The following is a 108,341-nucleotide window of genomic DNA, read 5'->3' on the forward strand; positions in this document are numbered from 1 at the left end:
AATGAGAAAGTAACGTTCTTTTATTGGAACAACAAGGTAATAAACGAAATCAAAGGTCCTTCCTATCAATTTACCGAGACAGAGCCCATTCATATTAATACGTTATGGATTGCTTTTGATTCTACGTTGATAACCCCTATTCAGATAAGATTGGAAATTATGGGTTTGTTATGTCGGCTGGGGTGTATCCACAGCGAAGACAACAAGAGTTTGCCTATAGTTGAAAACAACAGATAAGAGGCAAATGGAGAGTTTAGCATTTTTGCTTAAAAGAAGAATGAAAGGATTTTTTGCTATAAATAAGAAAATTAGAAAGTAAAATTTACTATTTAAGGATTTTTCGGAGTCCTATTTCGCTGCTTTGCGAGGGAATCCCGCTTCCTTTTCCTTTCCACCACTCTATTGCAAACTAATATACAATTTTTTCTTTGAATTCTCTGGATGATAATCTATGCCTAGACGATAGCGATTATTCAAAAAGCTTGGACTTACTGCAAAAAATGATTTTTTGCTGCCACAAAACAGGTTAAAAAATTTCCAGCTTTGCTGTGGTTCCAGAGCACTTTGTGATTTCCCAAAAAAAGACGTTTGACCCATTCAACGCACTTGTCCATCCCCTTGCAAACTTAATCTAGCTCTATATCTCGCATATTATAAATTAGTAATCCGATCCGCAAGTTCCAATTTTCCGAGGCTCGTCCAAATTTAATATCGGGATAGCGAGGGTCATTAAATTTCCAGCCGAACATCTTTGGAGAGCAATCCATTGAAAAGGGGTCCGCTTTTAGCTTGTTAAAAATCATGCGGCAACCTTATCCCGGATTTTCCTTAATTTTCCTTTTGCGTTTGGCAGATGACCCAGTTGGACAGGAGTTTTAGCATTAATAATTGTTGCTGGTTACATGTAACCAGCCATTAAATCTCAGTCGCTGTAATCGTTACTAATAACCATTAGCCGTGCCGGGCAAGGTAACCAAGTTCAGTTCAGCGTCAGATGCTTGCATGAAATCTAAGGCTTCTTTTTGATGAAGTTCATCTAAAAGTGTTGCCGAGACAGTGCTTAGGTAATGGTCTAAAGCAGGGGGTAAGTGGTAAGTAAAAAATTCAAGGGATGAGTGTGTGTCCGATCCACGGGGAGCTTTGCACGTTTCCTTTTTTCCTTTTTAGGCTGTGCCTTAATTTAATCAGTTTTCTGTTTTATTTTTTGGACTTTGCGATCATTTTCGCTCAGTTTCATTCTCTATATACCTGTAATGATCGATCGCATAAACGGCCGTAAAGCAGAGTTGCTTACAAATTTCCTTTCCGTAATTTCCGCATACACCTTAACATACCACAGAAAGCGATTTTATAGTCACCCCATCAAAAATAAGCAACTTTTTTGTCCGCTTATTCTGTATGTTGCCTTAAACTCACATTTCATTTTCATTGTGCCTTTTAGGAAACGTGACGTGATTTGATTGCCAGGAAAAGTCGTCTCGGGAAGTGATTTTCGGCGAGTATCTTTCTATTTAGTAAACGAGTTTTCCTTCGAAGGATGCTCCTGGAGCAGACCGTCGATGGCTCTCCTGGGTCAACTAGGAAAGAAAGAAAATTAGAGCTACGAGGGTAGTCTCAGAAGTACCCCAACTGATATACAGAATGTTTCTGATGGGTAATGGTATCGTAATTTGTATCGGTAATGATGGTAGATGGTAAAAAATTTAATATATATAATAACTTTTTTTTTGTTTTTTTTTTAATTACTTATTTTATTTTTTATCGAAACTTGCTGAAAATTTGTACATATAATACGACGAGTGTTTCCTATCAACGGAAATTGACTTTGATTTCACATACGGAGTGATGCGAGTTGATGGATCTGAAGCTTTCATTTATCAAATTTGTTTTCTGCTAATATTTGGAATCTTTTAGACACATATCTGAAATCCGCTTCGAGTTTTCTCACTTTTCAGTCTCATTATTATCTATTACTTTATTTAATATGATAGTGTGTTAATTTTACCACAGTTGCTGAAAATTACCCTCACCTACTAATGTACATGAACCTTCTCGTAGACTGCCGTACTTTATGAAAACTTCCTGGTGTGTTACGTATCACTTCATAAGACTCAACAATCCGATTTTTGAGATGTTCTTCATCTTATATTGGTGTGCGACAAACCAGAGATTTTAAAAATGTTTTTTAGCACCCTGCAGATCGAAGCCGAAGCATTTATGGGCATGTCTTTATATGAACTTTTCGTCTTAAATTCGGATCAAGATTCATCCATTAATTTTTTTACCGCCTATTCAGAAATACTTTGTATATAGATGGCGATTTTTTTCTTGAAAATTTGCCTGCATTTGGACCCGTTTTTAGTGAACGCGTTTAGAGGTCTTGTGAACATGGTAAAAATTGGCCACCGATACGGGATTCAATACTTTCATTGGAAAGGTTTTACATCACAGCTGAGTTATATTCGATGCTGGAGAAATTTTGCCCTTCGTTAACAACTGTAGAATATTGGGTGGCACAGTTTTAGCGCGCTTCTACGAGCTGCCAAGATGAACACGCAGCGGTCAATCGGATGAAACTCCAGAAATTGTGAAAATCCACAAAACTGTATTGGAAGAGAAGTACCCACCTCATCTGCCAGATTTAGCCCCTCGGGTTATTTTCTATTTCCAACAGTGAATGAAAAGTTCGGTGAAAAAAAATTGGCCAATAATGAAGAGGTGGAGTCCGAAGTTGATGCCCATTTTGAAACATTCGAAGCTCTTATCATAAACAAGGCATAGACGCCACAGAACATAGCTGGGAAATATGTATCAATCTCAAAGGAGACTATATGGAGAAACAATGTAATATTTTCCAAAGTTTTTTTTCTTTAAGTGTTACAAAGGATACTTCTGGGACTATCCTTGTAAGAGAGAGCGGTTTGGTAGGTCCCACCTACAATTTAGGTCACCTATACACCGAAACTGTCCAGATTCCAGAAACTTCCAGAACTTCCCTTTAGGGTTCCTATTGGTGGTTTAATAGCAACAATTTACTAAATACGAAATTTTATTGATTCTCTTGCTAATTCCTAATATTTCTTTACAATCGGTTCAATTGCAATAGCCTTTTGAACCCCGTGAATGTGCCATTATTAATATCCACGCAAAACAAGCAATGTTGTGAACCACTTTAACTAAATATGTGTGAATAGGTCCGTATTAGATGGTCGACTAATAGGTTGCTTGAAATTTACAATGTATATGGTTATTAATGTTCGTTAGTTCAACAAAACATTTTGGAAAGCTCCCTCAGGGAACCCATGCGCGAAGGGCATAATTGAAAAACGTATTTGGTCAGCTCTCAGCTGGGAGCATTTTAACTCCCTTAGCCCTTTCACATCGAATATCTAAACAATGTAAACTGGAATACGTTTCAGGAAAGCCCTTTGGTAATGGGGCGAACAGTGTTTCTGGGCATTGGATTAGGATGCATTACTCACTATTCTGCTTGGGGTGTTAATTTTTAGTGGAAAGCCCTGCTTGGGTGCGCTTGCTTTGGGTATTGCATAAAGACAATTTACATTACAAATTTTCCCACCTTCGATGAAATTCATATTGAACACAGATCGATAGTCCTGTTAGTTGCTCGTAGTCCTCTTGCAAGATAACCCTGTTATATATTAAGCTGCCACCGGGGCTATAAGCCACACGTTGCTAAGTCTAATTAAAAGGGTATTAAAGGGCAATTTGCCTCAAAATTAAGGGATCGTTAATCAATAATTACTACACGGTTAGTTAAGGGTTGGATCAAGGCCAACTACACCCTTTAATTGAATAATAATAGTTTGGCTTCTAGTTCGGCCAGTTTATAAGCGTGGACACGACCGCATAGCTGGGTAGTTCAGGGGTTGGTTAAAGGAGGGTTATGAAGTTAAGGTAAATAAATTGGTGTAGCTTTCTTGGAGAAAAAGGGGTTCTCCCATTTCCTCGACTAGTAAGAGCGTTTATTTTTTGCCCATCTTCCGTCCCATCCTATTTCCAAGGAAGAAACAACGCAGTTCACATCATATCTTCCCTCCCTTTATTTTCCGTTTAAACTGAGCTCGGAGGTGAAAAGCTGCAGTTATGTTTACGAGACTTAGTTTCCGGAAATTGCCCCAAAAAGCACGAAGTTTATTAGCCTCGAAAATATCTTATTAAAGGAAATTGTCTTGGCCTTATATCCCTAAATTAAATTAACAGAAGGTAATCAAATCTCTCTTCAATTACGACAGCAACGTTAAATACAGGTATAGTTAACTAGGGCACTAACTTTAGGAAGTTCATTCCAGTGGAGTATTTCATCTAATCCATTGATTAGCTTTCAGGAATTCCTTGCTGCTATTCGATGACTAGTGGGGGGGGGCAAAGGAGGGCAGCTGCAGAACTCGATAGCAAGGTTGCAAAACACATAAAAACCGCATTTTCCAGTTTTCTCTATCAAACATCAACATTTTCTTAAAGTTATCTAAAGAGGTTACTTAACCCCACGGTAATGTCACGATCCTAGTAAACTCCGTCTATGTCCCGAAACCTTCCTTAAATCCTCATGTTTATCACGACCACCAACGTTCGTCGAAATTAACTTCTATCTTTAATTAAGGTGATAAACAACACTGTGGAGGACGTATTAAGGCCTTTTGGCATCTGGCTACGACGAAACGAGTGAGGCGTCAATGTTTATGGGTTCAGCGAAATTGAAACGTAGGTACTTTCTCCTTTATGTGCTCCAATGAGGTTTGAGATTCTAACGAACTGCAAATTGTGTTAGTAATGGCAAAGCTACAACTTTGAAGCAAACTGTAACTATAGTTTGATTAATTTCATTGTGCAATACAGAGAGGACAAATTATCACAGCAACCACCACATTCCTGCAAATACTTGAAAGAGATCCGGAATGTCCTTCTCAGGTTAAATATCGGGGTATCGCGCATCCTGATGATTAATTCTGTGAACCTAGGAGTGCATTACGTTAATTTCGAAAAACCATAGGAATCATAAGTACAAAATAGCAGGAATGAGAGGAAAGGGTTTTTTTTTGCAGTCCACTGGTAATGATGATGCCGAGGAGTCCAGTTTCGCGCATTAGGGATTGATCGACCTAGAGCAAGATAATAATACAAAAACTAATAAAATTGTATTGATTACATCAACGTTAGCATAGACTGTGTCTATTTCCGTAAAACTAGGTCAATCTGAGACGAGCCAGCTAATTCGGCCAGTAGCCATTGCTGAAGGATACTTCCTATTAATCTGTAGAAAATTTTACAGACTTAAAAAAATCCTCTCGAGAGGACAAGAATCTCACTGGACCTAGAATATCTAAAGTATCGTTAAGGAGAAGAGACATTCACCAATAACACATAAGCGCTTCATCATTGGAAAGCTGCACACATTTCCCATACGAGTTAGCTGGAATTGTGGTTACTTTGGATACCCTGTAGTGGTTTCTATTCATTCACGTCTCCAAAGACCAAGAGAAATATCCTGCGGAGCTTATTTTTCTTATGCGTCCATCGTTGGTATTTGGTTCTTCTCACTGCTTTATTAATTGAGTAATTCTCTCAAACGAAACCCCATCGAAGGTGACGATTAGAAGGCTGCAATTAAAATAAATTGGGGATCCAGTCGAATTTTTGGGCCACGATTGAGAAATCGAGGAAGAACGTTAATATCTAATTAATCGTTTGATCATCACTTCAATTTAGAGGCTATAAACTGGCATAGCGAATTTGCTACTAGTGTGCGGAAAGTAATTTTATCGCACGCATTTGCGAGAGGAAAGTGGCACTGTATGTGCGAGTGCCGCAAAAAGCAAAGGTACATCAGTGGGCCCAATCTGAAGTAACCGGACCTAACTTAAAACAATCCCAACTAGCCGAAAATAACCTGGATCAACCTGAACCAACTTACTGGGCCCCCAGGACAAGATTCGCTTCCAAAGGTGCCGAAGACCAGCAGCACATGTCCAACGGATCCTGCGAACACCTACATCGAGGTCCCCCGAGTGTCGGCGCGCTTTTATTTGTTGTCCTGCTGGTGGCTAACCAGCGCTTTTCAGTCTTCACGGCGTCTCTCAGCAGTAGGACGCAGGAAGACGCTCCTCCGACTGTTTTCGCTGTGCCAAAATCGGACGTCGCGACGCTTTTGAGCGCGTTTCTCTGCATTTTTCAATTTTCGATATCTCGGAACTGAAAAGTGTTTGGACGGTTGTTGGGTTGTATGAGTGGCTTGTTGGCTGATTTTGTTGGGCGATTGGGAATTTTGAGTTTTTGCAAGGTAGGACATTTTTTTATGTATTTTGGGCGCAGGTTCACTTGGGAATTCGACGGGGAAAAAATGTCGTATTTTCGAATTGTTGGGTAAACGGGATTTTCTGTTTATGTTTAGAACGCAATGCTCATTGTCGAATTAGACCTGCCAATTGGTTGGAACTATATTTAAATTTAATTATTATTAGATGTAATTTAGGTGTTGTTCAAGGTCTTCTCGCTCTGCTGTTATGAAACTTTACAGAAAACTACCTGCTTTGCTTGAGAAACACCTAAAGATTGCGTCTTTTTTTATCGCCTGCCATACATTCGGAAATGCAAAAAACCAACGGGAAATTGTTACGCATTTTACTTGAGCGGGAAGAAAAATTAAATTCTTTGAACTTTTCTTAAGAAATTCCCTAAGTGCTGCTATAGCTTTTTCGCCTCAAGGCCGGCGCAAAATGACTAAGGTGTAGTAGTACCTTACATACATAGACATAGCTAGGCGAAGTCGTTCTGTACAAAGGCGCACTAATTGAAACTATCCGCTTTGCAACCTTTAAAAAGCGTTGTCACATCAGCGAATAATCATATGATTGTTGTGCGTATACGTTCCATATATCATAAATAAAATATTACTCATATGCTTTGTAAGCACACAAATAATTGCACCGGGTAGACGCATTAAAAATTTTTTCCGAGCAGCCTTTTTCAATGGCGTGAGAATCGTCTCAGGCATACGAAACTTTCATCGTTCAAAGAAAATGGAATGTACTTGCAGTAGTGATCAGGTCAGGTTTTCATCACGAAGTTAAAAAGAAGAAATTGAGGGTAATGCCCGCAGAATTTTCAACTTAAAAAAATCAGTAGATTATTTTATTTTATTTTTTTTATTTTTATTTTTTTTTTTGAGAGCTGGAGAGGTGCTTTGGTGTCCGTCCTGTTACATTGTGTGTGAAATAACTTGCAGTTAAGGCTAATTATCAATCAAAGTGTCTCTAGCAATTACCGAGGTGTCTCTTATAGCTGTCCTTAGTTCAACTGTTAGCTAAGCTTAACCGCACTTTGAAAGACACTTATCGGCCCGTTGGCCATTAACTGGGAGCTGTTGCTCTCTAACTGAACATTGAGGAAACGGTCGTTGAAGATATTAGATGCGAGGTTACCTTTGAACATTGTAGGTACATTCACTACAGAAAGAGCTTTTAATTTTTTAAGGGGCTTCCACTACACAAAGTTCCATTAAAATTTGGAATATTTGTGCCCACAATATTGCGCGGATTTGAAGCATACAGTTGAAACAAGAGAAATAACACAAAGATGGCACAAAATAAAACTAAGTTAAAACACGGATGAAACTCTTATTCAGCCTATTAGTCCTCTACGTTACTTGCCAAATTACCCCTTTTTGGTTCTTTGTAGCGTCTTCTAAGTGCCTATTGATGGTTCAATTTTATCATGCATTTTTATTAGATATTTACCTGGAAAATCTATTAATCTTCCATTTTTGGTCTATTAATCAAGATAATTTTATTTTAATTAACGTAATGTTTCAACCAAATTAAACAGGCAATTCATCATTTTGAAGAGGCGGCAATAAGAAATGAAAATGCTGCATTTTCGGAATTAATTTTCCGTGCTTTGAGTTGCCTTCAAACCTAAATATTATCCCGAGTTTGATGTTAATTTCTGTGATAACAGAATTTCCAGTTTTCGGACAGGTATCTAATTCAATTGAAGCACATCTAAAGTGTAAATCCTTGTCTAGTGATTAGGACCCAGAAGCAACAATGGAGAAAGTAATTGAAACAGTGGCGTAATGAGACCGTGCCCTTAGATGAATATCAATTAAGTTACGTAAAATTGGACTGGAAGTAGCGTTAATGTTTGCTTTCCGCCACGAATCGCTTTCTTATCGGCCAGACCAGGGCGCTTACTAAAAGACGGAAAATACATGGTATGTCCCGAATTTTGGCGAAAAACCACAGACTTTCTTATACGCCCCCTCACCTCATACCATGAAAATTTTAAACTGGAATAAACAGCCGTTAATTTACGTTATAAACAATGTTCCAAGGGAGCTTTAGACAGTGAATGTAGCAAAAACTGGCTCATCACATGTAATAAACGACACCCCCCATTTAAGCGCGGTGTATATTTTTTACAAGCGCGAAAAGGGGTAAAGAGGCGAAAGATTAATATTACACTCCATTAATTATGAAACCCGGGCATAATCCGAAATTAAACCACATCTCCATCAAGATAACAAATTAGCCTATCTTAAACGCGCGAATGATGGGGGCGGGGGGAGGCGAAAGCGGGCCGAATTTGTCAGCTAATGGACAAACAAACAAGGGTGTAATCGTCGAACATGATAAAGCACTTCCTAACATACGTCATCCCCTTGGGCTGATTTCAACCCTGGTTCGCTATAAAATATTACGCCCTTATTTTGGATAAGTGCCAGGTTTGGATGGGGACTGTTTCGTTTTTTTCTTGGTTAAAGGTTTTGTCGCTAATTCTGCGGGGAATAGGCCATTTTTTTCCAGGCAACTTAAGTCCGCGATTCATGATATTTTGCTTTCGCTTTACGGCTTCGCGAAGTCTTATCGTTACAGATCCCTAAGGATGAGGGTTTTTCAGGTCCGATTCTCCAGACAACTGCAGGATTTCGCAATGAAAACCGTGTCTAGGGATTTGCTAGAAATATTATTTGATAAAAATTTTTCTTTACGCTGGTGGAGTGGTAAGTGACTATCAAAGAGGAGGGTTGCATGCATGTATGTACGGGATGTTCCGGAGGCCGCTAATTTAGAAAACAATTGGAATTACCGGAAAATGTTTGGCTGACTAATCTAACTAACCGTCAATTTGTTGTCGAAAAAAGTAAAGAAATTGAGCAGTGAAAATGTCCCAATCGCTTATTGGAAAAATCAAAGCAAGTAGAAAGAATCTTAAACTGTATACATAGTTCACTCGCAATGATGCTAAAAATCAACTAAAATAGATTAATTAAGGTAGAAGTATGCAATATGACATTTCTCAACCGACAATGAGGTCAATAATGACAACGTTATATATGTACATTGTAGTAAATAAAGTATCAATTTGATCATACCTGTTGTAATCAGACTATATTCACACATAAGTGAGAAAAGTTTATAGTTGTGTATAATTACCTTCGTGTCCTTACCTTACTAATAAAATTCGAGACCTCAGGTTGAGAATAGTAAAAATCCCACATTTCTTTCGAGATTATCATTACTCCTTTTGTTTAATTTTGTTTTATTTATTAATTGATTATCTCGATTAATTGTTTGTTCAAGTCATTGTATTACATAAAAAAAACGGGAAATGGTTTGTGCTGAAGGCACCTAGATAAACGAATGTAATGTCCCAATTATGCATTTACATCTGCGACAAGGCACGTTTCTGGTCTTGGTAAATCAATACCCGAAACGTGGCGTCGCTCTTTCTATTCCTAAAAAAATGAGGTGTTTTTGTTGTCCCTTACCTGCGATCCTGATTTCCATATTAAAATTTTTTTCCCCAAGTCAAGCGCTGACGACAACTGGACTTGATTTCAACTTACATACCATGCGACTCTAAATTTACATCCCCCCCAAACCCCTTAACTTTCTAATTTTTTTTCCGATTCAATAGCAGCATTACATTGGAAAAAAATACCACCTTTTGACGTTTGTTTTATTTCTTTAAATGTTATAAAAAATAATCGATAGATTTTGAAATGGAATACGCCAATGAATGTAGTTTTGAAATACCTTCAATTTGAGGGGTCATTTGACCCATGTTTTAACTTCAAAAAATCGGTCATATTGCGCTACTAGTGACGTAAGCAACATTTAAAAAAATGAAAAAACGTCAAATTATAGCATTTTTTGTCCCATTTAATGCCGATTTTGAATCTTTAAAAAATCCTGATTTGTTAAAAAGTTAACACGGGGGGATAATCTAGAGCCTCATGGTATACAGAGTGTACGTAATTTCGTCTGCTTATCGCTCTTTCTCGCAGCAACTAAATCTTCCACTCAATTACTGGAGAACTTTTTTTGTTACACGATGTGAGCACATAAATCTAAAAAGCATTTAAAACTTAAGTGATTTTACTCTGTTTAATGTTTGCACTTTCCGCCTTGACTCCCGTTTTTTGGGAAATTTTCCACTCTTAGGATTAACGAATTGTTATTCGCCTTTCCAAAGACTAAAAAGCCTCTGGTTGTCCTCATGTATGTTCGAAAAGCAACTGGTTCCGCCCATCGATAAAACTGAATCAAAATGTCAAATTTTCAATTATGGTTTACTAGGCCAAAGACAGGGTGAGGCATCGGTTACGTAGGTTAAATTTAAATCAATGGGTCTTTGTAAAGTTTACTTTGTAGTAACTGATATCGTAACAAACTGTTCGGTGCTGTTCAGTACATCGGTTTTCGGTATCTGCAGGAAAGATGGTTAAATACTATACCTGATGTCTTAACCTTGTGCATTCTTAGCGACCCATCCTTGTGCTAGATATGCTATTGGGAATTAATGTAATACAAACATAAGAAATATTGCGCCATTAATAAAACGATATGAATATGTAAGGGATGGTACTAATTGCCTGACTCTGTAGATATACATGAAAAAAAATTCTGAAATGTGAAATTTAGGTTGAAATTCATGAATTTGTCATCAGAAATTTGTACGAGGCGGAATTTGAAGTGCATTTTTGAAAAAAGGAAGTCATATGTTCAGGCTAGTTTAGGTTAGTTCAGGTTAGTTTAAGATTCACGCTTTTGGAGCGTTTTTACAGCTCAAGCAAAAGGTTAAATATTACGAAAATCTCTTCAGGTTACATAGGTTACTTGTACTCATGCCGAACGTGCAAAAACGCGTCGTGGGATTATAAAGGCGTTCAACTCCTTGAACAGTTGATTAGGGTGTGTACTGCCGTCAACTGGATAAATCGAGTAACGAAATCAACAAAAAGCGCCAAGCATTGCTGCAACTTGTATGGGATGTTTTGCCATATCCACCCAATTTCCCAGACCTAACGTCGTCGGAACATCACCTGTTTGGATCGCTACGATATGCCCTTAATGGAAAAACCTTGGCATTTATGAAGGTGTATAAAAATGGGCTTGGGCCGGTGTTTGTCGAAAAAGAATCCGATTTTTATGAGCGCGGAATCATCAAATTGACCCAAAGGAGTTACCGAACAACATAGATAATCCTTCATGTAACAAAGTGATAATTTTTGAGAGGAGAGAATTGTCTTGCATTTACATTGTAAAATATTCAATGGCTTTGTGGACAATAATATTTCTGCTCAGCCACGACTACTTATTTCTAGTAACTCATCTGCGAAGCATGCGAGGCCCAGTAAGGGCACGGAGAGCTGTAGCAATACCACCACCAGCATTAAGAATACTAAGGAGAAAGAATACCTGCTGTGTATAGACTTTGTTAAGGATGCCATGGCTCGTCAATGCAGGAGGCAAATAAGTTCTGAGCCGCAATGAACCGGGATGGAAGAACTTAGCCAAATGGACTACAAATTCCATATCTAAGAAACGAATCTGAATTTGGTAAAATCTGCAACTAGGAAGTCAGTTCGCACTATTATTAACGAATGATGATGCCCATCTGAATATCGACCTTTGGGAATTTTTCAGCTCGTTTATTTGCCAACGACCTAACATCCGAGCCTTTACTTCCTGGTTATAAATGTCGTAATAGTTACCCAATCCAATCAAGGTGATTCAAATTCATTGATAGATGAATAATATTACCCACAGGACTTCGACATTGAGAGCGGTTTTTTGTGCGTATCTGCGTGTAACTACTTTGAATTTTAAAATACATCAGCTGATTAGCAAAACAAAGCAATGAATTAACGCTTGAGAACCAGTTCTCAGTAGACAACTGGGACATGAAGCAGAGACAGCTACATAGGGGACACTTAACCCGATGGTTAGCCTTGACTACAAGTTGCGCGTTATGCAGTTTAGCGGGAGATTCGCGCTTTTGAATAACCTTTTTGCTCAGAGGACGGAAAATCCTTTAAGCCGTTAAACCCTTCGAGTTAGATCGAACGAAGAGGGTCAAACGCAGAGTGGTTACGTCGACAAATCCATCAATTGGCGTACAAAAAAAATTTATTGAATTATGTATGTCTGCATAGGAAAAAAACTCTAAGATATACATACATAAACACTTGCACCTGATGTATATTAAACCCACCAAGAAAGAGTTAAGGTAGTGGTTGACTTCGCGTGAAGGTTAGCAACACTTACTTCTTTATTGGGCGTGTAGAGCCGTTTGAATGCTTCATGTCGAACCGGAATACCTATTAGTCGAGAATCTAGGCGGTTTGTTCGATATTTAGGGTCAAACCTCATCAATCCCTGCCAACAAATCTGGCCTTAACATCCTCAAAATTTCCCCTAAATGCCTTTCGAAAGCTCTTAATGCCTTCTCAATTATCTTGATTTACCTCTTCGCAGGCTTTAGAAATCAGTATTAAAAATGAGCTTTCAAGTGAACGAAGTCTAAACTATCGTGACTACAGCAAGTTTCGTGCGATATTTTACTATTGAAATTGCGATAATAATAACATTACAGACCTTGACTTTACCTGCAATAGAAACGTTTTTCTTGCCAAAGAAATTGAATTTTTAAGATCACTTTCACTGCGTGATTTATGTGGCTTTATACACTGTTATTACTGTTGCGCAAATAGAGCTTTTCCGCCAAAACCTTATTGGTAAATTTCTGCATAAAATTAGTCGTAATGTAAGCCGCACATGATCATTCTAACAGTCTCAATAATTATTGCAAAAGCACATTTGTGTTTGATAGTTTCAGAAACAACGTTCCCTTGACATACTGGGTGATTTTACAAAAATGCGTCCCATTTAGCCAACTAGCGGTTTTGTAAGTATGTCGCGATTTGGTTCACAGCACGTATTATTTGTTTTAGCTTTATTGCCAAAATTGTTATGCATTGTGCGTTCAATGCGTGGGTTTAAGATTTGATTTTTTGCCATTAAGTCGGGGAAGTTTAGTACTAATTTATGGACAACGATGCGTGTTTTACGACTGTCCCATTTTCGCCGTTTCAATCATTTCCTTTCAGAGTCAGCTGTTAGCAATTTCACTTCAGACCTGTTCTTCTCGGCTTTTTTTTTCCATTTTGTTCCAGACCTAATGCATTTGCCTCTGCACGAACCCTGATTGCATTATTAACTGGCAGGTCCGCTCACAAAGCCTGTCCAGTCCGAGAACGGTTTCACCTTTTAATTAACCTCTATTATTAATTAAAAGCCATTTTCTGCGAAAATTTTGAGTGTAAGCTGTGTAACATACCGTCCGGAGATCGGATTACACAAGTTTGTTTCATCACATTATCTTTCATCATATCACATTACCTTCTACTTGGGCTCGTACCAACCTCAATTTAACAGATACTCGATGTGCTTGTAAAAATGCGAAGAACTCTCGCAGGACTTCCTGGAAAAATTACGAATAAACATTCTTAAAAATCATCCTTGTTCTTGATTAGTTCGATCCCATGCAGCGACGATCCTGAACAGCAGCTCGCTTAAGTCCCTGGGGTAACCGGTAACGCACCAACTCGTCGACTCATGTGTCCCATAAATGTTCCATGCGGTTCAGATCAGTGCTGCGTGTTGGCCAAGGCAACGTTTGAATTTCCACATCTTGGAGGTAATTTTGTGCTACTCGTGTCACATGTGGAGGTGCCTTATTGTGCACCAATAAAAATCCCTCACCGCTAAATGGAGCATTCCGCGTTAAATTGGATTCTAAAATGTGTGTTATGTATCAGTCAGCTGTCCAACAACCGCTCTGAAGCACAATTAACTTAGTGCGATCTTCCAAATCACCCCATATCATAGCAGATTCATCTTCATGGCCCATAGTGTCAACATTTTTGTACTGGACGTTTCGCTTGACGGCACGTCAATAAACTTTTCTATGGTAATTATAACTAAAAAGCCAAAATCGAGACTCATCTGCAAAGTGTACGCTGTCTCAATGAAGATGTCCCTAATTTTGGTGCTCTTTGATTAATTGAAGACGTTGTCTTTGATGTTTTACGGTCAATAGAGGATTGCTCGCAGCTCTATAGGGAGTAACTTTCCTTTCTGTCAACCTTCTTCTCACTGCATCTTGGCTGATGCCAAATATCATATCGACAGCTGCAGTGCAGTGTTTGTAATGAATCGAATTTATAAAGCTTTCAGACGTAAACATCGATTTTAGATATTCGTTGGGAACCTTTGTTGTCCTTGTCCAGGTCCTCTTTGATTACTACTAGTCTTTCGAAACTATGCGATTGCTTTGAAAAATCATAGATTGTGCCATTTCTGCAAGTACCACCGCAGCGGCACGTCACTGCAGCGAAAAGTTTCTCCTCTCGGTGACGTTTTAGGACATTTTCTTTGGGGAAAAAAATGTTTAATTCACTAAACGCACTAAAAACTATCTAAACGGAGTCAAATGAGCCATTATACAACCTTCAAGTCGAGTTTGTTGAAATAGCAACTTTCAGTATTTTATAGACAAATGGTATCTTGTAAATAAATAGGTAAAAAATTATGAAAAAGTTTTGTGCAGATATGAGTTCAGGTAGATGGTTTCCGAAAAAGTGCTGAAATGAATCGGCTCATGTGAGACAACGAACCTCCTGAAAATTTTCCCCATAACTGTGTCAGCTTTTTCCCTTCGCGAGTCCCAGTCATACTCAAAAAAGACACAAAAAAGTATGTTTTTATTTTAAAAAAGAAATTTTATGACGGTGGTTCAAAGACGAAATGTTACGTGTCAAATTAAATAGTGCAGGCTCGTCGCTAAAGGAAAGTTGCTGTGGAAAGCCTGCAAATATTTCAAATCGTTTCGCAACGGAAAGCATTCGGAATTTTCCGATTTTAAAGGAGCATTTTCATTAGAGAAACACATCAAATTGTTACATATCAAATTGCTTTGTGTTGTATATCTCGCGATTGCCGAGATCGCGAGTTTGGGGCTCCATTCAATGCAATGCCGAAATGCACCATCTCGGCGCATTTGCTGGTGGTACCACTCGAGTATTTGTCGTCTCAGCCGCATCAATGAAAAGATCGCCTCGGTACCCATACGAAAAGAGACATTTTCTCTTTTTCCATCATGAGATTTACTGCTCTTGGGAAAGCGATAGCGTCGATACTTTCACGAGCACATTCTAGAAACCGCACGAAAATAACTCACCCCCTTGAAAGTAACATTTTCGCCCTTATAAGGCAAAAAAAACTGTTTTAGGCAATTTCCTGCTGTGTATATTTAAAATGAACGGTCGGCCCTTTATTAGGGTCAGCCAAATAAAAAAGTCCCTGCCTGTTTTATAAATGATAATATTAGGCCCGGTCCGGAATGTAGAACGGGTTACAAGTGGATTTGAGGTTAAATAAAAGATGAAAACGCATCTCGATTATGGCGGGCAATTGGGCGAATATGAAAAGGGTCGTTTAGGGTCAGCTCTCGTTATTCTGCAGGTTTTGATAAAAGCGCTAAACCTCGAAGGCGCGATCGGCAGGATTTGCTAAGCAACACTTCCTAAAGGTTATCATGTTTGTGTTGTAAATCTGATCGAACAATAGTACTGCCTCGGGTACCACGATGGTGTTTAAAGAGCGCAAATCGAAATGCTATCGAACCAAACCATGAGTTTGGTTCGGACGAAAAAAATAACGAACAACAAAAATATTATCAGTTTCAATCTTACGGTTTTTTTTTAATTTACTTCGATTTTGATCATTTTTTTTTTATTGTAGGCGTGTTCATTTTAATTATTACTGGATATTAATTTCGCCAAAAGTTGTAATTGGTTTGTCATTACCCGGGGTGAAACCAAGAGGTGCTTTTTGACCTGGATGTCTGGACATCCTGGGGAACAATCCGAAGATACTATGAGATCTCTTTGTATGTAATTGTAAAATTTTATGTCTTCTTAACACTTTTTTTTTGGTTTATACCAATACATCGATTCTGAAAGGAATTGCAATTTTTTTAATCAAAAATATGCAATTTACAAGAAAATCTAAACATGTCAAACCAGTAAATTATAATAAACAACATAATTTAATATCTAAGTTAAAGATAAATAAATACTAATGACGTGTATGTATATCTTCCTCGTAGTGTAATGACAGCTGCAATGCGGCGAGGTAATCTTAGGACCTAATTAGCAATTAGTCTTTACGGAATATTTTGCCATTCTTCAAGAAGAACTACTCGAAGGTCTGCGATGGTTTCCGACTATCTGTTGTGCATACAGTGACACCATAAAATATTCGGACACTTACACTTACAATCTTCCTTTGTGTCTAGTAATAATAATAATAATAATAAACAATCAGGAAGCGGAACTTTGGTATATGTTTGGTATTAGTTTTTGCTTACTAACAATGTAAAAATATATTTAATATTTACTAACAATATAAAAAAATAAAAAAATGTATAAATAACAATGCATTTTTGATATCACACAAATTTTCGGACACGTAAATAAACATTATATAAGTGAGGAATAAATATTAATATTTTATATGTCCTCCTTGATTGTCTTTAACGGCTCGAAGCCGTTTAGGCATGGACAAAACGATTTTTTAATTAAATTAAAGTCAATTTTGCTCCACTACTCCATTAAAACTTTTTTTAGTTCATTTGTATTTGTTATTGAATGTTGTTTTACTTACAAATCCAACTGTTCAATACATGCTTAATCGGATTAAGATCCGGAGATTAAGTTGGGGTTTTTAGTACTTTTGGACAGTTGTAGAACATCCATTCTTAAACAATTATCGCATTGTGTTTGGGATCATTATCTTGATAATACTTAAAATTCCCTTGAATTCCCTTATCCGTGGTACTTTTGAACAAATGATTTTTTCAAACGTTTAAATAAATCATTTTGTCCATTGTTCCATCAATGAACAATAATTCCCCAACTCCTTTGGCCGAAATGCAGCTCCAGACCATTACTGATCCGCTATCGTGTTTCACAGTAGGACGTAAATTGCTTCTTTTCATTTCTTCGTTGGGTTTCGTCCATATTGTTTGTCGGCCATCGGTACTAAATATATTGAATTTTGACTCATAGTCAAAAATTACATTCTTCGAATAGTTTTCCGGTTTTAAAATCATCTCCGACGCAAATTCTTTCTAAAGTTCTTACCTATGGTATTCCGTTTTTTTCTGGATACCCGACCACTGAAACCATTTGCTCTTACGCATCTTCGTATAGTTTTTGGAGATACTCTTTTACCAGTTTGATTTTTCAGAGCTACTTTCAGTTTAAGGGCACTAATTCTGCAATTTCCCTTAATCGTCTTCATGATGTATCGCTCTTCTTAAACGTTTATTAGTTTTGAACGGCCAGTTTGTTTAATGGAAAGAATTCTGTATTCAACTTTGCACAGGTGAATAACGTCTGCAACCGTGCTCTTCCTCAAATTGAGATTTTTGCCAAATGTTCTGCAGGTTAACTTATTCTCAAAGTTGAAAATGACCAATTGCCGTAAAATGATATTTGTCTTATTTTTATCTCTACCCATTTTTGCCTCTCAAAAATGCATACTAGTATTAGGGGCAACTTTAACAAGTACCATGGAACAGTGTTAAAATATTAGATCCAACACAAGACACACTCTAATAGGCAAGATTACGATCTATTAAAAACATCCGAATATTTTTGAGACCTGAAAAACGACTTGCTTGTTAAGATATTTCAATTTTTCAATATTTTGATACTGGATTATAAATATATTTTTGCACTATTAGTAAGCAAAAACTAATACCAAACATATACCAAAGTCGCGTTTCCTAATTGATTATTTTTAGTATTAGTATACACAAAAGAAGATTGTAAATGTAAGAGTTCAAATATTTTGGGGGGTCACTGTACGTCTCTCTAGCATATCCCGCACATGTCCAATGGGGTTAAGGTCAGGTTTGCGAGGAGGCTAATTTAACCTTTCCACCTCAATTTCATCTAGTTCATTATTGACAACTAATGTTTCTTGATCAAAATGTAATTTTCGCTATTGTTTGTTTGACATGTTTTGACTTTTCGGCAAATCGCATAATTTTGTTAAAAAATTTTATTCTATCCCGAATGGACGTATTGCTATCAACCAAAAAAAGGAGTATTAAGAAAACATAAAGCTTTACACCTGCATGCAAAGACATCTCATAGTGCCTTCAAATTCTTCCGCAGGGTGATCACAAATATGGGTCAAAAAGCACCCCTCGGCGTCGCTTTGTATAATGACAAATTTGTTACAAATTTTGGCGAAATTAATATCCAGTAATGATTAAAATAAGACAATTTATTAAAATTAAAAAAAAAAATCTAAATCAATACAAAACTCAGAAAGCTATGCAAGATTGAAATTGAATATTTATGTTTTTTATGTCCAAGAGTGTATTTAAGTAATTGAGCGCAACCTGATCTTGGTGGTCGGACATCGACGAAATTCGTAAAGGATTTAAAGGCAAACACGAGGAAACAATGGAGGTCGGGCGGAAAACAAAGAACTTGAAGAAAAGCAAAAGCTATTTCGCATGAACACACACGAGCGGAATTGAGAGCGAAAGTGGTTCACGTAAAAATGTTGCACCGGCTTTTGCAAGTCAAGGTTAAGTCAACTAACGGCACATTATACTACTGAATCATTGTTAGTAAACTGACAATAAAAAAGCAATTTGGAGTTTAGAAATATTTCCTGCTTACGCCATTGAATCCCCACGGGAACGAAACCATTCCCCCAGACATTCCAGTAGATTTTGCAATTTTATAGTTCTCTAGTTGTCGTCACGTGGCAGTTAGTTTATCAACGTTTCAACTCTCGTCAGTTCGCGTAGCATAAAGTTGACAGTTAAACCGGTACTTAACATGGTACAAAAATTGCAAATATACGGTATAAAGGCACTTGCATATGCCGGGAATGCATCCAGGATAAATTCAAAAGTACGCTTCGCATGAAATGCAAATCGGCCCGTTTAAAATCCATTTGGCGAGGGCACGCACCAGTTTGAATGTAAATTTTTCGCGTAATAGGTATAACAGTTTCGGGAAACGATAATAAAAAGCCATATTGGCAACGTGAACATGTTTACCTAGGTTTTGAATTTTTTTGTCTCTAGAATATAGAGTAGCTGGAGCTTGCTGCGATATTTCGCAATGCTGAGTTGCATAAACAATATGCAATGATGCGTTAAATTGAGCGTTTGCACATGCTCATTGAACCAGCTGAATGTTTCGTTTTGATAGTGGACGACAGATCCCTGATATATCCACGGTTTAGTAAAACAACTAAAAAATTACCTGCCTTTACCAAAAGGGCATCGAAATGCCCAATAAATTCTCTTCAATTTGTTCCGTTCAACCATTTTCCTATCGCTAATGGTTCTCGAAATACCTATACAGCGCGACCACGAGAAGTATACATATTTAAAAAATAGCAGAATATTGTTAATTAAAAAAAAAAACAAAAAAATCCCAAACTTATACGCTATTCACTTTACGTAGAAATAGTGAGGTCAGGAAGGTGACGTCCGTCTTCCCTGATGCAATTTTCGATCCTGTCTAGGAAGCTTCTCCGTACTCGTTCCAGTGGCCCTTCGGTGATGAATGCCGCCTCTGTACGAATCGCCGTTTTCGAGTCATCCAAAGTACGGGGTTTACGTTGATAATCTTTCTCATTCAAATGCCCCCATAAAAAATCATACATGTTAAGGTCAGGCGACCGCGGAGGCCAAGACATAGGTATCTCCAAATTTGGACATCACGTGACTTGGAAGCAAGTAACGCAGCAGATTTATCGAAATCCTTGCTGTGTGAGCAGTAGCCCCGTTTTGCCGAAACTATATGTCCTCTTGCAAATTTAGCTTCACCAGTTACCGGAGGATGGAAGCGTTGATCATCTTCACATACCGATTCAAGGTTACTGTTACTGCCACTTCACCCTCTTCGAAAAAAAGAGACCAATGCTCCCTGGGTATCGTATACTACACAGTTACATGAGGTGAATGAAGAGGTCTTTCATAGGGTTGTCTTGGATTTTTCCATGTCACAATATCGGCAATTTTGTTGATTAACAGTTTTTTTTCAAGCAAAAATCTGCACCCTTTTTCTACGTGAGCTCAATGGCGTATCCCTACAAACAATTACAATTTTTCTTTTCAAAAATTTACATTGTTCTGCTTTGTTAACAATGTAAATGTGTGTCGTGGTTTCCCCGTATAAGCAAAATAGCGGCCGTAGTATAGCCTTTTTTCGCTTTTTCAAATTTTTTAAAATTATCTCGATTTCGCGGCGGTAAATGGACCACTCAGTGTACACTTTTAACACTATCGGTCTTGGAAAGTTCTATTTCTTTCAATGTTAGTTCAGGTTAGTAGGATTGTGGTTTGTGTCCAGACCCTGAGGAGTTGGCGTAAAGTGGTTTTATACGTCCTCTTTGTGTCAAGTTGGTATTCCCGTCCGGGAATGCCCATTCGATTAAACCCCCGTTTCTCGTGACTAACACCACTATGAGGCATTGATTCGGACCAGTGCGTTCTCCATCATGGGCTCGTTCCGACTTGTTGCTTTGTTTCCACTATTGTCCTTAGCATTGTTTTGATAACAATCTGCTGGTCCTCAGAATGTTGGGTTGTAATGTTCAGTTTTGCTGCAGTTTTTACATGACGTTCCCTTATTACTTCTTCTTCTCAAACATCTTTCTCTGCTCGTTCCTCTATTCCCGCATTTCCGGTTTGAAAGCGGGGCAGTTCATACTTTGTGCTCCTTTCCTTCGATTAACGTGCAACATTTTGGGTGACCTTTACATTATTTGGCATTGTGTCCGTTTCACAGCAATTTAGACGTTTATCTTCCATCCTGTGGGTGGTTTTGCAGTTATTTACCGAACGTCCATAGTTGCTGCATTTCAAGTATCCAAGCGGGGAGTGTGTTTCTTTCATCCTACGCTTCCTCCAGCCTACCGCAATGGAACCCTGTGTGGCTATCTTGTTTGGTATCTCAATGGGCAGTCACGCAAAACCCCGTCTTATGTTAGACTTGTGCGCCTTTTCGGCAATTGCGATGTTTAATTTCCTGTTCTGCTATCTTTCTTCTGTGAAAACTTCCTCTATTGCGCGTCCTCTTCTGCTCCGTCGTCTAGGTCTTCCACAAATAACGTCTTAGTTGGCGGAACTACTTCTATTAACCCAACCGGAACTAACCTAAGAGCCACCTGGTTTGGGTTTACGGTGGTTTGCTGTCCTAGTTGGGGGGGGGGGGGGGGGGTTGGTAAGCGTTTTTAAACCGTAGCGAAAGTGGGACCCCAGTTTCGGTGTCGTTTCCTCTATTTTCGTCTTGAATTTCCGTTGCTTCATGACATGTCCCTTAATTTAAATAACATAGAAGGAGCGATGTGTCTACGAACGGTCCCGGCAAAAATCAACTAATGAGGGAAGCGTGGAGATGGATAACCCGAGGAGTTTTCGCATAGCTCCCTGGCTTGGACTTTTATGCTAAGGCCCAGTCAGTTAAAGTGTATCAAATTACAATTTGGAAGCCCACAAATGTCCCTCTGGTTCTTATTTCAAATTCCCTCGAAAATACAACAGAAATAATAAACCGACTGAATACAACAATCCGAGCTTCCGCTACATACTTTTTCGATTGGAAACCGTGTCCATAAATTACACGAAATTTCCATTTAATCCTATTAAGCTAATGACAGGGCTTTCTGGCTTGTAAATACACTTTTCCGATAAGTCCTGTTTATTTCGAATATTTATCGTCCGAATCTGCGAAACGTGCCGACAATTTTTACTGCCGAATTCCTGCCTGGCCGATTGGCATTCGATTTGATTCCGCTATGAGTGGAATTATTGCACCGGCATGTCTATGGAACGCTATCTGATGATAATTAAAAGGTACTTTAACGACAAAAAAATATGTATTTTTTCTACATTCCAGGTGCGTGATGGAGTTTAGTAAATAAAAGAAACCAAGGCCGAGCAGCTCCTCATTTCCATTGTTCATGTCAATAACAATAATCTGGGTGATTATTCATCGAGGTGTGTAAAATTATTGTTATGAGCCATTTTGTTGTAATTTTCAGACGGTGAAATTACGCAAGAAAAATGTTGCTCTTATGAAATTGATTTCAGTTCGCCTCACTGGCAACAAAAGGGCTCTCGTTTAACTGTTTGCTCTGGGTCGACGCTTGCCACGTACAGGGTGTCAATTTGGAAACTTCCAACTCCTTTCATCTCGAAACGGGATAGATTTTAAAAAAGCCCCCGGAACACGTCGATTTTGTTATCGAACGAGAACAACTTTCGTGTCGAACTTACTGAGCCTCTTTCAACCCCCCTACTCCCCGAAGGCACCCTCTTAAATATTTTAAACGGTGAAGCAGGTTGAGTGATACATTACTTTAAATGACTTTACATTCTCTACATTTTGGTACCTGATTTATTACATTTGAATCTGGCGTTACCAAGTTAAGTGTCTTTGATCATTCTAAATTCATTTTTTTGATTAGTGTTTTGATCGCGGTGAAATTAAGACTTTTTTAATTCGAACATGTATTGCGATTAGGAATTTTTTTGAATAAACCCATTTATTGACCTATCGACTTAGTGTTTGTCGAGATGACCATCAAAAGAATAGATGCATTAATCACTGAAGAAAATGTTTATCAATTAAATAAATCCCCTCGCTCCTCGAAAAGACACATCTACCTAGTGGAGGCTTTTTCTTCTCTATTTGTCTAGGGTTTTATTTCTGAGTTGTTACAATTAGGGGCTTACTTAATAACTTAACTAAGAGGATACTTGCGTTTCTTGACGATACTTCCGACACCTCGCCGTCTCGTCACCTCGGATCAAAAAAGAGAGTGATCTCAATTTCTCCAGTACCTTAAATGCCACTTTCTGAGACAATAAACCAGCGGCGTACCCTGACCAGAGACCTATTTCCAATCCGCCATGAGGCAAGCCACATCTGGACATCATAAACCATCCTTTGTCAGAACCGTTGTCGTCTGTCCTTCGATCCTCTTTCTTGGTTCTGTCAAAGAGAGGCTCGCCTTTCTTTTACTTCATGCGGCTCTCAACCAAGGATAATTACTGGGAAAATTCCAGTAATGCTGCGAACCACATGAACTCAGTGACCATACACATGGGCGTATCATCAGGGTACCTCACTCTTTATTCCCCTAACTTAGCCTAAATTATAGTTACTTTACAATGTACATCTTCCTATTTGCATCTCGATTTGGTCAGACGGCAACAATTATACTTATTAATTTATATATACAAAATATTGCAGTGATCTGACAAACGGATCCTACACTAGTATATGATTTTTTTTTATTATTTATCTTTTTTTTTGTTGCAATGCAATGCCGCTTCGATAGATTTTGATATTATCTTGCATTGGAAATACGATTTACTTACCTGTGGTACTGGTATGTATGTTCCTAGGTATTCAAATCGGTTAAAATTTATTGCGACAATTCATGTTTTATTGTGAGTAATTTCAAGAATGGTACATACAATCCAGCAAAGGACTGAAATTATATTTATTTATGGAGAGCAGGGGAGGTGAGCAAGACCAATGGCGGAAGTTTTTAATGCCAGAAATCCTGGTTCGTATGTAAGTCCGCGGTACGTTTTAAACTTAATAAAAAAAATCACTGAAACGGGTTCCATTGCAAACGAAAACGGTTCCGCCGTTGTTTTAAATGGAGCTGCTCAAATAGAGATTCTGGGAACCTTCGATGCAGAACCCAACAATTAACTGCGCACAGATGCAATAAACTAAAATGTCACGTGAAACTGTACGAAAAGCACTGAAATTAAATAACTTTCATCCCTTCTAAGTGCAAATTCTACAGGAACTCTATGACGACGATCTCGATAGAAGAATTGAGTTTGACCAAACCATCATCGACTTAATCAATAATAACCAAATTTTTTTAATGCACATTTCCTTCATTGTCGAGTACACGTTTTTTTAACGATCGAGTCACCAAACAGAACTATTGATATTGGAGTGACGAAAATTCCCACGTTTTTAGAAAGGGTGCTACACAGTGGCCAGAAAAAAATGAACGTTTGGGCTATGCATTCTCGGAAACGCCATTAGAGGCCCTTTGTTTATTGCGGAAAACTTAACTGACGAGCTGCAACTAAACTTACTTGAAATCGTAATTGATGCTTTAATAACAACTCATTTGGAAGATCAAGTTGCTGGAAACAGCTTGCAAAAAGACCAAGTACATTTTCAGCGAAACGGAGCTCCACCGCAAGAATTTCGCCTACTGCGAGAATGGTTGATGGTCGATTTCCTGACAAATCGATTGGTAGAAAGGGACCGATAGAAGGGCTTGCCAGATCGCCAGACTTAACGCCCTTAGATTATTTTGTGTGGGGGCATATAAAATCGCTTGTTTACAAAACCTGGCGCCATAGTATTGACAATTTGAAAAGAAGAGTCATAGTGGTAAGCAGTGCTATTGTAGAAGCGGTATTTGAAAGTATTGGAGAACTTTTCGAACATCTAATAAACTAAAAGTTGTAAAAATGGAGATTGCAATTCTGAAGGTGTTTTTGTTTAAGATCAGCAATAAGATAAATTGTTTATTTTATAATTTAAATCGGCTATGCAGAAGTTCACTACAACAATTTTCCAATCGTGCGATATGTTTGAATAAAAAAGTCTTAGTTTCGACGCTCTCAAAATACTAAATAGGAAAAATTCATTTAGAATGATCAAACGTCTAACTCGGTAACGCAACAGTCAAACGTAATAAATGAGGTACCAAAATGCAGAGAATGAAAAGCCCTTTAAAATGATGTATCACTTAACCCCTTTTACAATTTAAAAGGGAAGCTCCGGGGGTAGACGGTCGAAAGGGGCGCAGTGAATTCTACATTAAAGTTGTTTCCTCTCACTAGCGAAGCCAACATTTTCCGGCTTTTTTTAATCTATCTCGTTTCGAGATAACGGGGGTGGAAAATTTTCAAATTGACACCCTGTATTATAGTCTCCTAATAGCAGTAATATACATGGAGAAGGCTCCATTACCCAGCAGAGGACGAGCACACCCTGGAGAACCATGGAGCATTAAGCGTTGTGTCTAAATATCTTACTGCTTCGCAACATATAAGCGGAAAGTTTACCCTGCTTAAACTAATTTCAACTGCAATGCCGCCCATGTTTCCAATGTTAAAGCCCTTTAGTTGGACAAACTTCAGCCAACACACACCATAATAAACTTGGATGTTATACAGTAAAAATAATGTGATATAACAATTTTCTACGAGGTTTAAGTGTTGGTTGCGTAATTTATATTTCGGCAAATAACGTAATTTATTATTCAAGCTGTAGAGTGCTCATTATTCGATTTGTATTTATGTGGATTAATTAGAACCGTTTTAAATTGGAATTTGTCAGCGGCCGTTTGTTCAATTTGTCAATGTTGGTACAAAATTGATTTATTAGACAATCACCACAAATTTTACAGTGAAACGTTTAGTTTTCCCAAATAAACAGCGAGCGGTGTTCGGTGTTTTTCCTTTATAATGAAGTGATTTTGCTCAAATGGCGACTGTGATACGTATGCGCGCAGGAAAATAGAAAAATATTAAAACCAAACAAAATGGTATGAAGAAGCAATTTATCCTGTAAAATCGTAAAGTTTTAATGATGTTGTTTAAACTCGTGTCAAACACGGCATTCGAGAAGAAGTTTGTTACCAATTTCAAACTTTATATTGTGTGTTACCGCCGCCTGTCCAAAATTTTTTACGATGTTACATAAACTCATTTTCGGTCTTTCCAGATGATTTAGCCTTTTAGTCCGACCGTAAAGTTGCAAAAATACTGCTCGCGCGAGTGTTATTTGTTATTTTTTAAATCACACGGGGACAATGCCCTAGAGTGAGAAAAATTTATGAATAATGCCCACCCTATTTTCCTGTTTAATAAAAGGACAATTTTAAAATCAATTAATTTTACAATTAAAAGTGACGCAATTTGGCTCTTTTAGAGATTTTGAGGGAGAGATATTTATCGTGCAGACTCGGAGGGTCGCGGCGAACGGAGTTGCTCGTGGGTGGTTAGGGCGGGCGACTCGTTTGAAGTGGAATCTTCGCCCTTTCCAACGTGGCCCATCATAGTTTGTTCGGGTAAGAAAGGCCGAAATTTGTCGTTTTTTGACAAAGCCTTCCTTCCTAGCAACGACCAAGTCGCCACTTGGTGTTAAACGTACCGAAGCTCGGGTCAGGGCCGGACGTGCGAGGACCGGATTCCTCAGTCTTTGAGCGAAATCAAAAAGTAATCCCAAAAGTTCGATTTTTACAAATGGCGAAATGGCTCCCTTAAGGCGCGTTTTTACGAATAGTGAGCCACGATCGTGTACCACGCTTTTGTGGGGAACCCCTCATGTGAACAGTACATATTTGCGAAAGAAGAACCTAAATGAAAGACGTCACGATCGTGAATTCGCGTGTCAAACCTGTTAGATATTCTTTGCCCGATCCAGTCGTGGTAATTCGGTACTTTCGCACCCTACAAAAGCGTGGTTTACGATCGTGGTTCACTACCCGTGTGTTCGCACCTTTACTCGGGCAAACAAGTAGATTCGCCCGGTAGATGGAAAAGGGCATTATCGGAGTTACCTTAGCTGTATTTAACAGCCGCTCGAGGGTGCTCTTTTAAGAGTTGCAAATGGGGGTGAAAATTTCGACGTGAAAATCGATCGAATTTTAAGCTCGTTTTCATCGTGGCCACGAGGGTCCGCAGCAGGGTCGCTTGTTTTTTGGTCGCACGTAGCACGGAGAAACGCGTAAAAAATCTAGTGAGAAGTTTTGTGTGAGGTGTATTGCTTTTTTTTAAAAGGGTTTGTCATCAATAACTTCAAATATACGTGAAAAACTGTCAATATGGAACAAAAAAAACTAAATAAAGTGGTTGAGAATGCTTCGTGACGTGCCGTTAAACAATAGTTTTGGATTAATAACTTGACAAAAAAACGAAGGGCCTTTTTTTTTCAATTGGGAAATATGATTTTTAATTTTTTTATAATTTCTTGTGTATTTCTGAACAAATTGATGCACCGGGTGCTTCAAATTCGAGGGTTTTACGGGGCATTAAACGAAGGTTGACGGTGACAAAAAAATGGTCATCATACTGGGATCCCGTTTGCAGTTTTCATCCGGCAAGATATGGAAAAAGTAAAAACAGGTTCTCATGCAGTTGCTGTCGCATTGTTTTAAAGAACGATTTTCTCAATTTCAAACTTTTCAACGATTAATGAATGTTGTTTTTCCTAGAAGTAATTTAATTAAAAGGAAGAGACTTTTTTCTCCCAACTGGAGAGGCGTTCCTTGTTGTAACTTGCGAGAACGAAGAATACTGTCAAAAATGAATGAAAAATTAGAAAATAAGCGCCCGCAATAAAAATGCCATCTTTTAATATTCCTGGTTATCGCAAAATAACAAACAATATCTGACAAAGATTAACGAATGCCATTTTGATACGAACTCGTACGTAATAAATATGAAACATAAATTTCCGTATAACTTGCTCTCAGTTACAGGAAGCTCGGCTTTAGGGGCCTGAAAAACGGCCATCATTTTTCAGCAAAGCCGACTTCCTTGTAATTCTTTCTTTTATGTTATTTCCTGATGATGCCAGGAGACGTATCTCCGCAACACCTTACTATTTTTACGCCGAGGAGACATTTTATTAAATTGGGTTTTTCGCACAGGGGTCCTGGACGAGCCACGTACGGGGCCTTATTATGTCTTTGTAGATTTATTGTGACGTGGTTTCGATGATTTATGAATTCAGATAAATCCCTTTTCCAATTACAATGGTTAATGAAAGACGAGAAAGTGCCAGCATCGTCCTTATGGTGATGACGAATTTTTGAAGATGGGACTGTAGGGGGGGTTGTCTCGACATTGGCGGGACCAGAAAGAAGAAAACAGGAAACTTGTGGCGAACAAGATCTGTTTGCGATATGGCCGAAACTTAAAGGACACTTAAGGCCTTTCGAAGTTTGGAACTGAGCAAACCATCAAGCAGTTAGTTGGACTAACACAATTTAATACCTTAGATACTTTGGTAACAATAGCGCCATCCTCCATTGGTATTCTTAACTCGTGTCCTCACGGGGCTCGCGATCAATCACTGCAAAACTCCACTAGCCGCTCCTCATTTTCAAGGTTTGGTGCCATTGACGACTGAGCTATCCATATGGAAAAACGCACACGATCGTCGAAGTGGTTGCTACGAGTGAATTAAAAATAATTATGCATTTTTTAAATTAATAATTCTCCACGATATTTGCATGCATTCGATCTCTCCCAGAGTCTTTACAGTCTGGATATACCTAGAGCCTGCTCTATAGATTAATTCACTTAAATTCATTGGCTTTAACTACACTTGAAAGCAAATTGTCCTTCGACTTACCGCTCGAGGTTAATAGGCACAGGATGGAATTAGGGTGCCATTAGATCACAAGACCGTTTGTTTATGTTGACTACGTAGATTGGTTTCCCATGTTAACAGTGGTATCTTACTATCGAGAAAAAAAAGTATATTTATGCTAACTTTGCTACGAGTATGTAACATTACGTGTGCACAATAATACTTGAACGAAATTGTTTCAAGGCAGCAACGTTTTGCAACAGATGTTATTATTTTTAATATTCATGCCGTCTTCTCTGATACACACTTACTTTTTCTCATTGTATTTTATCCCAGGCTTGCCGTCATGAATATTCACCAGCAGTCACTGCCGTGTTTTGCCCAGCTTAATAGGAAACACCACACCAACCATAGATACCTACGTGTGCGATTTGCAATATAAAGCTTTGCGTTCTCAAAGAAAAAAAGATCAGCTTTGAACACATGATTTCGAGGACTCCCCCCACCGTAAACAAAGCTGACAATTTCTTTGAAAAAAAAAGGGATGAAAGTATTATAAAACCCGTATCAGCAGGCTTCGTGGAATATCGGCATAGTTACCCCATTTCTTTGGTCGGTCCATTCACGGATAATCGAATCTTCCTATTGGCGACCATGGTAATGACCCAAACTAAAAAAAAATCTCTAGCTGATAATCGCACTAGATCTAATTGGTGAATGATTGGTCAGACAATGGAACAATTAACGATGTAATATATTTTGCAAGGGTTACGTAAATTGCACATGACTGTAACAAGTCGATTAAATATTGACGTTCACTGGCATTAATGAAACATCACTAGCTCCAAGTGGCCTTGCCTTGGCCATGAATTTGACCTTCCTTAAGATCACACTTTGTTTAACACAATTTACTCATTTACGATGAAGTGTAATGATATGAAGAAAGGACAAACGGGTAAAGCGTGGGCGTAGAGATGCTCCTGGGAACATCTACTGGCCGCTCGAAACTTTTCTCGTAAACAACGGTTACGTAAGTTAGGGAATTAGATGGAAGAGCAAAGAGAAACAGAGAAGCATAAAATAAAATTATTTGCTCACGTCTAGCCTATCTGCCCTCCTAACTCAAAAATTTGTAGGATTAAAAGGGGTATGCTCGTTACTGCTTTCTGAAAGGAAGTTACGAAAAGTTCCAGGAGATTTGAAATAATTTTTCATTAAAGTTTGCTACTGCGGTTTGAGGGAGTATGCTCTCCTTTAAAGTTCTGATTTGATACAGTTTGGGTATGAAAATGTAGAATTTACTTGAAAAATATGCGCGGGGAAAAATAAAAAAGCTTCAGGCAACGGTGTACTTCGACAAAATTGCATGCTACGGTCTATTTTCTCACTCTCTTGTAGAAACTTATATGGCAGACTTCTGGTGAGTAGCTTTAATATTCAGACACCACGTCATTTCATTTTACAACTATCGCAATGTTATTAAAATCACAATTAAAATTATGTGAAATAATGTATTTTATTAAAATATGTATTCGATTACCACGTAACTTAATTTTTATTAAAATAAATACAACTTCGAGGACCTAACAAAATTGAAATTAAATTAGGTGAAAATTTTCTGTTACTTCAATATTCGGACGCTACTGATTTTATTAATTACCACATACTAATAAATAATTTATTTTCTTAGGTGATACTTTCTGGGATAACGATTGTTATCTAAAACGGCCCGTAAACCGTTAGGCCTGTTGCAGATAATTTTTTCCAAATAATCTGTTTGAAAATGGCCCCATTCGGTTTTAATCGTTGTTTTCACATTTCCTTTGAAGATATTTCAGTTTTTTTTATTTCCCGGTTTAATTCGTCCCATAGGTGTTCGATGGAATTGAGCTCTGGTGATTGGGATGGCGATTTTAATACTTTTGGGGCAATTGTAAAGTATGTACTCCTGCACTAAATGTGATTTGTGTTTGGGATCATTATCTTGGTAGATTTTAAAAGTATCCGAAATTCCCATTTTCTCGGCATTTAAATTTAAATTATTTTTTTAAGTATTCAAATAAAAATATTTATCCATTAGAGAATCTATAAAAACAGGTTCGCCTACTCTAAATATGGAAATACATCCCCATTTAAGAACATTTCCATATCCATGTTTAACAGTGGGTTTAATATTATTTATTTTTAATTTTTCACCCTTCTTCGACCATCTGACCCAAAAATGTTGTATTTACTTTCATCATTGAAAATAACATCATTCTACCAAGGATCGTGCTTCAAAATGAACTATTTCGCATAATTCAATCTTCTTCTTCGGTCGACTTCAATACATATGATTTTTTCCTAGCAACGCTTCCATTATACATCAATTTTTGTTAATGCTCGGCGTGTTATTTAAGAATAGACTTGTTTCCCAGTGTCTATGAAGAGTTCATCAACTAATTTTCGATTTTTCGAAGGATGGTTCTCTTATCACGTTCATGCAATTTCTTCAGTTGTCCCTTTTGGGGTATAAACTCGATACGATCCTCTTGTTTAAATAGTCTAATACTATACGCCACTGTACTCTTGCTTACATTACATAACTCAGCAATTTTTCTGTAAGATGTTCCAGCGGAATTATGGGAAATTACAACTTGTCGTATATCAAAACTGATTTTCTTTTTGCGTGCCATTATACCTATTAATAGTACGATTACTTAAATGTAACTGAAATGATTTTTTTATCATCACCCGAGTTTATGTGCATGTAAGATTCGCTGTTCAAGGATGGAGAGAAACGACACAATTCTCAGATCACTTCTTTATTCTCCATGAACCAAAAATGTAATCTCGATACAACCCAGTATCCATGCACAGAACACATCCCCTCTTCGTGAGAGAACCGATAAGATGGAAGGGCTGTCCACCCCTTTTCCCACGGGTACCAAACCCCTAAACATCGTTCTCACCTACGCTAAAGGAATTTATAAACAACCCTCTCTTCCCACGCTAATCTGGGGAAGAGCTTGGTGCCAAAAGCCTATACCACTTTCAGATAATGCCAATTAATGATTTTAAAATAAACAAGAAGTGCGAGGGGATTCATGACAGCCCCGTTTCCATTTTCTCGCACTTATTTTGGGAGAAATTTAGTGTAAAAACCTCTTGATATTTTCAGATAATTGATTAATAGTTTTAACATGGACAAAGATCACATGCATGTACAAAAACAACATTCCAATGAAATTACAGAGCACAGAAAAATATTTTATGTAGTGTCCGAATATTAACATAACCCAGAGTTTACACCTGCTTTCATTTTAATTTTACAATTTGTTGGAAATTTTCACTTTTTTACAATTTTACAATGAAAATTACGTCAACTGGCAACGGAACGTATATTTTGTAAATTACATTATTTTGTGTGGTTTTAATTGCGATTTAAATAAAATTACTGACAATAAAATAAAAAGGTTTTCGTGTCCAAATATTAAAGTTACTGATTGTAGAACGTCGATTTTGTGTTCGTTCTCTCGATATTCCCCTGTACCCTGAAGCCATAAGTCAGGGGCCTAAAATATTTTTCTTTTAGTTTAGAGAAATCGCTTGAAATCAAATAAACAAACACACGCAATAAATAAACGCTACACGCTTTGTGGTTTGGTTGGTGCTCTTCCCCGAAGGTTCGTCGGTTTAGCGTTAGATCATCATATGCGTCGCTAACTTCATAAACTTTGGCAAAAATACGATACTTGGGGTTGGAAGAGGGGTGAAATGAGGCAAAGTCGCGCCATAACGTCTTGCTTGGAACCGATTGAGGCGAATTATTTTCCTCGTTTTCTTGTAGATTTATTACGTGCGAATGTGTCGGAGTTAAAATATCACGGGGAACACTCCATGTTTTAGTATCGGAAAATTCCTGCGACATATTTGCGCAAATTCACAACTACCTCAGGGAAAACCCGCAAAACCTCTTGATTCCACCTTGACGCTTGAAAACTACGTCTCTGCTTAGAAAACCGACGGAAATTTTAATTCTCCTGTCTAAACCAGGCAGTTTCCTGCGATCCTGCTGCTAAACAGTGAAAAAGGAATTTTCCTTCGCGTTTGATAAATTGCATTCCTGTCGCGAGTTTCACAGCGTTTAACGGATAGAAAGAATCGCACGCGACTGCAAATAAATAAGACAACCAACAGCTTTTAAGGCAGGTTGTTGCTCACCATTTAGTTATGAGTTTAGACTACAAGCACCAGCCTCAAGATAGGAAACTCGAACCTTAATGGTTATTATTCCAGCTCGGTAACCATCTAATTACTCACACCCCAACGGCTAGATAACCCTTGAGTAATATTAGTTCAAACTTTTAGTTTCATTATTTTCAGGCGAGAGGAGATACCTCCAAGTTTTCATCGCGAATTTATCACCCCCTTTCAAGGAGTTAAGCTTTATGAGGGCTGGCAAGCCATTCCAGAATGTTTTAGCAAGTTCGCATAAATAGGGAGAGTGATTTTCTAGATTTTATTAAAGTTGCGGCTCTTTATTATCTGCTAGAGGAATTTGGGTACTGCAATCTAGGGCTTTGAAAAGTTGGTTGATTACAGGATTGTAAGTTCGAATACGAGGAGATGTTTCCTAGCTGAAAACTTTAACAAAACTCTTGCGAAGGGTGTTTGTCGATATACAGAGTGATTCAATGGATATGGGACGTGGCAAAATCCGAGGTGGGGGACACCGAAATATAACAATTGGACCCAACATGCCTTATACCAATGTTGCGTGTGTCCCAGTCACAGGGTGTTACACATTGAAATTTTATTTTTAAATTCCCGATTAACTCTTTGGGTTTTCATAGCATCAACACCAAAATTGGTATATTCATGTTTCTTAAGACAACAAGAATTTTGATCTAATTCTTACGTAGCTCCTACAGGGCGCTAGCTACAACCCATCACTTCGGTATATTTACGGTATAGGATCATGTTTTTTGAGTGCAGCTAAGAGCAAATTCTATTCAATACAATGAAAACGTGTCTATTTTTATTGAAAAAAAGTATTCCCATTTAATCCCGATATCTCTTTTCGGTTACGAGATTTTTGCCCACAAGCTAATTCGTGTAGTATCACTTCAAATCTTTGACTCGTTAAAAAATATAACTGCTGCAAAGATTCGATCTTTCAATCATCAAAAAAATGAACGGCCATTAAGAAATGAAAAATAAGTCTTATTATAAAATCTATTTGAGCAAAAACACAAATCATGGCGCGCATCTCACTAAAGGATAAGCTATTCTGCCTTGGCTTTCATACTTTTACATTACAACTTTTTGCTTAAAAAAAGCAATTGACAAGAAAATAGTCTAATTACTTTGAGAAGTTAAAGTAACAATAGCTAAGTAATCTGTTGCTATTTTCGTGAACCACAACCACTACAGTTTTTGCAGATTTAAAATGGTACGACTTCTTAGCTTATGGATAAAATCTCATAAACGAAGGGAGATATGGGAATTAAACGAAAATATCTTTTTTGACTGAAAATGGCCGCTATTTCATTATACTGAATGGAATTTGATCTTAGTTGCACTGATAAGGAAATGTGACCAAATATACCGAAGCGGTTTGCTGTAACTAGAGCTCTCTAAGAACTAAGTAAAAATTAGATCAAAATTCTTACGTGGCATCTTACAAAAACCAAGTATACCAGTTTTGGTGTTGATGCTATGAAAACACAAAAAGTTAATAAGGAATTTTGAAATAAAATTTCAACCTTCAACATTCTGTAATTCTGAAACACGCAACATTGGTATAAAGTATATTAGGCCCAATCGTCATATGTTGGTGTCCTCCACCTCAGGTTTCGCTATGTTCCATTCCCAATGAATCATCCTGTACATAGTATTTGGAAATTCTACCGTTCATTTGGTGTACCCTGGAAGAAATATATTACCGAAGATTGTGCTTAAATTTTGAAAACTCAAATTAGCTCGCAGAAACGGAGCAGCTCTATATTTAGAATATTGTCAGCATTTATCGCCATATTTAGTTGGTAGGAATGGGAATGCCTTCAATAGTGAGTTCTTTCTCAAGAGATTTCTGCCAGGTTTCAGCCGGGCAGAATGTTGTACGAAGGCTCATTACGTTCCTATGAAATTTCCCTTCAATTCCCTGCAAACTTTTCTCACATTTTCATTCGAAATTTGATATTTTTCGCATGCGAAACGGGAAGAAACTTGGAGGCGTTATTAACACCGACAACCGGAGCGATATTGTTTTGTTGCTAAAACCTTTTTAACCAAAAGCGTCGCTCTCGTGTGACGTATTAATGCAAAACCACGTGCCAAATTGTTTCCGTTGAATTGAGAATTATTATTATATTTTCCGCAATTGCAAACGGCTTATAATGAGGAAAACGCAAAATATACCTATTGGCCTGGAAACGAGAATAAACACACAAAAAACATCACGTGTAAAATTCTTTGCCGATGTGAGAGATTTCATGCTGACAAAACCACGGATCCTCGAAAAAGAGAATTAAAGAAAAAGGGAATCCACAGGTACTCAAAAAAAGTGTAATGCATGTGTGTTAAAGGTCGGGACCGTCTTAAGCTGATCTTTCTAATGCTTCGAGCGAGCAATGCATTACAACGCTCGTATTCTCTTAATGCTTCGCTGTTTTACGGCCACTCGGTTCTGAAATGGCACATTTACGACGTGTACAAACATCTAATGCAACAATAAAAAATATTATTTTTTAAACCGATAGTCAAGTGAAGCATGGATCCGTTCGTTTTCGCTCGCTGTGCATAAATTGCGCTGCAAAACTCCCCCTGCGAGATTTTCGTAACAAACTGAGGTGCCCCAGTTACCATCTGTTGCGAAGAACTAACATTATCTATATATAATACACATATCCGGCCCTGATCCCTGGGGTTGTTTTCTCAGATCTTTTCCGATCAAAGAGGGTACCCCCTTTTTTGGAATTTGAGGCACAAGCAGTCCTCAGCAATGCCAATGCATGTTGATGTCGTCTCGGACGACAGTGGACACTCAGTAGGCAGGCTACTATCTTCATGTTCTTGCTTTTTTCCTTTGGTCCGGACGAATGTTCCTCAAACTGCGTTATATCGTGCGTGGTTGCCCAGCGACGCAAGAATATTCGCTCGAGACCATCTTCGCTTCTGGAGATAACCACAATCGGTTGAGGGTCGTACAGCTCTGTTTCAGACCTCGGTCAGGACAGACGATCTGTTTTGTCTCGGAACTTAAAGGAATGGATGTTGTTGTTTTCCTTGGAGATAGATCCAGGATCAGTTAGGACTGTGCCACGACAGCCCTACTGTTAGGGACATTTTAGGGACCGGGGGTGCCCAACGAGAGGCCTTCTCAAACATTTTTATTTATTTATTTATTTTTTGTTGATAACTACATTAACAAGAACTAAAAACACCACTTGTCTTCTGTTCTTTGTTTTACGTCATATAGGATTAAGCACATTAATTAGAGTTAGTGATACATCAGTACCACAAACATTGTAGAGTACGATTTTTCCGCGACTCAACTCCACCGGCGAAACACAACAATAAACGTATATAACATTATAGTCCCCCTGGTAGTCTTTTTATGATAAATTCAATGCTTCTCTCCTAATGGACGGATGAAATACTTGAGCGCGGATAGCTGCTTCGTGGAAAGCTCCAACAAAGTTTTTGTTCTCAGTCGTTCACTTCGAAATAGGTTTTCTAACGGAAAGTTTATCCAGGCTGAACATCAGCGTATTATACGGATAACGAATTGCGGCCTAAACTCACAATGCAATATTTAAACGCAATATGGAGGCATTATACCACAATCATTGTAATGTGGTAATATGTGCCTGCCACCTTCCGGTGGCAGACATATACCGGCGTAATTTTTATGGAGTGCGGGTTTCCTTCAAGTTTGAAATTGCATTAGGAAAATTGAAATTTTCTCGGGACTGAACGGCTTGCGAGTTACTTAATTTAACTCCCATATGCTTCGTGGAATTGCATGCTAAACAACTCTCGGATTTCTCCAATAATATGTCGCACGTCTGTGAAGCTTCCCAAACGGCTCATTAGAAGGAGAAGCTTTTCGGGGAAACCTTCAAAGATTTTACAGGTCTTTGTACAATACATCAAAAGGAGCAAAAACACCTTATAAGAAGAACCAGAGGAACTATAATTGCTAAGGCTCGTTTTCACGTAAACGATTCCCCTGTTTATGAACTGTGTTTTGATTCGGGACTTTTTCGTTTATAATGACTCAAAGACCAAATTTAAAGAGTTCTAATAAAGTAGACTTCCAATAAGGTGACCTTTAAATTTTAACCAAAAGGTAAAACGGCGTAAAATTGCCAATATGGCTCTCCACTATATTATCCATTCGAGTCCGGGAGGCTCGCTCGCCGAAACTCGCAGAAGATAGAGATTTAGGGTATATATCGTATTTATGGAGTTTAAGAATTTTTCAATTTTGTGGCCTGCTCGCCGGCAACAGATTTCCGGGTGAATGGCAGGTTGATATAGGACTCGGAATAATTCGTAAACTTGTTAGTTTTTCAATGGAAAGTTTTGAAAATGGAAATACAATATGCTCAGAATATAGGACGTGAAGTTCGAATATATGAACCAATTTTGTCTTGGTCTGTGCTTTTCAGAACATGATTGGTTGGGTGCGGTTTCGCTTTTTTTTTACCGCTTTTAAAGTCGTATTTATTATAATCCAGATGTCTGCAAACTCTCGAATAAATCCCGAATTTCATTACGGAAGAATCTTTGAACCATAAAACCTTGTAATCTTGTTAACAAGCAACGTCAGTAAAGTGTTACTTCCGCATGCGAATTGCCCGAAATTTCAAATATAAATTCTGTAGATATCGTGAAATGTTGTTTTAGTAATTTTCCTACAATTTTTAGCCCTTCTTAAACAGCTCGTTACGTTCACCTCAGATGTCTTGCGAATCCCAGATCTCGAAACAAGAACTTGAGAATTGACAGACACTCTGGAAAGTTGGATGTTTGAGTGATTTTCTATTAGTTTTATCCCTTTTTTGTTTCATCCAGTACGATCCTGAAAGCCCTCTTTCTAGCCTGGAAATTTTCTTATATCGATTTCCATGTTTTAACATTAAATCTTCCAAAGTCAATAATCCAACATCCTTTAGCAAGATGTAGCAAGTTCTCTAAGGTAGGGGACAGTTTAGGGTACAGGCTGATCATTCGTTAAAATGCGGTTTTGTCGTAATTATTTAACACAATTAAAATTTTTTTCTTTATTTAACATAATTAATTCTAGATGTGGATTTTTATATTAGAAAACTTTTAGTTCCAGCCAACCCCTGTCGCAAGTGTGGAATCGAACGTAAAGGGCAACAACCTGTAACTTCATAGAGAATTCTGTCATAGGAGGAAGTGTAGTAGATTTTATCAGAAAATCCATTAATTAGAAATTTCATGTTGATTTTACGCCACGACGATGTATTTTCCCAGGGGAAGTTTGTTTTCTTAGGACTGTTGTTCCTTAAGGCACGGAATGTAAAGGGTTTGATAATACTTAAAGACTTTAGTATAAGCAAATATTTAAGGGAAATCCAGCTTATAATTAACAGCTTTAGCTGCGCAAGATTTCTGAAACTCCGAAAAGTTTGTCTGATTTTATATAGTTTTATTTATTGGGATAATAGTTCCACAATAGTTTCACTTCTATTTTTATTTCTCACTATGATTTATTCCTCCCTAGAAAATCCTAAAGCGTGGATTGCTTCAGTTCGATCACGAACCATTTTAACGGTCTGCCATGAAGTTTCGTCAATTTTGTTTAAAATTTTCCCGTACTTAGTTTTTTTGTAAAATGTTATATATTTCCTTTTATAGTCACTATTGAAGTTTTGTTAGAAAGCTAATTTAACAATATTAAGTTCTGCCAGTAAGCTTGTTAATAATTTAATCATTATTACCAAACTCCAAGGAACAAATCAATTAGTGTTTTAAGCGATAAGACACTAAGGTTCTTAGGCATTCTACTATTTATTTTCACAATACGACACTGACATCATAATCCACATAGGTTTTTGCTCTTTAGCTCCATTTCTCAACCGCCTATGTATGCTTATATTACTTGTAAGATTCATTGTCTGTAATTACCTTCCCTTGGAAAGAAAAACCTTAATAATGTTTTTCCCATTTGGTTCGCTATTAATACACTTTTGCGGTCAAACACCTTGCCAAAGCACTTATGAATAAATAATAAGTAAATTAGTATTGGAAACCACGAGTCTGTCCTTGTTAACCTTGTTGTCGAAATAAATTGCACGATCAAGTGTCATGTGTCTTTTCTTTACTGTTGAGGAAGTTTTCTGCTTTTATGATTTATTTTATCATTTCTGGTATAATTTATCGACTAAAGGCTGCTTCGTCTATTTTTGATCCTGTTCAGCATCGTCGTTCGTTATACATTTTTTTGGTTCAATGGAGATAACCTATAGACAATTTGAGACCTTTTTATTTGACTTAACAAGGTGTCAACGTCCTTATCGCATTCTTTTTTCTGGCTTCATTTCTTTCTAAACAAAACTCAAAAAAACATGTTCTCTGACTATGAACTTACGACCATTTATAGATACTATTCCTATAATCTGTTGCTTTTTTCCCTATCATTCTGTAATCAACCTTTACTTTGATGAATTCCTTCTCTCGTCCCTTAATGAGGAATAATTGCCATTAATTCGTTCACTTACAAATCTTTTTATCATTCTTTTTCCATGTTAGTCGCCCTTTCGCTCATATTGTCAATTAATCTCCCTCCAATTGAAATGTTTCAATCACTCCACCGACAAATTTATTGCCAACAATTTGTACTGAAGTAACCTAAGTAGCCCGCCTCAAAGCTAAAACTGAATGAAATTAAAATTTAAGCGAATACAGTAATAGAACTTAATACTTAAACGGTTTAGGGGCTCAACTGGGCAAACAATAGTCCCCAAAGCAATACAAAAGACGTGGATATGATTAATTTTAATGGAGCCCTCGGTCACTGACTGTCACATTTATCATTTAGCCTGAAGATTTACTGGCTCACGATTTCATTAAGTTATTAGAGACGTGCTAAAACTTTGTTTTGTTAGGAGTCCGTTTCGCTCATTGGGGATCGAACGTCATGAAATTATCGTTTAAGTGAAATTACGCGATCAATTTGCGATTTAATATACGGGTACACGAAGTAGGATTGACCTGTACCAAGGATGACTGCTTCTTTTGGTTTTAAATACCTACCTCGTTAGACTTGCTGTCTATATCGTCTCAAACTAACTAAATGCTTCCTTAACTGGTTACTTCAGAGTTGTTTTTAAATATTATTTAATGTTTTGATTCGTTAAATGATTGAAACGTGTTAATGATGCAGTACTAGAAGGCTCGAAGTATGCCTTAAAAAACGTACTTAAAAAACTAACTTTCCTTATGTTGCTTTGTGATATTGATTTCTTTGTATGGCTTCGTAGCAGACTCGCGAATTCAACAGCTCATGATGTATAATCCGGTTCCTCACCTTTTTGATACGCATAAGTTACGTTTGCTTGTAATTCCTCCCCTCTCGATTTCAGGTTCCAAAAACTTTGATATCCACGGCAAATTCACTCTCTTTATTAATTACCATATCCGGAACTTCCTCTCGTGGCAATTCCTGTTTGTCGGGCTTCCACGTATTTCCTCACCGTTCACTGTGAGACTTGCACTTCTACTCGTACACGATTTTTCTCTACTTCGCCTCAACGATGTTACTGCGAGTTCCGATTTGGATATTCTTATATCTTACCGACACTCAATATTGTTCAATTCAAAATGTTCTACTTGTCATACGGGTAAGTCGGGCTCTCAGGTATCTCCAGACCATTCACCTCGAGGTTCTGAGTAATACAGCCCAAGTATACTGCGTGACATAGAAAAAAGAACACCCCGCATAAACGGTTTTATTTAAATAATAATTAGTATGCATATAGAATAAAAAACTATTACATTTTCAGCCATATTTATCAATGGGTTTACTAGTTATGAGGAATTTTAGTTTTTTTTTTATTATAAAAATTGCAGTATAATATGAACAATATGACTGTAAAATACCATTTATTTGTGTATAGCGTGTTTAGAAAGTGCTTTCAGATTAATTAAATATGCTTAGATGCAGAATGCAGTGAAATTTTAATCCATTGAGCGAGTTTGAGAGAGATCGAATAGTCTGACTACGAGAAGCTAATCGATCATTTAGGTAAATCGTCACTAGATTGAACCGTACTGTAAAGACCATAGTAAGTTGTTGTCAGCCATGGTTCCAAGAAGAACAAATTGGCAAAAAAGAGGTACTGGACGATTCCTAAAAAATACAGAACGCCAAGATTACCGTCTTCGAATTATAGCCCTAAGAGATAGGTGAGTCTCGTCGAGGGCGATGGCGGATCAGTAATTTGCTGAGTATAGAAGGCTCCTTGGGATTCGAACCATTTATTGCCACATAAGAAGTTTTGGACTGATATCCTACCGTCCCCATCCTATGTTACCCATCACTTTAAATCGTCGTTAAAATCGACTACAGTGGTGCAGAGAACAGGTACATTTGAATCTGGAATGGGATAATCCAGATTCAGATTCTATTTGTGTATGCATGATGGTCGGACAGGAGTAAGAAGAAGACGAGGTGAAAGACGGGATCCTTAGTTTACAATACAGAGGCATGTCCATCAGACTGTTGGGCTAATGATTTGGGGTGCTATTGCATATAATAGCAGTTCATCTTTACTTTCAATTAGAGGCAGTATGATAGTTCGACGATACATCCAAGAAGTTTTGGCACCTCATCTCGTGTCTTACCTGGAAACTCTTGTTAAATAAGTTTTCCAGCAAGACAATGCACCACCACATGTGGCTAGAGTGACTATGGACTTCCTTCAATAAAATACAATCGATTTGCTACCCTGGTCCCCTCGATCTCTAGACCTCTTACTGATTAACCATGTATGAGATATTGCATGTAGAAGGTTGCATAATTTACCCCTTTCCACACAAACTCTAGCGGCGCTATGTCGTGCCCTTCAGTTAGCCTGGAATGAGGTCTCCCAATAGGACATCGATCACCTCATTAGATCCATGCCAAGACGTGTACAGGAACGTATAAGACACCGGGGAGGATCGAAAAATTATATTTTCTTTGGTTTTTATCAATTCAAAATTACATTTTTATGAAGTATTTGTTTTAGTGTAAGCACGTAGCATGTGTAAGCATTTTAGTGTATGCATACCAAAAATTATTTAAATAAAACCATTTTTACGAGATGTCCTCTTTTCTATATCACGCAGTATATATATTTTCCTCCGGTTTCTACATATCTAATAAATTGCGTACATCACTAGTCCCTTAGGCATCCTTGCCTCATTTTTGGAGTAATTTCTGGAAACTTGAACATTCCCTTGGCATTCCATTCATTGCACACTCAATTACTAAGAATGCAAAACTTCTTCAGATTGTATCAGATTATCCTGGTGCCTCTGCCGCCTTATGACTGTTTTACTAAACAAACTACAAAGTTAGCATTACGCAATTTCCAGAAGCGAATCCTGAAGGAAGTTGGTTTCACTGAAATGATAAAGGGAATCCCTAATGATTCGAAACTTGTTACACTCGAGAAATAATTCAATTTTCTAAATCTCGCGTAACCCTAAACCTTGTATGAATTGCAAAATTCAACACATCCTGTCTATGAATCAAAGTGCAATTTAAAAGGATAATTAACAAGCGAAGCGCTTATAACCACTATGTATATTAATTTCTAATCGAAGGCCAATTAGATTATTGTTTACAAACTCGGTTATGAATGTTTAAATCTCCTCGCTTTTATTGGCGATGGTCTTGGAATGTCAAATTAAGGTTAAAACATGTGTAATTTATGATTCATAATTAGGAAAGTTTATATTCTCTCTGTTATGGATTCTAACGTTCTTTCCCGTTTTCCAGGTAAGCCCCCCAGGCAGATTCCATGCTGCGACGCAGTGGGGAGATAGCGGTGCGTATTAATAGTCCCTGATTGACGTAATTACGCAAATTAACTTCAAATCCAATTAGCTTGCCTAATTAAGTATATGGGACGTCCATCTTAATAAAGGTCACGAGCCTTGACTTTAAACAACCAAGAAGTACGACAAATGCAAATAGCTCAAGCAATGCAGTTACTTAAAAGGACGATTTGTATTCAATGCACGCGGTTGTTCCACATATTGTTAAATGATGTGATTGTGAGCATCAACCTTGGATCCCTCTCGAGAGTATTGTACTAAAAACGCATCCAACTATTTTGCAATTTCTTCACAGTTATGCAAATTCTCACAAGAAGTTGTCACGGTAAAACCTCGCCTTCAAGCTTCAATTTGCCGAAAATAATTGCCCAGTCTGTAGAAAAAAGAGCAGTTCTTAATTCTTCAGGAACAATGGCACCTAATTCTCAATAACCTCTGGTCACAAACTTAAGAGATAAAAGACGGAGCGCAGTTAAAATTGTTTCAAGAAAATTAAAACTGCGCCTGCAAACTTATTACAAAGAATGTCAAAGAAAAACGCGGGATATAAAGGGAAGTCTTGTTTTTGTTTCTTTTGTTGCTAGAATCACACTGGAGAGGCCAGGAGTAGATTAATGTCGCTTTATCTGGAGGCGAGCTTATCGGAATGGGACCCAATGGGTTTTAAAGGGCATTTGTCTAAATGAACCGCTATTTTATTACCATTCGAGATGATGAAGTTCTTTGGAAGTCCTCTTCATATTAATCATTATCAAGAATAGGTGACTTATTTACTACTGTTTTTTCCACTGTAACCGTTTTCTCACGTTTGCCCACGGCACCGTACGCGAAGTGACTATTTCGCTCTTTTATTTTAAAGACAAGGAGATGCCCTTGGATTATTATTTTTTTAATATTTTCTACCGCAAATTGTAACAATAATATTGTTTGCAGCTCTTGTTGCGAAATCTCTTTGGTGCTTCAGAGGAAAAAACTCTCGATCTCGTACATAAAAGTTCACATAAATATGAATCATACACATCATTCGCTTTTATTGGATTCATGGTGACGAAAATCCCTTTTTGATTCTTGATTGTTACTGCAAACATCAGGTTATTATAAAAACATTTTTGTGGCTCTCTATGCCATATATTTTGCAAACGAACTAATACTACCAAATGGGAGCACGTAGAACAACAGGGGTATTGCTGGCAATAAATGTATTGTTAACAATCAGTAATTAATTTTCCTCAACTGAAATGTTGGTTCGTTGCCTTGATTAGTGGCAATGAACTTTTTCCGAACCATTTGCTTCAGTTATTATAGATCCAGAAAATAAAACAATATTGTAAATCTATTGTTGCGATAGCCAATTGGTGTGAAGATGTCCAAAAATTTGTTTTTGAATGAAAATGATTAGGAATAACACCAAAACTTTTCAAATCGGTAAGGAGAAACCCATGTATGGCAGTCATACTATACAGGACGCATGAGCTTTTTTACTCGACATTATTCTTAGAAATCTCTACTTTACAAATTGATATCTTTTTGTGTTAAAACCAAATTATGAGTATGGTCTAGTGTTTGCGAAGCTGACCCTACAGAAGAACGATACTATTATTAGGTGTATTATTGGGCATAATTTTTTTCAATAAATACAGTCAAGAAACCAGTTTAAAGAGATTAAACCCGAGTTTAATCCGTTTAACTTCCTCGATATCCTGATTTTAATAGTAAAAAATCGGGTTGCTATATATTGGACTTTAATCATTGTAAACTCCGTAAAAGTGTATATTGATGTATATGTATATGATATTGACAGGAATACAGTGAAAGAGTTACAAAACTGGCATTTTTTGTCTGTGACTGCCACATACCTGAAGCGTTGAGTGTCCTATTTTCGAAGAGATTTGCAATGAGATATATCGATGATTGAAGTGCAAAACCTCGTAACCCAACATTTTTTCCATGTTTGCGTTTAAATTTTTTTTTTTAGTATTGGGGGATTTCCATTGTTTTCATCCCAAAATAGAGGCTTTGTATTGAAGTTTGAACGCTCAATCAGATTATTTGGAATGAGAGGACATTACCCGTTTCCACATTAACCTATCGCACCTTTAACCAAATAAAAGCAATGTTGGTATGCGAAGTTTTTCACTTTAACAGTCGATATACAAGTTTTATTGCGGATAAAGTGTAAGCTGATTCGAAATCTGGCGCATCAATAGAATTTGGGAAGAAATCAATTTACAACCGAATTAAACGGAATTTTGTTAGCGAAAATAGTGCGAATAATGTTTTTTCCTGTCCTGTCTCTTTTGACGAAATTATCAAATTTTACAATATTCCTAAACAGATCAGCCGGACAATATTCAGAGATATTAAGGTTGTAGGGGTGCCATGTGCAGAAAGAGACTTAATTTGGAATTTTACAATGCTTCCCAATCACCCTCACAGTCTTTAATGTTAAAATTCATATTTCCCTCGTTTAGGAATTTTGGAACCAGATAATCTTCTAGAATCTCAAAATTTGTTTTTTAAATGCAATTAAGAATGCGGTTTATTACAAAAGTCGACCGTGTGAAAATTCATTTTTATTGTCGTTTCTGAGTATCAAATGGCATAAGCGCGAGTCTAAAGGTTCTTTAACTGACTCAGCGCTTTAATTTTCTTATAAATTTTCAAAAATTAACAGATACGGGTGTACTGAGGCCCCCATAATTTGAAAAATTCAATATCGAGATTTAACTATATCTAAAAGGCTTTAACTTCTGCAAGTGAAGCTGAACGTCAACGAATCTGTTTTGGCAGCGTAAACTGGTATTGTCCATGGAACCTGGATGTCCCAGGAGTCATGGCATAGGTCGACATTAAATGCTGTAGGATGAAACCATTGACCGAACCGTGCGTTACATGAAAGTGGTTAGGTGACATTCACCAGGGTGTCAAAATGTTTTTTTATTTTATAAATTGGGAATAAATCTTCCAATTTTTGATTTACAGACTTAAAATAACGTCTTAGGGGATTTTTGGTAATGATTTATTCGATTTTTTTTTTTTCGAGCTATGATAGCTGAAATGACACCAACTGTGTCTTATCGAGAAACAAAAGTCAACCTAATTCTTTCATCAATATCAATAATTTCATTAGTTTTAAAACTTGTGATACTCTCAACTATATTACATCAATAATAAAAAATTATAGCTTAATGTTACTTCAAGCAATCAAGTTTTGAACCTGATCGGAGGATTCATAGTCCTCAAAGTCATTGTGCCCAGGAAGATAAAATTTGTTAGGTACGTTCATGCTATAAATACCTGAAGGAACTTGATTGCTTTCGAATGCACAACGTCAGCCCTCTTCAGAAGTCAGGAGGTCACTTTCTTAGACACCACATGAGGAAATATTAAGTGTAATATGGTATCAATCTGACGTCCACTATTTCGGTTCTCTGGTTCCCTTCCGGGATTGCTCGAAGAGACATAAGGACACCTTAGATGTATAGTTATTACCTCAAAACATAATTTTGTACTAACTTAATTGCGTTCCAGAAACAAATGACTTTAAAAAAAGACATCTTAACTAAAACCAAAACACATATTTTTGAGGTTATGTTGAAACAAATAAAAGAAACCACCAAGGAGAAGGAAATCTTCAATATATAGTTCTATCTCTCTCTGAGTCCTACGATTCGGGAACTCTGAACAAGAATAAATATATGAAGTTAGTCGAGTATTGGTCGTGCTTTGTACATATTGACGTCTTTATCTTGATTTCACGTTGACATTTTCACACTCTATCTTACTTGTGGTGACCCAGTTATCTATATTCGTTGAGGATTATATATTTATTATGTAATATATCCCCAATAATTCGCGCTAAAACACTGCACAGAGGAATGTGAGGAATGTACATCAGTATTGGCAAACTGGAAATAACCGGATCTGGGAAGCGGATGGTGTTTTATTGTTTACATAATTTTTAGCACGGATTAATTGAAGGAGTTTTAGGATAGTTGAATATATTTTTTTTAATAAAAAGATAAATAGGTAAAAAGGAGGGCTACCTGATAAGTATATATAGGGTGTATTTTAAAAAACTTGGCACCCTTCAGTTCTCTAGAAGTGCAAATTGAGGTACAAAGTTATGTAATATGTCTACCTTGAAATGGAGCGGCAAGACGAAGAATTCCTTATCCTCGTTCGGCATGGCTACCCCTCCGATATTTTAAATGGGTCCAGCCACACATTATTTTAAAGTTCTTCAAGTTCTCTGAATCATTGTGCTAAAATATTTTTTTATATCAAATTTAGATGAAATAACGTGTAATTTCGCGAAATTATCAAATGAAGAACGAAGAAGACCTTGTAGGCAAAAAAAAATTTTTTTTGACACAAGGATTTAGAGAATTCTAAGACCTTTGAAATGACGTGCCACTTGACCTATTTTGAAAAATCGAAGGGGTCGCTATCCCTGCAATTTCGTCTAAGGAGGGTGAGAATTTTTTTATTCTTCGTCTTGCCCGTCCTTTTTAACGGATCGACGTGTCGCAGCATTTTGAACGTTAGTTGGCACTTCTAGAAAATTGGAGGATGGCAAGTTTTTAAAAATACCCCTGGTATACAAAGTAAATGTATCCCATTACTAGGATTTCCACTCGGATTTCTATATCAAAAGTCGGAGAGTTGTAGGACTATTGCATATCATACATACATAAAAATGTAGGACAACACGTCCTTTCACTACATTGTCATAAAAATTAATTTGCTATCTATATCACTGTCCTGGCTTCGAGCCACTATACTTTTTAGGTATATCTCAGCTCTGTCATCATTTTTAGTTTGGCCCAAGGATCTTCGATACAACGCTCGAAAGATTCAAAATTGTATGCATTCATCATGGCATTTCAAAGCCACGTTAGGTAAAAATGCCATTTTATATACGTTCAAAGCAGGATGTATTAATTAAATATATGGCTATAGATGTAGGTACTCGATACATTGTTATCATCACTTGCTAATATGCAGAGTGGCGTGTTAAAAAAAATGTATTTTCCGCGGGTTTAATCTCCAACCGTAGAAACATTAATTTTGCAGCCTTCACATGAACTTATTTTGAACAAAAAAATAGAACATTAGTAGATATTTCGGAAACCGCTATAGGCAGACATAGGAATTATTCATGAGAAATGTTTAAAAGAAAATAGCGAACCTAAAATTTATGTATTCGACTGGGTGTCCAATTTAATATGTCGGGACTGTTACTATTATTTTATGTAAGGTGTCCACAAAACATAGGCTTAAATGAGTATCTCTGCTGAGAGAGAGAGCGACTAGAGGACAACAGAGAAAAATGCCATCTGCACTACTGCTAATTAATTAGTTCAGGTTATCCTCAAGTGCCGTGCGAGTAAATTCCAAGGAAGGAAAATGCGTTTTCTGGATACATCCAGTTTCGCCTCGACTAAACAACATAATAATTTTTTATTAACCTCAACTTACAATTACTGGGAACAATTCTCTTTTATTTTAATATCTTATGTTTTCACACCAATTTAGATTTTCTACATGATTGAGGGTCACAGAGACAACCTCCTTACCTTCTAATTTATGCTTCGGAAGTGAACTAAACAAATACCTGTTTAATTGCATTTGTCCCCAATTAACATTAGCCAATCAGGGTTTGCCACTCTAACTGAATACGCTCTACTCGCAAACGAAACATTCCGCTACAAAGGCCTCTAAGTTAAACGCTTAACGCCGATTAGTTCAGGTCAGTTCCAAATTCCCAATCACCAATAGGCCGTCTGTATCGCTTCGATTTTGCAATTCAGCTTATTCCGATTAGGCGTTTATGGCACAATTTGCCCTGTGACATTAAAATCTGATAGTCACGCCGGATTCCAGATGACAATGACGAAGTAAAACCTTGATGCGTTTTAGGTGCCATCAAATTTCCAAATGGACAGCGATTTAAAAGTTTTAATAGTGAATTGTGCAGATAATGTCAAAAATTGTACATTGCACACTAGAAAGACAATTTTTTATCACCAGTTCAGGGCGAGTGGAGGAATCTATGGAAAATTTCTTTTTAGTTCCAATGAATTTTGCTCCCACTTGTGTATTCATGTTGAGCCTAACACATGTCAAAATTCGCAAGAAGTGACACTCGATATTATTAATAAAAATACGATAATATTTAAATATATAGCGACAAACCTGAGCACACACCGTAAAAATATTGCAGGTATCTTCTTCACTGGATACTTTAATCTGGAAAGAGAGAATACTTTTATTCTCTAGGAGCGTTTGAAAAGTGTACTTTCCACACTCATATGAGTGTGCAAAGCACGCGCATGCGTATTTACGTAATTCATTGTTGCTGAGATTTAGCAATCTGCTAGGTTTAGGTCATGTTATTATGTAGTCAATACCTATATACCCGCATTTACTTTCGACTTATCACAGTTTGAAGGAATTAAAGATTGCCTTTTTTCATATCTCTATAAAATATGTGTCAAGTTAAAGACCACCACTAGTATATAAAATATATATATTTAATAGAAACAATATAACATAACTATCCATTGATATAAATGGGTGGCTGGTAATGTGTCACGTGATGATCATTAACTTACACTAATTTTCTAGGATATATCAATATGTATGGATTAATGCAGTGTATGAACCTTATGTATTATGGGGCTTCTGTTCAAACATGTTAAATTGGAAATTTAACTAATAGCCTTAACGCTAAAGCTCTGCAGTCCTTTGATTGTCTTTTAATTACATCATACCTACCATAAAATGAGAAAATATGTCCGCTGTTCTGATCTTTTTAAATTAAATATCCCTGTAAAATGCACGCCTCTAATGGGTCTAAACATAAATACGTGCAACAAAAATGTATATGTATGTTACATAAGAATCATAATAGCATACATTTCAATTATGAGACATTTAATATTGTAGCTATGGGTAATAAAAGCCTCAGTGTTTAAATATTTTTTGTACAATTAAGCGTTCAAACACGCTTTCGCGCTTTCAAAAGAGAAATTTTGTAATTTGACCAGGAATTTCCCCGTTAGCTTAGTGCGCTGACATGAATTTTGACGGTTGCTTAGTGCTACTGACGAATGTATATTAGCTTGTTTTCGGTGTATCGGGACACTCGTTGGACTTTTGATGTTTTAATTTATTTAGGTACTCAAGTACCTTCTTCAGTTAGTTGTTTATGTTGTAAGGAAAAAACCAATATGGATATTCCTCGTGAAAGACAAACTAGGAAATAATGCTGTCTTTAATGACCTCATTATTTTACACCCTTGTTAGGAGAAACATTGACATTTGTTTGGATATTGGGGTTCTTCATCCATAAAAGAATAATTGCACCTCCGGACCTGGACATAATTTGTATCAGGAGTCCTGTTTTATTAACTGTCGCCTTCAAACTAATTTTTTTCAACTTCTGCACGATCCTTGAAGCTGCGTACAATGCCTTAGTCTTCAGTGCTCCCCACTTCTGTCTTGGACCAAAATACTCCTGATCTGGTAAACCACTGACCGGGTAATGTTCATCGACATTCCGATTTATTTACATCCCCTTATCCATACATCGCACAGGTCCGAAGGAGATAAGGAGGGCAATGGGGAGGAGGAGCACACGTTCTCCTATCTGTCTTTTCCTTTTCTGGAATAGTCCCTAGGGATAATGCATCATGGAGAACATATCAGAACTCGCCGGTCCTAACCTTTTTTTTTTAGAGGTGAAATCTTTCAAGACACCCAGTCGTTCTTCTGAGGACTGGGTAATGTGGGATTTACCTCAGGCTCTCTCCCCCACACCGCTATTTAAGAACTCCTTCGTACTAACTGGACTTAACCCGAATCATGTCATACAGCGCTTGTAAAAAGTATTGCAACACGTTTATATTTTTTTTAATTTGATTTTTTTTTAATGCTTAAACACGTATGATTTTATTAAAAAAATATATATTTAATGTAATATTTGTGATGTTCAATTTTTTCACTCCTATCCGGCTACCCTTACTAACTTATTATTTTCAAATGGAAATGACCTATTATAGTATATTAAATGAAAGATAATTCAATAAGAGATACAACGGTACACTCAGAACCAAAATTGGATTGAAAATTTGCTTTAGAAAAAAACAACAAAGTCTATATTTTAAAAAGGTAAATGTTCTAATTTTGACTTTCTATATAAATAATCCATTCTTATTTCACTTTGAAAGGGAGTGAAAAAATGACAATAAGACGTAGATTTTCTAAATCGTCTTCGACGTATACAATTTTATAGATATAAAATATTTTCCTTTTCATAGAATTGACTAGTAATTGAATTCAGTTGTTAGGCAGCCGCCACTGTTAGAATATAAAAAAAATGTATCGTTTATCTGAGCAGCAAAAAATTGAAACTTTACTCTTTGTGGGGTATGAAGATTGTAAAAAAACTTACGAAGAAATATGTTTCATGTTTAATGAGAAATATCCAGAGCAACCTATTGATAGAAGTGTAGTTTGTCGTATTAATAAAAAAGATCGACAAACTGGAAGCGTGAAAGCTGCTCCAAAATGTGAAAGACCTCGAACAGCAAATGGTGGCGATAAAGCACTAGACATTCTTTTATATATCGATGAAAACCCCATACATTCTATCAGCAAAGTTGCCGACGAATTTGATGTATCTGCAAAATCAGTAAGCAATCTTTTAAAACGAGAAAAATTTCATCAATAGAAAATTTTTCTTACCTAAGAGTTGACGCCTGAAGATTGTGATCGCAGGATGGAATTTTGTGAATTGGTGCAAGAAAAAGGCATTTAGGATAATAGGTTTTTTTCTAGAATATTGTTTTGGAAAAAAGTAACGTTTTGCTTAAACGGATCTATTCATCAACATAATTATACAGATCATTATAATAGGATGCAAAGTCTGTATACACACCATCGGGAAAAAAGCAATGTGTGGATGTGTATAATCGGTTACTGGTTCATTGGGTAATTTTTGATAGAGTTGAACTTAAACAACCTATTATTGTTGTATTCATTGCAAAACGAAACAGTTCCAGTTCCTCGTAATTGTTCCTGAAGAAAATGAGGAAGAAATAGCCAACAATATTTGGTTTCGACAAGATGTTGGGACCATCATATTATGCTATGGCTGTGAGAGAGTATTTTGATGAGATTTTTCCTAGGAGATGAACCGGTAGGAAATGCGCAACAAAATTGCCGCCACGATCGCCAGATCTTATGCTCCTTAATTTTTTTTGTGGGGTCATTTAAAAGGTTGTGCTTAAAAAAAAATTAAATTATTTATGTGTTATAATTCAAACAGAATTAGAATTAATAACAGAAGCGACACTGGATAATTGCATAAAAGAGTTCGAAGGACGACTAAGACATTGTCAAATTGTTGCTTGGGTCCAATTTGAGTAATTGTTTTAGGAACTTCAATAAATAATGCGTCAATTACCTTTCTTAAAATAATATTATACGTGTTTACGTATTTTTTTAAATTATGGGGTTTATGAAAATTATAAATGTTATTGAACACTTTTTACAGGCGCTGTATGTTTAAGATAATGTTCAGAATTAAGTTGTTTAACACTCAGCCTCACGAGAATGATATCATAAGGCAGGGTCTGTCTTGTTACATTTAGCGCGAAAGCTGCCACTTCCAACTAAGCATATCTCTGGGTAGTTTTAGCTCACTTACCCCTGCAAACGAGTACATACAGAAAACGATACCTACTTTAGCCGAAAAGTTATTTCCTAAAACAAAGAGGGTGTCCCGAAACTTGACAACTCCTTCAAATGTAATTAAAACTCAGTCGAATATCCGGCACCTCGTTTGCTTTCCAGGAGTTTTACCTCGCGAATGTTAACTCTTAACTTCCCGAAACGAAACTGCAAATTAAACTGAACTATTTCGTTTCAGGTTAAGTTGAGCAAAATTGCTTTCGGGGTGTTTAGAGGGAAGTGAACATTCATTAACTTATTTTTGCGCTGGTGTACCGGAAGGAAGTAAAACAACTACTTTCTTGTACTTTTTAAACGTTTTTTGTGCATGTCGAGGAAGATGTAAAATTAAATTTGGTCGAAACTTCTTGATGAAACTTGACATCGTTACAAATTTCGACGAAAGTTTCGTGTTGTGTTTGCTCAGTAACACAGTGAAGCCTTTATTAAAAATTAATCCTCAGCTTTTAAAGGAGAATGCCTCCAGGTTTGCTTCATGCAAACTTGAAGGAAGTTTCCCTTATTTGCGTTATCACTCCTTGCGTGCAACTTATTAAATTACGCGCGGAAATTTTCGACGTTTTTGCTTAAATTAAACAATAGGAAGTTTCCGGAAGTCTAATAACAGATGAATGTTAATTATATGAAGCTAACAAATTGCTGCTTCGTTTGGCTCTATAGACATTTTCGCTTAACTCGAAAAATTCCATGAATATCCGATTTCGACGTCATCATCGACACCCATAACAACAATAAATACATCTCTTGACCCTCACCTTGGGAGCGTTTTAACCATTACGCCATCCGCGGGTACTTAATACCATTAGATAGTCGGATAGTGCTATATGATTTTTACTTTCAATGTAAACCTCATCAAGATGCGGCCTTAACATCTTTGCGATGAGTTATTCAGGTCTAGTCCGTCGTTTAAATACTCGTTATGGTGCCTTACGATGATGATTCCTTAAAGATTAAAATCGCGTCATCAAAGGTTAGATAGGTGCTAATAATAATAGTTGTCATGATCATTACGGTTTGTTATCGCTGATCTCACAGGGTTTAAGGTAGATCAGGCGTCGAAGGGTGGATTTCATGCGACTGAGTGCGCCATAAGCACTCCCTCTTTTTGAGATATTGGCCGGTTTTGGTCTTGCCGGCAAATCGGCGTTTCAGGAGTTTAGCAATTTTATTGTAATATTATGTGACCACACAAATTATTCCAAGGACATGTAAATTAATGCTAAATATTATATAAATTATTTAAATATTTATTTTTTAATATTAACTAAATTAAAGTAAATCGTTAAAATTTTATTAAAATTTAAATCATCATCATCGTCTCGTTTAAATTTCAAAACCACTTTGCTTAATATTCATGCAAATTTCATTCATTTTATGCAGAAATCTTAATCAAAGGCTCTCATTGTTTTTAATTAAAGTTGATGGTGCTGTGAAATACTGAGCTCTAAAGATGCTTTCTGAAGCCTCCAAGATCTCACTTGAGTCCATGAGTGGTCCACGACCCATAGAGGACCCGGATCACTCCGTTAAACCAAAAAACGGCACATCATACTTTTGGCCCGCTCTCAAACTTCAAACGCTGATATCTCGGGAACGCGTAGAGCAACTGCCCGTGTTGCTCCTGTTATTGCTCCTCTATTTATTGGAAATTCAGGTCACGTCTTGATGCACAATAAGAACAGTATTTTTTATTATGTAACTTTTAGTATTAATGTACTTAACTCGTCAAGTGTTGCTCAACGATTTTGTGCACTGATACGCAATAAATTGCAGTGTTAAATGTATTTCGATGGCACTTCGATTTTTTGCTTTTATTCTCTTCTCTTTTTGAGAAACACTCAAGCTCTATTTTAATCCCAGCGATGAAAGTTTCACGGTGTAAACTGAATGAGTATTTGAAATATTTATTGGCTTGCAGATGTCAGTCAGTTGTTTTGCGCTGAAAAGCTCGATCTGGGCTGTTTTGAATTTTACATGTTAGGTAACAGGATTTTCGAGCTCGTTTACTAAACAACACTGACAGACCAATGCGAAAATGTCCTCATATTTCTTTAAAATACCTTGTTAAATGATGGGATTTTTTATTATTTATTAGACGACAGTTTCTCTACAAACAGTAAATACTTGCCATTTCCATGGGTCATCTCAACTATCTCCTTCACCAAAAAGGACCAAAAGCTTTATCTGGCCAGGATTAAGCATGATTTATAAGTTTAATTAAAACCTGAGTTAAATGGTAATAAAGGTTTCCATATCGTCCGGTACGTGTAAGTATTCAGGGATAGTAGGATTTTTATTGCACTGAGATAAGGACGAATGTGTCGCATATACATTTTATGGCAGTTCATTTTATGGCATTCAGAATGGTTTACGGAGATTTGCTTGGAATGCTATAGCCCACTAGGTCAATGCTGCAAACGATATAGGTAATATCTTTCCCTCAAGAGCTTTTGTCAATAAGCGTTTGAAAACGCCAAAGTATCAGTCGAAATGTTATCAGATCTCCGGGTTTTAAACATTGAAATCATGAACTGAAAGGTGTTTGAAGGATACTTTATTTGGATATAGGTCCGGTTTCGCGTCACCATGTTAGCGACTAAAGCTCTACATCTGATATGACTCTTATTGTATCAGCCCATGCAGGGCCACACTTGGTATGTTCGGTGCTCCGGACGAAATTTTTAACCACCGCCCCTTCCCCCAAGAAAAACTGCTTACCAGAAAAGTTTGCTGCTCTTCCTGGGCTGCCGCCCTGGACCATTGCCTCCTCCATAAGACCAGTACTGAGCAACATTGAAGGTCTTCAAAAAAAGTTCGTAGTCTTCACCAAAAATCGATTTTGACGCCGACTCTTTAGCTCCTTCTAACTCTTTTAATTCGAGTCTTTGAGAAGTTTTTTTCTCTTTTTATTTCTCTCCCTAATGGGGCCCTCTATACTCATATTTTGGGAGTAGATTCACTAAAGACCAAAACAGAAAATTCCGCCTGCATGGCCTCTCCCTCTGTTAGTCCCAATATTTTCATTTGAGTCCTTAAACCACTTATATTCCCCTTGTGGCAAGTTATTAGACACCTGTTTAGTGAATTGGTGAGATAGCATGCTAATTGATATTAATGGGCAAATCATCGTCAACACCCTGTACACAAGTTTAAAGCCCATATATCTCCATTCACTTCTGAGAACTCATTTTAATAAGGAACCGAGAGCATATCAATTTTCTAGTAAGCAACAGGCTGAAGTACAAGAATGGTTAGCGATTTTGAGGCTAAGCGCAACTTTCCGAAAAAAGGGGGAAAATTAAGCGACAAACTCTTACAAATTTGTCAATGGAAATCCTCAAGTGATGAATGTACAAAATTGACTCATAGATTCTTGGAAAAAATTCAATTATTTCATCAATCGAGTGATTGATCTGTTATTATTGAACTAATTCAGTCATTCAGTTCAATTCAATCATTTCAAGACATTTAGGAATGCATTCCAAATATTCTTTGTAGAGGATGCTCCAAATGTGGCATTTTTGTCGCGTCTTAGAGAATTTCTTCGCCCGTTTATTTCATCCAATAGTTTATTGCTACAGAGTTTCTGTACATTTACTATGCTTTTCGTTCATAAGATAAGCCGTGCAAGTGACAGTCATTTGTCTGCTCATTATGAACATTATTCTAGGAAAATAAATCTCAAATCTATTTTTCGGATATTTCTGATGTCTGTTTATAAAGCTAGTTTGAATTGGCTGCTAGAAAATAGGGGAGCGCAGAAAAGTTGCCTACTTGTAGTCCACCCATTCATCCATTAAAAAAAAATAGCCATAAAGTGGTGTTAATCCTGACTTACCAAATTTTTTCTTAATTACCTTTCTGATGCGCTCATATTTTCTCTTGTGCAATACGCAAGGACTCGGCAATGAATTTCCCATTTCCCGAGCAACGAGCAAAAAAGAAGATTTACTTACAATCGTCTTACCGTAACATGACCTGACGCATTTCTAACTTTTTCCATAATCTTAACAATTAATGTGATTTATAGCACTCCTGAGACTCTAACTTTTGCAATTAAAAAGTTTTTATTATGCCATATCCTTGATTTACCAGGAAAATAAAATGGATTTTAGGCCCGATTTTTCAAGCTTCTGATGGCGACTTCGCTGGCAAAATAATTTCCATGAAATGATTAAACCAAGCTAGAGCATTAGTTTATTTTTCTACTTCCACCTGAAACATCTTGCTGGCAAAGTAATCAGGAGCTTCAATGGCAGGGCCTAAAGTTGGTCGTCTGCGATGGATACACAGGATATTATTAATAAAAGCTATATGATGTGACTCTGTATACACTTAGAGATGGAAGGGACAGTTCTCTTTGCATCCACTCGAATTAACGATTTATTAGCAATTAGGAGACTTCCTACGGAAAACGGAACCAGTTTCTAATTAACTCAGGCATATTTTTCCATCTCCCTGGAATAAATCTGGGAACTTTGAAATTTCCCAGACGTCTTAATTAAAAAAATGAAAAACTCGTGGAAAAGAGGCCTCTCGAGGACCAGTATTTTCAGGCAAACATCGGTGTAAATCAATGATAAAACTTACCAAACGGACACATAAAGTAGGCTCGGGTTCAACACGGATTTTATCGAAAGCCGTATTTTTTGGTTGGTAAAAGGGCGAAAATTGTTCTTTATTGAATCGAATTTCTTTTCAACAATGGGAGAGATTTAGGTGGGAATTTTCTCCGAGTTTTGAAACTCGAAAAAATGGTAATTTTGGGTTGGGGGTATAGTGATGTTGAACACTGCCCATGGAGCCAAAGTGGAAGATTTATTAGGCGATGCGAGAATTGCCTGGAATCTCTTGTGATGAATTTCTTATTACATTTGCTTGACTACTTACAAAGATAGTATTTAGCTATGAGGCCTTTAGGCTAGCGCCTAAGGGAATTTCTAAGCAGTGAAATCTCTTTGTAGCGATAGCCTTTGTGCTTTCAACAGCACAAATAAGAATTGCACTAAAACTACATAACAAACATCCTCCTTAAAACGCAGGTTAGTTAAACTTTCCCACAGCAAGCTGTAAAACTTCATAATGGGTTTTCGTCGCCCATAAAGGGAATTTTTATCAAATCTCCCCTGACCAAACTAACCCCATCCAAAGTAGACAATTTCCCCTTATTTAAAATTCTACCGCAATAAAAGAGATTGGTCGGTGAATTTTTAAAAGTTCGTTACGTCCTTATACGTGCCAAGTGGGATTTCCACTAAAAGTCACGTCTGGAGAGGAATTTCCCAAAAACTTATATCAGATCCTTTCTTAAGATGCCGGTGCTTATGTGTTGCGACTTTTCGCCATCTCAAATCCTTAAGAGCACTTGAAAAACCGGAATTTCTTTTCAGATTCTCTTCGAAGTTAGAAAAATACTCTCTACCTAGAACTTCCTGCTTTATTTTCAACAAGCGTTGTGTTTCTCACTCGTTTTTTCCCAGGAATCAAAAGTGATGTAAATCAGTTTTCCAATATTTCAATTTTCAACTTCTCGCAAGCAAATTCAGTCTACCGAATATAATCCAGTTCAATCCCGGAGGAGAATAATCCTCGAGATGCAGGATTGACGATTTCCGTATGTTTGTCCCGGAAAATGTTCATTCGTGTCTAGGATTATATAGAACAATGGATCAGACAATGGGGCAGTTGTTTCGCTATCTGTGATTATCTATTCTGAGCTTTATGGAGATTAGTTTTGCTTATTGGCGCAAGAACTGTGATTCCACGAAATTAAAATAGATAAAATTGTGTTTTTGTCCATTCTTTAATCGAAAGAGCGTTTATTACTGAATCATACGCGTTAATCAAATATCTGAAAGACACGTGGACGATTGCAGCAGAACTCAGAAGAATGTGTACCACCTGAAATCAACAAATTTACCGTGGTAAATAAACGTTCTTGTAATGATCCCGAAGGCTACTAGGACCTCAGAAAATTCTCTCTCTGCTCAGACGTTCCCAATTTAAATTTCTAATGTTTTTGCCCTAACAGACGTATACGCATCGTAAATAGCGTTTTATGCACGCTGAGCATGTTATAATCGTTGATTATGATGCACTCATAATAAAAATGCTATTACTGTTAAATGCAACATAAATGCGTCGTAATTTGATTACTGTTTGCGTCATAAATCTGTGGTATTTGACTTTATCATATTGAATTTCTCCAAGACCTCAATGGAAACATGCATAATACTACTAATGTAATCGACTTTTGTAATTCGTGCGGTTTTCAAGATTCCAATAGCATGTTCCAATTCCAATAAAAAAAAAAGGAAATATCGATCCAAAACAATATAAAACAATAAAAATGGTCATATCCAAGGTTGTCGTAATGTTACCACGTTTTCTCTATTTCAAATTACCATAAAGGAATGGCATTAGATTGCTTCAAGGAAAGTGTCCCAACATATTAGATCTGGAGGTCATGCCGGCCAAAGATCTCGGTGTTCATTCATAATTTACATTTTTTTTAAAAAACGGCCCATGTTATTTTCGAAACCTCTTTGAGCTTTCTTTAATCGTAGCGCAGGATTTATAACATTACTTGGAAAACGGTAAGAAATCAATTAATTTGCAAACTCTTATGATTTCTCATAATAGTACATTTATATGTCAAACTGTGAAGTGCTTTATTACCACTTGAAAGTGCAGTTTCAATAATGAGCCGTTCAGCGACGAGGGGTTAAGACCTGAGTGTCACTACTTTTATCTGCGAAACGGTGAAAGTTTTAAAATCGGATTAATGAAAATGGCAGTTTTTACAAGTGATCTATATAATTTAATTGATGAAAACATAAATTAAAATACTATAAATTGTTATAAAAATATCACCAGTGTGCTATCTTATGAAACTTGCATCCTAATGTTCACGGCCAATCAATAAGATTTGAAAATTACTTTTCTCTGAGAATGATTTCATAATGTTTAGAACGCTGCCTAATTTTTCTTTCGGGTTAACGAGTTTTCCACTCTATCAATAAATCGTTAATTGACCAGGAAAGAGTGGAAATTTTTATCTCTGTGGAGCGTTTCCAGACATATATACGAATAAATCAATGATAAATCCGCCAACAGGATAAAGCGAAGAATCTCCACATGCGATATGGAATTTTTATTAAAAGTCAGAGGAACATCGTTTTCATTTTATTATTTTATTATGTTTTATTATACCTGAATGTAGTTCATCTCACAATCCTCTTTGTACTAGAACGTGGTGCCACCGCACCACTACAAGAAAGAATCTCTATTAACATCGTAAATCAAAAATATTAATCTTTTAGTTATAAAGTTGCAATGGTCTGAGATCCTTAAATCTTATTAATGGCCCCCGCCGAAGGCAAAAAGGTTATAACTTCCTATAACTATTTGGAGGATTTCAGGGAAAAATATGATAGTTCCTTTCCAATTTAACCGAAGAATATATAATTTCATTACTTGTGCCTGAGGTGTGCGGATGAAGTTTAGCTTCAAAATGAGGCGTGAAAATCGAGATATCGTGAATGATTACAGTTTAGATCGGAGATAGAATGATATATAGAACAGATTAGAATGAGACATAGAAAGAGATATCGAATGGGACATAGAATTTGACATAGAATGAGACATAGAATGAGACATAGAATAAGATATAGAATAATATATTGAATGAGAACAAAAGTGATAGACATATTCTGAAAAAAGGTCAAGATCAAAATTAAATCATCTTCGTTTTAAAAGATCATCCATTAAATTTAATAAAATTGTTCAGAAAACAGCGGAGGAAATTTTTGATTTGAATTTTGAATTTTGATTTTTGACATTGCACGTTCTGTGCTCCATAAAGAAGTATTAAACAATAATTATTCTATATTGTGCCATGATATCTCCAAATGATCGCACTCCGAACATCCGATTCAATTTCCAGCTGGCACAATAATTCTGTATCGTTATCACGTACCTGTAGCCAATATTCATTTTGCAGGATTTTATTGCTTTAATCACGCCATTCCGGTTAAAATATTATCCAACTGACATATTCTCTGCACAACACATTACTGAATCTATTTCCCCATTACCCACTATTTTATTTGTCACATGGATAAATGGGCACATTTATTGTTCATTGTAAAAAAGATCGATCCATAAAAATGCGTTACCGACCAGAACGTGGCGCATATGTTATGCCCAGGAAATTTAGCAATAGTTGCACATTAATATCGGTTTCAATTGTTGCATTTTATGGTCAATAAATCTTAAGAATGTTAAATTTTGCCCAGTCGTTTAAGAGACGGAATACCAACTAAATCCAGGCTCTGGAGCAGATTAGCGTTCATCTGCCTGGGCAAACAAATAAACAACAACATTATAGATTAGTGCCGGTCCTCTTGCGTCGTTATTCCCGATTAAGGCAATCCTGCCAGCCTTTGTTTTCCTGCCTGAAATTCAGGCGGATATTCCAAGATTTAAAAGGGATTTCTAGATATGAGGGAAATCACATGTCCAAACAAAGATTACAAAGTCTCAGCTTCCACTAAAAGACAATGGACGTCATTCCAAAAGATAAATTTCTGCTTTATAAATAATGTAAGGAATGGGAAGCATGAAAGTGTGCAATTTGCATGGGAGGGTGCAATTTGCATGGAAGTCGAATAACGCCACCACTCTGCCGAGTTAACTGAAAGTATGAAATGAGACTAAATTAGATTTGGTTTAACTTGGTAAGACAAAAAAAGCACTCGCAGGGCTTCATAATTCCCCTGTTTATACAGGAGGGAAAACAATAACGCTACCGAGTTGCCGGCATTTCCCCTTTAAATTTTCGTTTTGTCCTTAAACCACAGATGTTGTTGGATCCGAATATAGGATACGTGCATAGGAGGAGTTTTTGCAAGACATGTGTCATATAGTCCCATTTTCCATGCTGAGCTCATCCAGCCTCCATTGGGGGATTTTTTTCTCCATATTGCTAATGATCAATTCGTTTCTTTTGTGAGCGAAAAATTCGGATCTGAGTTGTATGCAAAAATATTTTTTGATTGTAGAATACCTGATTGGAAAACTCCCACAAAGTAGAGTATGTATAGAAACCCGAAAATTCGCTACCCTGAGCATTGTTGTTTGCAAAGCCACAGCAGTCAGTTTTATTCGCGGAAATATCTGGGGATTCACTGGTTTCGCAGCGGAGAACCGCATCATAATTTCATAGTGGTCGTAGGAGAAAAAAAAGCTGAATGGCTTTCCGAGCTTTTAATTTATGTCCAAATAAATCTGAAACTTATTGGGCATTTATGGTATAAAAACGAGGTACAAGGCGTAAAGTAATAACCCTACACATCTTCCTTAAAAGTGCTCATCGACATTGTTTTAAAGAGAATATAAGCGTCGATACGTGAAAAGACGAAAAATGAAATTGACTATTGTTTTTTATTGGGGTGGATTTTGATGCTGAAAATGGACATTACTATTAGAGATATATTTAAAAATAATTTTAACGCAGGGTGTAGTATTCAGTCTCATTATCGTGTTTTGTGTATTATGTATGTGTCAATGTCATGTATATATCAACGGTGGGTATACGTCAATGTCGCATATGCGTCAATGTCATATAATAAAAAATCAAGAGAGGTAACCTTCAATCACTTGTCAAATATGCTGTCATTCAAAACTTTTCAAAATAAAGTTTTTTTTCGGTCCGTTGAAAATTTCATGGTCGTAAAGGGTTCTAAACTTTTAACTGTGATGCACGTGACTGATACAACAAGTGCCACTTTGCTATTAATGTTCTAAGCAGATGCTCGATACAAGAACTCTAATTAGTGTTATGAATTATATCTATCCGAAAGCGTCAGAAATAGCGAGGAGTATCCAAAACGAAGATTATTTGCTAACATTTTTGCCAGCATTCCTTGATCCCACTTAGCGAGTTTTTCCGCCCCCCTGACAGTTTAAAAATTTGTAAAGCTTCCTAGATGAAAAGTTTCGCTTTGCCCATCTCGCCTCCATTAAGTTTCCAATTTGGAAGTCAGAAATAAAGTTTTTAATTTTCGCCAAGATTATCTTTTATGAAAAAGGGGTATTTTACTTTAAGAAAATACCTTAGAGTTGGAGAAAGAGCACAATGCACTTTTCCGGTGTCATCACCTGGCATAGGAAAAATAACACTGGAAGTCACTAATTTCTGTGGATAATGTTTATGTGCATTCGAAGCATCAAACTGATTCAGGACGTGAGTTTGCAAACTTGCGACTTATATCTCGCTCTCAGAAGCTCTATTGCATATGGCCTTCAATGCAGCTGGAATTCGAAGGACCCCGACTGTCGACGTAGAATTAATGAGAACTAGCGTTTCAACAAATTTACTAAGGTCCATTTAACGGGCTGAAAACAAAGGACGTTGTCCATTTTTCCACAGAATGAACACCAAACCTAATTTGATCACAGAACTCCTGACTGAAAATTGTCGAAGTTTCGCAATTTGGTAAAACTGCACAGGCATTTTTTAAAAGGGGCAAAAATTCGGATCCAATTTTCCTCCGAGGTATAACATGGCAAAGCCGCAAAATTGTTTTGTGGAATTTGCTTATTTGGAAATTTCATTTTTCTGTTCCGTGGGTGCCACAGGAATTGCCTGGAGATAATTAGATTCTATTGCGAGGTTTCTACAAGTTCATGCTTGTTGTTCCCGGTTTCAAAGTGATTACCACCTGCTACTGGGGTTTCCGTTATGTTTTGTTATAAATGTGGTCATTTCAGGGGAAAAGACCATTAAAATTTATTTGAAACAACACTCACACCGAACGTGCAATAAACACAATTTATTACCCTTCAGAAGGAGAACGTATAGCGGAAATAAGCGCTAAAGCTTCTGCAGGAATTTTATAAAATTGCTGACGCTTAGGTCGTAGCTACGTCCTTATGTTTGCTTACACACAGTTCGCGAAGAAATTTCCAATATTCGTCCTCCGATGTAAACAAGAAAATTCTCTGGAAACCCGGAAAAGGCACGAGAAGAACGTGTTTAGATTCACATATATGCAAAGTGCTAGTCGGCATAATCTGGAGATATCATCCAGTTTTTAGCGATTTCCAGCTTTATGCAAAACATGCAGGTTTTTGGTTTTATTGCCGCGTGAGGTGGAAGCGGCGGGTAAAAAATAGGAGAGGATCGGGCTATCCAGAACTCCAGGGATGAATTCAATAGTTAGATGGCTGAAAATGATGTTGTATATTCATCTTCTGTGTCGCCTCAAAGATGCGTTTGGAAAGTGGCGCAAATGTGGCAAAATATACGAGAAATATCATTTCGCATTGTAAAACTTTTATTAATGTATAAAGAGAAAAATTAGAGCGGATAGACATATGGAAAATTCTTAGTGGCAAGTCTGCAAAAACGGAGCATAAAAGCAGATGTGGAAAAAGGTAGTCGGGCAACCCGGCGACATGTGTTTCTACTTATTGGCCTCACCAATCATGTGCATGTTTAAAAGACGGATCGAATCATAAGCGAGTGTAGCTTGGAATTGAAAAATGGAAGAAACCATCTCCTCAACTTATCTTCAAAATTAGAGAAACGTTCGGAGATTTTATGCTAGGATAATATTATATAATAGCACTTGAGGATTGTGTGATATTGGTCATTCAATATACATATATAAAATGAAAAGTTTCCAATGGTAGTTAGATTTGCGATTCTACTTTGGATTATACGCAACTACACTTGTTTGTTAGTGTGAATTAAGCAGTCGTGGTAGCACTCTCGGATAGTGAACACCTCGTTCATAGTAATGCCATACATACATATAGTAGAATCAATGCATCTTTGTGTGCCCGTCATCAACACGCCGCCATTAATATTCATTCGGCACAACTAATTGCCATTTCAGTGTTGCCGACAAAGTATCTATTATTGACGATTATTTTCCTGGCAAAGACAATTATTTTTGTTACTGTAATGCACACCTGATCACGTTTTCCTCTCGAATCTATTAAATTATTATTGTTTTTCCATTTCACGCTATAAATCAGAATATTGATTTTTCAAGGGCTAATTTTCCCCTTGTAGTACATGTCATCTCATGAAAACTATTTCATGAGTAATGAACATGCATATGACACCTTGTCTTGTCTTTGCTCGAATGGGGTACCCAACACATAAGGGTCTAATTATAGAACCAAGGGCCCATAATCAAGTTTATCTCTATGCAAACTACTCTAGTTGACATGCAAATGAAACTTTGCTTAACTTCGGCATTGTAGATTGCGAGACGCAGATCATTATTATTAAGTACGTATGGTTTATTACGTTGCCGGTAGCTTATTAACCCTATGCCCGTGGGCTATTTTTTCCGTACTCCCAGATTATGTTTCATGTATGCGCAGTTTATTAGGGGTACAAATAAGTTTCCGCCGTTTAACAAAGCATGGTCCCACCAGAAGGTTATGCTGAAATTGCTAGATGTAAATCTTACTATCGCAAGTTTGATCAACTAGTAACAACATAACCTAGAAGTATTAGTGGTTTCGTATCAGCATCACATTTTTTTTTCTTGCAAAAATGTCAAGTTTTGTGCCGAATAAGCGTCATTTGCGGGAACTTTTGATTTACTTCTTTAATTTGAAGAAATCTGCAGCTGAGGCGCATCGATTGCTTGTAGAAGCATATGGTGAGGCTGCTTTGAGTGAGAGAAGTTGTCGTGAGTGGTTTCACAAGTTTAAAAATGGTGAGTTTAACGTGGAAGACAAAGGACGCAGTGGAAGGCCGAAAACGTACGAAGATACGGAATTGGAAGTGTTATTGGAGGAAGATTCGTCTCAAACACAAAAAGAACTTGCACTTACATTAGAAGTGACGCAACAAGCAATTTCACATCGTTTAAAAATGTTGGGAATGATTCAAAAACAAGGAAATTGGGTTCCTTATGAACTGAAACCCAGAGACGTCGAACGCCGATTTTGCATGAGTGAAATGCTGCTTGCCAGGCATAAAACAAAGGGTTTTTTGCATCGTGTAGTCACTGGGGATGAAAAATGGATCCATTATGATAACCCAAAGAAGAAGAAATCATGGGGTCCACCTGGCCATGTTTCAACATCAGTAGCCAAATCAAATATTCATGGAAAAAAACTCATGTTGTGTATTTGGTGGGATCAACTTGGTGTTGTATATTATGAGTTGCTCAAATCGAACGAAACTATTACTGGAACTCTCTACCGAACACAATTAATGAGATTGAGCCGAGCACTCAAGGAAAAACGCGCTCATTACTACTCTAGACATGACAAGATTATTCTCCTACATAATAATGCTCGTCCGCATGTTGCGGCACCGGTTAAAACCTATTTGGAAACACTTAATTGGGAAGTCCTATCCCACCCGCCATATTCACCAGACCTTGCCCCATCCGACTACCACTTGTTTCGATCAATGGCACACGGTCTGTCTGAGCAGCGCTTTACATCATATGAAGATACCAAAAATTGGGTCGATTCATGGATAGCTTCAAAAGATGAAGAGTTTTTTCGCCGTGGTATCCGAATGCTGCCAGAAAGATGGGAAAAAGTAGTGGCCGTTGATGGGCAATACTTTGAATAAAACGTAATATCCCGTTCTTTCACAATTAATTCCAATTTTTTTATAGAAAACGGCGGAAACTTATTTGTACCCCTAATATTTCTTTTCGTCCGCAGTTTTTTTACGCGCATTCAGATTAATTTTCACGTGTCCGTAGTTTATTTTTATGTGCATTCAGATTATACAGGGTGTTTATTATGTACTTCTACAAACTTGTAAGAATGATTCTTTGGCTAATTTTAAGACGAAAAATTCATATGGACATGGGCTCGAATGGACTTGGTTCTTGAGACGTTGGGCTGGGAATTTTTTTTTTTTTTTTATTGGTACATTGTTGTACCTGAGTTTAAACAATCATAAATTTTATTTGCCCCTTAAAACAGCCGTTTGAAAAAAAAACGGGTTTAAAATTGAACTTGTGTTGGAAGTGTCTAAGTTGAATCACTGAAGGTTTTCGAAAAATAAGCGGGAAAATGTTTTTTTTTTATTGTATTATAATATGCCAATCTTGGATCATCTAATAGACTAAAACTACACTACTTTTGCGAATAAATTAACAAAATTTGTAATAATTATTGAAAATGACTGCCGCCCGCTGCAATGCATGCATGAAGGCGCGTTAACAATAATTGACGAACTTTTTCGAATATACTTGATGCCTGATTAATAAAGATACACGGTTCAACTAGCCTGTTTCTTAAACCTTGTTCATTTTTGACTGGAGTTTTGCGACTTCAACTGACCCCACAGAAAATAATCCAAATGATTCAAATCTGGTGATCTGGGAGGCTTCTTTTTTGAAGCCCTCAATCTCAAGAACCAATCCGATATGGATCCATGTTCACATGAACTTTTTGTCTTAAAATTAGTCAAAGATTAACTCTTTAAAGCTTGTACAGGTACTTAATAAACATCCTGTATTTTAAAAAATAATATTTTGAAACCTATGGAGGATTCTCTGGGTAGCTACGTGATGGTCTAAAATCAATTCCGATGTAGACCGTTTTTCACTCTTCCATATCAGAGAATGGATAACCAATCAAGTTATTGCTACCTTTTGCAGCGAATGGAGTAAAAAATGTCTCCCTCCCCAGTTCAGCTAATGGACGAAGTAAATGTTACGCTAAGGGAGCATTCTTCTGAAACTATTTATTTGACAAATTAGTTAATGTATCTTATGAATATTTCAGCAAGTTTAATATTATTAGACTTTGATCATGATCCTTTCCATGACGGTTCACTGTAGCCTGCATATTCGTGGAAAAGGGCTCCATATATTTCACGGTCTTGTATTCAGTCGAACGTGTGTATCTTTCTAACGCGGGGAACGTTTTTAACAGTTTTTAGTTGTAGTTGTTTTGTCTCCCTTTATACCAAATTGTATGGCCCTGCGAGTCCATTATTCCCTTCAGAATTTATGACTCCTTACACCGAGCACAACCTCATTTATCTCGAAAATTCTGACAAAAATTATTTGGCTCGTGTGATATATTCCGCCCCTAAAAGAACCCATTTAAAATAGGGCTGCGAGAATTGATAAGTGGGTAAGATTCCCTAATAAATAGGTAATTAATAGCGGCAATTTGTAACATTTATTTAGCATGTCCCGGCAGATGAAGCTAATCTGCCTCGTGGCCGGGATTTTGATGACGTTTTCCCCGTTAAGCGACTAGGTAACAATTAATGTTCTGGACAAACTAAACTGGAAATTTATTGCCAATAAAAATGTTACAATTAAGCCCTAGCTGGACCTAGGAGCAACTGAAATAAATTTGAATGTGACATAACATATTATGGCTTCGGGCTTTGGCAGGTTGACGGTATTTATTTTTCAGGCAAAATTACGGATTGAGACCCTCTTTTGATTCGTACTTGTGCCTGGAACGGTTTACTAAACGGTTTAATAAAAAATGAGTTCAGGCCCCATAAAGCTTCTATAAGCCACAAGCGCACCCCATAAGATTAATGCTCGAAAGAAAATTAGTCCACCGATGTGTTCTTTGGATTTATAGCCTCACAATTTACAAGTATCTGACAACTAAATAGAGTGAGCCGTGAGCATTTGTTAGGGCATAATGTCTGGATCCCGTAGCTATTATTTAAATCCCCTGAAACATATACCGTGTGTATGCCAGGGGAGGCCCCTCAGTGGCTGGTTTAATGTTGACGTATTTATCGTTCCCATCGAGGTTAAGTGATAATACTATATATATACATATATATATAGGTATATACATAACACTGTATATAGGTATATAGCTGGATGGAAAGTGATGTTGCGGGGAGAGAACTTTCGCATCCCCTTTACGGGAGCCCTACGGCTCCATAACTACATCCATGCAGTTCTACTTACTTTTACAAAACAACTGCTGAGTCATATTATGTTGTTCCCTTGTTATATGTTATTGATTGACTGAATAGATTATGTTTGGTGGGTGCCACATCGATAGAAAAGCAGAGCTGTCCACGCCCGCATAGTTGTCGCTTCATAAATAAATGTATTAGGAAGCAAGGGCTCTATGACAATGGCTTAGGAGGATAAATGCTTTAGAGTCGTGCCAGGATAAGGACGTTCCATACAAAAGCCTTCTCTGGATTACCGTGGAAAATTTCCCTGGAACAATTTTAATTCGGCCAACAATATTCCCGGGTCGATTCAAGAAGTTCGGAATTTCTTCTCTCGCCCTCGACACGGGCTTGATTATGCAATACATAACTTTTTCCATTTAATATAGTAAGGAAGATGAATGCAAATAGCCCTAGGAAAAATCTGAGAGGATTAAGGGCTGTTACGGCGCAATCCCTCATTTCAGCTCTGCGTTTAATTAATCAAAATAGTATTAAATCTCTAGGCCATGTTGAGCCTGCAGGAAAATATTCTGCTAGCGCCATCTTCCGTGTCGTTTTTGGACGAATCTCGACGAAGTCTTCGAATGTAAGCACAAGGCTGACTGCAAAGTGCTCAGCTGAAGTCCAGAGCGATAAGAAAGGTGAATGGAAGTAATCGCTGGAGAAATCCAAAAAGAATGTCACACTGTTCAGGTGGAGCAAAACAAACGCGGCAGAGGGCGCTGCTAAAATATTTTTCTACAAGCCCAGTGGATTTGCTGTTGACACTGCCGATTGCTGGCTATGTTTAATTGACCCGAAATGACCCGAACGAACGAAACCAAATAGAGTCGAAACCGCTCTTTGGGGTGCTCAAGTTAATTAAACTTAGCTGGAATGAGACATAAAATCGTAATATTTCTTTATGTCTCAGATTGAGATAGTAATGTTTTCAATCATAGTAATGTGAAGTGGTTCATTTGAACGTGATGTACTTTTCCATCTTTCTAAATAATTTTTTTTAGGCTTTCGAGCCATTCAGATCAGTTTTATGGCAAATCGTGGCAGTTGTAAAACAGATTGTGTGTTGATTTTAATACAGTTTTCTATGTCCTAAAGACCCGCACTACAACTTGTAAAATTCGTCAAGAACGAATAAGGGAAGGGATGTAATGTGAATATCATAGAAGAATATTCTTAGTTCAGTTTCCTTGCTTCCATATAAGTTATATCCCAGATTTCTAAGTAAGTTATTCGCGTATTAAAAATTCACTACGCCATCGACTAATTTATTCATTACTGCCTATCTCCTGTTTTGGTTTACTTCATGAAATATTAAATTTTGGCCGAAAAATCCGAAAAAGTTGGGGAAACGACCGCTGATTACCCACTCATAAATTCGCTCAAAGTTTGTTTTAATGAAAATTAATTTCAAGTTGCCTTCGTTGAACATCCTAATTACATCTTTATGAGCTAAAACAGAAAAACTGAGACTAACAGCAACCACTTAACTTTTCATAATGATTATATTATATTTTTTGAGGTTGAGTAGACACCTTGAATTGAATGAGCGTGAGAGTGACTTCTGTAATAATTCTTTAAGATTGGTGATGCATTTCGCTGAGGAAGGCATGATTTGATTTCAATCTGAAGTCGACCACTCATTTAGACAGTTAAACAAGATTAATCAAATAAAAGAAACAAAAGATTTTAAACGTTTTGATACCTTATCCGTCTAGATAATTCTCTGATTCGTGGAAAAAAGAAAATTTATGGATTTGAGAGCACGGATACCGCATTACTAATGATGAGCACGTACACAAGTTGACTGAACAAACGAGATTATCCGGCACATTCAACAGCTTATCGGGATTTTACGACAGCAAAGGCAAAAAAGGGGTGTAAGACAAGAGCGCCAAATTGGACCCTAAATTAGAGTCTACATTCCATTTGCCATGTCCCATTTCTATCCTAATATTTACCCTTGGAAACCTGAATATTAAAATCTTTAACGAGCTTTTAGAGATGGAGTAAATATGCATCTTAGAAGTAGGGCAGGTTTGTTTGAGGACATTATTCCGGCAGTTAATAGTTGTTTACCTAACGAGTGAGGAAAGCGATATGTTATCGCACACTGATTGCAGGTTGGCGCTCTGGATAAGGATGAATGCGGAGTGCTGCCCGAACGAAAAATATCAAAATTGGAGTTCCAGAGGGCGGTGTCGTGGGTCTAGTGATATTTAGTTTTAACATTAATAATTTAATTGAACTTAACAGTAATGTGTAAATATGCCAAATGACGAGTTACCGTGGATGGACATTGCACTGATATTGTACCAGGTCGACCGGTATGAAATGAGCGCTTTTTTTGTGAAAATAAAACATCAATTTTAACAAGGAAAATTAAAAAAAAAATATTCAAAATATTGACTATTGCTTTTTACACATTTTGACCGCCTTTCTGGCAATTTATGGATACCACGCCAATAGAAATGTGCCTCTTTGGCATCAAACCAATTAGACACCCAATTTTCTACTTCTTCGTAGGAATAGAAGTGCTGTTAAGCCCATGCGTGTCCCATCGATGAAAACAAATAGTAGTCCGAAGGAGCCAAGTCTGGTGAATACGGCGGATGGGGTAGCAACTCCCAGCCAAGTGTTTTGATGGTATCCTGAACCGGTGTTGCTTTGTGTGCAGGTGCGTTGTCATGGAGCAAAATTACCTTCCCGTGTCTTCTGGCCCATTCTGATCGTTTTTCGAACAATGCATTGTTTAAATTAATCAATTGTTGTCGGTAGCAAACAGTATTAACGGTTTCACCAGGCTTTAAAAGCTCGTGGTGCACCACACCTTTCTGATCCCACCAAACACACAGCATTACCTTCTTGCCGAATCGATCAGGTTTTGCAGTCGATGTTGATGGTCTTCCCGAATCAACCCATGACTTTTTCCGTTTAGGATTTTGAAAATAAATCCATTTTTCATCTCCAGTAACAATTCGATGCAAAACTGATTTTCTTTCGTGCCTTTGAAGCAAAATTTCACAGGTGTTTTTTCGGTTCTTCATCTGTCTTTCATTCAATTCATGCGGCACTCATTTTCCACACTGTTGGATCTTTCCCATAGCTTTTAAACGATCAGAAATTGTTTGTTGTGCAACATTTAACATTTCTGCCATTTGCTCTTGACTTAGTCATCTGCATCCAATAGTGATTGCACTTCGGCGTCTTCAAACTTTTTTGGTGGTCTGCTACGTTCTTCATTTTGCACATCAAAATTGTTATTTCTGAATCGTTGAAACCATCTTATGCACGTTGCTTCTGATAAAGCATAATCACCATATGCCTCGACAAGCATTCGATGCGACTCTGCAGCACTTTTCTTCAAATGAAAGCAAGAAATTAGTGCTTTCCGCAAATCATCATTTTGTGGCACAAAATTCGACATTTTTGGCACAATTAAATAATATATTGTTATTTGTTCCAGGGCTAGATTTGTACTAAATATGTTTTTCAGTTTGCATACCAACCAAGCAAACAAAAAAAAGGTTTGTTTACAACAAATGCCCTATATCGAGACATTTATATCCTGACGCTCCCTTCATACCGGTATACCTGGTAATATCAAGCAAAAATTAATATAACTCTCATAAGAAATATATTCCACGTCATACGTACAAAAGAGTCTTTGGCACAATGGACTGCTGACCCGGAACAGGGTTCGGTCACGGAGCCCCTTTCCTGTCTGTGCAGGTTGAAGTTTGATTTCACGTTACTTCAGCTTTGCGCCTCTGCGAAACTGAGATCGGTTACAGAGTCCCTTTCGCGCCGCCGCACGACAAAGAGGGATTACACGTGACTTCAGTTCAGCACCTGCGCGAAACAAAGATCGGTTACGGACTCCCTTTTCGGTTGTCACAAGACGAAGTGTGGTTCCACTTTCAGCACTGGATTTACAGACGCCTTAACGGTATAAATAGTAATAACATCCTAAAGTTAACCCTGATGAATGCTTGAACTCTGAAGCGACTATACCTCCCGGTCAATTTTAAACTTTTATGTAAAACCCAACATTACAATGAGCTTCAAGAATGAGGCGTCTTTGTAGTCAAAGATCTTTCCACATATTAGCTCAAGAGCTCTGGTAAACAACCCATTATTTTCTCAGACAATTCGCACACAGGGAGAGTATTTGCAGCTGACAATAAGACCATTCATCCAACATTATTGTCCCCGAAATGTGCTTTAGCCTTATCTATATTCTGCAAGAGCTGCATTCCAGATGAGGTTATCACTAAAAGATTTGTCGGTTTTGGACAGGTCTCTCTCTAATAGCATATTGGGAAAGTTTAAAGCGCCTTAACTTAATGATATATGATATGCCTAATCTTATTAAGGTGATTGAATATCGGACCCATAAACTTTTCGATTTCCATTACTTGCGGGTGTACCCAGCTAGAATTTCAAAGCATTCGCAGGGATGAGATTTATGCCGAGACAAAAACAGAATTCATGCAACATGGTGAGAAGTTGTAAACTTATTTGGAGAGAGATAGAGTTAGAATCTTATTTAGCCCAAACTTATTTAGAGGGTTTGCGAAAATTTCAACTCAAAGTTCTCTGTGTCGAGTGCTGAAATAAATTGCGCTATAAATATGTAAATGCATCTAGTGTAAGCCACGTTTAAGTCTATTGTTCAACCACTAAATATTTAATTGAGTTATGTCGTTGCTGGGCTCAAATAATATTTGTTCTTTTAGGGGCTGCAATGGAATTGCCAATTTGCCTTGCAATTTAACCACCTTAACTCGATATGTGACACAAATCTGTACTTGCATTTATCTCTCACTAATCACCAGGATTTTTTTCCTACAGATAGTTTGGCTGAATCCTTGGACGATCAGCTCTGGTAAATCGTTTAGGCCCCGAGTCCCCCAAAAATTCATCACAATATCAAATAGCAACCGAGTTCCCTCTTATTTGAAACAACAGGCCATTTTTACGGTAATTGTTTTAAATTAATTATGCAAGAGTTTCTGCGTTATCAACAAAATAAATTCAAATTTGAAGACGAATATTCATTCCAATTTTCGTTTTATTGTATCTACCTGAGAGGAGAAACTCAACTTCCATGATTGAACAATACTGGAAATAAACAGTTCCTGTTTATTTAGGACCTTAGCATTAGAATAAGTTGGCAGTTTTAAGAAAATAATCAAGAAAGTTGGAAATAGAGAAAGTTTAAAACTCTTGTTTTATTACAGGACGTGGCCATCATTGACTTCAAACTGCTCTTCGCCTTGTTTATTCGGCAGCCATGCTCGCGCTTTGGTTTTGGGGTGCGGCAATAAGTTTCGTATCAGGTGAGTCGAACTGAAGCGAACAGCAGGAGAAAACAGTGCAAAAATCTGCAACTTTCCTGGAATTAAATAACGTAAGAAAAACGTAATAAAAACGTAATAAAATCGTAACAAAACGTAACAAAACGTAACAAAAGGTTGCTTTTGTTCGAGCATACTAAAGCTGAATAGAGGAATACGCAAATGAGGCAGACATTAAGTATAGTGCCAGGACAATTTCCTGAAAACATTTTAATGAAACAGTAAGTCTAGGTAGTCGAGAAGGCCATTTATTTAATTGCATTGTGTCATTTTCAATAAATAATGAATATGCAAGTAATCAATCTTCTCCTATCTGAGCCGCGAAGATTACAAGAGATTTACCCGAAGTAGTTAAATTGACGATTCTGCTGAGAAAGTGGAATTTTAAGGTATTTCATTAAGGATTTTATTTTGTTGAAGTTCTATTGATAAAAAAATGGCACATTAATTACGGTATAAAATCTTATTACATTTTTGCTTGCGCCAGGGGAGAAATTAACGTCGAAAGCTAGACATTTATGAACTGCAAATGAGCTCTGCTAATTACCAAAAATGCAACTTTAGGGACGGGCAAGAATGTCACTTTATACTCTATATCAACGGGGAGTTGGCGATACTGGGACATACAGGGTGTTCCCCAAATAATGGTACACAATTGGTTGGTTGTATAGGTATAAGTTGGTACGTATATGGAGATGTTATCTGCAACAAAGAAATTCTAAATTACGAATTGAAGAGTGCAGAGAAAAAATCAAATGCAAATAATATTTCAAAGACGGGCAGTCCTAGTGACGTATATAAATAACGCATTTTTTCTTTTTCTCAAAATATTTATAAAATGTAGTGCGAAAGAACAATAAGGTTTTGTATCTAGGGAAAGTGCCCCCTGACAATGCTTTCTTTAATAAACATTAAAATTTACAAAATATTAGAATTATCGGGGACGTATTAAAATACCTCTAAAGCTATTAAGATCCTCCTAAACACCTCTATGGACGCACCTTTGTGGTGGAGCAGATATTGCTCGTAATTCGATTTAATCGTTTTGCTTTCACGGAAAGCTTAAAGCTTATTAAGGTAAAAGCCTGCGAAATATTGAGCCAAAAGCACTTGATATGTTTCATTACGAATCTGATGGATTCAGAAGAAGATCCGTCTAGACAGCTGTGACAAATATTGTTACACCCCCAAGTCTAGACGGTTCTTTCTCACAGAGAAAAGAATTTTTTTTCGTTTGATCCCATGATGGCACATTACGACGCTATTTTATGACAAAATATTTTTATCGCAATATGTCGACATAACTGACGCTCGTTGATGCCTCGTAACCTATCAGAAGTAAATAAAATATCCCCTGGAAAGGATAGCGACGACGATTTTAAACAGGGTGTTTCATAAACGTACCGACAATAATCCAGCGGATGTAGAGGTCATAAAAACAAATATTTAAATCGAATGAAGTTAAGTCCGAAATCGCTTCGTTTCGAAGATACAGTTTTTAATTTTTTGCTTATAAATAAAAAAAAAAAAAATAAATAAACGGTGCGGCGGACCAATTTTTTTAATGAAAAATGCCCCATTGAATGGCCGCACAGACGGCACTGTTTCAGGTAGAAATATTCTGCCTCTACCAGAACAGACACATTCATTGCGTCATAGCGTTTCCCTACGCTGTTATTAAGTTATTTTATTAATAACTTCGTGTTCTTATCCCAAATTGTTTTTGAATTATTCAAAAAATACATTAAAAAGAAATGAAACGCTTTGTGTCTGGGAAACGAAGCGATGTCCGTCCTAATTTTATGGGATCCAAATATTTATTCTCATAACCTCCACATCCACTGAAAGGTTGTCGGTATGTTTATAAAACACCCTGTATAAAACCAGGTGGGAACAGGTAATGGGAAGAATTAATAAGACGATATTTCACGCCTCATTGTAATAACAATAAGTCCTGCAATGATGTAGAGAGATACTAAATTTTGTTTTTCGCCAGAACTTTTAATACTTTTGCTATAAATTCCCCCAACATCCGACTAGAAGGGTCTTAAGACAGTCAAAAACAATACTTTTGCATCTGAAAAATATTGATGGGCTTATGGCAGTGACGAGGAAATTCGGAGGAACTTCCTAATAATTTTTTATGGCTAAAATACATTATAAATCTAGCTTAAAGCGGGACTATATATTGGAGTTAGAGTGCTAATAGGGTCACATGACACTCAAAACCTTGGATGGCCCTCGAAGACGTGTCGGAGGTACGAAAAGAGGGCCACTTGTTTCGCGACATGTCGCTTTCTTCTTTTATAAGTTACATTTCACCTCGTGTCTGGTATATGTGCTAAAAAAGAAAAGGAGGAGTGCCGGGAGTATATAGAGACTTGTATGGCCTACGTGTTACAGCTTCTGCCCTACTTTCATTAGGGATGATTTCAGCACCATCATTTAGGTTAAGTAGGTAAAACGATTAGTGAAAATTCTGATTAAAAAAGTGTCGTGGTCAGAACCATAATGTAGTTTCGCAGGACGAAACTGCAGGATCGCACCTGGGGCTTAATTGTTCGCCGTAAATCTTCTTGCCACTGGCACTCTGCAAAATCAACTGCTGCTACAGCATAATGTTATTAGACCTATTAATACTCAAACAATTAGCTGCCTCTGAATTCGTTTGTAATTAAACTGAATCGTAGGTATAATTTGCCAATACACGTAATATAATTATGTTGTCAATAATTAGATATAAATTTAATAAATTTCAATTCCATTAAATAATAAAAAAATAATTTGGAGTTAATTATGTGGATACCTACGCTATAGAATAGCATAATAATGCTAAAGCCAATACAATGAAAGAAGCAAATTTGGGCGCAATTTTGTTAACATAAGCATTTCTTTGCAATTTAATTAACGAGAGCATTCTCGAGTTTTTTTTGTAATATGAACGTTGCAATGCAGTTTTATTTGTATGAGCGTTTCTGTGCAATGTACAAGTTAAATTAAAAAAAAAATACTACATGTTAGTAAAATACTATATAAATTTGTCTTTTCAACTAAAGGTATATTTTACTTTATCATACACAAGAAAACTATTTATTTAGTTAATTATTAATTTAATTAAACACATATTAAACTTCCTGTTATATTTGATATTCCAAATCGTTTTGTTTAAGCTGACCGTTCCATTAAATACTCAGTTGTTTTATATAACAATATTTGACACTGCGATAATTTGCAGTGAATATAGGTATAATTGACAGTGTTTATCATTGACCTATTATTGGACTCATTTGGTCCTATTAAAGTAACATGTGTGTTTGAAGTAATATTTGATCCATTAAATTCTCAACGGTTGAATCGAATTTTATTAAAACACAGGCGCAAAAATGTATAACAGTGACCTGACTGGGTATGTCACTGATACCATGCGAGTTATGAGAGAGCGCTGCTTTGAGACGAGTCAGTTACGTAAGGGAAGGAAACATATGTTAATGTTGTATAAGGAGCACGAAACTGATGCATTGTATAATAGTTCCGGGTGCTGGAAAGAATCCTGATCCCCAAAAAAGTACCGGCTTCCTGTAAAGGGATTTTGTTAACGAAGTGTGAATCGTAGACCTGTAGATTATGAACAAGGATGTACTCGGAAAATGTGAACTTGAAATCTCAAAAACGGTGGAATAAAATTTAAACAATCTAAAACTTAAACGTCTCGTATGTCCGCTATGTCGTCTTTCTGAATGAAATGTCTTCCTAATGTACAAATCTTCGTCTCTTTTCTATCCATCTGTTAAATATTTTAAAAAATGAGTAAAAAGTCTGTAGTGTCTGTTCGAGTGCATGCGGTCTTCTTGTATTATTCCACAAGTTCCCGAGGTATCGGTATCAAATTTGAAAAAGTAGAACAAGTGGACACCTTCTTCCTTCTTTGGATGAAATATCGAAAAAATTAGTTCTGGCTGCGGTTAAGCAAACTTGAATAATTTACTCGAAAAAAAAAATAAAAACAAACTGAAATATTGGTGACTGTTTCCCCATTCGTATAGTTTGTCACAATAATTCTGTTAATTTGAGATTTTTAAAGATTCGTAACGAATGTAAATGTTTACATATCCCGCTCGTTTGCCTATCTGCATCATCCACTTGTTTATTCCTGCTTTATTAAATTCGTTTTTCATGTATCAGAAATGATATTTAATACGCACATTTTATTTATTTACCGCATTACAGTTGAATTGTTAGCGGACAAATAAAACTACATCACGCCCGAAATTTTACATAATTAAATATATTAAATAGTTTCATGCTTAAACATCCAAAATAAACGATTTTTGTCACGAAATAGCTCAATGCAAACCAACCCTAGAAGATTCCAGCTATCTATTTATTTTCCTTCTCAATTCGGAAAGTCAACGTTTTGGAGATTTTATTTGCTTTCCAGATTGATTGGCAAATATTTGATGTCGATGAAAATCGTTTAAGCTCACGAAGAATAAGATAAGATGTATTGTGAAGGATTACGGTGCAAGAGTTGTAAAAACCTTATTGGTTTGCCTGATTGGGACGGATTTATGTACTCGATTTTTCATGGAGATCCAAGACTTTGTTGTTGGGTCTCAATCGGATTAGGGGAAGCTTATTGTACCGAGTGTACATAGAGAAAATTAGGATGTTTTAAAGGTAGAATTTGAAAATAAGTGGTCTATGGAGAAATAGCAGAGTTCCAGATTTGCAGTGCTTGGATTAGGAACGGAGGAGTCGGATGGATTTCTACAGTTTTGGCATTTATGAGCTTTCCAGTTGTGCGCTGCGAATCCGTTCCAACGAAAAATTTCCAATCGTTAATTTTTAGACTCCCGACATTTTTTTAAACGTTTTTACCATCTCCGTTCTCTTTCATCTTTTTCATCATTTCTCATCTTTATTTTTTCTTCTCTCTTTACTCCTCGTTTTCCTCAGGATCACGGCACTTTATACACAGCTCATAAGGTTAATAGAAAAATGTATCTCTTGATTTTTGACCCACCGCAAGGTACAAGTTGTTTATCCCAAAGAGAAAAGCTCCATCAGTCAAACAAGCGTGTTTTCACTTGCACAGGTCAAAGAAAAGCGAACAATCGTTTAATACGGAACGTTTAATCACTTTGCCAGCAGCCAACTTGCAATTGACAGCCAACATAATTTATTATTCGATTTGTAACTTCCGAGTTAACAAGTTGTTTGGATCGAGATTAGAGTTCGCAGTTCCCGCAACTTCCGGCAGTGAAATGTCATGCAAATTGAGAGTCGAGTCCGTAATGCGAGATCTGAAGGACAGGACAGTTGAGGTTCGAAGGGAAGCCGGTTTTGGATTTGATCTCAATCCATAATTCATTTCAATGTATTAAATGGGTTTTGCCTAATGGCTTCAGGGGAGTATTATTGCTTATTTGCATTTTAAGATTGCCTAGATGGATTCGTGCCAATTACTTGTTCTGGAACCTTCGAAAAGGCCTAGAAGGAAAACAGAGAGCTTTCACTAATCTTGCGATATCGACGGAACATGGCAGCTTTACAGCCTGAAAACTTTTAGTAAGTGCACTTCCAGCCAGTTTGGTAAGTTCCAGGAAGCGATTCTGAATTTTAAATTCTAGAAGTGCCTAATCAGAATTGAGAATTTCTTAGTTTAACTCAGGGAAACGTTAACGCATAATTTAAACCAGAGCTATAAAATCGCCAATGGAACGACTGATGAAACTTCTTGTGACTGGTTCTTCGCCATTTCGCCAAGAATTTAAAATTTCTTTTTTGACACACCGTGCATTACAATTAGCATACCGGAAATTTCGGGAAATGTGCACATATTCAAATCGAAGTTGTGCTACCGGCCCCTATATTAAACAATATTAACTTGTTTAATAATTTAAAACTATGACTAACTGCTTGGTTCCCAACGATAGATTTTCGTTAAAAGATTCTTGTTTATGAACAAAATTTTTCCTAAAATTCGATCTGTCATCCATGTCCGTCTAATCGATCTCTCGCGAGACAGGCCTTTTAATCATCCTCCAACACCATTTCCCAGAACTCCACGATTCAAGTCCAAAAAGGAAATTATGACAATCGAAGAATAATTTCACTGTAGCGAAGCCCATCGTTACTTTCCCTTCAACGTCCGTTAATAGGGCTTTATTAATTGTTACGAACGTTAATTAAATTTCCAACTAAGGTAGATCATTAAAGTGTCGACTTTAGGGAGAACTGTTCCCGAAAGCTGGAAAATAAATTACAAAAATATTAATTCAGATTCTATTTGGGGGCACTGAGTAAATTTATTTACTGTGTAGGAAGTTCGAATCATTTGCCATCAAAAAATTGCGGTGCGATGCAATTTGCGTGGCAGTACGATTAAAGCACGTTTGAGAGAGAAAACCGAATCAAAGAGACCGAATAAAATAATAACATTTCGACTGAAATAAAATTGCCACGGAATTAAAATCATTAATGAAAAACTTAATTATTATTAAAACTCTTTTGCTCTATCCGAGAGCGGTTTGAAATTCAAATTAGGAGGGCGTACAGGGACGCTTAATGGAAAATTATAATTTGCCAAGGAAATTTCGCTGCTTATTGCGAAATTTTGATAGTGACTTAGTAAACGGTAATACGGGCAAATTTCCCGGCTCTTTGTGCGCTAATTGATTCCTCAATAAAAGTTCCTTGAGCATTCCCAGCAAAGTGTTTTCAAGTAACATTGTTTAATTGATATTTCAGTTCACAATTTAATGCGCTAGATATAGGTACAATTTGGAAAGTTTTTGCCCAGAAATTCAGATCCAGAAAACCGAGACATAAAAGAAACTAACTAGCCTGGAGAATATTATCCAGATCTCGTGCGCTGAGCCAAAGTCAAAAAACCCAATAAACAAATTTGCGAGAAAAATACGCTACGTCAACTCCCATTTTCCAACATTGTTTAATGCCTTTATAAATGGCTTATAATGACCCGCAAATACTTCCCCAGAGGCAATATTAGGGGAAGTAAATGAAACCTAACAACTCGATAATAGAATGATATGGCTCTCTAACTTCGTTAAGTCCCAGCCGGTATTCTAGATGCCATTCTGATAAGTTTAAAGTGTATTTCCTGCTTCGGATACGGCTTCGGAAATCTAGCTTTATTGCAAATGGTCAACAGTTTATGTAGTTCTGAGTTTAACACAGCGACAGTTAGAGCAGAGTTTACGAAGGTAGAGCGCTCTGACAGCGAGTGTGCTGTTGTGATATATTTTCTTGTCACAAAGCATAAATAATTATAAAAATAATAATAATTATCATTATTATTACGGAATGTTCGAACTGTGGTCCGTTGAGCTAGCCCTAACCGAAACTAATCTGATTGTGGGAAAGTCGTAATTCACGTTCCTTAAGAAATTTTTTTATCATTTGAAAAAGTATTTATTGAGCTTCTTCAGCAATTTTATTTTTTATCTCTTCTACATTCTTGGATTTATTTAAATGCGCGCAATGTTTCAGATAACCCCTTATAAAGAGTCCATAGGGGTGAGATCATGAGATCTACTGGGCCATTCTAATCGCTATATTGCGCAAATATTTCGATAACTGGCATATTTGGTATGTTACATGATATACGTTCAGGGTTCTTCAAAAAACATGGAAACGTCATAATATACATGGGGTTCATAAAGAAAAAGAAAAATATTATTTAAAAAAAATAAAAAATAAATAAAAAAATAAGAAATTAATAAAAAATTAGAAATTAGTAAGAAATATGAAATTAATAATAAATAAGGAATTAATAAAAAATAAGAAATTCATAAGAAAAAAAAATTAAGACGTATATTTATCTACTGTATGGGTAACCCAGTCTTCATGTCTCTTGTATGAAAAAATGCACAACTAACATCATTATTTCACGATCTAGCGTTTTCACAAAAAATATTTTCTTCAATTTTTAACGCATTTATGCGGAACTTTTGGTCCTTTATATATAACTCATCATAAAGCTGTATTACGATACAAAGTATATCTTGTCCCAGCACAGCTAAAGTTCTAAACGATAAACTTTACACTACCTACGTGGCAATTTACAGAGTCGAAAAATGGCATGATCCCTTTAACATTGCAAAAGATCAATTTTTAACACACCTGCATCATATATTCCGTCGCATCCCACCGTCTCGTTCCGACATCAATAAGCTGCAACCCTCGGTGATAAAAAATCCACTCAATTTCCTTAAAATCATACATCACGACCCTCAAAGGAGACAGAAAGTGATTTCCTAAATCACCTCCTTCCAAAGACAGAGTCGATATTGCCACGAGATCGGGGACTTTTTGCACCAGTTCGGATAATTGCAGATTTCACCCGAAAGTGCCAAGTTGGATCCGATTAATTGTCTCTGAGCTTAATTAAATTTCGAGGTATTGGAACATCGTTAAAATGTCGGAAATGGGGAACAATTCAAAAGGAAAAGTTTATGTGTGTAAAGTTAAATTATTTCAAGGGAGAAGCCAGATATTTCAATTTATTTCATTTTTTATCGCATATTTATTTTTCTAATTTTGTTCTGCCCTTAATGGAAATCTTTATATCGCTTTTATGCTGCAAGCGTCACATGCTAGGGAAGTCGAGGTTTGTCATGGTTGCTCACCAAATCGGGCAAAAATGTCTGTTGTTCGCGAATCAGGGCGGAAAAAGGACGGTAACGTTACAAATTCAGATAAACAGAGTCGCTGCAATCATGATTTAAGTATTGAGGTAACAACGTAACACGACTGCCAGACAATAAAGGCGGGATAGAGGCGAAAATGATAAAGCATTGTAAACTTGAGAATCACTTTCTGTATAGACTCTCAATTTGAGTCAATTTGTTATTGTTCATTATCCATTATGTTCATTAAAAAATACCGGTAAAAAGAAAGTGGTTCGAGCATTATCGAAGCATCGTTCTAATAAGTAGAACTGTAGAAGCAATAAGTATGATTGGAACTTGAAAAGAACGTAAATTTGAATGAATAACAATCGTACCTAATTAAACGACTTCAACTGCGCGAGGCTGAGCAGGCGCTGCAGTGGAGCACTGCCGCGCGGCCACTCGCTGAACGCGCCCATTGCGTAGTCTATGCGGGTATTTACAAGATTGAACTAATGAAAACACCTAACAAAAAATAATAAAATGTGTCTCCATCAAGTGAATTAACCCTTTATTGCTTTCGTTGGTGAACCATAAATCTTGGAATTTATTTCACGGAAAGCGTAGAAATTAATGCTCACCTTATCATATGAAGTGATCGAAACGGTTCTTGTATCGTTCAAATGTGAACAGCACTTTTCTCCCTTTTTTCTGTAAATCTTTTGATAAAAAAATACCGATTGTAACTTTAGCTCGGTGGACTCATGTTCAAATGATTATCGCAGGTTTTCGGTTACTATCGTCCAAAACTGGAAAATAGAAATGTTCCCTATTAGATGTTTCCTAAAAAGGAAACTACTGTTAACAGACTGCATCTCGAACTTATAGCATAGGCTCAGACACAACTCAATAGAAACTTTTAACGAGTACACCTCCATTTTACTAGTTTAAACTTTGCGTTGTGTATCTCCATATACAACCAAATTGGCATCTACTGGCCTGTTCGAACGCATTCGAGCACATTAATGTATGTCCAATTTAACTTAGTTTATTAGATCGCGTTTATTACAGTTACGCTGTAACGCAGTTGGCAAGAGGAATAACTGATTAACAATGCTGTTTCCAGCAGGTGGTGTGAATAATAGATATCTTGCATATGGTAAAGTTTGAATGCTATATTTTGCAACTCCGGGAGGAAATTACTAATTTAGGACCAGTGAAGTTGGTGTTATAATTTTGGGATTAAGCCGCGAAAGGCGACAATTGAGAATATTTTCAGTATATCCTTCTCACAGGAGTAAAGGAAGCCCTAGAGGAAACAGAAGCTTAATTTATCCGTTGGCCACAAAACTGCTTATGTATTAAAACGTAATATGGTTTAGGAATCATGTTGTTTCGTTCATTTTGAAGTTTTAATCACGTTTCGTACCCTCGATCGTCTAGGTATAAAAGTTGGTCTCCAGTTGGTCAGGTCTAAAAAAAGGACATCGACGGTTCAGGCCCCAAAAAGTGGGCCCGTGACCGTCCAGGTCTCTATAACAATGTAACAAGTATTGACTCTATGTGTTCCGTAAGCTGTTTAAAAAGTCATGGTTCACCAAGTTTAAATGGGACTTTTAAAGGGAAAGTCCAATTTCCCACTTTCACGTTCTTCCTTCAAGATTAGACTCCGGTTCCTTGGAGAAAGCCGTGAACCCATACCCTTTTCGGTCCCAGTGGTATTTTTTGGCCAAATTGCAGCTTTCCGCTAGCTGATGTATTTGTTAATCAGGGAATTCCCACTAATTTACATTAATGGATTAGTTGGTCGACGACCAGTGATGGCACAATTTGTTTCCAGGTCTGTTGCAATTCAGAAAATTAATCCCCGTAGCAATATATAGTGTGTCCCTGAACTATCTAGCCATACTTCAGGAGGTGGTTCTACAGATGAAATGATATCAAAAGTGTAAGGTAGCGAATTTCGGAGAAATCAGTTAATTTTGGGCAAATGATTTTTTTTTTGTTTTTTGAGAGCATGTCGTGTTTCGTGATCTAAATGTCCCTGTATCTTCCTTTACATTGCTGTTACAAAAATTCCAATGGTACCATCGGAAAGCCACTTAAGTTCCCTATTTTGAATAACCATTTTGAATACATCTTCTTTGTGATTTGCTTACTTTTCATACGCTTAAAAGTAAAACATTTTTATTTTTTCCTTTTTGTTAAATTTTCACTCTTTTCCATTGCTCCAAAGGATTCTTATCGTAGACCATATCATGCTTCATGAAAAACATCTTCAATGAAGTACCTTTCTACCGTGGTACCATTTCTTCGGTTCACGTTACTTTTAAAAGAGTGAGGATGGTGTCGGTTATTGAAAATCACCGACACAGAGAGAAACTCTATTTGCAAAAATTGAAAAATATTTTAAACAAAACACTATAAGTTATAAATTACTAACTATAAGTTAATATAATTAATAACTATAAGTTATTAATTATATTGTTGAAAATGCCCTCCTTATTGGCGCAAACGCAACATACACCTCCGAAGAGTGGTGCGAATGACGCGTCCCACCTCCCTCTTCTGCCTTCTTACTTATTTAGATACAACCTTGGCGCATTCTTTATTCAAGTTTTTTTAATTGTGCTCATATTAATTTTCTACAGAAGTGATTTTAACGTAGCCCAAATTTTTTGCAAATTCAGTTTTTCTCTGCGCAAGTGGTTTTTAATAACTGAGACCTTCCTCGCTCTGTTAAAAGTAAGGTAATCTCACGAAAGATTACCACAGTAGAAAGGTACTTCGTTGGAGTTGTTTTTCGTGAATTGTGAAATGGTATAAGGCGGAGAACCTTTTGGAGCAATGGACAATTGAAAATTTAACAAAAAGGAAGAAATTATAACGTTTTACTTTCAGCTTTTGAAAAGTTAACATAGCGCCAATAGCATGAACCCTCAATGGTTGCTGAAAATAGAGAATTTAACTGGGTTTCCAACCGTACTATTAGAATTTACGTAGAAGCAATGCAAAGGAAGATAGGGGGGCATTCAGGTTACAAAACGAGACAGGTCTTCAAGAATAAAAACTTCAACTTCCTCAAAATAAGTTGAGTTTTCAGAAATTTTCGATCGTACGTTTTTGGTAGCATTCGATGTGTCTAACCGCCTCCCGAAGTTCGACCAGGTAGTTCAGGGACAGCCTGTAGAAACGAATATTTATAATGCGAGCGGGAGTTTTTGCACAGCCCCATTTAACACGGAACGCACCCTCGCAGACGTTCTATTAACTCGAAGAGTTCTGTATCAAGAAATTCAGTTAGGGGTAACTCATGAAGCGAAAATTCTGGTATTATCGACATTCTATTCCATGAAAAGTAACCTCGATTCCTGGTTAAAATCAAAACGAGCTGGATACTTTAGATCGCATTAAAATGTAAATCACCTCGCTCCCAATTTTAACGACTCTGTTGAAAACTTAGATTAAGCCCCTATTATCCCAAACATGAATATCATCCGAACTTTTGCTCCTTCGACTGTCTCTCGTCATAACTAGGATTGAGCTAGTTATGCAGTCCACGAAAGCCATTAAATTAGAACAAAAGATCCCTCACAAAGATTTCTAAAAGCGAATTTCCACTCAGACAATATCCATAGCGCATAAATAAAAGAGAAAAATGTGTTTGTGGCGGATAGGGGCTTTTCAGCCCTTTCTTTTTGCCCACCGGCGCGCTATCTAAAATTTTAATTAGTGTTTTTAGCGCTATCATAATATATTTCCGTTCGGACGTTAAAATTAGTTCTTACTCACTCTTTTTGTGGGAATGGGTCTTTGATGTCCTACATGCTAATCACTTTCTGGAAACAATAGATCCCTGTGTATCCCTAACGTCACAACCACGCTGAATCGATAATAATTTCGGAATTCATGCAAATTACAAAATTCCATGCTGTGGGAAATGGCTATTCATTTGCAACATTCATTTGCAACAAGCAGCCCTAAATGTAAAGGAAGGGACGGCATTCGACAACAGATTGTGCGGTAGATAATTGGGAGATCAATTGCGCGTTTGATGCGTTGCCGGTTATTGAGATTATTTATCGTCACGCAACATTGAGATTTGCTGATATGCGTTAATATTTCGTATTAATATACTAACTGATCCAGGAAATTATAAAAGGCTTGCTCAGATGAAATGATTTAGGCCTGGTTTTTCAAGCACGTGATAACTTTCCTTGCGAGATCATTTCCGAAGGAACGACGAAATCGGAGCGGAGCGTTGGCCAATATCATCGTTTCCACGAATGAAAATCATGTTGCTCGTAAAGTTCACAGAAGATTGAAAAAGCGAGTCTCAGAACTACCTGCTTCGAAAGATAATTGATAGATCTTTGGACAACTGAAGTTAAATGGAGATGAAAATATCTTGCGTTATCAACTGATAATAATTCATAAAGCAGACACGATACTTGGACCTTAGCTGCCGGCGGCCGTTAAGATTTCCTAACGGAGTCCGGCTCTTAAGATTAAAAAAGTTCCCGTTTCATTTTGTTTTTAAGGCAGAAAACGGAGTCTGAAATTGTACGATGTTATAACAAATGAGAGGCATTACATTCTCCCAAACGACATTCAAATTCCCCTTTATTTAACTTAATGAGTCTTTACCCACTCAGCGAATTTATCTGATTGTTTTCGAGGCATCAAGCTTTCATGCGGAAACACAGAAGGCACAATTCCAAATAGGGAAGTAACGGTTGCAGAATTCGTCAAATGAACGAAAGTTAAGTATTTAGAAGATTCAGTGCCACAACGGTCATGTGACAAATAGTCTGGAAACACGTTAAAAACCAGACATGAGCACGAAACACGAACTACTGGTGCTTGAAAAATTAACGATGGTTACATAAAAAGTAATCTGAGGGCATATGAAGAATAATCTCACATGAAATTAAGCAAAACTAGTAGCTCGAAATTAGAAACGACACATGCACACGTAGTGATTATCATTACATTCGTGTAATATCCTGAATTGACTCAAGTTTCCTCCGAGCACCGAACAAAAACCCTATCTGGGACTTGATTATTATCCTACTTTGGGTTTAAATTAGCGTTCGCAGTTCTTTCCTCTCATTCAATTGAATGTTTGGTTCTGCGTTCGGTTCGTTCGGCATCGTGCGGTAAAATATTCAGATCACATGGCTTGCGCATATAAAATTCGCGCGAGCGCAGACCAATCGGAAAGTAACAATACTGTAAACTCCGCCCATTCGCGCTGTATGTCTATATAAATTGACGCGTGAAGTATTAACAGCAATTAGAGAGCAGACTCCACATTGTCCGGACGAGTTCGTCTTACTGTCGCAAAAAGTTGTAACTCTTTGGAATCGGCCAAAGAGACAATTTTAAATAATTTTTGGTATTTGTTGCCTAGAGAGGCAACATGACGTAGTATTTTTGCCTTAGTTTGTTTCAAAATTTCCTTTAATAGCGGGTAATTCCGCCTTATTTATCCGGATTTCGTATTGTTTTCTCAACGAAATCGATATTTAACAGTAATAAAATAATCTGTGATACTCCAAAGCCAAATATAGCTAGCTCTATTAATTCATTATTTGCCGAGCAGCTCGACCCTTATACCGTGTGTACGCAAGCGAGCGCGCTTAAACTTGGAAAATGCAAAACTTTACTTTGTTTGCCATGGACGGAGCTTGTTGAACTTTCCATACTAAACCCTCAAATAAGAAGACTTCCCATGTGGAAATTAAAGTAGTTTTTTATTAAGAACTCTTTATCGGTCATCTACGGGTGTCCCCTCGAGGCCGGACACCCTTCTGAAGACTATTTACAAGCTTGCGTGTTATCTGATCATTACTCCTCAGGATATGATACACGTAGAGCTTAAGAGCGATAAATCGCACACCACTGATGGGCCCGGCAATCATTTCACTAAGAGCGTGGGATATTCGGAACCCGGAGGGAGAGTAAACTCTTACGAAGGAAATGTAATTTAGTCGAGCCCCTTGGTAATTTACAGACAAATTTACATAGTTTATTAGGAACTAAAGCGGTTAGTGCCGATTTACTTGTCTCTTTAGTGGAGAGTTGATTAAATCATAACTCGCGTTGGCGCCTGGTGAATTTGCCTTCAGTTTTACGCATTTCAAAGTTCCCGGAAAATCAGCTTGTCGGGGGTTGATGCTGGAGAGGCGATTAGCAATTTAGTACCAGAACTTTCGGATCTGAATGATTGAGCTGATCCCTTTAAATGAGTGATCAAGCTTCCACTTAAGTAGAACGAAGCAACAGGGAAATCGCTTTAAAACTTCTTTAAGCAATTTATCAAAACGTGGCGTCATCCGAAAGTTTATAATGAATTAAATAGGAAAACAACAGAGCTGAACGAATTTTTAAGCACTTCCCCGGAGTTGGACCTTTTAATTCGACAATTTCTGGCACGCTCTTCTGAAGAACTTCCAAGCAAATTCCTCTTAACTATTCTTCAAGTAATTAATGTCCCCTTCATTGGCTGTTTTTTCTATCAGTCGCGGACGCGAAAGAACTATAGATATGCATAAATCCGTCCTGGAGCGTAACGTTATGGTAGTAAAGTTCAATAAAGCACATAAACGGAATATCCTTTAGCGTTTGAGAACTGTTCAGACATGTAAATCCGCTGACTGTAACATAGAAAATCCTTTGTGTCGAGTTTAACGTACGGCAGTAGTTCACAAGCGTTCTGTCGTAAATTATTTCCAAGGATCGAGTGGATTTAGATGCAGCATTACAGGGATGAGCCTTCTTAAGGTGTACAGACTGCAGCCCTAATAGATGTGGCGTGGACCTCTATCGTTCAATGAAAATCAAACCTGCTTCTCGCCCAAAAACCCCTGATTATCATCAGAGGCTCACGCTGTTTACACACGCAAACCAAAACTAAGTTTACCTAACTCAAAAGTATAACAAGGGCCTTCACTCTGTTTGAATAGCATTAGGACGGCCAGAGTTTCCAAGTTGCTTTATTCCCGGTCACTTTATTTCCTCACAAACAAGGCGAAAGGAAGTTTTATTCGTTCGCCGTATTTGTTTATGGAGGTGTCATTAATTATGACCCAGAATAACTCTAGAGATAAATCTACAAAAGTCAAATAATCCCAAGAATAAGCAAACTCCATTAATCTCCTCTGAGCGAGGGACGAACTTTCCCAGGTAAGAGTTTAATAAACCCTTGCCAGTGCTCGATGGAAAATGTAAATGTAATTGCCGCTCTTAAGGTGAAATAACTTAAAATTAAGGTGAGTAACTTTCTGCTAATGCTGAAGTAATTGCGGAATGGCGGGTTCAAAAATTGGAAGACAATTTGGGATGCCATTCAATTAACCTAATTAAAGCCAGCTCTGAAAGCGTGGTTACGTGCAGGTAGTTGCCGCTTTTAAGCTCAAATACACTCACTTTCATATCAAATGCACCATTCAGTAATTATAATAATTAACTTTTGTAATTTTGGCAAAATAATGCTCCATAACAGAGTGTCAAGTGATCAGAAATTCAGTAAAAACAACATTTATTAATTGAAAAGTTAATAATATTCTCTTCGCGACACACTTTGCGATAAATGAACGATATCCTCCTTGGTTACGTTACTCGATGCTACCTCAAGATGGTATCGAAGAACCTCCAAATTGTTTGGACGAATCGGTAAATGTCGAAGACGGCTACAAAGATGTTCAATAGGTGATAAGTCCGGCGAACGAGTAGGCCAAGGCAGTATTTCTAGTTGTGCTCATAATATCCTGTTGGAAAATGTCATTTACTAAACTCTGCATAAAAGGTCCAAGTACTGGCCTCAGGACAGTGTTAATGCTATTGGATAAAAGACCTTAAAGGTCGATAATGAAAAAAAAAACATTCACATTTTCTCTTTTTTACTAAAATTCTGATTATTTGATAATCTATTATGAAGCATCATTTTGCCACAATTACAAGACTTAATTATTGTCGTTACTGGGTGGTGCTTTTCAAATGAAACTGAGTGTATTTTGAGGACGTTTGGCAAGGCACCTCGATTTTGCAACTTTCATGTGCAAATTGAAAAACTTAAGTGTTACCACCGAGATTTTACGGCACCATTTACGTGGTGACTGGGAAATTAATTTTTGTAGTTTTCTTAGCTCAATGAGCAAACTTAAATTAAAAAAAAAAAAAACAAACAAACAAAGACGCTGCAGCTCCTTAAGCGCTATTTACCCTTTAAAAAGTACTTGAACCGGTAAGTTTGCCGTGTAGAGACCTTTGAAAAGTTTACCTGCCTGCTTGTCTGCAGCTTGCCAGCAACTCGCAAAAGCAAGGATATTATCAGTCAATTTCGTCGCACTTTTACTGAATTTGTTCCTCGTACATTTTTAACGAAATGTGAAAGAACGCAAATGTTTGCGCTGATTTCTGCGAATCAAGCAAAAAAAATTATATAGAAATATGGCCCAGTGAATTTCAGCAAAATTTTTGATAGGCTTGGGAAAGTGCAGAAAAGCGCGTTTTCCTAGAGGAATAGAGTGACTTTCTATACACACACACCTTCTACACCAACAGGAAACCAATTTAAAAACGAGTCGTCCTCAGCGACTTCGGCAAACAACCCCTTCTGGATATTGTGGAATTGACATATTGAGATAACTTTTCGCAAACGATCAAAGTCGGTAGACCGAGGAAAGTTTGGGATCTGGAATTGCTTTGACACCTATCAACCCTCGTTTTCACTCACTTGACCCATTCCTCAAAGGAACAGGTGTTGAGATACTACAACATTTACACTGATGTAATAATATTGGCATACTTAAGTAATTGCCATGGCGTAGTTTTGTTCGGTTGTTTTGGAGAAAATATTTTTTTATCAGTTTTACTGACGCATTTGTGTACTTTAATTGGACACGGAAAATTTACCCAAAATAGGTTCTAAGGATAGAGTCAGCTGCACATGCACAACGAATTACGTGACATGGCCATCTAACACGCCCGACTTGATGCTTCTCGACTTATGCCAGCCATGGCCCGCGTAGCCACCATCGTGCCAAAGTCAACCACCTGCAATGGGTACGAGTAGAGAGGGCAATTTATCAGGTTCTACTCAATGCCCACACCGGCACAAAGTTATAAATGTAAAAATGCCTCTTGAGCTGAAATATTTCAGTGGAAATGCGTAGTAATTTGATCAATTTCCCGTACCTGTAAGTGGTAAATTTCCAAGAACACGATCCGGGTTTTCCATTATTCCAATGAAGCCAGTTTTAGGCTCGCGGAAGACAAGCATCCAGATATAAGGAAACTTTATAAACTTGTTACAAAATATAAATGGCGCTTTTCGTAACACTAACCTTATTCCAAACTCAAATTGAGAAGATTAAATGTAAACTCAGTCATATGATACGGAGTGAGCGCATCCAGACATCCGTAAGAGATATAAAATTCCACGAATTAATTTTCTGACTCCATTTGCCTGCACCCTAATGTCTACGCTAATCCTCAGGTGCATCTGTAAGTGAGAATTAGTAGGCACCTTTAAACTAATAACCCGGACGCTACAAGCCCCGGATTAATTGTCTAATTAGATACAATGAGCCGGTTTAATTTTAATTAGGGACAGACAAATGATTTAATAAATTTTGAGCCCAGGAATTTGAAATGGGCCCGGGGTAAAAATAACGAGCTCGTGTCAGTGACGTCCATCAATTAGATGGTTTTCCTTAAAACAATTAAATTAAATGGGATTTTAGTTTTGCTCTATGGGTAGATGAAGCCCTTAGTATGACTAAAACGTAGGATGGATCCATTTATTTACTTCACATGCCCCTGAAAATACATCAGAACACTTAACATCCGTCATAATAATGTTGTAGGCTTTCACGGCAGTGGCAGCCAGAATGTTTCACGTCGTTTGTCTTACTCACACTACGGAAAAGAAAGCCTATTAGGTGATATGATTAATGTTGCCAAAGTAGATGTTCTTGTTATTTGGTTTTCTTCGATATTATTTTGTTATCGTTCCCTCCCTTCTATGCTGCGTCCTTTTATAGGAGACAATGAGATTTATTACGCCGCCTAAAGAAAAATTGATAGATACCTTTCATGTACCGAATTGATCTAGCAAACGGATATAAAGGAGTTCCGATCGAAGATAAAAAATACAGGTTAATAGGGCCAACTTTTTCCATCCCCCATCAAGGGAGCGTGATTTATTCGAACACCTGGAAGGACAACGGGGCACAAATTTATGCTGCGTGACATAGAAAATGGGACACCCCGTAAAAATGGCTTTATTTAAATAATTTTTGGTACGCATGTTTGTATATGGAAACACAAACAAACAATTGAATTTTCAGCCATATTTATCAATGCATTTTCGAGTTATTAGGAATTTAAGTTTTTTTTTTTTTTTACTATAAAAGTTGTAACAAAATATGAACAATATGCCTGCAAAATACCATTTATTTGCATATGGCGTGTTTAGAAAGCGCTTTTGGATTAATCAAATATGCCCAGATGCAGAATGCGGTTAAATTTTTTATCAATTGGGCCAGTTTGAGAGAGGTCGAATGGTGGGACTACGAGAGGCTGGTCGGTAATTTAGGGAACCGTAATGTAACGACTATAGTGAGATGTTGTCAGGCGTGGTTCCAAAAAGAGTAAACAGGCAGAAGTACTGAACGATACTGAAGAGTTACAGAACGCCAAGATCGCCGCCTTCGAATTATAGCCCCAAGACATAGTCTTTTTGAGAACGCTGGTGGATCAGTGGTTTGCTAAACAAGGAAGGCCCTTTGGGATTCGAACCATTTGTTGCTGGACAAGTAGTTTTGGACTAATTTCCTACCGTCCCCATATTGTGTTACCCCTCATTTTAAATCATTGTCGAAACTCGCTGCAGTGATCCAGAGAACGGACATCTTGGAATCTGGAATGGCATAACATCGTGTTTAGCTACGAATCCAGATTCTGTTTTGGTATGCATGATGGTCGGGCAAGAGTAGGACACGGGATGTAAGACAGGATCCTCATTTTACGATACAGAAGTATATCCATCAGACTGTAGGCGACATGATTTGGAGTGCCTCTGCATATGATAGCAGGTCACCTTTACTTTTCATTGGAGGCACTACGAGAGCCCAAAGACACATCCAAGAAGTCCTAGAACCCCATCTCGTGCAGTATCTGGAAACTTTTGTTGTACGACCACATGTGGCTTGAATGACTATGGACTTTTTTCAGCAAAATGCAACAATTTGCTACCTTGGCCATCTCGATCTCCAAATCTCTCACTGATTGACCAGATGTGCGGTACTGCTGGTAGAAGATTGAGTAACTTGACCTTTCCCCACAAATTTTAGCATCACTATGTCATGCACTCCAATTAGCCCGTAATGAGATCCTGCAAGAGGACAGCAATCACCTCATAGAATTCATGCCTAAACGTGTACAAGAATGCATAAAATACCGCGAGGGACCGACAAATTATTGATTTTTTTGGTTTTTAACAATTAAATTTGTTCAATTTTTTAATGAAGTATTTATTTTTGCGTCACAAACATGCATACCAAAAATTGTTTAAATAAAACCATTTTTATGGAATGTTCTCTGTTCTATGTCACGCAGTACATTTGACAAATTTTTGCAAATGAGGCGTTGAGACCATCCCTCATGTATGTAAAAACTGAACCAAACAGCGTATTCTGCATATCAATATTTAATTTACAAGGTGCGAGTGAATTATCCGGAATTCACATAATCTGTAAGAAATTAAGGCACTTGAACAACATAGTTCACCTCATTATTTTGTTCATGAAGCTATTCCAGACTGAATCATGAGGCTTGGTTCACTTCTGCTCGGTAAAAAAATCTTCTTTATTGTGATTAAAATTTGGTTCTACTCCTATACAGTTTTACTTGTTTATTATAGTTAGTACGCTGCATGGTTTACTTTTGTAAAACAGTACCAACAATTGAAAACTTGGAATTTCATTGAAAAATTAGACTTATGGCGTCTAGCGGTTATGCATGGGAAACTGCAAACAAAGGTAGAAAAGATATAATTGGTCATTTGTTTCATTTAGTTGCGTTATTATAATTTATCCATTCATAATCTTATTTTTATAACAAAGACAAGATACAGAGTCTGCTTCTGACCACTCGCTCTTTGGTAACGATGGAAGCTGGGATGAGTACCAACCGTCAGCCTTAGAAGCCGACAGTGATTATGATGATAATTGTGATGCTTACAGTGACAGTTTGAGTCCAACAAGCAAAGTGCAAGAAAAAGTAAATAAAGTAAGAAAGCGTGTCGGAGATGTGAGTTAATGGAAAGAAAATAAACGTAAATTTCTTCTGGTAACTGCTGATCAATGCACCAACGTAAGGGGAAAAATTGTGCTTGCTAAGCAATTTTCTCCGGCTAAAAGTTGCTACTACTAGTAATGTTGTAAAATGAGTAATGAAGAAACACAAAAACCATTTCCAGAGAAGATCTGCGAATTTTGACATGCAGCTGCATATTTATTTTCGCAGGTGAAAGTCAAGCTAGTTGCTCGATATTACACTTCCACTAAAATTAATATTACTTCTTCTAAGAACTCCAAAAACTTCACACGATTGTACTACTTACCTGACAATTACGGAAATGACATTAAAGTATGTAAAATCTTATTTAAAAAATATTAAAGTTTTTCGACGGTAAACTGCTCTTACGAAGAAAACTAACAAGGTAACGCCAACTGATCAAAGAGGAAAGCACCCATCTGCTAATAAAACATCTGCTGAAGAATTTGATGGGGTCAGTAGGTTTATAGAAAAGTTTCCAACGTACGTTTCCCCCTATTCCCCACATAAAATCGAAAGAAAGTACCTTTGTCCAGATTTAAACATGCGAATTTTTTATGAAGAATACAAGAAGTCGGTTTCCAATTCAGTGTCGTAGTATAAATTTCGCGACATATTTAACACGAAATTTAACCTGCATTTCCACGCTCCAATTGTAGACTCTTGCAAGACGTGGAATTCTTTACATAATAAAATAAAACACGAGCTTGATGTAGCAAACTTGCAACAACTAAAGATTTCCTTAGATATGCACCAACGCAAAGCACAACAACTGAGAAATGCAATGGATCCAGATTCAAAACATTTACAAGAAGACGATGCCACGGTCATCGTTTTTGATCTAATATAAACCTTGTCTCCACCTGTCCCATCCACTGGCATAACTTATTCTAGAAGGTAGTCGTGGACATTCTACCTTGAAATTCAAAATTTACGGACCAACGTAGCCACAATATTCGTGTGGAATGGATCCACTGCCTCACGTGAATTCCAAGAAGTCGGTTCATGCTTGATGTATTATTTTCAACGTTTTATAAATACAGAAAAAGTTCAAATGTATTCTGATGGTTGCGGAGGCCAAAACAGGAACATTAAAATGGTTTTATCCTGCCAGTATACCGTTCAATCTCAAGAATTTACGGTGGAGGAAATCCAACATAACTTCTCGGTAAACGGCCACTCGTTTCTATCCTGCGATAGGGATTTCGGTGTTATTGAAAAACACAAGAAATTTTTTCCTAATGTTTACGTTCCAAGAAACTGGATACATGTCATTTCTAAAGCAAGAAAGAATAATCCATTTCGAGTAGAGTTAATGAAAAAAGAAAATGTCCCTTTTACAGTTGGGTTGGAAAAACTCATAACAAACCGAAAAATATCATTAGATTCTACTAAAATTGGATGGTTTCATTGGACATTTCATTACAATAGCCAAAGAGAGCCCATTCGTATTTTTCTATAAATATGGGATTGGCGAATTACAGCCTTTACAGACATGTAACATCTGAAAAGGGAACCTTTCAGTAGAAAGCTTACAGGGTGCGCTGCCTTTGTTGTTTCCTAATGGAAACTATAACAACTGCAAAGAAGAAAGATTTGTTGCTGCTAATCGAGTTCATTCCGCCAATCTACCACCACTTTTACCAATCGTTGAAGTGTTCGACAGCAGCGGAGGATGCTATTTCCGTCCCAGCAATTGATGACGAATAAGATTTAAATTTACAATTTTGTATTTAATTAAAAACATTTTAAATACTCTTTTGCTCAATTTAGTTTTGATCCATATTGATACAGTTTCATTTATTATAAAACCAAAGTGGACCAGCAAACAATAAACTTTGACATTTGCGCCTTAAAATAGTGATTTTGTAATTATTCAAAAGAATATTAATTTTTATCTTGATTACAAAGCAAAAATCTTGTAAAATCCCAATAAATATTGCTAGAATAAAAAATATATTTTTCAACATTTTTCAACCATTATTATCAGATAATAACTAAACCGGGAATGGTCCGGTTTGGGTCTCAACGCCTTAAATAAGCCCTTAGATTTTCACGGGGGAAACAAAACGAGGTTCATTTCGTAACTGCATTCCCGAGTACAAAATTAGGGTCACCTAGCAACGTGAATTCAATTTAATAGTTTATAGTTTATCCAAATTTTTTTACCTCTAACATAATTTACGAATTTTATGCGATAATTTTCTCGCAATTGCTTGGACCTAAAGGAATTTTTGCTGTCACTGCGAAATGTATTAAAAATAATCAAACTAACACTTCGATGTGAGGTATTTTACAATCAAAATAGGTTTTGGACCAAATTCTGAGGAGGATTGCACCATTCCTGCGCCAACATTTCACGTAGCTCTCTGGAATTTCTGGAAGCCGGCACAATGTCCCCGTAGGCATCTCTTTATCTCATCTCAAGCACGCTCTACCGAATTCAAATCCGGACTTCGAGCAGGCCGGAAAAATCGAACGACTTTAACTTCCTCAAGAAAGGCGGTAACCGTACGAGCGGTGTGGGGCCTGTATTGTTATGCATTAAAGTTACGTTATATTCCAAAAATAATCGTGAACATGGTCTTGTAGGCCTTTCATCAGGTACTTGCACGCACTCAGAGTGGCAGTTTGGACGAAGACTGAAATTCCTCCTTCTGCCATAACTGAGCCTTCGCCAAATGAACGTCGTTCAGCAATTCAAGTTTGAGCATATCTCTCGTCTCGTCATCGTTACATTCTCACACGTCTGTCTGAACTCGTAAGATAAAATTGAGATTAATTCGAAAACATTACGTGACTCCAAGGTAAGTGTTCTTGTGTAAAATTCAACTTCATGATGCGGTGGTCACGAAAAAGCCGAAGCTCTGTAGCTCTAGGCCGAGAGGATAATCCAGCAGCATGAAATCGCCTCCTAAGAGACAATATTTCTCACTTCTTGCAGATGAGTTCGAAGGGAAAATACCGCAGCTGTTGGATTCCTCAAAGCAATAGAACCGAGAAACCGGTCATCTCTCGTTGTTGTAGCCCTTGCTTATTCTGATCCGGTTCTTGGAGTGAGCAGCTCAGGCTCTTCATATCGCTGAAGCGCTCGTTGCGCACTAGATAGACTTACTTCACAGTCGTTTTGGATTTCGAAGAGAAGCCAGCCTAAGCCGGCAAAGTGTCCCCCCGAATTTGTTTGTATGAGCTTTGAGGAATTTTTTAAGTGACCCCAATTGCATGCTTGGAAGTGTGGTTACGTAATGAACGTAAGTGTTTTCATTTCATAACTCAGTTGACAACTGAGGCCAGCAACGGCAACGATCCAGAAACATACAGGGAACAGATCCGATATGTTTAGATTGATGCCAATTCATTGTGATTCCTTCATCGTGCAGCAAAGTAATATGAGAACCATGCCTGAAACTCATTACAAAAATTCATCGTAGATTGATTCTCGAAGATACTTAAAAGTGTTATAGGTCCTAGCGGAGACACGTGCGGAAAGTAGTTTTCAAGCCATTCGCCGAATTGCTTAACTTTTCCCATCAGAACCCTAAAAATGTGAAATTGCAAAATGCGCCACTTTGATATCGTTTTATTTGAGAACACTTGAATGAAATGTTGTTTTCTCAGATTCAACGCTTTTTCTCTCCTCAGGACTTCCATCTATGAGAGACAGCCTCACAAATCCAGTGCATGTCTACGAAGGAGATGATGCGCTAATCACTTGCGTAGTTCGCGATATTGGGCCCAACACGGTCATGTGGAAAAAGGAAGAAAAGGAAAGACACAGCCCGAGAGTGCTTACTGCTGGAGAGAACCGTGTAACCGCCGACAAAAGATACAGCGTCTTACACGATTCTGGTAAGTCCGGCTTAAAATTTTCCGGCTCCAATTGCTTCCGTTTGCGTTAACGCTTGATTTAGCGCAATCTTTGCCATTGCTTGATTTATTCTCTGAAAATACGTCGATGTAAGGACAAGGGCCATTTCATGGCCAGTTAAACTGAACGAACGAGGGGAGACGGTCCCGTAATAACATCACAATAATTTAGTTTGAGAAAGAGGGCCGTCCGGAAACGGGTAAAACGAGGACGTAATGCAGTTTATTTTGCCGTTTCCAAAATCGGAAAACCGTTTATGACTTTATGTGGGAAATTGTGACAGAACCAATACATTATTTCTACAATTTATGTGGATGACTCGTACATCCACGCTTTCGTGAGTGGGTATTTAGGGGGCTCCAGGGCACAAAACTCGAACCTCAGGATTAGGTTTTATTGTTACTTCGAAATGACTTGATATTTTTCATCAATTTTTTGGCAGATTTTTTTAGGTTTCCGAATTTTCAACGTTACACAACCAACCTGCAACAAGACAATTTTTAAGCTGTATCCTTCTCCCAGGCAGTAACGTTAGAAATTCAAATGTTTTCCTTTGGGGCGGAAATGTTAATTTTTTATTAAAAAAAATTATTTCTGCGAAACCATTTGAGGTATTTAAGTCGGATTGTTGAGATGTTCGTAGCTGCCATATTTTCCACAACAAAAGAAAAAACAGTTGCCCAGTGGCGCGCTAACCGGCTCACGTTTCGGAAGAGCGTTGCGGGAAAACTACATATTAAAAAAATATATATTTCTCGTTCGCCTGTCATCCGGGAAATCATGCACCTGCAGTTCATGGATCACAGATCAAATTCCATTCAAGTCAGTAGTGCATACGATTAGAGAAGTTTCAATCGTCTAAATGTAGGATTTTGGCTCAGCTCTTGGTTTCCCCCAGTGGCGTGTCTCTTTTTATTTCATTTGGCATGAGCGAATTTCTGCAAAACCAGGGTAAAAAAAATTGAAATTTTCCCGTGTGTGTATGCTGTTATTCCTTCCAGTTTTGCCACATAAACAGGTACTTTTCGCAACCCCTTCGGAATTGTGAAACGCGTTTCATGTCTGAGATTTATGAGTTTATGCCTGTGCTGCAGCATTCAATAGCTTAATGTAAATGCTTTAAAACAAATTACCCAAACCCATATAAACTTCACCGCTCAAAGAGAAACCAATATTTTCCGGCTAAACCCCAAATCAGCTTTTAGTTCACCTCGCGTATAAGTTGAAAGTTTGAAGTTTCTCGTAATCCAGGAGATGAAAGAATCCGCGTTTCGTCATATCAAGATCCATTAAAGGTATTAAAGAGAAATGCAATATAAATTCCTGAGAGATCGGAATCCGAAGTCGGAGGCTTAAATACCGCCCCTATATTGATAAAAGTTTTGAAATAAACCCCGGCTTATGGAACACGCGACACTTATTATGCCGCCACGTCATTTAATCATGTTTCCTGTTCAATAAGATGAAGATGGGGGCTTTAAATTGGAAAAGACTAAATTTTCTCGTGCTTTTAGGGGGAGAGCAAGAAAACTTTTTCTGTACCTGACGAGCCTACCTAAGCATATGAAGCGTAGCGTGCTAGAAATCTCAATACGTGCACAACTGTTTTTTATTCTATATCAATTTTCAGGCACTGATCAAGATGAAATGGGAGGTGACCTTCCTTCAGGTGGCGATGTCTGGGTTTTGGTGATCAAAGGTACTAAATCTGCAGATTCCGGGGTCTACGTGTGCGAAGTCAATAGTAATCCGATCGTGCGAAGTTTCCACAGACTTAATGGTGAGGCTTAACTATTCAATTTTCCGTATAACAGCTACTTTATTCTTAACTCAGTTCTCTCGAGAGCCATCACAGCGAACCCTACAGACATCATTATCTATGAGGACAACACGCCTACCACTGGAGGGATCAAAAACCATAATTACACTGACTGCTGTGTATCTAAAAATGTATCGAATGGATGCCTAGGATTCTGTAATATACAAAGCATTTTGGAAGGTAGGGTTCATTTGATGGTAAGGAAGCTTGCAACACTCCTTGCTCTTCTTACCTAAATATTTGATACAATTCGTTTGTGAATATGATACTTTTAGGTAGTACTGGCCAAGACCCTGAAAACTGCGAGCAGGATTTCCCAGCTATAGTGCGTTGCATGGCTGATGGCAGGAACCACGTTCCTTGCTGCGTCCACGAAAGGGTGCCTGACATTTGCCAGGATGTCTGCAGAGGAGAGTACACTGCCATTACCCAGAACATTAAGACCCACTTCTCATGCTCAGCCTATACTGAACAGACATTGGCTTGCATCATGGAAGGAATTGGTATGCTCAGATTTCCTGTAACTGACTCAGGGGGTTGTGCGAACGCAAATTTTTATAGAGCTGCTACCAGGACCTCCAGAAAACGTGGAAGTAGACTCGTTGACTGAAAGATCGCTCAAAGTTGTATGGGATCCTCCAGGGGCTAATGCCCAAACTGTTAATGAGTACGCAGTGAACTTAACAGCAATCAAGAGCTTTAGTGCAAATTCTGAAGAGGATTCTGGCGGAAATTCCACTGTGAATAGTATAATCCATAAGGTAGTTTTCTCATCATGAATAATGATGAGTTATATCGTTTACATCTGCTGTAGGTTTCGAGGGATGAAAATATGACGATTTTTAATGACTTGGAGCCATTCACATGGTATGAAGTAGCAGTGACTTCTCATAATATCATTGGGACATCACTTCCGACTTATTCTGTGAAAACCATGACTCTAGCTCCCGGAAAAATAAAGGAGACTGTTAATGGAAAGGCTCCCCCGTTGCCTGATATCAAAAGTTGCTGTTCGAACAAAGGTAACTAAACTATTTCAAGCGAACTCTAACACCACGACTTCACTATCATACATTTCATCTATGCTTATAGGTATAACTCACAAAACCTGTCTGAATAAGTTGTGCGATCCAATAGAAACTGAAAAAGTGGAAATCACAGATCTAATGATCTGCGCCCCTTGGGCGCAGGACACATTCGGGTGCCTGACGAACGGCATAGACCACACTCCCTGTTGTAAAGAACGCGGTCTTCCAGATTTGTGCCAGCTGCTTTGCACTGGAAACGTATCATCGCTCGATTTCAACTATTTCAAGTAATCAACGCGCAGTTAAACAAACCAAATTCCACTTCAACAAATACATTATTCAGGTGTCTTCGGTATATGGGAGAATACACCAACTGTCTTCTCCAAGGCTACGGAGTATTACCTAGCGCCCCTACTCAAGTCCATATCACCAACGTGGAGAGCGAGTTTGCTCTTCTTCATTGGTCATCTCCAAAAACTTTAGGTGATACTGTCACAAGTTACAACGTGCACATTAGGCCTGTACAATCGAGTGAAGAAGAAGATGACGATGATGAAGAGCCAGAATTCAAAGTAACTCCGATTATGATCAGCTGGAGTGTGATTTTAATGTGTTTTTTCAGATCATATCAAATGCGAAGAGTATATGGGTGTTGGAGAACCTAGAAAGCCTCACCGACTACGAGGTGTATGTAGAGGCTGTCAATGTTCATGGAGTGGGGACCCCTAGTCCTAGATTGACGTTTAGGACAGGCAGTAAGGTAAGAAGTCTCAATACGGAGTCTTAGAAACCTCCTGTTATCTTTTTCGATTTTTTTTATCCAGGTGGAAGAAGATGAAATCGAAGAAGCTGCCGCATACAACGTGACAGCTTGTTGCGTAGAAGCCAATTTGAACAGCGTATGTCTTCCCTTGTGTTCTTATGATGCGAGCATGAATGATATCAAGCGTTTGGCTGTATGTGGAACAGGTATCTAAAACATAACCTGAACCATCCCGAGAGAGCCTTATACTTGTTAACACAGAATTCCCCACAATACTACGTTGTGCGGCCGGAGGCAGAAACCACGAAGGCTGCTGCAGCAGAAGAGGAGTCCCTCCAACTTGCCTTTCGTTATGTTCTGGAGTCGTGGTGGATTCTCTTCGTGTCACTGCAGCCAAATGTGTCACTTACATAGGAAACATAGTCCAATGCTTCGAAGAAGGCACTGGAAAACTACCCGCCCCGGTTACAGGGGTCCATGCTGTGGCCGTGGATTCGACTAGTATCATCCTGGAATGGTCGCCTCCCGAGGAGGGGCCCAACGTCACTGATTACGTAATTCATTATCAGAAAACTGACAAAACGTCTATGCATGAGATACTGCAAAAATTGGATAAGGTGTGCTTTCATCTATCTATAAATTCCACACCTCATTTTTTTGGTTAATATCAGCAAAGCAACACCTCTGGGTATTACCACGCACTGACTGATCTGGAAGAAAACGCCATGTACCAAGTGTTTGTGGTTGCCAGGAATGACTATGGAACTTCATTGCCTTCGTCCGTGGTCTTTATAAAACTAAATAATGGGAATGAGAGTAAATGGTTGAACGCGGTGACTTCTTCTCCTCATTCTTTGGCGGTGGCTAGTCGCAGTGCCACTTGGGTTACTATTACGTGGCAGCCTCCTCAGTTCAGTCGTCCTTCTGAGCAGATCTCATACAGGTATCAGAACTAATATCCTATTAGTTCTTTTTTGTATCCAATATTTTTACTAAATTTTCACTAATGTTTAGGTTGTATCATAAGTCCACCTCGGAAGATTCATATCAGGTGAAAAACACCTCGGTGACATCCTATATGTTAAAGGACCTGAGTCCCAATACTCAATATATCGTGTACGTTGAGGCCGTTACGGACAAAGGCGTTAGCATGCCATCTGAAACTCTGATTGCCTGGACCGATCCAGCTTATCCAGCTTTTGTTGAGGTGAATTAAGTTTTTTAAATTTTAATTGCAACAGCAGTATTTATTGATTTTTTCAGCCCCCCACAGTTCACCCCATCAATCTGGTAATAGAAGGCAGCAGTATGACCATCCTTTGCATAGCAATGGGTAATCCCATGCCCACCATTTCGCTCTACATATCCGGGCGACTGGTGAGACAAGACACTACCAGGCATATGGTCACCGTGATTCATAATGTTACACGGGATATGGATCAGATTTCTTGTTACGCAGACAACGGTTATGGAACCCCTATGCAAGCTTCCAGAAAAATTACAATAAGTCGTAAGTATTTTTACCAACGATAAGAAGATCAAGAATCTGTAATGGGATCAACAATCAACGTTGGGCTCACCAAAATATGGTGATTAGCTGCTGATCGGTGCGGCAGTTCCAGTCATAGACATTCGAACACTTTGCTTTTTGCTTTAGACGGACCACACATCCAAGCCAGTGGAATCACCATGGCTACAATTGGAGATTCTGTAACATTAGAATGTAAGGTGGAAGCCACTCCCGAACCGAAGATGATGTTCTGGAAGAACTACGAAAAGCGAACTCCTGTAATACAGGGAGGAGGACACGACATACAAATCTTTAAGGCCAGAGACGAAGAGGATAAATTCATAATGCATCTTACCATCAAGCAGATTTCTTGTAAGTTTTTTTCTGCTTCAAATCTTCGGCTGTTTTAAACAGAGACTTTAGTAATGGACGTGGGAGAATACTATTGCCATGCAGAGAACGCCTTTGGAAGTGCAACGCAACCAGTTTCGGTTAGGATCCGCAACCCAACCACTGTGAGCAACGTAACTCAATGTTGCCTGGAACAAAACGTAACTTCTTCATGTATGGACGCCTGCTTCTTCCATGTGGACATCGACGCTGTGATAGATAAGCCTGAGTGCATTCAGGTAGAGTTAAATTCATTTTGATGAAGGCCTTATAAGGTTAAAATTTTCCAGGACCTTGATAAACTGATGAGATGCGCAGCTGATGGCTCAGACCATCGAAATTGTTGCGCAAACGCTCATGTTCCTCGAAGATGTCTAGATTGGTGCAGAGGAGAACCAGTTCTTAACAGCAAAATCTGCGTGTTGACTTATACGAAGCATATCATGGGATGTTTCCACGAATTAAGGTTGTCCCTGGTAGTGTGTTGTGTCAGACATAGGATTTTTTATTTTTAGGGATAAAATCCCTGGCCCCCCTCAAAACGTCCGAGTGGAATTCATAGACGCCCATTCGGTATATTTGATGTGGGATCCACCCGCTAAGAATCCCCACACAGTAGAAATGTACAGAGTGTTTTGGCGGCCGGTGGACTCGCAAAATAGGTCCAGCCAGAAGGGGGACACGCCTACAACCAAATTGCAAATAACAGAATTAAAAGGTACTTAAACTAGTCAAAACGAATTAATGACCATTTCTATAAATGGTCATAAAATTAATTCAACTTTTTTTTCAATTTGACAAATATTAGTTTACTTAGGGAATTATCAGGCTTAAACATAACATTTAGTTTTTTAAAATTTAGTAGGGAATGATGAAGATATTAAAGAATTACTGCAAGTATTTAATTTTTCACTAAATTGTATTGTTGAAATAAATTTAACAAATGCAATAAATAAGGAACATTAATAATGGGTGTATCTGCCTCAGGCTAATCGAATTTCTTGACACTGTGCGGGAATGGAGCTGATTACGTTTTCTATCATTTCCCCGGAAATGTAGTTTAGTTTTTTCTGGATCATTTCTGCCAGGTCATCAAAATTATCGCCAATTGGACGATCTCTTGAAAACGTGCCAAAGATATTCTATGGGGTTCAAGTCTGAGGAATTGGCGGGCCACAACAAAACTGCGATATTGTGCTGCTATAGGTATAGCGTTATTAATCGATAGGTTTGAAGACTCGCACAATCTTGTTGAAGAACAAAGTTTGAAGCTTCTTCAGCTGCAAATGGGATGACGTAGGGTTCTACAATCTCCTCTAGACACCGATGACTATTCACAATCCTATTTCAAAAAATGCTTAAATTTACATTATATTATTATTATTTATATGTCAAAATTCACCGTGAATCGCAAAAAACGCAATGCATTGCACTGCACTGCAAGGAACAGTGCAAAACAAACTAAATGTTGTTTTCAATATTTCACGAAATAAGATTTTGCAGCCTTTTTAGCAAAAATGCGCAAAAAAAATGTCATTCTTAACATTCCTTAACTTTGGTATCGAGAAGGTACCAGTAAATGGCATTCCATGGTACCTGTTCAAAAACTTACTAATTTTCAAGCGTAATAAAAAAAAGACCTTAATTCATTTTGACTAGTTATACGTAATCCTTTTAAGACTCTGACTTGCTTTGATTCCAATACCTGATGTTCTGCATCCAGATGGTACCACCTATGAAGCAGTAGTAAAAGCAGGCAACAGCAAAGGCGTGTCGACGGTTGGAGATCCCATCAAATTCACAATGAGCGAAAAGTCCCTTTACATAACCCCAGCAGCTAGCCAAAGCCAGGAGGGTGGTCATGTGGGCGTGGCTGTTGGAATCGTCTTGGCGTTGGTATTCGTGGCAGCAGTGGTAGCAGCGGCAGTGTGGTTCGTCAGGACGAAGAAGATGCTGGGGATCAAGGGAAGTGGTGGAATTGCATTCGAGAACCCGAGTTACTTGAGGGAAGTTAACATGGAAAATGTGCAGGTGAGTAAGGAGCCTCTTTCGTCAAATTCTTAAGGTACTGTTGAGAGAAATTGAAGGGGAAACGCAAAAGAGAAGATGTTGGTGATGCGGCTTAATAAAAGAGGAGAATTTTAGATACAATTAGCGAAGAGTTAAATTGCGAGATTAATAGAAGGCGCGATATCCAAGTAAATACTATAACATATACTGAGTGTCTCAGAGAGATGGTGAGCTGTTTTAAATTGAAATAATACTTTTGGACTAGGAATTTGTTATATCAATAGTCACTACAAAAATACTACCTCTCGATTTCAACGGAAACATCATTACTTGCACTTTAATCGGGCCACCCTGTATATTGTTATTTTACCCACTGGCATCTTTGTTTCTATTCTAACTTTTTCTAAACGTTTCCTCACTTTTCTATCCTTGCAAGATTCCAAACGGGCAAGAAAGTAGTACGTCATCACTAAACGGTTCAGTTAACGGCAGCATTTCCACATCAAGTACTTCTGGCGGACATGGATGGAAAAATGAGCAATTGCACGTGCCTGCCCAAGAAGTGAACCCTACACTCTACGAAGAACTTAAACTGGGTAGGTACCATTTTGACGACACCCTTAATAATTTTAATGGCTTTAATTTAGGTCAAGATGGAGCTGGATTCAAGAGATTGAAGCCCTAGTATGAGGTCATGATAAAGAAAAGGGGTCAGGAATCTCGCTTTTAGATCTGAGGGTCCCCGTAGCCCATAATTATTGTGATAGTGGTGTAGGATCGGTCGTAGGTTTACATTTGCCCTAATTATGGCCAACGCCTGAAGATTGCACATTTAGATCTGAAACTGGACTCAATAATGTCTTCATTACGACCCACCTAATTGAATTAAATTTGGTTGCCATATTAGGGCCAGGGTATTGTACATATTTTATTTAGTACTTTAGCAATACCTCGAGCAGTATGTTCTTTCGTAGCGTAATTTTGTAGATGGAGATATTTCTTATAGTTAAGGAAAAATGTGATTTAATTTAAAACGTAATAAAAAAACACTTAGGAGAGTTAGGATTAGGAGAAATAGGGTCCGAGGGGTGCCAAATTTTGAAGGATATTGAGCGTCTATTACATGATTCCTATGTTAGACGTGCACCATATAATGGCCTTTTTTATATGGCGGCTACACAATTTCATTATCACATAAAGTATTATTAAGTCCAAATTAAGTTTTATTGGCGTATTTTTTACAAAAAGTAATTTTTAGACATTATACACACTAATTTTGGTTAATTAATCAGTAGGCGTATAGCTACATAGCAGAATACAAAATACTAATATAACTTGTGTATAACGTACACAATGTAAATGTGCCTTTATATTCACCATATTTTGTTTTAACGTAGTTAGTCTAAAAAAGAATCCCGTACTATCAGGACTTTTTGTAAATACTTTTTAAAATTTGTAAAATAACATTGCATAACAATAAATTGAGTAGAAGTGGAATAAATAAACATTTGGAAGTAACATGTGTCTTGGGACTTCTTTCCTATATTCTCATTCCCAAAATGGTTTCTTTCCTGGACACCATGGTAGTAGAGCCTGGTACAGGCATTCTACATGAGTATTTACATTAGAAAGTTCTCTAGCAAATCTCCAGAAAATGCCATAACTTTAATTTATATAACACATACGTGTGTTAGGAGAAACAAACGACTGATGAACGCAGCGCACTTAACTGTTCCAGCTAAATAAAGCAATAATATATATTCAGGGTGTTTCAGAACTTTGGGATCAAACTTCTAGGGATTCTTCAGTGCAACAATAGAAGACACCTGAGTATAAGAACTCTTATCTGCAAATGTCTCCCTAAGGCGCTACGACCTTGTGACACTTTAAAACGGTTATGTGTAAAAATGCTTTTATTGAATTCTAGTGCGTTTTATTTTAATTTATTTTTACAAAATAGCAGTACATTAATTGTTCAAAATGTCGTTCTTTGAATTTCATTCCGCCTGTTTAAATGACGATCATAGTTTTAGCGCACTTGGCTAAATATTTGATAATTTCTTTCAACGACTTAAAAT

At 37.4% G+C, this 108,341-nt stretch overlaps 1 protein-coding gene and 2 long non-coding RNA genes across 4 annotated transcripts; 1 reads left to right on the plus strand and 2 right to left on the minus strand.

Annotated features, from left to right (window-relative positions):
* Nucleotides 1-3,812: 3,812 nt before the first annotated feature.
* Nucleotides 3,813-6,071, minus strand: LOC136350828 (uncharacterized). Of its 2 annotated transcripts, XR_010734220.1 has the most exons (5): nucleotides 5,936-6,071; nucleotides 5,171-5,622; nucleotides 5,028-5,123; nucleotides 4,513-4,978; nucleotides 3,813-4,458 (listed from the first exon to the last, which is right to left on the minus strand). It is a non-coding gene; the product is annotated as an uncharacterized lncRNA (long non-coding RNA). The 2 variants fall into 2 exon arrangements; XR_010734219.1 differs by having other exon boundaries at nucleotides 4,513-5,622.
* Nucleotides 6,072-6,099: 28 nt separating this feature from the next.
* LOC136350826 (Ig-like and fibronectin type-III domain-containing protein 1) lies at nucleotides 6,100-107,781 on the plus strand. The gene is made up of 23 exons (XM_066302916.1): nucleotides 6,100-6,301; nucleotides 73,781-73,879; nucleotides 98,518-98,724; nucleotides 100,374-100,523; nucleotides 100,578-100,742; nucleotides 100,838-101,065; nucleotides 101,124-101,323; nucleotides 101,377-101,584; nucleotides 101,655-101,877; nucleotides 101,934-102,162; nucleotides 102,213-102,350; nucleotides 102,415-102,559; nucleotides 102,615-102,970; nucleotides 103,025-103,296; nucleotides 103,368-103,560; nucleotides 103,617-103,863; nucleotides 104,011-104,235; nucleotides 104,287-104,492; nucleotides 104,544-104,719; nucleotides 104,769-104,971; nucleotides 105,977-106,284; nucleotides 106,700-106,859; nucleotides 106,911-107,781. The coding sequence occupies exons 2-23, from the start codon at nucleotides 73,834-73,836 to the stop codon at nucleotides 106,946-106,948; spliced, it is 4,323 nt and encodes a 1,440-aa protein (XP_066159013.1). The 5' UTR covers nucleotides 6,100-6,301; nucleotides 73,781-73,833; the 3' UTR covers nucleotides 106,949-107,781.
* Nucleotides 27,043-46,623, minus strand: LOC136350827 (uncharacterized). Its single transcript, XR_010734218.1, has 5 exons — nucleotides 46,136-46,623; nucleotides 29,378-29,447; nucleotides 29,089-29,195; nucleotides 28,820-28,928; nucleotides 27,043-28,636 (listed from the first exon to the last, which is right to left on the minus strand). It is a non-coding gene; the product is annotated as an uncharacterized lncRNA (long non-coding RNA).
* Nucleotides 107,782-108,341: the final 560 nt, after the last annotated feature.

The sequence above is a fragment of the Euwallacea fornicatus genome, chromosome 4 (genome assembly GCF_040115645.1).
Source record: "Euwallacea fornicatus isolate EFF26 chromosome 4, ASM4011564v1, whole genome shotgun sequence".
In the NCBI taxonomy this organism is placed as follows: Eukaryota; Metazoa; Arthropoda; class Insecta; order Coleoptera; family Curculionidae; genus Euwallacea; species Euwallacea fornicatus.

Bases quoted from the DNA above. Each gene is read 5' to 3' on its own strand.
- LOC136350826 (XM_066302916.1), top strand. From the start codon at position 73,834: ATGCTCGCGCTTTGGTTTTGGGGTGCGGCAATAAGTTTCGTATCAG. The intron at 101,066-101,123 runs GTATGCTCAGAT...AAATTTTTATAG, and splicing joins TTGCATCATGGAAGGAATTG to AGCTGCTACCAGGACCTCCA. The intron at 101,324-101,376 runs GTAGTTTTCTCA...CATCTGCTGTAG, and splicing joins TGAATAGTATAATCCATAAG to GTTTCGAGGGATGAAAATAT.